The sequence below is a fragment of the Rhyacophila brunnea genome, unplaced genomic scaffold, assembly GCF_057557595.1.
Source record: "Rhyacophila brunnea isolate RB1 unplaced genomic scaffold, BYU_Rbru_1.0 scaffold_76, whole genome shotgun sequence".
NCBI lineage: Eukaryota > Metazoa > Arthropoda > Insecta > Trichoptera > Rhyacophilidae > Rhyacophila > Rhyacophila brunnea.
The window spans coordinates 1,587,642-1,731,820 of record NW_028233346.1 but is presented as its reverse complement, the minus strand read 5'-3'; positions in this window follow the sequence as shown (position 1 = coordinate 1,731,820).

Below are 144,179 nucleotides of genomic sequence, written 5' to 3'. Positions count from 1 at the left end.
TCAAATATTCGCAAGAACTCATTTTAAAATATCTTGTAAAAAAAAGAAAAATTTAAAAGCGCGTAAATTTTATTATTACCTTTGAGACCTTTTCAAACCAGTAAAACTCAAAATTTAATCTCAAGAACGTGGGTTATACTTATTTTCACCTGTTCTATTTCTCTCGAATTCTCTATTAAACCAAAAATATGTGCATTATAAATTCAATTGATTTAAAACATGTGCTTTTTTTTGAACTAAACGACCACTAAAAATAAAATCCTGTAAAGTATTTCCATAAAAGTTTTAAAGGGAAACGAATTAAGAAATAAGGTTTAAACTTTATTTCCATATAAAATGCACTCTTTTTAAAAGTAAAATTTCCTTTTTAATATTATTTTTATATCTAAATAAATAGAATTAATTTTCTAAAAGTAATTTTCACATATTTAAAGACTTCTTTAACATATAAACGATCACAGGTATTTTTGAAAATGAAAAAAGACATTATTTTAATCTTTTTTTGTCTTTTAAACTTCTTTATTTTGACATTAAATCTTACCGATTCATGTTTATCAAAAGAAAGGTCTGAGTTGTGTCAATGTTTAGAGAATGAGAACGATGATTATTTAAAATTGATATATCGTAATCAAGACATCGACATTCGCGGCAATATAAACTTTTTGCGTCAGACACATTGTGGGTTCGAAAATATAAACAAAAATTCACGTGATTTCTCAATGAAAAGCCATTTTTAATTAGTCAATTTGGGCTTTCAAAAATAAACTCAATAGGAAATTTGAGGAATCGAAGGAAAGCTGCTGAATCATGTTTGTTTGATATTTTTATGGATTCAGAAGAAAATAATAATATTTCTATTTACTGTTGTACAGATAAGGAAACGTTTTTTAGTTCCCATCTTGATATACATGAAGATTTTAATGCAACAAAAATTTACAATGATTGCCTTAAAAAAATTAAATTTGCACAAGAAGACGAAATCTGTAAATATTGATCATCAAAGTTGTTTCGATGCAGTCCCTTATAATTTTCTATCCGTTTACTCTTTAACTACTTTAAATAAAAATTACAAGCCAAAAACATTTATATCATAACATTATATCTTCTATCCATACATATATAACAATTTCTTTCTAAAATATTCTTTATGATGTAAATTTTTTTCTTGTTTAAAACAGTTATCTGAGCGATTATAACATGTATTTTGCAATTTTATTTTGTTAAATGAAAAAAATTGTAAAGGTTCTATCTTAATTTAAAATAATTCAAACATGGTGTTTATTTTATGATTAAATTGAAATAAATCTAACATGATTGTTATTTGTATGCTATATATTTATTTTTAAAAAATTAATTTATATAGGGGAAACTTGCACTTAGATATTCTAGAAATAATAATTCTTTCTATTTTAATTTTATTTTAAAAATGAATAGGTTTATCCGAGTTTTTTATTTTTTTAGTTTACTGTTTTTTATTCTCTTCTTCTTTTTAAATTAAGTTGGATATATTTTGCAGCAAAAAATATATCTTGAACCATAGTTAATAAAATATGAAATTTAACGAACAGAAAAAACACAAAGTAAGTATTCATGATGTTCTTGTGGTTTACTTCATTAATTTTATTTCCGAAATGTCAAATAAATTTTGGCTATCGTTTTCTCTAAACAATCATAGAATTTTCATTGATTTTCATTATTTTCTTTTAAGTTCTCTATCTATAAGTTTTAAACCGATATTTTCGAACCTGCCTATACATCGAACAAAGAATATTACGTTGGTAATTAGATAAATATGTGCTATTACGTGAAAATCATTGTGAAACATCAAATTTTGTAAAAACTTTTGATTTCTGATAAAAATAAGACAATCCATTTTCCATATCGGATTTATAATGGATGAAACGCGTATGTATGAATTTAAGAAATCCATTTCGTAAAAAATCTTTCATATTTTATATCTATTTTCTATGAAAAATAAAATTTTACCGAAAAAACCAATAAAAAATGTATAAAAAAATTGTCTTTTTTTATAAATGCTCTATAAAACAGCCTAGATATTAATTTATTGTAATTCTAGCGTTTTACACAATTTAAATAATAAACATTTTTTTTTATCGGGTCGTCATAGATTTAAATTTTATTTGATCATTACGCAATATTATTTTTTATAATACCCGTATTTATAAAATATAATTACTGATTTCTGGGTGGTCTGTGTTAAGTTATTATACTAATCAAACTTAATGCTTCAGTTTTAATCAAAGGTTTGAATCATATATAATAAATTACACTGTTTAATTATCAAAAAGATGATTAATGGTGCCTATCAGCAAGAGATATAGTAACTGATGATATGCTGATCTTGATAAAAGTCCACACCCTGTTGAAAAAATGCATTTTTTAGCTCTTAAAAAACTTATAGCATTTTCACAACGATAGTGCAAGCAAACATCGCATAATTGGTATGGGTAATGTTTCCTCATACCAGTAGTCCAATTAAAGTGATCGATATTAACCGTAAATTTGACTTAATATGTATATTAAAAAAACTACTTATTTTTAGTGGTATGATAGTTATTAACGATAATAAAATTCATGTAAAATCTGTTTGTTTTCAAAACATAGAATAAGACGAAGTCAATGTCAACAATTTTAATTTCAAGTAACCAAAGTGTACCCATACGAGCATAAACAAAATATCTTTCATGATCTTAATTATCCTAAAATATCCATACAGAGCTAAAACCAGCTTTATTACTTAAATAACACATATAATAATATATCACATTCATCTATTTTTTATCACACCGACAAAAAGGCTGTCTTCAAAATCAAATTTTCCCATATAAATTTTTACTTTTTTAAAGCTTTAGAATTAGCCGGGAAAAATAGCTGCGATATTAAGCTTGTCTAAAAATTCAATTTTATACTAATATCCAGCTCCAGAAATCTAGGTATTCAATACATAAAAGCCTTAGAATTAGGAAAAACCTTTATATAAAAATAAAATAGCTTATTTTTTCCTTTTTTTTGTTCTCATATCATAAATAGTGAAATTAAAGGAAACTGAATATATTCTTTGGATTATTATGATTATTTAACGGATAAATCTTTTGCTGTATCTTTTATCTTTTTAATATATATTTTCATAAATTACCTTAAAATATTCTAAATCCACCTGAGATACTTATGAAAAGGTTTAAATAAGTAATTGCGTACATGATAAATGAAATGCATAAGTCACATGCTGTAGAGTATTTTAGACGTAGATTACGGGTATTTATATAATATTTACGAATATGGATGAATTTTCGACAAAAATTGGGTGCTAAATAATCAACATGAAAACATGCTTTTACCCAAAATGAAATATGAGTGCTAGTAAATAATTCGAAAATATTTTATTACCATCAAATTTAATTTTTTTAGCGGTGAAAGACCATGATTTATCCTTGTAGCATATTTTTTTTGTATAATTTAGGTTTAGTATTTATATGACATCGACTTTTTAATTTCTTTATTTACGTATATTCTCAATAAATGCGTCTAAATTTTGTGATAGACAAATGGACGTTGCAGTTACTTAAATATTTAAGCCTTTAAATATACAAATACCAATAAAACAGGTGTTTTGAATTATAAAAAAGTTATGTGTCGTATTTTGTCTAATCAATTTATAAGTTAAAGAAAATTAACATACCTTTTATACAATAAGCGTATTATATAATGCATAAAAAATAAAAGATGTCTAAAAATATTATTAGTGACAAATCTGATATAAAATTGGTTTGGTGAAATTTGCTTATAATGCTAAGAACTGGATCATCGATATTAAAAATATTTAAATTAAAAGAGCCTCGTTTTGTCACACAAAATGTATATTTTGCGTTTAACCATCTTTCTAAAATATGTTAATGACAAATAGGTCTAAATAAGACTCATTAGGATCTGATAGCTACAAGAAAATGCCTTAAAGATTTTTTATATTGTAATAAATAATGAAAAAAACACATTTTTTTACACATAAAATAAATTTTTTTTGGGGATTTTAAAGTTTTTAATTGTCGTATGCATGCGATTACAGGAATTTTTTATTCTTAAAATTACAATAAATCTTTACCCACTTTATGCATATTTGGAACTGTGTTACAAAAATATCGCGACTGGTAAGTTCTTATTATAGTTCGAATATTAACCCATATTTTCGCTTAAAAGCCTTTAAATACATAATTATTGTTACAAATACCTATTAATATGCATGCAAAATAATCGCTTACATAAGATTATAAAAATAGAAGCATATATGATTTTAAATTATGGTTTTTTTTACTCATATTCAGAACCCATTTTATACTATATTGTGTTGTAAATTCATTGGGTTTTTTACATGCGGTAAAAAAAGTATTAATATAATGGAATGTTCTTGAATTATCTGCTGCAAGAATAGCCTTAGAAATGAGTAAAATAGCCCGTAAAAGATTTTTTAATGGAAAGAGTCGCTTAGAATTATACGTAATAACATATACTTATATCTATATTTTTTAATAGCAAAAAATACCCATATTAATATCATATATTTTTTTGTAATTGACATCCTGGGAAGATGATAGCATAATTGATCTGGGTTTAATAAATTGAATGTAAATATAATCCATAAAAAAATATATATATTTAGTGCATAAAATTTAGAAAGATAGTATAAATTCTTGTAAAAATGCATCATAAAATTTCTTTGCTAAAGCCGTCAAAATAATCAATTTAATTTACACCATCAGCAAATCTAAAGAGCTAATAAATATAAAATATGACAATAGCGTAGCATCATAATTTAAATATTAAAATATAAAAAATCACATCAAATCTGTATTTATATAGCTTCTATTCTATTCTCATCTAATTTCATCGTAAAGAAGTTAGCAAAGAATTGTTGAATAAACACTGCACAATGCCCTTATAAATAAATAGCGTCAAAAAAAGTAAAAAAAGACTTATAATATATTTTATAGGTTAGATATATTTGAAAAAGAATTAGCGCTAAATTTTAAGATTTTATTCATTATCATCATTCATAATTAGGCTGTTTATAATATAAATTCAAAAAGGAAAAATTATTTTTTTACAGATCACATTCTTTCTAAAAGAAATCTGTCGATTTCATACCGATTTTAAGTGCAACTCTCTAAATACTCATCAAATCATCATAAGTTTCTACCAATATTTTAAATTTGAATCTAATTAAAAAAGATTGAATTTTTATTTTTGTTTTTGGCTATTTAATGACGAAATTCTGTAATTTCTATTGATTTAACGTGAAAGCACGCGATTTTATAGCATAAATATTTCTTTTGGATTTTTAATCTTGTTAGTATTAAAACAATGTGAGCAATTCTATAGTTTTTGGATTAGATACTTAAATACAGTTTATGTATTTTATTTATAAAATTTATTATTTTTCTAAGTAATGCCAAATTTATAATATAATTTTTTTATATGTATATGTAATTTATTTCGCATAATGTAGAATATGAAAAACTTAAAAAATTATTTTAGCAATTTCAAAAATCGTGTTAAAAATATTAAAATAATTTATTTTAGGTAAAAAATTGGAGAACAGAATTCCTACAATATTTTTACGGTACTTTTCATATATCATATTCACTTTAATAGATTTATTGCAATGCTGTCACAAATTAAATGTGTCAAAAGACGTATAAAGGCTAATTTCTTATAAAATCATAGCATTTATACACAAAAAAAGGTTTTTTTAGAAATTTGGCTGTAAAATCCAAAGAAATATTTAATAAGTGATAAATTATTTTTTAAATTATTGCCTTTTATAACAAATAAAATTATACATGTATTTAATATTTGTATTATAAAAATGGTGAATCTAAAATTTATCTATAAAAATTGTTTTTTATGAATAGTATTTTTATAATTTTTGATCAACTTACTTATGAAATTTATCTATTTTATACTAAATTTCGTTTTTAATATAATATTCAGCCATGTTTATAACATCTTTGCTGTATTTCTGATATGTTAAGAATTATTTTATGATACTTTAACAAAGAATATTGCTTTGTAATCGATAAGTTATTACTTTATAGCATAGTTAGTTGAATTTTTTTTTAATGAAATAATCACACTATTATATTATAAAGAGTACATAGACAGTTTTATAGTATAAAATTACGCTTGCGAATCGCAAATTTTCCCATATTATACACTAACATAGTATAATTTTGTTTTTTCAATGATAATTATTTTCTGTACACAATACTTTCTGATATATAATATTTTTTAAAAATGATAGTACCATAGAAAATGAAAATCAAACACAATAAAATAGAAAACAACTATGTTGCATAGATGAAGACATTATGGAATTTTTTATACCAAAATTTAGATTGAACGCAACAAAAAATAAAATTCTGCATAAAAAAATATTAGAATATAATACTAGTCTAGATCATGTCTTTTTATACGAAATCTGTTGGACTCAAAAATGATTTATAGTTTTTTACGTCATAAATAGAATCTTATTTCAAGAGATGTTTCTAATATAAAACTATATCTTCATTTTAATGCAATTTTCAAAAAAATTTAAATTTATTCTTTCATCAATTGAATAATTGTGAGTCAATTACAAAAATAAATTATTGATTTTTTTCCATAAATGATCATACATTAGAATACTTTTTATAGAAATTTAAATTATTTAGTCAAAATCAAATCGGAAATACTCAGAATCCGATTAAGATTTTCCTTTTTCATCAAAAACCTATGATAATTAAAATTGCATGTTTTCCTTTAAGGATTTTTATTATAAAAAAAATAAATTTGTAGATTTTTAGATTAATATAATGAAAGCACATAAAACACATCTTTATCTATTGATATTTATTTTTTTCGCATGTTTGGGGGTTCTAACTGCTTCTGATTATTCAGGGGTTAATTTTAGTTTATGCTGTTGTATGATAAAAAGCAAATATGAAATCTTTAAAAAAGAAAGAATATTTATAAATGATTCAAAATTTGTATTATATGATTTTTTCTATAATTTATTTTGCGGGCGAGAAGAATTGAATTTACAACAAAGTCATTTTGCGCTTGAATCCATACTACAATATGGAATAGATTCACCACAATCTCTGGCAGTTTTTCAGAGAATGCGACGAAGAAAATACAAAGCAGAACAGTGCCTTGAAAATATAAAATTTGAATCAATTGAAAAACACCAAAAAGCTGTATTTTGTTGCGCTGGCGAAAATTCCCATTTTGCCGTTCCGATAAATGAATGGCAAGATGATGATTATAAGGAAAAATATAAAGAATGCATGAATACAACTTTGGATTATTGTCATGAAAAATGCGCCTGATTTTACGTACAACAATGTAATAATTTCTATTTATATAATTAGTTTTTGATTTACTATTCTTATGGAAAATAAAATTATATCTTTTAATTATAAAAAAAGTGTTACAAATATGCAATAGATTTTAAGAAAAAAATATATATCTTGCAATAAATAAGCTCACAAAATTCGGTCTATGTCTTATAAATATAATATTTAAATAATGCATCTCATTTCAAATATTGAAAAAATTATTTTAGCCTGTGATTTTTCTGTAATATACAATACGACTTAATTCTATTAAAACAAATTCAAATATTGTATGTTTAATTAGCATTCTCATATCAGAACAACTTATAAAAACTAAATACATTGATTTCTACAAAAATATACGCTAATGATGAATAATAAAAACAAAAGATAATGCTTTAATATCTTTATATGCTCTTGACTTTGAAAAAAAACATTAAATAATTCAAAAACAAGATTGTAAAATTTAATGACGAAAAATACATAGTTGCAATCTTAGTAGCTTTTTTTATTCTATGAGCTGAGTGATTATAATTTAAAGGACATTTGTATCTAAAATATTCAATCATGCAGCTTTTATTTTTAAAGAAGATTCTTGCAAAGTTGTTTTGGTTATCCAGTATTGTAAATTTTTTTAAATAATATGAGATTTAAATATAATTCAAACTATTTTTCCATAATATTCTGTTCTATATTACTTATATTTTCTTGGTAATATCCAGAATTCTATTTGGCATGAAAAATAACCCTGGGATGAATTCCATAGACGTGATTAATTTCTACAAATCAAATTGATTATGATAGGGGGCTATTTGTTTGCAATCTGAATAAATAATCTATCTGAATTTACTCGTTTTAATATTATAAAATAAATAGATTCCCTTTAACGCTATATGTGTAGATTCAGCGATTTTGGTAAAAATTTATTGATAGACTAGAAATTCCAATTTTTTTTATATTTGTTAATACCTGCTGTACTTTCATAGGTGAGTAGACATTAAGAGAGATAGATAAAAGCATTCAAATATAAAAATAGTCCGCTATATCAGAAAGGCTAGATTATTTTTGTATCTCTGTACATTATTAATTGTGAAATAAAAATATATTTTATAGTTTACTATCTTTAAATATTGGTTTTTTAATATCTTAAATTTATATAAATGCAATAAAAAATGGTTTTATTCTTGAAAGTAAATCATATCGTAAAACTAAAAAATCAAAATGAAAAATGGAATCAATTAATCTCTAATTAAAGTAAAATTTTTCAAAAAGAAAAGGCATATAGTTCACCATTTTAACTTATATCAAGCAAATCTATTTTTTTGTAATAAGAATATAATCGTTTTTTTTAAATACGCACATGAACAAATATCAGGTCGACGCTAGGTATAAAAAAATCACACATGCGTACTAAAAAAAATGAAATTCTTGTAAAATTGTTATAAAATATTATTAACAAACAAAAAATACCAAAATAAAAATTGTAATAACGGACTTATCTTATATTTATAAATAAGAAAGTCTTAATCATATTATCCATGGGTTTAAAATCCCAAGAAAAATTATTTATGATTCACGTTTCTTCAATTATGAAAAATCATAAAGTTGTTTTATAAAATACTCCAAATTTTTTCTAGATGGAATTTTGCATATTTGTATAATGGCGTAAAAATACAAAAATTTCATTAGAAAGATGTTTTTTTTTACAACCATTACATGAATTTAGATGTCCCTTCGAATGGAATTTCTTCAATTTAGTTTCTGAATATTTAAACAGCAGAAAATTTAGTTGAATTATGAATATTCAAAAAAATGGTACAATACAATTAAATTATCTTTTAGAAATATGTTTTCAAATGAAGCAGACAGAAAAACAAAACAAACAGTGCTTTCTAAATCTTCTTTTCCTTCAGTTATCATCTAGAATTGCCTTGCTAAAAATCATCGACGAAAGAGCTTTCGAATTTTAAGTTTCTATGTTTACCACCATTTGTTCAAAATACCGAGTTCTTTGAAATCTATTTTACAAAGTTATAGGCGAACCGTACGGCAAACAGTAAAATAGTGTATAAAAACTATATTTGTTTTTTGTAATTCTAGACCGAAAAATATACTTAAGCAGTGTCTAACATGGATTGAAAATGCGACGGTAAACTCAAAAATCAAAGAAAAAAAGAAGCAATCAAACTAAAGTTCGTATAAAAGAATGTGATAAGATGTTGGAACGTATATATATAGATTTTTCATAATGAAAATAAAGTTGAAAAGATTCTTAGATTATAAAAATGCCAATAAAACGGAAGGACAAAAGAACAAGTGTGAAATTTATAAATTATATAAACACCTAATATCATAATAATATAAGATATAAAAAAACTGCTTATTCACAGATTTTACAATTAAGTGATTTTGAATAATTAATTTTACTACGAAATAATTAAAATCGGTTATAAGTGATAATATTGAACTGTAAAATAAAATAATTCATTTTAGAAAACGAAATCACATTAAAACAGCATGCAACCCATAAAAAAAAACTAAATATTGTATTTTTTGATATTACAATAAGGCGTCTGTTCTTATAAATCGCCTAGAAAAATATTTACAGTAATAAGGAATCGTGTATAATTTAAAGATAAAAGAATATCAGAAGAAAAATTAAGGAATAATAATGTGGAAATCATTTTAATTATTATTATATCTCGTAATTTAACTAAAGGGTCCAGGAGAGAATATATTTATACAACATCCCTCCCACTAGACGGAATCTCTTTACTTGTAAAAAAATATCCCTTCAAATCATAACGAGCCTTCTTCACTAATTTCCATCGCTTTTTTTCACCAAATATCTATCATTTCCCGCAATGCTCACAATTACTCCTATATCAATAATCTTCCGTTTTATATTTTACTTCTTTCCTATAAATTTTCTCGCTTAGCAACTCACACCGGTTGACCCGTCACAAATTTCTCGTTCTATATACTCTTAAATCTTTTCGCATATGATCCATTACCTAAATTCACAATTCTTGATTTTCCTATGTAATCCTCCCACTCTTCCATAGGAGAACATATAATCCCCGTATGAAATGTCTTATTATAAGCTTCTTGTATCTCTTTTATGTGTGTTTCATTATTTTCTTCTAAACTTTTTACCCAATATTCCCTTATCGTTCCAATCATACGAATTACTCTCTCGTTAGACAAATGATTTTCAACCGCAACTTTGTGATGTTCTATAGCTATCTTTTTACAGTATTCCGCAAATTCTTCCCCACGGAATTCCCGAGCGTTATCCGATATAATTACTTTCGGTGTACCCATTATTTCAAATATTTCCTTTAATTTACCTATAATATGTCTCGCAGTTCTATTATCTAATTTCTTTATACCCACATACCTTGTAAAATAATCAATTATCACTAACATATACATGTCCTATTTATTACATTTCATAACATCAATCGCAAATTTTCCCCCTCTTTTACTTGAAGTAACAAACTTCACCGCCTTTTGCTTCTTTCTATTGTTTATATTACATTCTTGACAATATTTCAATACTTCCTCTATATCTTTTATCATATTCATCCAATAGTGCACCTTCTTAAGCTCATAATAAATAGCTTCAACCCCACGATGCAATAATTTTCGATGGATTTCCAATAAAAGTTGCTTACAAATTTCAATATCTGGTATTATTCTTACTATTCCTGAGTTGAATCGCAAATTTTTTTTTCTTCTACTTCAATTACATGTTTCGATTCTAACATCCTGTACAATTTTCTTTCTTTTATATTTTCCGTCTTTTTAATTTCTAACTTCTTCTTTTCACCTTCCTCATATTGTCTACTAAGAGCATCCGCCGTTACTAGCTCTTCATCTTTTCTATATTCTATTTTATTTTCATAATACTTTGTCTTTTCAACATATCTATTTACTCTAGCGTTTGCAAATTCTGCTTTTGTTCTTATATTCTCAAGGGCCTTATGATCTGTAATTAAATGAAATTTTCGCCCTCTCAGTTCATACGCAAATTTCTCAATTACCCATGCAACAGCAAACATTTTTTTTTGGTTATAGCATGCTTCATTTTTGTTGGATTAAACTTCTTACTTCCTCATTAAATTGGCTTCAATATTACATCATCATTTTTGCATCAAAACAGCTCCTAATCCCGTGTTACTAGCGTCAGTTTTTAGAACAAATTCCTTTTCAAATTCCGGCAATTTTAAATTTATGCCATTCTTATCGCTTTTTTTAGATCAAAAAACGCTTTCTGTTCTTTTTCCTTCCAACTAAATTCTTTTCTTTTTAAACATTCAAACAAATCATACGATATATGTGCAAGATCTTTTATAAATTCCCTATGCCATCCACAAATTCCAAGAAATCGTCTTAACATCCCAAAGGTTTTTGGTACTGGATACTCCATAGCCTCCATACGTTTTATATCCAAGGGAATTTTCTCTTTCCATTTAGTCTTACACCAAGAATCCAGACTTTTTCTAATTCAAATTGAATTTTTTTTACATTAATTCTATTATTTTGACCTCTAAATCGACATGAAACATTTCTCATGATTACATCATGTTCTTCTTTTGTTTTTATAGAAATTATAACGCTTCTTTTAAGTCAATTACGGTTAAAAATTTTGCACCACTCTTGGCTGCTGCTATTCATCACATATCTTGTATTTTTGTATTATCTTTCTCTGTAATATCATTTAATGCCATGTAATTCTGCACAAGTCTTATGGATTTATCTTCTTCTTCCAACACCCGAATAGGATTCCTCCAATTTGACTCAGATTGTCAAATAATTCCTCTTCATATTAATTCTTTTAAATATTTCAAAAACATTCATCTCAAACTTTGCGGTATAATAGCACCTTTCTTAACAATAATTTTTACGTCTTCCGTTGGAATTTTACACTTTACAAATGAACAAAATTTAACATGATCTATACTTTTTCCATCTACAAAAACAGTTGGATAATCAATTATCACGTTTTCCAATGTCAATTTGAATCTTTTTTTTTCATTACACTTTATAATCTCAAAATCCCTTGGTTTCCCTTAGACTAAATAACGTTGAACATTTTTATTTACATTATCCAACATATCTTTTCGCGACAGTACTTCGCAATATGACCACTTTTATTACACCCATAACAAATCATTTCTCTCACTTGATTACTCCGTTCAACATTTCTTCTCACTGGTGTATAAAACCTTCTTTCCCTCTCCTCGATCACCTTAATCTTTTCACTAGCTCTTTCTTTCTATAATTCTTCCTGCACACTTTTTCTTATTTCATCCCGCATTACTTTCTCTTCCATTCTCTTTTTCCATTTTCCCTCTTCTTCTTTATTTCTCTTATCCAACATTCTTTTCATCTCTTCCCACGTTTCTGGTTTCTTACTTAACCCAACGTAATATACAAATCCACTCTTACCTATCTGTTTCAACGCATACCAGATTTTCTTCTCGTCTTCCTCAATGCCTTCGCATATCATCATAAGCTTCACAACTTCAACCTCCAGAACGTCTTGTACGTCTCCAACCACATCTAATGTGTTTTCATTTGTAATTCCACCATGTTGTAATTTAATATAAGGGTCCAGGGAGAAACATATTTATACAACATTATATATATGTAATGGTAGAAGCCAAATTTTTGTTTGGGCTTCATTTTTTAAAAAACTTTATTAGCATATGTTTAATATTGTTTATAAATACTTATACAATTAATAAATTTATCTTATCTAGTATATTCTTTTTGTATATAATAAATAAAGTTAATTTGCAGTTTCAGCATTGTTGCTTATTTATAGTTTTCTGCTCTTTGATATCTATAAACACCCTTTAAAATTCTTTTTACAGTCTAAAAAATTGATTAGGTTAGGGATTCTTTGAATGCTTGGTACAAAGTTGTCTATTTTATCTTATAATTATAGTAAAAACACATAGTGTACCGATGCGTAAGTAAGTGAAGAGTAATATCGGTTTTCTACCTCTAGTGTATAATTAAATACTTTTATTTAGCGTTTTTTATATATATAATAACAATTGTTGTTTTATTACCTTCTCGTTTTAAAAAATAGTTTTCTTATCTTTCAAGTAAATTAGTGATTGTTTCTTGTTTGAATAATATTTGATCTAAAATTATTTGGACAATAAAATTTATAAATGTTTAATGTTTGTTATATTATCGCTAAATTTTCTAGATTTTATATTTATTTTAGGGCTAAATTATTCGCTATAATTTTTATTTTCTTTCAAAAGCTTAATTTTCTTGATCTCTCGTGCGCGCAAGTTATTAATTCTTTCGGCTTCTTTCATCACTTCTGAGTCTATTTCTATACTTATCCTCTGTTCAAGACTTATTAATTCAAGGATTTCTCAACCCCAAAGTGTAATTTTTATGCGACAATCTGGTTACTTACTTCGAACTCTTTCCAATACCTTTTATGATATTGTGTTGCCACACAATTCCAAGTTATAAAATATGTCATAATGCACTAAATGTTAATTATTATAAATAATAAAAATATAAATCAGATATTTGACAAAATGAAAAAACCAGTAAAAGAATAATTATAGTTAAAACATTGATTATACTCCTAAGAAATCTACACGTATAAAATGCAAAAAAAATATCGTATATGAATCTATGAAATCAAGCATTTCCATCATGGCAAAATTCCACACAAAATGCACCATACGTTAACAATACATCATTCATGATCGTTAGAAATGATTCTACAATATTTTCAATAAAATAGAGGCGCCATGTTAATCTAATAGCCTAACTTGATGAACCGAAATATTAAAAACAGGTAAAGCAGGTAGTCAATCTATTCTAGTAAACATAAGTGTTGGTAAAAAGCCTATTTTTGCATTATAATTCTAAATTCAACAAAGAATAGAAAGTGATGACATTATTATTAACAACAAAAATTAGTAATGAGAGTTCATTTTTTAGTAGTGCAAATTAATTTACCTTGTAATCCACGACGAAGCTAAAAATAAATACAAAAAGCTTGAAAAAAATGAAAGTAATCTCATATGATCGTGAGGGAATTAAAATTTAAAAACTATTTAATATAGACAAGAACTCATAGCAATCGGCTATACAAAAAGGATTTACTATCCCAAATTCAACAAATATCTACATATACATATGAATTAAGTGCCAGAAAAACCTGTTTAGGTTTATAAAAAGACTATATAGCTTAGAAAGACTACAAAAAACCAAAAAAAACAAAAGATTTACGCAGAATAAATTGCCTTGTAAATGCAAAGCAAGTTTTTAGAAAAAAAAAAGATGTAAATTCTATAAAAGTATTCAACAGCATTACAAAATATGAGATGCTAAAATAGTTGTATTCTATATTTTAGATAAAATATATGAAAAAATCAAAATTTAAAGAATAAAAAATGAAAAATGAAAGTTTATGCAAATAAATAAAATGTTGGCATAAGATTGAAGACATTCTTATTGCACGCTTATATATGAATAGACAAATATAGATTTAAGCTGATTTGAATAAGATTGCGGGATTTTTAGATAAAATAAAAATAAAAAACAGATCATTTGACTAGTATCTGTATGATTCTATTTTAAAACAGGAATAGAATAAGATTTTATCATAGAAGATTTTTTATAATTTTTCACAATATACCTAATCATAAATCTGAAGGGCCTGGCCTATTCTATTATCTTTTTTTAAGAAAAAAAAATACTATAGCACAAGTAGGTCAATTTTATCGCCAAGTTTTCTTTAAAGTTGCAATTTTTAAAATATTTTTTTAGCTACAGAAGATTACATTATTGTTGAATATGTCATATAATAAAGTGAATTATGACTTATATCACCATGAAAACTTTCTATAAATACCATTTTATCAGTGAAGAAAGCAGTGCACCAAGAATAAAGGCAAAACTTAGTATGAAAATATCATCTATTACCATGCGTCATGTTAAACAGCGAGGCAATAAAACAATTTAGAGACAAACTGATAAACACATAGATTGATTTAATTAAAGCTTATGGCGCATTAAATTTTTTAAAAATCACCGGATTGATGCAGATAATTTCCGCCGGGATATATAGGTAACTAGATGTGAAGAAATTATTTTTTTTTAAGAAAGGTATAACAGCAAAATAGCATAAAAACTTATGATGATTGTGATACTGCAACGTATGGGGATATAATCACTTCTATATGTTGAATGCGTATACATGTATAGTTGTTTAATTGACGAGGAACTTCCACAGTGAAAATATACTATTATACTAATATTATCGTATAAAAAATGTTTTTATTAAATTTTGCTACAAGGGTTGCAAATAAAGATGAATATAAAAATGATAGCAGAAGAGAAATAAATTACTTATATTGTAATAGAAGTGATATGAATTAATTGAATACAGCAACAAAATGATGTCGGGTGTAGCAAATATGCAAATTCTTAAGAGGATAGCTTGGTAAAATTGCAACACAAATTTGTAGATAGTAACGCAGACATAAAAGAAAAAATTGATTTAAATTATAAGAAGAATAAATAATCTTCATCCACCAACCTTAACAGCTTGAATTTTTTTTTCATATCAAATTTACAAAGTTTACAATATGATAATATATTAATTGCTTTTTAAGTAAAATCAATTTTATTTGTCAAATTGTAATTAGGAACAAGAATTAAAATGGTAGAAGAATCTATACACAGCAGTCTGTAATAAAAATTCATATTTTATAAGAGAAAAACATTTGAAGAAGACCAAAACATCTAAATATAAAAAAAATTGAGTTCTAAGCTAAATAAGGCTCTTTAGCATATTTAAAAATTAAACTAGTCAACAGCAATATACAAATAAGAATGTGTATTCTTAAAAACTTACATGCATAAACGAATATAAAATGAAGAGAAATAATATAGAAAAACTGTGCATAGAATTTAAATAGTAAAAAACGGAAAAAAATCATTTTTTATGTACATAAGTTAAGAATTATTTTCGAATCGTCAGCATCTAAAAGATTGCAAATTTTATGTTTATGCGCAAAAAAATATGTTTTTTGCGTAATTTTAAAATTCACACTCTTTAGATAGGTGTATACAACGATAATATACATATATGTGAGTATAAATAATACTTAGCTATGTAATTACACGCAAATGAAAAAAATTGAAGTGATGAAATACTTTGTTGCCACAAGAAAATTCAAAACCGGAAAATCATAAAAGATCATAAACCAAGAATAATTTTATACAAACATCCAATGAAAATAAGCAAATATCCGAATTAAAATAAACAAAAAAAGGGAGCATGATATATCTTTAATTTTTGTGCACGATAAGAATAAAAACTTATATAAGTTCATTTATATCAAAACAACGAGGATGAAGATTCGAGGTGAAAAAAATCAGAAGTGTAAAAAAGTACGTAAAGTTTTTATATAAAAAAGAACTGATTTACAAATGCAGAAATTAATTAGTAAAAATCTTCATGAATTGGGATCCGGCGGTGCTAAATTGTATAACTGTTTTTAAGTAGTTAGGAATCGCGACTGCCGCAAATAAGAAATTCGCTTAAAAATATTTATAACGTCGCGAAAGAATAAGATGTAGATTCTAGATTATAAAGATATTGAAAAAGAAATATATAAAAGCAGAATATGGATATATGTGTAGATAAAGATCCGCATGAGAAAATAAAAATATCTGTAAAAAAAAATCGGCGTATACTGAAATATATTTATGCATAAAAACAGTCATTATAATTTATAATAAAAGGCTCTTTCTATAATGTCAAAAAATCATTAAAATGTTATTTTGAATTTATTTGCAATATTTATTGTTTGTTGTGAATATCTTAATATTAACATAACATAAACATTATATATATAAGAGAAATTTCTCTTATACTTATAGAAAAGTTTTATGGTTTCAATTTGATTTCGTCAACCCATCCCTGCTGAAATTAACATTTCTAAAATACAGATTTTGCCTTTTTTACTTGTGTTCGGTAACTATGAAATGCTGTTTAAGCGTTAAAATAGAAATAATTGCAACGGAAATCTACATTTCAATGTTTGTCGACCTCATAATGTTTGCTAGATCCCTAGCAGCAGTCGGCGTTAATTACAGTTTAAATAATTTTTTATGCATAACTTCTAACATATAGAATAATTACAAACTAAATTGCATATTGGCACAAGTATCATGTTTGATAAGTGGGTTTTAAATATAATTGATAGAAAGATAAAATACATTTATAGATATAATTTAAAGTACATGAAAAGAGTATAAATTATTATATAAGCAGTCAATCTAGCATAAATTATAATCTTTGTCAATTGATTTAATCACAATCAATATACAAGTTTAATCTAAAATAGTATAGCAAATAGGTATCGGGCTTAAAAGAAAATAATTTACAGTATATACTAGATGTTTAATTTTTATATATGTGATTGGATATGCAGTCATGTATTTCTCTGTGCCAATTTGTTTTAAATTCGTAGCCTTAAGTTTTACTTATTTGCGCAATTGAAATATATGCAGCTATAAAATTCATTAATTACATAAAATTTTATATGCAATAAATGCACTATAAAAATATGCTTATCTAAAAAATTTTTAAAAGAGCTTCAATTCATCTAGTAATCAATAATAAGATTATTTTTTGCCTGCTTACTATTTAAACAATTTGTTTTTATAATTCGTTTTACTAATATAAACATACAAGCTCTTTATTTGTATATAAAAAAAAATTATGTTTATAAGGGCAAATTTTGTTTTGTTATTTTAATTTATGATACATCTTTCGTCTTTTTTAATTGAAATATTTATTTTACTTTTATGTTAATCTTGCCTGTCTCTATGCTTTAGAATTTTTTTGCATTCTTTATGCCTTATTAATGTTGATAAAATCCAACTTGGATAATATTCTATACCTTTTTCATTTAAAATAGACTGGTTTGCGCTTTATAATTGATGCGATCTTATTCCTATATTTTTATGCTTTAATTTAATATATTTGGGCTTAAACTTTAACCGACTCTCTACTGGGTATTTTTTAGCACGAAAAATTTTTATATGTCACCAAGACAGTCTTGTAGGATTTTCTTATTTAAATTTGAACTATCATATTTCTGACAAATTAATGTTATTTAATGTTATATTAGACTTTCAAGATAAACCATATGAAATATTTTCCAATGATGACAACTTTATCTTAGATAAGTGATAAAATCCTGCATACAATTTTCGCATTTTATATGGAATTCTATGCATTATAAAAAAATATTCTAAGAGTGTAAAAACGGAGCTAGATAATATTAAAGTTGTTCTATTCGGAGATATTTAGAAGCTATAAAAATTTTAATAACTTAAAAAGACATTTTATTTTATTATAAACTAAATCGAATAAGATATTTATGCAAGGCACCAAACTTGATGATAAGATAAGAGATATTAAAACAAACTTCTATTCATCTTCAGCCCTGTAATAAACAAAGACAATATATAAAGAGAAAAATAAGGGAAATGTGCTATGTAATAGTGAATTTAAAGCCATTAAGAAGATCTACTTACTAAAATTTGCTTAAAAACAGTCACCGAGGAGGGCTGCAATATTAAAAGTAGAAAAAGATAGCAAACCCCATCTCTTACTAATTATAAAATATCTTAAAAATATACATCATGCCAATATCGCCGATTCGAGATACTGGAGAAAAGGCAGCAAGAAAGTCTATTGTAATAATTATAATAAAAAAACACTACACCAAAAACCTTTTGATTCCTAGAATAATAATATGGTTAATATTGTTGCATCATCAAGATGGATAAAAGATGGTAACATAAAACCAATTAAAGAATGAAAATTCTGTTTTATTCAGAGCAGACATGTGTTTTTCGGTATGGGGATATAATGTCACATTGTAACGAAGCCATGAAAAAAAATGATAACCTTACAACGAGCTGCAAGAAAATTACAGGCATAATTACTCGCGAAAGCACAAAAAACTGTAAGATGTCTTCATTTCCTTCTATTAAGACAATAAAACTTTAAGAAAACCAATAGATCAGAACTATCACAGTACAAGAGATCTTCAAAACGAAAATTCAGAAATAAAGGTTGATACCAGAATTCAAACAGATATGAAATCAAATAAAATAGACCTGGTATTTTAATATAAGATAAAAAAAATATGATTACGTTAATTTAAATAGGTAACAATAGCTCGACAACTTAACTGAACTTGAATATGAAAAATATAGAAAGTAATACATCTTGGCGATTGGACTTGGTTTAATTTACATATTTAAAACAAGAATAATTCAAACGTGTAATTACTTTGGATGGTGTGGTAACAAAATTCCATAAAAAATATGATAAGGAGTTTAAAATTCCAAGCGAAGTTGAAGAATACATACAATTCCTGCACATAAGGCAAGAAACTTGAGCTCATATCATTTGAGAGAAGAAGAGCAGTTGATAATGATAGATCAGGGGATGGTGTCAAAAGATGCACTATGGAATTGTGCAATATGACCAATGGGTTGACCCCGTTTAAATAAATAAACTTTATATAAGAAAATATACCCATAAATAAATAAAGTGATATTTACTTTTTAAATACCAATGTCATACAATTATTAGAGATACGGCAAAAATACATAGTCATTGAAATTAACTACAATGCAAAAACATAGAAACAATTTAAAATAGATTATTCATAAATTAAAATGCTCAACGAAGAATATATAGATGGTAAAAAAGGTTCTTATAATAATAAAATTGTAAATAAAAATAATCAATAACACTAAAAAAAAACTTTGTAACGTAATAATAATTTATTTTAGGTATTTTGAAAAAAAACAATTTTTTTTTGCTATATTAGATATTACCAATTGTAATATAATATTATTCTTGCGTGTAACTTATAGCCGAACGACCTTTAACGGTACAGATGTAGACCTTTAGGCATTTATATATTCATTATTCTTAAAGGTTTATGTGTGTATAGAAAAACTTATAAATTAATATTTTGCCTTTAAATATAAATATTTGTAAAGATTTTAATACAAGAGATCTATATTATTCATCTTCTTAACGGTTTACTTTGTATTTATTAGTTAAGATCCAGAAATTATGAAAATATGATAGGTTGCTTTTTTTCAAAATTCAACCAGAGATTGTGAATTTCTCCAATAAACTGTTTTTTTACACGTTGGATGAATTTGATGCTGCTTAGAGAAAATTTTTTTAGATAAAATAAAAAGCCAAATCAATATTAAAAGGCAAAAAATAATAATAATAGATATTTTTATTATATTCGTACATTAATATCATATAATTAATACTATATTTTTTTCGGAATATATATTGATTGCTAAATAGTCGGTGTGGTTTATTAAAAGGTGGAAACTGTATACTAGAGTGAAAGAGCATGTTTATTAAATATTATTTGAAATAAGCTGTTCAACACATACCATATATACACTTATTTACCTAATTCTTAATTTAAATTCATATTTTCCGTACGTAATAACAAATGATTTCTTTTCAAGCATCATTACAATCACAAATTCTGCTAAAATTATCTTTCTTTAGCTATTCTGTTATGTTTTATCATTCATAAACCACCTATATCTATTTTATCTAGTAAAGTATAGTTTTAAACATATATAAAAATTTGCAAATTACAGCAACTTGTATTTTTGTGTCTATTAAAATTGCATTTTACGTCCAATAACGGATATATTTCATCATAAGCACTTTTTAAACAAATATAATTTGTACTTTTTTTGTTTAATTAAAAATAATTTGATTTTACTTTCTACAGTTACCTAAGTTTAAAACTGTTAATGAAACTAAATAAACCATTTGCCAAGTTTTTACAAGATCAACATGTAACTAAATCTTTTTTAATGGTTTACAGGCTGGTACGTTTTCCCGTTTTTATTAACTACGCACAACTTAAAAACTTTAATCATTAATATCCACAAAAATCCCAATGACTAATATTATTTCAAAAGTTACACAATTTTTTTCTTAAAAAAATGCAAAAAAATCTTAAGATTATAAGAATGAAAATCACAACTATCATATATATAAATCAATAAATAACCCAAAATATATACAAACACAAGATAAAATTACCGTATCTTATTAATTTAGATTTAGGAAGCTTGCTTTATAATAAATAGACATTAATCGACCCCTGAAATTACTTATAGTTTTCATAACCTTTATGTCGCCCGTACTCACCATGATTGTATTTTCGCAAATATAGAACTCAATATATGAGGGAAATATGATTTATGTTTGGTTTGTATCTTAGAAGTAAATGATACAACCAGACACTTTTCTAAAGCTATCTATATTATTACCAGAAAATATGGGTTATTCTCACTAAGAGCGAAAGTTTGACTTTTCACGAAGTACATCCATTTTTTATGAAGTATATAAAAAATGATCCTGGATTTTTTTCTACTTTATGATCTCATCCGTGTGGATATTTATATTTTGAGTGAAATTTTTAATGGGGTGGGGTGGAGTCTACAACCAGAAATACTGCACCGCTCTAAAAATCACAATTCATATTAACTTTTTATAATTTTTATTTTTTTTTGGGTTCAAGACACTTGAACTCTTTCCATTTGAGAGAAGAAGAGCTGTTGATATAAATATATCAGAGAAGATGTCAAAAGTTGAATAAAGTAGTTGTGCAATATTCTCAATGGGCTGCAAACGTCTATATCGATACTTTTATAAAAAGAAATTAAATTTGAAAATAAAAAAAAATTGCTGAGTTATATGGTTTTAGCTATTTAGATTTCCACAATCAATACATATTTTACCTTTTAGAACAGGCTTGGTTTATAATTCTTTTAGCTTAATCATTTTTGAAATCTTACTGAAAAACCAATTAAGCTTTTAATACTCATTTATACAACATCTAAAGATTATCCATCTAATTTTGAATTTTGGCAGTATTTTTGTTCATTTCTATGATAATATATATTTAATAATATTTTTAGTCCTATAATATTCAAATTACAACTAAAATGGCTAATTTATACTGCCAACTTTGGTATTATATGGCAATTTATATATGTGGGTTTAAAGTCTACAATTAAATTTCCACATAACTAGAAATTCTGCATTTTTGCACAGAAATAAATTGAATTTTTTATAAACTACCACATATGTAATAATTTTTCTAGACTTTAAGGCAACACTAAAAGCAAATTAAGTATCGTTATTATGCCACTGTTTTTTTAATCTTCTAAAGGCATATATAAAAAAATATACGACCTTGGGATTGCGAGAAACCTTTGAATTAATATGTCTCGAAAGAAGGAGGGGCATTGAAGAAGACTTTGGAGAGAAGAAGATAGCCGCAAGTATAAATAGCTTTGCGTACAGAGAATCAAGCAAGCTGTGCCGAGAATTAAAACTAAAATTACGACTATAAATTTAGCCTATAAATAAAAAATATTTTAAAAATATACGTAAATAGACTTTATCTTCTAATGTTGAGAACTCATAAATTCGCAATTCCTATTTAAATGTAGTCTTTGTAAAAATAAATATATCTCTTTATTGACAATTATAATATGAGCTGTATGGAAAATATTGCTATAAGCATAATACATAAAACCATATTTGAAAAAATAGACGAATTATCCTTGCTGAATATGCTAGAGTTTATATATTATATATGATTTCACCCGCCATTATAATTTTATTATGTCAAAAATTGATTTCCAAAATAATAATGATCTTAAAAGAATATGATATAAATAGAACTTCAGGGAGCGTCTATCGATTCGGAAATATACAAATTCGTTCTAAAGCATATAAAGAATTTTATATGTCACCAAATGCGTCAAATATTTTCATTTTTGTATATTTTTTATTTATTCTTATTATTTTTCTTGTGCTATAAAATTAGTAGCGGTTTTTTTATCAACGAAGAGAATTATAAACTATGCTGTTGCTTGACAAAAGAAAAAGAACGGGTTTTTAAATCTATGAAATTGAATAAAACGAGTGCAAACTTTATTTACTATGATTATCTGTATAATATCGAGTGCGGTAATGATGAAATCATGAGCAATCCCGTAGTATATCCACTTCCAAAACTTGAATTTTACGGAATATATTCATTTGTTACAATGGATGAGATGATAAAAATCCGTGATGATCGTCGATATCAGGCATACCAATGCCTGGAAAACATTAAAGACATACCCCAAAAAAATCATATGAAAGCTGTATTTTGTTGTGCCGGAAAAAAATCCCATTATCAAACAAATTTATATGAAAAATCGGATGTAAGCTATAAAAAAGTTTACGCAAAATGTATGATCGAAAAACAGAGTTTTTGTATGAAAAAATGTGACTAGATATTCAAATAATTATATCTATTTTTTTAAAAATAAACGTCAATAGACTTTGTGAATATGATGAAATAAATATTTTTTGGAAAAAAAATTTGCATTTAAAAAGAATTTCCCATAAATTTAATTAATAATTTTTACTTTAATCTTTTTATAATTTAATTAAGTATATAAAATCCATTAAAAATAAAAACGATTTCATATTAACAAAAAAATTGCACAATTATATGTTTTTTAATTCTTTTATAAGATTTAGACGCTACTATCGATATTATGAAAAAATTTAGAAATAGAAAGGCATTAAATTGCTAAAAAGTTAATGAAGGCAAATAATCTGTTTTGATAGCTTTAAATTTTGCGGCGAATTTGATAAATCATACATTTGTAAACATATGCTAGAATATTTGTATAAATCGGTTGAAGAGAAAAGACAGAAAAAAAAGACACAAGAATACATTTAACTTGTAAAAAAAGGATAAAAAGGGATTTTTGTAACGCTATAAAACATATGACCACATACATAAAACGCTAGATATGGAAGTTTATGCATTCAAGATATATATATTAATAATAACTATAAATTCGTTTTTTACGATAATACAATATATGCCAATATAGGATATAATTATGATCAGAATCGAGTAATTTTTCGAATATTAAAATGTATTTCTTACTTTCGATGTATAAATTTGATTTTATAGATAAATTCTGAATCGGGATATCATCAAGACAAAAATATCGAATAAATCTTGGAAATGCTACACCTAAGAATTCGTTTAAATGAATAAAGATTTATTAATTAAAGTTATATTGCAGCCAAGAGTAAAATAAAATTCTTCGATTATCAGATACAGAATTGTCCTTTTACAAAATGTTGTTTAAAATAATTGTTTCCGAAATATTAATGCCTTGTAGTCAATACAAAATACAAGAAATAACAAATATAGCTAATATTAGCATTATATAGCTAGAGCAAATATATATAATTGAAAAAGCGTTAAATTTTTTGGTTTTCTTGTCTCTGTCTAGAACACAATCGAACCCAATTAAATGAATTGCTTCAAAGTGCATGTCCTTGATTTCATCCTAGATTTCAGCAAGTGCATTTTTTTTGTAGAGTAAAAAATCCAATGAATGTGATTTGATAAATAGGTTTTAATATTTTTGATCATGCAGATAGTATGCTTATCGGGATTAAATTATAATTGTTTTTCAATAAATTGAGCCGTACTGAAATTTATTTTTTTTTCATGTTATTTAACTATTTCCGAAATTTTTACTCCACTTTAAAGATTAAATTAATTTACAAAAGAAAGAAAATAAATTGCTACGACAAATTTTTTTGTTACAAATCATTTAATATATAACTGATGATACTTTATGACTTTTCAATGCATATAAAACATTATGAACTATATACGGTGGACATCATATATTTTTTCAGGCTTCCTGTTTTCACTTTCATAGACTATCATATATATAGAATTAATTATACCCTCAATCAACCTTGAAAAAGCTTTTTTATGTGATATTCAGATGATAAAAAAACACGCTAATTCTAAAAATTTACGTACCATTTTAGCTTAGCTTTAAAGTTTACGAATGTTAGTTATCTCTTTGATATATAATTCATATGGTCTCTAAAGTCTCATGTTGAAACTTTTATGGGATTATTATGATTCAAATTTCTATTCTATTGATCTACACTAAATATAACGAGTATCAACTGGTTTTAAGTATTTGGGTAAAATATAAATGATAGTTCATTTTCTTATCAAAATACAAAAATAATGCACTATTTAATCTAAGAAATAAGTAAAATTTACCATAGCTCAATAAAAAAATATGTGTAAAACTAAAATTAAAATATGGAAATCAATTTTTTCTAAAACGGTATTTTTGTTAATTTATGCTTTGTCTTAAATTTTGTTAAAAAATAAAAGCAACAAAAAACCTATTTTTAATCTACAATATCACTGTTTAATGTGTTTTATGATAAATTGGCTAAATAATACGTATGGAAAGAGCATTACCTATTTGATTTAAACTTTAACCCGCAGAAATTAAAACACCCGAAATAATAATGTAAATAAAACTATATTAAATGCATATGCATGTTACTTATCCATAAAAAGCTGCAAGGGAATTTTTGACTTTTTAAAGTGTTTTTTCTGATATAATTTGTTTTTTGCATAAAACATCGATTAAATCGTAAGTTTTTTTTTTAAAAATATTTTTTGGATGCCTAAAAACAAAAGTATCTCACGCACTGATTTTTATTTTATTACCGGCAAGATATAAACTTATACATAACTTTCTATTTTAATCTTGTCACTGATGTGTGATCAAAACGTGTGTTGGTATTTTATATTATATGATGCTATTCTGGAGAATAAAGACCGACTCCAGGTAGAATTTATGCTCAAAATTCAATCGATAAAAAATAATTACAAGAATTTGTTATTTTAGTGGGTTTTTTTGTTATTGTTGTGAATGCACATCACAATATAAGTATGCATAAAAAATAAATTATTAAACGTTTTCAATATTAAAAAACACTTAGGCATAATTTGAAGCCTATGTTCTAATAAAGAAGTAGTGTAAGAAAAACTGCAATTCAAATAGAATATTATTTTATTAAATTTGACTTTAATTTTTTTGTATCATTTGTTATTTCACTTCTATTTTTAAACTAGATGGCATCTTATTGGAGTCGAAAATTAGTAGGAAACTTTATTCAGGTAAAAAACATTGTTTAATTCCATTTTAAATAGTTTAAACAATAAGTACAATAGCATTAATAACTGCGTTAACATTTATAAAATAATACGCTTTACAAAAAAATAAAAATATTTTATATGTTTTCATTGATAAGTTACACATAAATTTTATGATTTTTGCATGGTTTTTTATAGAAAATACGCATATGATCAGTATAAATTTTCAATATTAAATTTTTTTTTTTGACATATATGCAAAGGTAATAAAATATAATATAAAAACCCCTTCAACATTTTAATGTAAAAAAAACTGTATTTTGAAGTGTGTTTTTCAAGCGCTTCACACAAAGTAAAATCATAATTCTACAAATTTTTTAGATTTCAAGTAGTGTCTAATAAAAAATAATATTTTATACATTTTATGTTGCAATAAATAATATACTTGATTCATTTGAGATTCAAAAAACCCCAGTATTCAAGCAAAAAAAAATTTAAATTTTAGACTTCTTGTGATTGCATAATTTCAGGCAGCATAATATTATGTATTTTTTATCTTTAAATTTGCATTAATTAAATTTTTATAAATTAGAAATGCAAGCAAAAATTTCATGACTAAATTATATAATATAATTACTATGTGGTGTCTATTCCTTGTGAAGATAAAATAATATCTAATCAGCACAATGTAACCGAATTATGTAGTTATCTCTTTTAAAATATTTTCAGAGAAGAAAAATTGATGTATCGGGTAAAATAATATTACAGTGTAAAGTGAAGCAGAGTTTGAACGAATAAAATATTTTTTTCTGTATCACCAGAAACAAACTCACATGTTTTATATTATATTAACAAAAGTATTCATTTAAGAGCATCTGATAATGATGCATAAAGGATAAATTATATTTTAAAAAGCGTATAAAATAGAAATGCTTACAAACTTTTATGCTACAAAGTTTCTAGATATATATCGGAAACAGCAGAATTTATTAAAATCCAACTTAAATTTAAGCTACAAAAGACAAGCCGATAGCAATCGTTTAACTTCATATGATCAGGAGTGAAGATTGTATTTTAAACTAGTCTAAAATAAATAATTTTTATATTAATCCTATAATTACGAATAAAATTGCTTTTTTTAAATAAATTTCGATGCCGGCAGTAATTAGTATAATAAAAAAACCGACGTATATTAAACTATATATTACAATATTTTTGAGTGAATTTCTTAGGTTTCTAGTATAAATAAATTTGTGAGAATTTAGATAATAAAGAACTTGCTAGTTACCATTTTACATCCATTAATTAAGTACATGATGGAAATTATGGTTTCTCACATTGAATACTTCTAGATTTTATTACAAATCTAATGTAAAAAATTGCTATTTAAATGATAAAAAAATAATAATAATGTTTATTCATTTATGTTGATATATTGTTAAAAAAGTGATAAAATGTTTCTAGAAAGTTAATATATAATTTTTATTATAAATATTACCCATATTCGCTACGAATCATACATTTAAAAACTTCATATATACATAAAATATTTACACTATCATTTTTTCTCTTTTATAGAGTCTTTGCAATCTTCTGAAATATTATGGGTAATGATTTAAAATATATATTACAACACAATATGGAAACATATTTATATTGAAAAAACAAAAAAACCGCTGTTATCATAATTTAAATAAAATAATTATCATATTCTTATTGTTAGAACATAAACACATAAAATTCATGCATATTTGCATTAAAATCATATACTCTCTAATAATAAATCTTTTTACAATATAAAGTGCAACGAAACTGATCTAAATTATAGATAACTATATAAAAGCAAGTTCACTAATACAGAAGCAGAAAAACTTATTTTTTTACCTATGATTTCGGTCTTAGATTTAATTTATATAATACGATTATGGAAGACACGTATAATTCGTCTTAAAAAAAAAAATTCACTTTACCATGCTTTTTTAGGTAACATTATAATTAATATTTTTCCGGTTTTTTATATCAATAATAGTTTTTGCATTATTCTCAAAAATAATATGTAATAAACGTCTGATCTTAATGTGATGTATTTAAAATATAAAAATATATTTTAATGGGTGAATAGAAATAAATCAGCAATAAGACATTTAAGGTACCGAAATCGCGTTTAATGGATATTAAAATGTAATTTATATGTACAATATATACTAATCGTGAATTATACAAATATATTTATTATGTTTAATCACATATTTATAAAGCCCCATATTGTTATCGCCATTCAAATATAAGATTATGATATTAGGAAACCCCATGTGTATATCTTAATAAATTTAAAATAAAAAATAAATCATTGCTGATAATCTGACATAAAAATGTTATTTAAAATTTGAAAGAGTCCATTAATACTCTAAAATTGTAGACAGGCGTGGGTTCACAAATCTAGAAATGGGGAAAATAAACAAATAATTGATGCATACCAAAAGAAGCATATCAAAATTTTAAAGATATAGTTCTATAAAATCTTAATTAGATGAAATCGGGCTTAATATAAAAAAAAATAGAAAGTCATATAACCATATCAAATTTTTCTATTAATTCATGCTCCAAATAAAAAAAAATATAAAATGGTGTCTAAATGCCGGTTTTTAAAATCTCAAACATACTTGTATGCAAATTTAAACCATCAAATTTTTTCAAAACAGAAAAAGAATGTTCAGAGCTCTGCTAGGTCAATAAAACCTATAAATCGCCTTTTGTGAAATGAAAGAGGTTAGCTACAATTATAATATACATTAAATTCAAATATACACAAGATTCTTAGTGTAAAATGTATCTTAAGTGAGCAAAAGAAAGATAAATTATTTTCAAAATATTATTATCAATGTAAATATATAAATTGGCTAATATTTAATTCCAGATGTGATGAAACTATATAAAAAAAGGTAAAAACTTAAACAGAAGGAATTTATTACATATTAATACACACATACACAATTTCATCTGAATGTTTTTAATAATGTTATATCTAAAACCGAAAATTTGTAATAACAATGATAAACATGATTAATTTCTATAATAACATATAATACCAATAAAAATTGAATGTTATTTTTGAGGTATTGATTCTTATTATGTAGGGTATTTATTACATACAGGTAGTGTTTCATATAATCATTGTTAAAATACATATTTTAGTTATAGAGTTGGGAATACCGACTGAATATGAATATCACACACAAGCAATAGAATTATATTGAACTTCTAAAAATAATATTTTCGAACGGATGCGATGTTAGAAGAACGTATCAAAATAAAAATTTCGCTAGAAGTATATATTGAATCTTGTCTGTGATCAATATGGTGTTTTTCGAATTCTTTATAATATGGTAAAAAACTAAATCTGCAAAAAAAGTATAAATATCATCTTTTTTTGTAAGTATTTAATTAAATACTATATCAAATATAATATCCTGACCTATTTAGGCCGAAGATTTTTCTATACGATACTAAAAAGCTATTTCTGCATCATATATAGCAAATTTTATATTTAAGTCATTGTAAATAGCAGTTTCTGTGTTCATAAACTAACATAAACGAAAATAAATGCTAATTATCTTATTTAATCATATTTGATCGTATTCAATTGTAATTAACATGATTTATAATTAGCATTAAGATCAAATATTTATAAAACATTTTTAAAATATTATATTTTGGTATTACTGTATACATATATTTATTAAGTAATATTGAGTAGTGGGCAACATTCCCTACTGATAATTTTTAAATTATAAAAAGACTTTTGAACAATGCATAGTGATACCTCTTAAACGTGGATCATGATAATAATTTTCAGAATTTACCTAAATTATCGGCCTTTCTATTATAATTTTTATTGATATTACATATATTAAGATCTAATTAACAACAATCTTATTTTTTTCATATTTTTTGGTATAGAGGTCTTCGAACAAAATAAGATTAAGGTATATTGGGTCTTGTTTTAAAGCTTATTAAAGTTTTGTTTTTTTTGATAGAATATTTCATTTTTTTATAGATAAAAACAGCCAATTCAATTTAAAAAATAATATTGGTTTACTTGAAAGACTTTTTAGGCATATTAGCTGGAATAAATCAATGATCTAATACAAAATTTATGACATGAATAAAAAATGTTTTTATAAATGAATTTAATCTTATCTAATATGTATGATCTAGATTTATGAATATATCGTGTAATTTTGTTTAATTTATTTCTAGATAAGAGGCAATAAACAATTTTTCATCAATTAAATTATACAATCTTTAAACGTCTTTAATTTTTTTATATTATGCGTCTATTTTTATATAATAATCGAAATTAGCGTAGAAAAGATATAATGATTTCAAGGAATTTAATCGAACATAAATTCATAACCAATAGTCGCTATTTTCCCATACATTATGCAAAATTTTTCTTTTATTGTATGAATACAAGCGTGTGTAATATTATAAAAAATTTTTGTTTTGTTCTGCAATAGAAAACTAAAAAGCTAACTTTTATTTCCTTTTGATTTACTCACATAAATTACATAGCTCCATTTTTGAAACAAAAATGCATTTCCTTGTATAAAATAATAATAAAATGCTAGATTCAACAACATTTTTATGTTATAACTCATAACGTTATGTAACATAGAAAACTATAACTTTTATGTATAAAAATAATTACAGTATTATGCAGCAAAAAACTTCTTCTGATCAGCACGGTCTTAAAATCATTTCAAAACTATGGTGCCTGCCTGACATCAAAATATATGAGAAACTAAATACACAAAATTTTGATAATTATATAATCAATTGTGTGAGAACTTTTTTGGTTTTTTACTATTCGGTACTTTATTGAATAGACATATCGTTTTAATCAAATTTGTTATAAAAACATTCGTCATAATCCTTATATGTATAGCCGGATAATTAACTTTGTTGACATATTTATCTTATAAATTAGATTAAAATAAAATTTATTTTGAAGGAAACACATACTTTTTAAATAAATTATTCAATTTAAACTCATCTAAAGCATCGTGCAATATTTCGTTTTTTAATTGGGTTTTAAAATATTTCCACACTAAAATTCAATAAAATTTATTTCGATTTATATTTAATTTACAAATTCAATAATAGTAAAGCTTTTTATTTGTACTATATGCATTGATTATTTTATTATGTGGCTTTTTTTCGAAGAATGAATAAAATAAAAATCAATTATTTTTAAGAAGTTTATGCTAGAGCATCATTTGTTATTTCGTTAGTCCACAAAACAAATTAGGCTCTTTTAACATTAATTTATGCTGTATCACAAGTTGAAAAAATATGTTTTGCAAAAATTTCTTGATAAACAGATACAAAGCATACTATTAATGTAGTGACTTTTCTATAAAAGATAGTTTTGCAAAGAAGCTAACGATTTCTATGGATTTTATTGCATAAAAATTGGAAAATTCGGGTCATAAAGATGTCATATATTTTACCAACGAAATACAGCATAAAGTTAAAAGAATTGTGATAAATTGAAATCTTGTATGTATTACCCTCTTGTGTAGTTTTTCTTTTCTAGTCGAATTCCCACATTCTCTCGATTTCAAAAAATCGAAACTCAACAGTTTTAGAATTTCCTATTTGACATATATTATAAAGATAAAAATTTTTCGTCGAAATGGATCTTTATAGCATTTGATGTTTTTTCCTTTAATTAATAAAACCTAGTCATTTTTATTTTGTTTTAAAGTTATTCTTGAGCTTAAAAGGTAAAACAACTATCTTATATTATTGAATAAAAAATATCTTTTGCACAATAAAAGGTAAGTGGGTATTCTATAAAATATTTAAATTTTTTATTAATAATAGATTTTTAAATTACGCTTAGTTGTTTTATTTTGCTATAGAGTTCTGATTTTTAAAAAATAAATAGGGATAATCCTAGTAATCTACATTTGAAGGCATATTTTTTTAAATGCAGAAAAGGATATTTTTTGTTAGTGTTTTAAAAACAAAGATGTCGATATATAAGTCTCCTTAAATTCATTTATATTTTTTCAAAATTTGGGGCTATTCATATATGAAATATGCTTAAGGCATCAAAGAAGTCTAAAATTTTTAATTTTTGATATTTTAAGCGAGCATCAAACGATAATTAATATAAAATAATGAAATTTTTATCATTAAACACCATTAGATAATACAGATTTATATCTCCGAAAGTATAATCACGAGGTTTTCTATTATAAGCTTTACTGACTTATTAATCGCATGAATTTTAATTGCAAAAATTCCTTTAAAAGGTATTTCTAATACTAACTTGCTTGATAAATACGCTTTTCTATATATCATGAGACACAAAAATCGATAAGAGTACTTACAAATGAGCAGTTTGATATAATTTTGCATTCTAAAATGCATCAATATTATATCATAAAGAAGATACATTTTTTTATATGTTTTATATCATATCTATTAAATTATACAAAAATTAAATTGATCGATATTTTCGCCCTAAAAATTACAAACCAAGAACGCACATATGCAATAGAAATCATAGAACTTTGTCTCATTTTTTGAAGCGTATAATTTTGGTATTAAATCATGTGAATACACACATTTTTATAGATTTAAGCTTTACGCAGATAAATCAACCCAAGTTATAATATTCTAATCGACTATTCAAGACTAATATCATCATATTCTTAATATAAATTGTAAAAATTTGTTTTTTATAGTAAATACAATAAATATTACTATAATGTAGATTTATATCTGCAATAATAAAGCAAAAAAGGAGTGGATATATTCTAAAATTTCAGTAAAACACATATATTGTTCTTTATAGTAGTAAAACAGCATAAAATAAATATAATCTGCTTTTTTTTCAAGTGGTGCAATTTTTTTTTGGCAGTTAGCATATTGCGTTTTGCATTATCAAATAATTTTTTATATAATATTAGGTTTAAAATATCATATAATCTTGTATATATAAATAACTATACGTTAAAACATGTCTTGTAATTTTTTGAATTTTATACCTAAGAATTTTCATGATAAAAATTATACCCTGTAAAAATTTCTTTTTCTATAATATTTTAATTCAATTTATGTCTTATTTAAATTTAAATTGCAAATTTTTGTTATAAAAGGTTATTTACTTTCATTTTACGACGAAATATACATGAAATCTAAAGATGCAGTAGAGACTACATAGTAAAAATATTCGCTAATAAAAAATTTGTTTCTACTCATTACCTTTTGAATTTATTTTAATCGTGAAGATTATAATTCTAAAATACTGCTCTTTCATATAAATCGACTAAAAAACCAAAATTTATTTGGTTGTTTACTTAAAGGTCTCAAGCTGATCAATAAGATGTTTCTAATATCAAAATGGAGAAAGTAAATTTTTAACGCTATATAACGAATAAAAACCTAAAAAATCATTTGTAATTTGAATATAGGCACTGAAATTATGTAATTTCATCAAACATATAGATAATCTTATCAGTTGTTACAGAGGATATAGCATGTTCTACAAATATATATGCTTTTTGATCTTACGTAAGTGTTTCAAAACATTCATTATACATTATCGCTAATTTATATATATTTACTATTAACATAGTTTTGGGCTATATCGTTTATAGAACTATCAGGCTCTAATTTTATTGTGCTTTATAAGTTTTTTATTATATTATTTTAGAGTTTTTTCGAAAAATAAAGCCATCGTTTTTATTTTTTTGCCTGTTACAATAACTGAAAACATTAAGTGTTGTCTACGCTAAATAATAATTTTATTTTTGTGATTTTTCTTCTATATTTAGAAAGTTCCCATTTAATTTCTTTGGATTAGACGTTCGTAATTAAAACATAAGTTATTTTTAATGTGTTTCATATAAAAACAATAACCTGAAAACGCACAATTATCATAAAATAAAATATACTGTGTGTTTTTAATTGTCATATATGTTTAAAAAAAATTCTAATATAAATTATAAAAAATGCTTGAAGTAAAATTTACGATAGAGTATCCTTTGGTTTTTTATTTTAGCATGATAAATTTATTTTAAGTAATCTGCGCTATCAAAACTAGATGATATGCACGAAACTAGTTTTGCGCTATTTATTAATTTGGTTTTTTGATATATTTATGCAGATTTGGATCTAGTTTATATTTCTGGAGATGAATATAGCCACACTATAAAAATAATACATATGTTACCAAGTCAATTTTTACTAGTTTGATTGATAAATTCGAATATATGGGACTTCTAAATGATAATAATATAATGATTTATTTTAAAATATGATCATTAAAACTGTTGAGTAAATTTGCTCTATAAAGAAATTCGAAAATTCTTGTCGTAGGATAAGTAAAGATAAGGTTTAATCATATAAATTGATAAATTGGTTGTATAATATGAAGAGCATACAATTTTTATTGAGATCTAGTTTATTTTTGTGTTTTTAATATCTTGATAGAAAATTTTAGGTAGTTGTATCAATGAGGACATGTATATAATTCTTCAGATCTCAATAAGTAAAAAAAATCGTCTATACATCCTATCTTTTTAGTTTTATTTTTCGATTTTCTTCATAAATCCTATTGTACCCCGTATAAATTACTTTTAACAACCTTTAAATATGCAACTAAGAAATTTGCGGCACAAATAATATATTTATTGACTAAAAATTTCATTCTTGCCGGAAAAATTGTAAATGGTTTAGACGATACACCTATAAAAATCAAATTTTTTATATATTAGTTTCATCTTGTTGCTCTTTATTATTCAATCAATGTTAATCTTTAGTAAAAGCATTTGTATAGTGTTTTAAATCCTAGTATCTTTAAAAATTTCCTTTCTAAGCGTAATTGATCAAGCGACTTTCCAAATCCATTTTTAAATTACTATCTCCTCACCTTCTATAATCAAATTAATTATTTAATATCAAGAAAATAATCATCATATGTTATATATGAAATGCCGTGCGTAAAAATAATGTAATTTTTAAACAAATAGTATTGAGGCATTGATAGCATGCAAAAAAAGAGCGGCAATGTATTAAACGTAGTGAATGTGAAAATTGAAAAGGTTGATTTTCAAGAATATCATAGAAGAAGTTTAAAACAATTCTTTCACATTAAGGAATCAAATTTTTTCAAGCAAATATAAAATAGTAAAAATGATCAATTTGTCATGATGAAGGATATTTAAAGATATTAAAGAAAGTGTATAAAATTTTTTTCGGTCTATATTCTGAATGCCGCAAAATTAAAAGATATTTAAATATGATAACGCAATTATATATAATTTGAAAATCACATTTTGTGGTATTCGACATAAAAAAGAAACTTAATATGTGAAAAATTAAAAGTGTTTATATATAATACATATTTATAGATAACATTGATTTGTGTATTTTTTTGATAAATAATAGATGATTCAATGCAATTAAAGAAAATGGTCAATGAATATCTTTACTTAGTTACGAAACTGCTATTCTATTACTTATTAATTATTTATTTTGTTCGGTATGATAATAAATAAATGACAACTATACAATTGTTTAATTAAAAATACAATTTTTTCTATGCACTCTCTTCAGTTTATATAATTAAAAAGATTTCAACATGGCTGTTAACTTACTAACAAACCAAATAAAATTTTTTATTATATATTAGGGCAAAATGTATTCTTTCAGCACGAAAAAAATTTAGGTTTTATGCAAATATCAAAGATGCCATGAGGTTTATAAGCCAATTTGGGTTTTTTTTTGCGAGATATAATGAATTTTTTAAATAATTTTCTTAAAATTATGTTGTGTCTTAAATGTAGCTAAAAAGACTATTAAAAATATTAAAAATGACTAGGCGATGGTTAAAGCTTTGCTAAGCTACAATCGTGAGCTCAAAAAATAAATAAGCCTCTGCATAAAAGTTATAGCGATTTTTTTTATTTCTTTTAGATTCGCTTTAAATGGAAATCATGTTGTTTCGATATTTTTGCAACTAGATTTTAGCTCCAAGATCATTATGTACTAAAAATTGTAAATATTTTAAGTGTAATTTATGTTTTATATACTATTTATATTTTCTATCTTTAAATATTACATCAAATGAACATTTATATATATTTTTATATTTTAGATATCGTTTAAAAACTTTTCGGTCAAAATTGCACCATTAATAAATATGTAGAATTTTTGCCTTTTTCTAGATTATTACTTTAAAAAATTCAATGAAAGATCTATAATGTTTTTAATTTTTTAATTTTTTTATGCTATATTATGATTTTATTTATACTTTGATTGTTTAAACATATTTTATTCAGTTTTCGTGTGAACACACGTCTCTTAGATTGTAATCTTTTTAAAAAAATTTAAAATCAGATTCATGGTGTAATTGTGATAAATCCAGCTTTTTTTTTAGCAATTAAAACTATGTTTCTAGGATTGATAAATCTCATATTTTTTTATCTTTATTATGTTTGTGGCTATTTTAGAATAAAAATCAATGTGTTCCTGAGTCTTCAACATATTCTAGTGGTATGGTTCCATCTTAATAAAAAAATTTATTATAATTAAGTATTTTGATTTATAGTTATGCTTGAAATTTGAGAGGTAAATTTTTCTTTTTTTAATCGATGTTTCAGATGATTTTGTACCTATTAAATAAAATATTTTTGCTTATGATGATATTTTCATTTTTATTCAGGCTAAAAGTGATCTAATTTTCATATAAAAATTACTTTGAAATCACGAATAATACAAATTGAGCTTTAAGATACATGAATTAATCACACAAAGTTAAATTTAAATTTTAAATTTGACGATAATTTGCTTCTTTATAAATGTAATAAATAATATTTACATTTCACTCTAAAAATATTACTATGTTTAATTTTTCTATGGGTAAACATCTTTGAAAATGTTAAATTAAAGATTTATTCTTTTGACGTTAAAATAAATACATAAGTTTTATTTATCAGGATGCTTGAAGTAAGAAATTTTACTGTAGAAGTGCCCATTCGAATCCAAAATTAAATGATATACTTATATAACACTACACAATCGATAATTCTTATGTTTTTTAATTTTTGTTCACCAGCACAACTTTTTTAGATTCCCTTAAACACTGCGTATATTTACTTACGGCTAATATCTTCTCTATAAAGTCTTCTTCAATACTTCTACTCATTTCGAGACCTATAAATTTATGGGTATTTCCTAATCGCAAGGTTTTATATACGCCTCAATTGGTAAGTCGTAAATATATCCATAATATAAATAAATGTAAGTAAAAAGGTTAACTTTCTATAATCTAAATAATAAAAAATTTAAGTCTGCAAATTAAAGCTATTTATAGGGTTTTTAAATCTAGAAGCACAATTTTGTATAAAAGTAGACAAAAAGAAATAAACTTTAAAAAAAAAATAAGTCTAAAGTAAAAACCATCTAAATTAGAAAATAACAAATTAGAACTCTCTAATTTTGTAAATACTTTTTTTAGATAATCTCTCAAAATAGACTACAATTTTATTTAAAAAAAAATATATTGTAAAATATATGTATGTGAGAATTTCAATTATAATTTTATCTTTTCTTTTTATTTTTTTCTTATTTTTTACATTGAGTTTTGGTAAAAACGAAGAACCTATTAATCAAAAATTATGCTGTTGTTTAACAAAGGAGAAAGATTTGCTGTTTGAATCAGTAAAGAAAGAAATAAATGTGAAAGATATAGCATATTATAATTATTTTTACGCCGTTAATTGTGGTGAGAAAGAAATAATGTCTGTATCCATGATAAACACCCTTCCTAAATTAGCCTTTTTTGGAATATCTTCTATGATAACATACGATGAAATGATTAAAAAAAGAAACAGAAGAAGATATCAGGCTTTTCAGTGCTTAGAGAGTATCAAAGAAATTCCTTTGGAAAATCATATAAAGGCTGTATTTTGCTGTACTGGTAGAGATTCACATTATCAATGTGGTTTGGATGATCAAACAGATGCAAGCTATAAAAAACAATTTTATAGATGTATGAAATCGAAGCAAGTTTTTTGTTTAAATAAATGCAATTAGAAGTATAGATGACGAATAAAGTAAACTATAAGTTCACTGACAAATAAAATTATCTAAAACAATACTAGATTGAATTTATCTTGATTTCTAACATCATAATAATCTATTAGATAAATGTTTTTTTTTGGAAGCAACTTTGTTTTAATATTGGTTATTTGTCAAAATAAGATTTTTACATAAAGGTTTTTACTTTTATACCATGGTATCATTATTATAAAATTATTAGGGTGATTCCCACAATTAATATGTTGGGATATAATAATATCGTAAAAAATTCTTCTTTAAAACCATTTAAATTTTTTTTTATGACAATCCATAAATTGTCTTTTTTCGGTCGCGTTGAATAGCGCTACTATGCAAGCCATTTTTTCATAAAATATACAACGAGAAGAGACCAAATTAATAACAAAGGGTAAAAATGCTTACAAAAATAACATAGTATAGTTATCTATGTATTAATTTGGTTTTGGTCGCTTATATTTATTCGAGTCATTATTTAGTTTATAAATCAAATTTAGCCTTGATTTTTCAAAAACACGTCTTTACACATTTTATAGATTATCTTGCACTTTCAAGACCTATTACTTCAAGTCTTTTCTTAAATCCTATAGTGACTACGTATGGTTTTAATTCTGTTGAACTAATTAAACCTTAATATACAGCTTATGCTATTTTATGAGCCTATTATCCCATGTTATTTGAATTGTAATGTTTGCTTCGGGATGTATGGATTAGAATCTAAACCTAAATTAAGAAAGATGGCAAAGACAATAAAATAAGTGTTTTTAAATATAATAAGTAGAATAATAAAACTATACGATATAAAATAATGTATAATTTAATAAGTAGTAGTGTATTCTAAATAAAGCAGCTTAAATATATGAAAAATAATACATATTATTTAATAAAAATAAAAATTAATAATAGCTAAAAACATTGCTGGTAAATCTTACAATATTGATTGAGAAAATTAATATCCGATGTTAATTATAGATATAATACAATCCAAATATAATATATTTAAAATTCTGAATTATTATGTAATCGCTAAATATTAAATAAGAAATATTATAATAATAAAAAATAATAATGGTAAAACTATCATTTATTGCCCTAATAATAATACTAATATTACAAAATATATAATAACCAAAAATTACAAAATTTTTGAACTGACCAAATATAAATTTATACTGATTATAAGTTGATTGTGCAAATAATTATGGTTTAAAATTAAATGAAAAAGCTACATATATATTTTAGTTAAATTAAGAAACACTATAATTCAAAAAACCTTATTATTTATAGTTTTTTCTGCATTTAATTTTCTCATGTGGAGGGCTTAGCTGTCGTGTTGTCTCTCTCATTATAATCAATTGAATAGAATAGAGATTTATGGTACCTTCTTATTTAAAAGCATTAACTATTTAAGATTATCCACCTAATTTAAAAATTCATTAATCATTCTAGATTAATTAAATATTTTTTCTGATTAATTAGCTTATCTTAATTAATCATTTCTAGTCTTTTAGACCGCTTTACTTCTTATGTATGTGTGTAAGACACCCAACACAATGGTTTCAAAATCATTGATGTATTTTTAGTATATATTTAAATTTGAATTTTTAAAATTTATCCAGCGTCATTAATTATGATATAAAGTATCAACAAAATTTTTATTGAATGTAATAAACAATGTATTCTTTGAACTTGCCATATTAGCAATTTATACACACGAATTATTATTTTTCCGGCTCAATTATTGAGAAAGTTTATTTTATGCGGGCTAATTTTTTAAAAATAAAAAACTTTGATTTTCTTGGTTCTCTTTTCATTTTGTTTGCTTCTGTTTAAAATAACTTTACAAACGATTAAAAATTAATTTTTCGGTAAAATATACCCATGAACGAGCATTAATCTTTTCAGGATAAATATATGCAACTTAATATTATTATTGGTCAGAATTTTCAAAAAATTTACCTGGATTTATCAGAGATAGCATTTTATATGATGAAAAATTGCTAATTTTTTTCTTTTATCAATATCTTAGGGCCACTACTGCATTAAAAGCAAATCGCAAAAGGCGAAATAATATTTTTTGGGCATAAATGTTTGGCTAAAATAGAAAAATACACATGTTATTTCCGATATGTTTATATTATATTTTTCTTTGAAAATTTGCGAGTAAGTTCCAGTTAAATTTCTTTATTCGTTCATTCACCTTTGAATGAGTAACTACGGATCGAGCGTAAAAATTGTAAGTTTCCTGCTAATTCAAGGATTTTTTTAGTTAAAAACTTCCTATATTTGTCACTTTGAATGTTTATAGGTTAATATGTTTGTTTCAAGTAAATTTGCTTAATCGGTTGTAACTTAATGCCATGTTTTAGCATAAGGGGAACGAACTATGCAAACTTGTTAAAAATCTTCTATGATTAGTATTTTTCCATATCTATTTATATACAATAATATTAATTGAATAGGGAATAAATCATACATATTTTTTTTAGCCATTATATATACTTCTATTGTTTTTGTATTTAAAAGCTGTAATTTCTTCTATGGTTTTTCTATCTGCAGAGACTTTTAGAATTTAATCCTGTAAATTTTTTTAAATATGTTATGTGAAAAATCTCTGGTCGCTAAAAAGCAAGGATAGTTACTGTAAGACTTTTATATTTTTATCTTGAACGAAACTTTTTTTATTTCGAAAGACTTTCTTGTTAATCTCTTCACAGTATATATAGTATATTAAACTCTTTGAGATTATAAGTTTATCTTATAAGGCATGCGTTTTATTTTACTTTTTTTATAAATTTCAAAGTTTTCTAGATCTTAAAAAAAAGATCAATTTTTTTGTATTATGAATTATTCGAGAAAATCGCACCATGTTTTAGAATCATCTACGTATTTACAAACTGTTCTTTTAATTCCTTTATATTCACAGCTAAATTTTTATCGTGGGCATATGTGCTTAGTTTTATATGTTTTAATTGGGTTTTAATATGTGTTTGTAACCAGTTAAACATCATATGAAGTACGGTTTAATTAATTATAAACACAGTATGAAGAAATTTCCACATTTTGTATAGTAGAGAGCGACATTTTTAGCTCTGCATAAAAAAGTAATCAGGTTTAGTTAAAAAATATAAATTTGAAAACTTTAATGCATCAGAATAATATTTTGTGCTATTTTAGTTTTATGAAAAACTGTGATCAAATATAAATTATAATTATTATCTTACAATTAATTGAATTGTAATAAAATAAGTTTTTTTTAAAAAATGGACGTCGATGTATTAAATAAATTTTTCTTATCATATGCAAGAAAAATTACATTTTTTATTTATAATATTTATAAATGAGAATAACAGACAAGTAAGAAATGTATAAATAAACTGATCTTCAAGAACATCCAAATCTTTTTTACTTGTATTAGATTAAATTTACTTCATACAGATTACATTCTTTATATATTTTCTCGCCGAATTAAACTAAACATTCTAATAACATGTAGTTAGCTATATAAAATTAATCGTTTTCAAGAATTCAATCTCGAAATTGATAGAACAAACGAGTAAAATACAGAATAGAAGATGTAAGATACAAAATATAATTGAACGCCTGTTTTTAATCGAATCATTGACCTAAAATCCATCGGTATGAGAGATTATTTATTCCATTGTTGCCTGATATTTTTGCCTAGCTCTTAACATTTTACTACTATAAAATTTACGCATCTTTAGAAAAAAGAGCACAATTTTTAGTCATAGTAGCACGTAGAAAGCATTAAAAACGCACAAGATACTACCCTGACACATCTGATATTCCAAAAAACAATAATATTGTGTTTATGTCATATAATATGCTATCTTTGAATTAGAATAATACATTCTTTTTGTATATCGTATTTCTTTTATATTATAATATAAAAAAAAGATTTTCATACAGACTTCTTTTACTGTTTGCAATATATTTAATTTAGTTGATGGTAGTTATAATGCATCAAAACATACACAAAGAAAATATTACGAATTATACAGGTTTAGAGTAGCTGTTTACAAACAAAGGGGCTATTTGTTTCTCCAGCTTGAAAAAAATGTATATAGGATTAATTTAATAGTCACGTTGTAGTTATTGTAAATTTCATGTTTGATCTAGTATTTAGATATTCACAGATTTATTACCATATCGAAATACTTTTTAGATCTAAAATAACTGCATAATTGCAATGTATATTGATCAGATTTTCACATAAGTTTTTTTTCATTTTTTTCTATCTTTTCATATAAAAACCTTTGAATATATTTATTAGATATTGATGTGAAATTTCATGTTCATCGGACTTTGGTAATTAAAATTAAGTGAACTTTGGTAGTGGTCAGAATCTGTCTTTAAAATATAATAATTTTAGTTATTTTAATATATAAATCATCTTGCCGCAAATTTTAGGCAATAGTAGAGCATAATTACACGCTATGGCAGTGTGAAATCGTAAGATGTCTTCATTAGATCTTATCAAGACGCTACAGATTTGGATAAATCAAGAATATCAGATTTCATGCAAAACAAGGTTCTCCTATAATTGAAAATTTGGACAAAAAATTAGATACAGAATTAAGTTGATATTTTAAGTTAACAAAAAGATAATAAATTTATTTATGGATAAATTTTACTTTTGTAATTTTAAATTTTCTCTTCAAGTAAAACGCAAAAGATTTCTCATATACACATAGTATATATACCATTGTCTTTACCTCTTCTCTTACATTTTTTTTGATACCTCTTCTATTTTCAAGAACTATTAGTTTAAGAATTTACCACAATCCTTAGGCTTGAATATATTTCTAGATTTGGTTTTTTACTTCGAGTTCTTGCGGGTATGTTTTATGATATTGTGTTACTAATCTAACCCTTGTTACAATATATAGGACAATTTTGTTCTACACTTGTAGTTTAATGATAATTTTGATGCTAGTAAATCATATTTTCTTGGTTTTTCGTTTTCTGCCATGTTTTTTTTGTCATCAAACAAAAATGCCCGAATTTTCTTTATATTTATCTGATTCTTAGCTTTTTATAGTTGTTCAAGCAAAACTTGTGATTGCTCTATAGAACATATTTGGCTGATACTTCTTTCTACCCCATCGTCATTACAATATTCATCGATACATCTTCTTCCCTCGTGACTTATTAGTTCAAGGGCTTTCCTCAATATCTTTATTTGTGATGCTTCCACATAGTTAGCATTCCTAACATCAAACAAAATACAACAGGCATTTTCTTATATGATAAAAACAAAATATATTTATATGATTGAAGTAGTTGCAAAAAGACTAAAAACTTAAATAAAGTTAACGAATAAAAATTTGAGATTTTATAAATCATTGTCAGTAAACTTGGTGTAATATAATATGTAAAAAAAAAAATAATACAGCTGCCATGAGTTGGGCTGGAGTGATACAAAATCAAACAACAAATATTAAAAGATGAATATATTTGATGAAGCAGAGACAAATATGTAAGGCCCTAGACTTCGCAAAACAATTGAACACATATCATTTGTGAGAAGAAGAGCAATTGATGATGATAAATAGGGGTGTGATGTTCAAATGTGGGCTTCTACAATATTAGAAATAGGATAAAGGTGTTTTATCATATGAATTTATTTATGGGTTAATTTTCTTTTTATCAATTATATCTATTTAGAGTGGTCAGCCCATGGGGAATATTGCACAATTACTTGATGCATTTTTTAGCACCTATACTTGAGCTATCTTTATCTAATGCTCTTCTTCTCTCAAATGAGTTAAGTTCAAGCGTCTTGTGAAGTGTGGGAGCTTGCATATGTGCTTCTACTTCATCCAGGATTTTATACTTTATCATATGAAAATGATGAATTAAAGAAACTTGTCATATCAAAATTAATAATTTAATATAGAAAGTAATAACTAATAAAATTATCATATTTCCCATGAAAAATAATAAACCATATAATCAGTTGTATGACAATAATATTTATACAATTAGAGTAAATTATAATAAATACAAGCAAGTAATAAACAATAAAATTTAACATTAAATGATAATATAATTATAATGGAATCATAAAAGGTATCTGAAGGAACTAGATGTCACGATAAAAATCTAGAAATATGTATACAAACCTTGGGATTGTGAAAGACCCTAGAATTAATAAGTCTCGAAGGTGGAGAGGTATTGAAGAAGGCTTTGGAGAGGAGAAAATAACCATAGGTATAAATGCGCTGCGCGCGCAGGGAATCAATCAAGTTGTGCTCGAGAGCAAAAACTAAAATTATAATTAGAAATTTAGCACATAAATAAGAATACCTAATTATAATGGATCAACAAGAATAATTTAGATGAATAAAATTTAATAGTAAATATTAATAAACTATAATGACGATTGTAAACGATAATAATATAAATATGGTTAATTAAAATAAAATACAGAAATAATAATCAATAAAATTTGTTAGTAATTAATAAAAGATATATAATTGATCTATATATTAAAAATGAATCTAGATATATAGTATTAAACGGATGATATGGTTGTAAAATGAAATAAATTTTAATAATAATATTATGTTGATCAAATAATTTTAAAGACAATAAATACATAGAAATAATAATTTAATAACATTTAATTAAATAATAATAGAATTATAACAGATCGACATAAATAATAATAAATAATGTTTAATGATAAAATAGTTAAAAAATAAGAATAATATTTTTGTGCAAATCATAAAAAAATCAAGAAGTAGTAATCAATAAAGTTTGACAGTATTTTAAAATAATTATAAATAATCTGAAATTAAAATAAATCTACAAAAATATTGTTAAATGCAATAGTTCTTTAAGGAATAAATTCAATATATAATAAATTTTAGAACAATATTGAATATAATAAATTAAACACTGCATGATTAACATTTAATAATATTAGTAAAGCCCAGCATTTAATTTATTTAATCTTCTTTCTTTTTTTTCTTTTCAACAACTTCAATACTTTTAGAAAAGAGCATATTTTTTTCAAATGGCCTTAAAACTTCTTTATTACGTAAATACGCAATAAAAAGAGGATTCAAAAACATGTTCTTTACTGGGGCAATAATTTGAATAATCAAAGGCTGGCAAGTCCCCCATTTCAAATGTGCCAAGGATATAACAGCAATCTGTATCATGGTTGTATTAATGGATTTCTGTATTTCCTTTTGATCATATTCTTCATACGTTATTTCTACTTCAGTTTCTTCCTCTTCGTCTTCTCCTTCATCTTTTTCGCCTCCAAATAAATTGAATTTCACTTCTTTCTTTGTTTTCATTTTCCGTGCATCCTTTCTTGACGCAATTCTTTTCTTGATGAGATATATGAATGAAAAGTTTAGAGTGATGGCAATTGCATAAACTATTCGGAGGTATATTAAAAATAGTGGATCTTTTTGATCTACTTTCTTGAGTATTTGCATCGTAGCGAGTGATGCTAAGATGCTGATAAACTGGTCTGTTGACTGAAGTGAAAGTTCCATATAGGGGGTCTTAATATCTTCAATTAAATCATATGTAAAATATATTCTTGGGCTCATATGAAAAAAAGAATACTTAGATTTGTTATATGTATATTTAAAAAATACAAGTACATTCTAGCAAGACATTGAACTTATCTCATTTGAGAGAAGAAGAGCAATTTTTGAAGATATATCAGGGGAAGGTGTCAAAAGATGAATCAAGGAGTTGTGCAATATTCCTAATGGGCTGACTACGTCTCAATACATGAAATTTATAAAAAAAAGCTAAACCAATAAATAAATAATAATTATTATATTTTATAAATGTTTGATGGGTATTAGATGTTCCATAAAAGATTGTATGCTTACTAGGCTAGTATATTTTCGATGTATAATCCATGTTTATTCTATATTTTTTTAAAAAGAAGTAATTTATAGTATAAGTGTAAGTATTATTATTATTTTATAAATAAATGTAATTTTTAGACGAATTAGTGAATTTATAAAGCGTATTGAATTTAACTTCAAAGATGTAGTATTTATTTTGAAGATTTAGTGGTTTTTTAGTATATATAAAAGATATCTTAATAGAAGATATTTTAGCGTATTTAACTTTAATTTAATATTTAAGTAAGAATTTTCTAGATTTAAGTTTAATTTCTAATAAGTTTAGCATAAATTTTAATTTTTCTTTGGTGATATATTGATATTTTAAAGATATGTGCTTTATTTATTTATGAACTATTCATCTTTTCATCAATTTTATCTATTTAGACGTGGTCATTCCATTATGAATATTGTTTAAATATATATATAATATTTTTAGCATATTTTTCATGGATTTCAGATGTATCGTGTTTTATAGTGCAAACATATTAAATGTATTTTTTTTTAAAAGATATAGTATTTACTTTAAAGATGTGTATAAATTTTTTAGTATATTAAGTGTTATATTTAAAAGATGTATTACGTATTTTGTAAGAGCATACATTTTTTATCACAAAAAAATTATATTTACAAGTACAATAAAATCCTTTAAATACACTTATAGCGATAATAATATTTTTTAGAGCCCATTAAAATAATAGACAAAATCAAATTGCAGAAATAACTTTGAATAGTTTATCAAAATTTTATGAAAATATACCGAAAAGCAGAAATTTAAAAATTTATGACCAAATAAGCAACACTTTATTATTAAAAAAAAACACAATAGAATTGTTTAATTGCATTATATATACGAAGGCTGCAAATCTAAACAGGGAAAATTTAAAAATGCAAAATTAAGTCGCCCGATAACGAATTTTAACTCTCTTATTTGCACTAATTATTTAAATTATAACATAATTATAGTATATTTGGGAAGAAATTTTAGCTAATTTTTTTAGAATTAACAAAATAAAATATATTGGCATAAATATTTGAACAATTTCAAAATCAACTGTTTGTTTCAATAAGGCTTTAGGAAAAAAGTGTTGCATCATATTTTGTTTCACTAAATAATAGTTGTTACACATAAACTAAGAGCTTTAGATTGTCAAAATATTATGGAAAATGCATACATATATTTCTAACTGACTTCTGATTATTTGGGGTAAGTTATAATCTTAAAATAAAGATATTTCTACACACACAATTATCTACTAAACACTTCAAATATTCATAATTTATATTTTTATTATATTTTCATTTTTCTCTTTTAAAAAATATCAGAATAGTTCATCCGGTGAAAATCACTCTTTTTTATCTAGCCTAGATTAAAGATTCTTATGATTACATATTTCTCTCAATTTTCTTTAGTTCATAATAAACCTTGATTTTATTTGACTTCGAGGTCATACATATGCTTTCATGATATAGGGTAATTCCACAACCATGTTACGAAATTTGGTACAATCCTCTTCTGTATTGTATATTAATTAGATTATTACACGCAAATCAATTTTTCCAAATTCTTATTCTCAAAATATCGACAGTATCTATGCTTATTACTCATTTTATATTAAGGTGGTGCTATTTCACATCCAATCACAAAATAATATGCAAGCATATACTTTTAATTCAGATTTCTATATTTATATTCGTATATTATTTATTTTCTTTTAATTTATTTAATAAAATTTTTTGAACAATATATTTGGGATTCTCTTAGCCTTTTTTGCATTTTATCTCCTTGCTAACATAACAACAGTCATCTTATAAAAATATTAAATTCTTGCAATAAAATGAATTATGATTTTTGATAGAAAAAGAAGTGCGTGGTTACCATTTAGAATATTAATTTAGTCTAGAAATTATATTCACCTCCAATTATATATTTCGCTTTCAAAGCAAGCAAAGTTACAACTGTGTCGATTTTATATTTTAATATATTATAAATTTTAAAGATCTAGTGTAATAAAAAACAAGACATTTATGGATTTTATTATATTGTTTTTGTTTTACAAAATAAACCCCAATTATTTTTCTTATCGATAGTGAATTTTCAATTTTGTAAATTTGCATATATTATTTTCACAAAAACGATTGAAAATTATATTTTCTAGATACTATATGCTGTTTTCTATAGTTTTTGCAACTTTAAGAATAAAGATAGTTCAAATTGCAAAAATGTATAAGGACTTTGTCGAAATTCTCGCGAATTCACATTCGAGTTTTTTTTAAAGGTCTTTTTTCTTTAGCAGTATGCGGATTTATACTATACTATGATAAAAAAATCAAAAACCACTTAAAAATATAGATTAAAACATCAAAATTACAAGCAGGGCTATACATCGACTAATAATGCAAATCTGAAGATGTGATCTAACAAAAATTCATAGAAGCTAGATAAAGGACATATGAGTCTTCATATAAATGCCAATGTTTTTCACCGTGATATAAATAATCGCATCGACACATTCGTTTCATGAAATTATTTGTTCCTAATGTCTATACAATAAAAGAATAAAATCCTTCATATTTGTGCATCCTTTCGATTGTGATAAAACCAAAAAGTTATACAATAAGAAATAATAATACAATTATTACAAAACCAACTTAAAAAAAGTGAAAGAATATGATGAGCCAAAATAGGTGGCGTGGATGTCAAACTATATATAGAAAAACTTCATAAGAGCCGTATCTAGCACCAATTGAAATTTAAAATTAAGAATTTGATTTGTTTGACGGTGCAGAAAGATATTATATTTGATAAATTACAGTTCAAAAAAATCTAAAATAAATGAATTCAAAAGAATATGTGTAAACTATCATTGCACTGATGATTTTGAATGTGAAAAATCATAAAAAGATTTTATCTGGTATTATACAGAATATAGAAATGCAATATAATGTCATATATTGCAGTATTGCGATAGAAAGTGCGTTAGAAATACAAGGCTCACAAAAAAACACCCAAAAATCTAAACTATCTATAAAAAAATAGGATGTAATAAAAATAAAGGCTCAGAAATAAATTATAATTATGTAAATATGATAAGCGATATGAAGAAAAAATTTAACACGATATAGGAGATATAAAGCTGTTTTAAATAATCGACTTTGCATAAAAAAAAAATATCTGAGCTTATTAGAAGAAAAATCACATTGATATATACTGAATCTAAGATGCATGCATATAAACTAAAAACAACTTAAAGATGTTTTTTTGACTTCATGCGAGATAAAGCCAAACAAAGTACCTGAAATTATTCTTCATATTATATGTGAAAAATTCAGCTATTCTGAAAAGAATAAGATTCATATAAAAAGATCACAAAGTTATCAAATATTTAGATCATAGCGGATGTGACGAGGTAGCTGGATCAAACAAGATATTTGATATATTTAATTTAATATGTAACCCACTTATGAATTCATAATTTTTTTATGTCTGATGAAAATAGTATAAATTGCCTTTCTTAATAGGATTTATTCTATTCGGAAATATCTATCTCATAACAAAAATTCAATAAAAATCGTGAGCGAATATAAGCCATCTAATTCTATGTCAATTTGGATATATAAATCAAATAAGAAGTCTTCTAATATTTATAATACGTGGCTTAAATAAGATAACCAATCAATTTACTACAATTATATTGATTAATGACTACAGAGGATAAAAAATTGATTACGCGATATCTCAATAATATGAGAAAATAAACTCAACACAACTTTTTTAATAAAAAAAAAATTATGTCATAAGTCGTGATTAAATTCAGCAACTATATAACATTACTGGTATATCTTAATATTTTGTTACTTTTATAAAAAAGATAACGGATAGAAGATGTATTTCACATAGCTTTAGCGAAAATACCAAATAAATAAACATTTATTTCTGCTTATCTAAGTGATTCGATATGAAAAAAAAATGAAATAAAGTTTTCAGATTATACTTTATTGCAGAAGAAAAAACGGATGCAAATAAAAAAATTTTATATATATATAAACTAAAAATAATTTTACCAACTTAAAAGCACTAGTAACATAACGGGATAAATATTTTACTTTGATGCAGTAAGCACAAGAATATACAAAAATAAATCGACTGCTAACCATATAATTACTGCAGAGTATGCAAAAATTATAAATTCAGACCTTAACAAAAAATTTTGAATTAGGCATAAGAATCTTGTTTCTGACTGAGACGTAGTATTTCTTAACTATATAGCTATTATAGAAAACAATTCTACATTAAATAAAAATGAACCAAAAGTATTTAAATCATAGATAAAACATGTATTAAGCTTCCTTAAATTTTCTAAAAGTGAGAGCACGAAAATAAATGCAACTTGAATACAAATCGACGTTATTTTGTATGAATATGATTCTCTATTAGCCGTAGTAATATTTAAAACAAAAATTTATGTGGATGCAACTCAAAAAAGGCCAAAAATATATTGAAATATGCAACGAGAAGATACCAAAATATAAAAAGACATTTAAAAACCCATAAAGGGTCTGTTTAACACAAACAAATATAAATGTATCAACTTACGGGAAAATTCGTATTATTTAAACGTGAAAGTCTAACCAGTAAAAAATATATACGCATATACCAATAACCTTATGCTACAAGGAATTTGCTTTGATTACTATTCTAAAAATTATGTGGAGAAAAAAATAACACAAGTGTATAAAGCGGTCTTACAAGGCCCAGAAAAAGATAAATTTTAATGCAAAAATCCTTAATTTTTTTATATAATTTTAGAAGAAAAAAATATAATTTATCTTTAATATTCAACAAAAATCAATATACAGTGCGTAAAATCATAAATAAATCGATTTGTATCATATAACTATCGAAGTATTCATAAAAATAAATGATACGTTTTATATCTTACAGAAAAAAAAAGATTTATTATATTAAAAGGAATTCATACGTGAATATTGTTTATATATCATGGTAAAAAAGAGTTTTTGTTAATTGCTTTTGCATGAAAAAAACTGTCAGAATCAATTTTTGGTTTTATATTGCGTCATTTCAACAAAAAGAATCGAAAAGGTCTTAATATATACATCGAAAACAGCTGTCACACGGTTTAGGCGTTTTATTTTATTTTAAAGCTGTAAATCTGCTTAGAAAAATATGTTAGAAGATTTGAAAAAACGAAAAAATTGATTGGAACTTTGATATTTAATTGTAACTAAAACGAGAAAACATGTGAAGAGATTGATTGTTCTATGAATAATTGAACTTACCAAGAAAGGTTTAGCTGTAAATCTTTTAATATGTGGTATTTTAATGCAATTAAAACCATGATAAAATATGTTATACTTGATAGTATATGTATAAAGACATATAAAAAATATATCTTAAGATTTGTGAGTAATTTATACAATCAAGGCTGATATATAGCCCAATTCTGCATACTTAAACTTGTGCTAGATACATATACCATACTTTGAGTATTGATTAATAGTTAAAGCTTGCCAAACCTCCAATGAAATAAAATGAAAAATTATAGAAGAAAGCGCTGCAATCCATTTATTGTGTATATCCTGTATAATGACAATTTCTAATGTGCTTTTCAGAGGTTTTTATAAAATTTCTCGTAGCTAAATTATTTATATCAAAAATATACTTTTTATAAACTTAAATAAATTTAGTAACCGTGGCATATAAAATCAATAAAATAGAATCCATTATAACAAATAAGGCGTTGTTTTAGTTTTATATGAGGATTGTTAACCAAATATCTGTATAATTTGCAAAAAAAAAACATATTACATTTTTATTTCTCTTTAGATGGTATTTTAATTGGGGCGATATAATGATGCAACTCGATTGCTGTTGAACCAGAAATTACAAAACTTTCGATAGTATTTACATAGAGCACCAGAATAAAATAAATCAATTCAATTCATACTCCTATCTAAACTTTGAAGTTTTAAAAAGCAGGAAAAAGTTAAAAGATGCAAAAAAATGATAAAAATATGTCATTTTCTAAAATAATAAAAAATAAAATGAATCGTAAAAGAAAAAATATTTTTGTCAACTAAAATAATTTGATACAAATAAAATAAGAAGGTGTGAGATCTTTGAAAATGCCATGAATTTATAAACAGATAAAACAAAATTTTACTGTATGGAATAATTTGTGATGAAGAGAAAAATACTTTTGCAATTACATTAAAAAGTTTAAATTTTCGCGGCATAGAAAAATTAAAGTTTTCATACTTAGAAAGCTAATTAAACTCTTTATTTGATAAAATTAAAGCATCCGATGTAAATAAATAGTATTATCATGTCAAAAATTGCGCTGGTGAGTTTTAATATTCTCAAAGTTATATATACGGACAGATATCAAATTAAGTGATTTATACTTATATCATATTAATAATATCAAAATAAAGGCTTAGAAATCTTTATTATAATAAGACTTAGTTAGATTTTTATAGTAAAATATGAAAAAAATTGTGATATACAATGAAAGGCTAGTGTACTTTGTAGAAAAATGATTTATTTATTGTGAATTAACTTTAAAATAATCTTAGAATATTATTTTATTTATACAAAATATTGCACTGGTTAATATCATCCGAGCAAATTCTTCACAATCAAGTATTACATGTAAAAGAAACAGATTTATTGCATGTTTATTGTAAAAAAATTTTATTATTACAAGGTTTGTTAAAAGCGAAAAGTAAAATAAATTTCGGCTTGATAAAGGTTGAATATAAGATTTTATTTTACATAAAAGTATGCTGTTAAAAGTTAGTAAAACCTGCTTTTTAGTATAACCAAGAGCTTTCATTTCTATTGTTTTCACACAAGTAATATCTGAATTTTTTTTCCTTGTATAATTTTTATTTTATGATGTAAGCAGAAATCCATGAATCTTTAATGTATTTTATATGTTTATATTAATAGATACACTTGAAAATTTTTATGAATGTACTAAATCACTAGATTGTAATGTACAAAAAGTATATATTTTTATTAATTTAAACTTTACGATCCCATTACATATTTAAAAATAGATAAACGCGAATAATTTAATTGATAAAATAAATATTATCCTATGATAACCAAAATATGCTATGGTGTAATTTTATTACAAAAAAATGTAAAATTAAAATAGGCTAGAATCACTAATATTAACGAACTTATACAAGAAATAACGCTGTAACATATATATAAAAAAATGGTAATTAGCAGTAAGAAAAAATTTTTTTACCCTTAAAAACATAAAGTTCATAGTTCCAATTACATAAAAGGCAAATACCTCTATAAAAATAGTTTAAACAAGTATATTTGTCTCTTATTGGTGAGATGTCGGATATATAACTATAATTGCCCTTAAATTCGTTAGAAACATGTGTTTCAATATTAGAATTTGTTGATAAATGTTAATAAGAGAGCTCTATTTCTTTAATGCTGTTAAAAATTGATTTTATGCAGTGGCTCTATCTTTAAAGAAATGCTTAAATCATTTCAGATTATCAAGACTACTAAATGCAATATATATTATAGAAATTTTAATAACCTTTTCTGTTTTGACAAAGAATAGCACTAAAATACGTTATTTATATTTTTATAAATATTTACATTAAAAATTTATATATAATTTAATCATCAATAAGAGTACTATTATGTGTGTATTATCTTTTTGATATAATTATTACAATCAATTTCTTTACTTTGATAATTTCACACCAGGAGTGCTAAGTACGACGATTGAAGTCAAGATGATATAAACTATAAACTATTTTCAATAACATGAAAAAAGTAACGATGTGCGTTTTTTTGTTAATTTAAGTTTTTTGTAACGGCATTAGTAAAGATGAGTGATCCTAAACATATAATGATTCTTATGGGGAATAATATGCTCCATTTGTTGACGTAAATATCTTAATATTGTTATTATAAAATATTCAATGTCCTAATGTTATAAAAAAAAGAATTTTCACGTGTAAATATATATTTCTCATAATCAAAGTAAAATCATTTACATGTAATAATATATTACTTTTTTTTATTAGTTAAATAAAAGAATTACATACTAAATCAAAAAATACTCTATAATTTCACTTTTTATATTATAGCTTATAATGATAACATCTGGCATAATATATATACTTTGTCTTCCTTACAATATATTTACAGGGTACTATGTGCGTCAATACTCATAGAATTTTGCCAAAATGTTTTTTATAGCGTAATAACAGGCTCGATTGTGCCATCATAAACAACATCAACACTCATATTTGACTTTTAATGTAATTCTTTGTAAAAAACATATAAAAAATTGGTTTTATAGTACCCAGATAAACCAAAAAAACATTTCATATCTAAGGCAGCAACCAATTTATTTTTTCGTCTTCCAACTATATATGAATATTTTACCCCCACTTTTCATGCAAAAGACAAACTTTTAAAATCTTACCATAAAAAAAATTTTTTAAATTTCAGGTTGAAATATTTTTTTCCAAAATAGATAGATTTTTTAAAATTAAGTTTAATAACGATATTGTTAAAATTTACAAACAAAACTTCATGAAAAAAAACCATTAATAATGCCATGAACTTTATAATAATTTTTAATCTCTTTAATAACAATTGTAAACTCAATAAAAAAAATATATTGCACTTTAAATAAAAAACACATATTTCTTTCATCTTTTTATGCACAGTTTTACCTGAACTATATGTTTCAACCTTACTTTTTATCTAATTAAACTTTTTTTATTTAGCACATGAGATCCTTAACTCCCTGTATTTACATTTATATTTAGTTTCTTAAGACACTACCTACACAAAAAAACCACTACTTAGTAAATCATTGCGATTTTATATATCTTCTTTGTCTTTTCGTCGTATTTAATTTTTTTTATTGCGTATATGGCATGACTATTTTACTCTCTAAAATCTTTAAAACCTTTTAACTGTGTTATGATTGCAAAATAAATAAGGAAAATGTATATGTGGCTATAAATATGGCTTTTCTGAAGAAATTGAATCAACTATATTGATAATATCTCGGAATAATAACATACTTTTATGTTATCCAATATACGACTCCTAATTGCAATACCAAGATATATATTATATTTATAACCATAAAAAATTCTTTGTAACTCTAGATCTAATATATAAGGGCTCTTAATTGTAACTTGTTATATTACATTGATTTTTGTCTCTTTAAAAATCCCCAAAATAACGATAAAACAGCATATATATTATAATTTAAGCAAGATTCAAATTGTAACACAAAAATTGATTTTTATTAATCATATAAAGGATTTTTAATTCCAAAAAATTTAATGACATAATAACACTACAATACGATAAAAAATTAGTACAATATTTTATAATATATAAGATGGATAATAATGACCGTAAATACTTATAAAATGTATAAAAGGTAATAATTGCTTCATAAAATAATCACAAGTTTAATATATCTGAAATATCCGATTACAGACATAATTACTCCGTAATATTTGTATAAGTAGATTTACAGATCGACAGGAACATCAAAGCAGTAAAATACGGATATATGAGCACAGAATACATGATAAAGCGATCATGAAATTATTAAAAATAATGCCACGCAAAAAAAATTGGGCCTTTGCGAGTAAAACGAAGAAAAAATAGACAAATTGCATAATTTTAATATAAATAATATTTCCGATCACCGAACTTTATATTAATATAATTTTGTCAAAATATTATAGAAAATAGACATTTAAAAGGCATCGGTTGTTTTTTCTATTTCTTAAAACTCCAATTAAAATTTATAAGAGCGTAGAGATTACAATCAAAACACTGTTTAACGTGATACAAAATACAATTGATGCATTTTATTCTTTACATACTATATGCTTACCTTTATATACATTTTGATCGAACTTTAATATGAATCGAAGCATAAAAAATATAATATAAGATTGTTTACACACGATTTTCCTAATTCTTTATATTTTAAACCATACAAATCACAAACATTCTAAGTTGTATTATTCAACGCTAAGAAAAGTAAAAAATGCTATTATATATGGACTCTTAATATCGATTCATGTATACAATATTTCTTTCTAATCATTTACTATTCCAAAAAAATATTACTATTTTTTCTAATTTTTACTTATTTTTTTTAAATGAATTTAGTATCGTTTTTTTTTCGATTATATATTTTTAATTTTTCTTAATATCTTGAAAATTATAAATTTGTGTGAATCAATGCAATAATAACACAGTTTAAAATAAATACATAAGAAATTCTAAAAACGATAATTCGAAGCAAGTCAATAAAATTCAGCAACCAATGCATTTGAATATATTAAAAACTCTTATTTACAGAGGTAAATACATAGACACATCTATCGGGCTATATAAATAAAAAGACAGAATATAGTGCACAAAATAATGCGATAAGGCTTTTGAGTTAGCGATATAGCTATAGTTAGAAAAAAAAATTATTTCGATGGATTTTTTATACTCGAAACAAATTTTGCTATTATGTAAACTTGTAGGATGTTTCTTTTGATTTTTAATATGGATACATGTATAATAATTACTATTTAGATTTTAACTTGCGCTTTTTCTCGATTTTAGTGCCATATTAAGATAAAAACCTAAAATCGTATCTGTATATTATTTAATTTTTAACATAAAAAAGAATTCAACCGAAAAATTGTTAAAAACGATTTTATATGAATTCGTGTCGCAAAAAATGTCAAGATAAATGATTTACCGACAACTTTTTTATGGTTTTCAGCTTATGAGAAAAAAAAACAAGAAAACCATCAACAAAAATATAGAATGATCAGGTAAGTCATCATATAAAAATATACAGGCTATCTAATTTATATAATAAATATGAAAAATAAATACGAATCAAGGTTATAACTACGGAAAAAGCACACATATTAAGCAAATATTAAAATTTTGTTTTACATAAATTACATTTGAAACAATATAGTTTTTTTATATTCAAAACTATAGTTTATCGGAAATCTCTTGCAATTATGAAAACATAGGTGACATAATTTGCATGTATTGGGAATACAAACAAATATCATGGTGCTGTTCTAAAATAAGTACATAAAATTGCTGGTCAGAAGACTCTGATCGTTACCATAACTTTACTTCGTAACACGATTGTAAACATTAATATGTATTGCTCTTATCATGTGATCTTTTATATAATTTATTTTTTGCAGACATATATATAACGCCAAATATCTTTGTTTCTCTGGATTTTTTTATATTTGGGAAAAATTGAATTTTTTATGTGAAACTTTTATTGACCTTTAGTAAAATTGATATAGATATTCAACATTTGTTTATCTTGATGCCTTGATAAAACATACCTATTTAAGATTTTATTTTCAAGTAAACTCTTCTGTCTCTAATTTTTATGAATGCATTTTCTTCCATAGAAATTTCAAACACGTATATACAAGAATCTTTGTATTTTCGACACTCTTTTTTTAACATTTTTTCTTAAAATCATATTCTAAATTTATAGATAAGTGTGTAAAGTTTGTTTTTATTATATATAAAGTAATTATTTGATAGATTTAGTCTAGTATTCTATGTTTATTTATTTTATTGTAAATATAAAGAAAATATCTGTATAGTTTGGCTTCTTTTACTAACACTCTTTTTGATTTTTTTTACTTATTAAACTTTTTTTTTCAATTTTATTATATTTTATAAAATTATGTTTTCTTTATTGTGCATATTGTATGAATCTACAGCTTTTGCTTATCAGCTTTGTTTACATTGAATTAAAAAACATTAAATTTTTTTAATGCCGCATTTTAATGTTGTCATTTTATCAATATATAAACATATATTTAGTATGCATAAACACAATAAATAATCTCTTTGGTTATAATATCAGTTTTTTTATGCCCTGTTATCTCGATATGCATCCAAATGTGATTCTGTATATCTCAAAAGATTTTTTGGGGCATTTATTTTTTATTATATAAATAAACACTTTTTTTTTTGTTCTATAAATATATTTCGATTCATGGTTGGTTATAGCTAAATATTTAATGCTAGCCCATTAATTATATTGATATTCGCAATTCATTTGTCTTTAATCATAATAATTCTAGCCATTCTATGATGTTTTTTCTATTGTTCACGATTTATTATTCAGAGAAATTATTTGGCGTGTAAAAACTAGTTTTTGATTTTATATGCCTTATTATACATTTTTAGAGATAAATTCCCTTTGTTTGCTAAATCCAAATATAGATATTCTCTTGCCAGAAATTTACCTAAATGCTCTTAGTTGTATTATAACTATTGGTTCTATCTAAAATGCATATATGGTGCAAACTGCCTATAAAAATGCACTTTTAAATTTTTTTTTCTCATTTATGTTTTTTTAAAGATCATAAATATTGTCTTAAGTACGTCTTTAAAAGGCAAAAACTTATCCTATTTGCTTAAAAAACAATGAAATATGTGCTTTAATATTGTAATAAAACCAATTTTTAATTGTGTTTCTATATGTCAGTTATATGCTGATAAATCACCACATTCGAGACTTTTCTTATTCTAATGCTTGAGTGGCACACCAATATCATTACATGTTTTGATTTCACTTAGTTGGTTTTATCTAAAATCTATTATCTCTGAAAGTTGCGTTATTCATAAACATTCCATCTTTCATTAATGTTTATATACACTTCATATGACATCCCTTGTTGCGAATTTGTGCATACTTATTTCCAGTCTATAAAATTGCAAAAACTCGTTTTCTCTCTATTATAATACAATGATTTCTATCAGTATAGATATCTAATGTGTAATAAGAGTTTTTCCTAAAATGTTTTATATATGGATAGAAAAATTCACAGAACAACTTTCTTACTAATTTAAAAAAAAATTATAGATATGGTGATAAAATTCACTAAATATATTCATTATATAGTGTTATGTCATATCTAATTTTATTTTATTAACCAAAATCTATACAGTTGTTCTCGCTTCATGGAGGCGCCACTCAGGAAAATTTTGTTTTGTGGTAATAACGTATTAAAAATATTACATTTTTAGTGTTAAATCTAAATTTTATAATGTATCGTTCTAAATTTTCGATTTTGCGTATTTTTAGAGCTTTATCACTGTTAAAACTATTACATTTGTATTCGGCAAATTTGGTGCCTCGATTTCCTTGTATGAGGTTGTGCCTTCTATCTATTATATTTAAGACGAATAAATTACTGTAGTAACCTATTGACGATATTTTAGACTCATTTGTAGAATTTGATTTGCTTTCGTTAAATTCTATGCATATTTTTTTTTGGTTGCTTAAAATCCAAATTTATAATTTTCTATCGCAAATCGTTTCTTGTGTTTAATTTTCTGTTTTTTAGTAGTTAATTACAATATATAATATACTATAAATCCTACTCCAGGCTACCATCCTTCTATAAGGTAGATAATTATCAATTTTTGTATTCCCGCAATATAAAAAACCAAATTACATTTTTTTCTTTATAAAAGACTTGTAAAGAAGTTTATAGATTTCTTTATTTAGCAAATCTCGAATATTTTTTCCAAATTTTTATAATCGGATTTAAATCTACTTCCATAACAGATTTCTCTCATTTGAGATCGAGCAAAAAAACTGTCTTTTTTTCTACAATTGTTTATCTAATCATAGAAATTTTATTTCAAAACATATTGATAATCAGCTTTTCTCTTCTAAAATCTAGTTGTTATAATTTATTAATTTAAAAGTACATTCGTTTTTCCATTTAAGATTTTATTTTGTTATGCTATATTTTTTCAGTTTGCCAATTATTATATAAACTGTTCTTTAGCCTTCATAATGATCATAATACGTTTTTATTTACCAAGGTTTTTTGGCGATATTGTTATTTAAATATAATAATATTACGGTTTTTATGCAGATTTTTTATAATTATACTATATATTTACATAAATATATGCAATTTTTTTGTTGATTTAGATGCAAAGATTGTTATCAAAATAAAGGTTTGCATATAAAAATTTTACAGGTCTAGTTTAATTTTTTTGTAAACATCTTCAATTCATAGATACCTGGACTTTTAAAAGCCTTTCGCACATGATATATAGCCTATATGGGCTTTTTCTGATCAAAAGATTTATATCTTTTACGCATCTTATTCAAATCACTTAAATTTGTATCTTTTTTTTTATTTTGTATACTTTTTTATTCTGTTATGTGGTTTAACTTTTATAGAAATTGATCGTAAAGGTACTCACAATGGATTATAAATCAATAATTTCCTATGAACTTTTGAATTATACTTTTATTTATAATTTGAAAATGTTGTTAGCATTTTTATATATTTATAGATAGTTCAAAATTTGATATCTTTCTAATAATGCTTTTGCCGACTAATCGCTTAGTTCTGTCTTCAAGGAATATTATAAATTTTAACCCATATATAAGCTATATAATTCTGTTTTTTTATCATGTAATTTTATTATATTATCAAATTCATAAAGATAAAAATTTTAACATGTTATATCTAAAATCATCAATGGTTTTATCATTTTAAAAAGCCTTATATTAAAAATAAAAAAACAAAACAGTGAATAGAAAAGGCAGGAGTATACGAATAAATTATTGGTTTTTCATGAATATTACGTACACTATAATATTTTAAATTTTAGTATATACTTTTGCTGTTTAGAAAAGTTTATAGCTCCAAAGTATACAAAAAAGCAGTTAAAAACTCTTTAAAGTGTTTTATTGTAGATTTAGATCTTCTAAAAAAAAATTTTGTAACGAACTTAGGTCTTCTTTATAAGTATTAATATGTTTTTTTATCTATTATACCAATTGCTTTATAGCATCATGAAAACCAAAAGTAGTCTGTAATAGTGAGTTTATACTAAACATGTGCATATTTAAATGCAAAAAATTGCATATATACACATTTAAACATATATAAAAACTGCTGATTCAGCCACATCATGGTATGTATAATATAAATATCAGAAAACAAAAACCATTTGGCAAACAAATTCTTTTAAACGTTAATAATCAATAAATTATTTATCTCATATTTCTGATTATTAAATTAAATGTCTTCTATACAAAATCACATATTAGTGCAATTTATTGTGTTTTATATATTATGGCTAAAAGATGTTTAAAAAAAAAAAAAAATTCTCAAGCCTAGGTTAAGATAAATGTGTTCTAAGATAAGAAATAATGATATTCTTATATAAGAATAACAATTCGGTTTATCTTTTTGCAAAATAAAACAGATTTAAAAGAGTATAAAAAATGCCTAAAACTAAAAATATTTATTAATGTGAATTTGTATTTCCTAAGTATCTTAAGCTATTGTAATTGTTTTTTATCTCGCTTGAATATATTTTAATGATCACATTTTATTCCGTTTATCTTTTTTTTTATTTTTATCAAAAATAATTTTACAGTTTATCAAAGTCAAATACACACACACTATCTTGTTTATCATGTAACATAATAATAAAAAGTTGCAGCATTTCTAACTGAGGTAAACAACATACTTCAATCACATATGATTTTATATATTAAACTTTTTATGATTTTACTTTCTACTTTAGTTTCGTTGTTTGATTTTCGTTCCTATAAGCATATTTATATTATGCTATTTCAGCCTATAATTTGTGTAAAGCTTTTCAAATGCAGAAATGCAGTGAAAAAACCATATTTCTGGGAATTTTTCTATAAGTAAATGCATCTTTAAGAATTTATGTTAGTTTCTAAAACACAAAATGTTTGCATGAAACAAAAAAACCCGGATTGATACATAAGTACTTTTATTTCTATCATTTGATTTGTAGTTGGAATTATAAATCACTAATTTAATAGTGCAAAAAACCTTTTTGGGGCAAAGATTTTCTATGATTTTTGTGATAATAAAATCGATCATTTTTTGCTAAGTCTTTTATACAGCAAATTTATTATATAGAAATCAATAAAAAGGGTATCTTTAGGATATGAAAATACATACATGAGAACATATGTTATTTAATTTGATTATAATAATTATTTTGTAAATTAGTAAGGTGATTATGATCAAATGTGTATTAAATTGTCTTTTTTTATCTCACACATTTTAAGCATCAAACGTGTTTTTAAGTATACAATCTTTTTTTATTAATATTTATATATGAGATTATAAATGAAGCAACTTTTTTTGTTATTTATTAGATATTGATGACTGTAAAAAACTCAAATTTTTTAATATAAACCCCCGAAAGTTAGTGCTACATAAACATGTTGACATATAATTTAAAGGTTTTTGAAGTCCTGTTTTTAAATTTCGAATGTTTCCATATTTTTCAATATTTTTATCATAAGATTTTCCTGCCATAAATCTTTAAGCGTTCAGAAATGTTTTTTATTTTATTTATATGTTATCTTTGCTTTTATATTTATTTTATACGGCAGAGCGTGTGATACAATCCTTGGAGCAAACTTTATCAATACTTTTGTCTTTCTCTTCCTCTTCCTCTGCTAAATCCTATTCTATGCCCCTTCTTCGCTCAATACTGTTTAGTTCAAGGGTCTTTCTCAATAGCAATGTTTGCTTATTGCCTCGATTTTATTGGATATTCCAAGTTATTTAAAATATTTCTTATGAAATTTTGTAACCACTTCATTTTGCGTTTTTATATATGGCATTGTTTTTACTATAAATATATAGATCAAATACACTTCATTTGCGAGATGATTATATTCTCTTAATTTCTCGTATTCTACAAAGTTTATGTTATCGATGCTGGTGACACCTACTTCTATCGATTTTATACCAATATTTTTCATGTTAAATAAATATATCACGGCGGTAATTTTGTATCATGATATCTGTTTTTAGTCTTGTATCTACTCTTATTTTAGAAAATATATTTCTGATAATTTCTTAGACTGAATGCCCACGGATTTCCTATGGTTTTTTATATGTATGAACTTGATAGCAAGCAAAAAAGACATCATACTATTTTATTGTCTTCTTGTGTAATATTTACTATACATTCTCAATCTACTTGCCAGGTGATCAACTGTATTATAAGATTTATTACAGTGTGGGAACATTGTTATATTCTCGAATAATATTTTTCTATTCTTTATACAGCAAAATCTAGCCTCTTCTGCCATTTTAATATATACGAATCGCAACCATTTTTAAGACCAATGGATCTCAACCATCATTTTTTTGCATTTAGTTATAAGTTTTGATGTAATTGTTTTTTTTGTCACAATATACACTTACTTTTTTTTGCTGTAAGTATTGGCAAATTTATCTCTGTAATAGGCTATGTAAACTTTTAAAAAATTCTTTCAATATTTAATCGGTCTCATTGTCTTTTTAAGTATTATGATAACTGCTTCTCTGTTGGATAAATGTCATAAAAATTTAGGTAATCTATTTAATTTAAAAAACATTTTTTTCAGATTTGTGTTCTATATTAATAACCCTCTATCTAATTCATTTCCTTTTAAGTAAATCCTTTCTTTATTTGTGGTTGAAGATGCATTTTGTTAACCACTAAATTTTTTCTTATATAATCATCAAGGTCAAGCTTTATTACTACTATGTAAATTTTAATATGTGACAAAGCGTATTCGTCTATTTTTTTAGAGCTAAATTGTTTTTTTATTAATTTAAACTGTTTAGATGTGATCAGCCCATTCCGAAAATTTTACAACTCTTTGATATATCATTTTGCATCACTTCCTGATCTATCTTTATCAACTGCTCTTGTTCTCTAAGATGAGATGAGTATAGCTGCCTTGCTAAGTGTGAGATCTAGCAGGTAAGCTTCTACTTCGTTCGTGATTTTTAACTTCTTAACATATTCGTCCATTTATTTTTTAATGTTCTTTGCATTCAATCTGTTCTACATAAATTCTTCACCTAATGAGAATTTAATTTTTTATCTTATTAATGGTTTCTATTTTTATTGTTGATTTATCGCCTTTAACTATTCCAAGCATTTATATACGTCTTTCCATCAATAACTGTAGCTAGATCTTTTAATTTATGTTATGGTTGCTGACTTTTCTTTGTAGATTTCCATACCTATATTCGTAAAAAAATTAAATGCGTCTTGCGACAATCTTCTATAGTTTTCATGATCATTTGAAATTATTTAATAGTTATCAATAACGATTAGATGATTTGTACTATACTAGATTACGTTTACAGAAACAATAACGGATGGTTATTTAGCGTTGCTTTTTTGGTTTTTTGGATCCATACATAAATAGAAAATTTTAAGGATATTATATCTTCCTAAATTACCCATTTAAATTTTCTTTCTGATGATTTCATATCCGTTTAATCCTAAAAGCGTCATGTTTCCATATGATGTAAAGCAAAAAATTTATCTTTAAGCTCTGCAAATTATTTTTTTTAATACAAATTTATATAGTTGTGTTTTACTGTATCATGTGCTTTTTTAAATCGAACCAAGTTGCAAAATGCTCATGGTCATAGATATTTTAGATTGCTACATTTACGAATGTTTGCTCATTGTTATAATATACATTTCTTACGTATCCATTTGATTATCAGTAAAGAGATTTCCTGATTCGATCTTATTTTGTAATACATTATTGATTATATTAGTGATGAATTTATACAAATTTGACATGCAAGTTAATGGGGCAAAATCTTGATTATTTCTTATTTCTTATTTCTTATAATGATATAATATATGTATCTCGGTGTATAATCTTATCTCTATCGGTGTTCTCTGCAAAAATATTGTTGTCGATTTTTTAAAAACTCGGGTAGTGAATAGTCAGCTTATAAATATATTAATCATATATTTCATCAAATAAAGCACATTTCTAATTAGGGTAAAATTTGGCAGCATAATAAGAATCTTTTTTTGATACAAAGCTTACACTTATTGCGTTCTCTGACATTTAATTAAACAAGTGATCTTAGAAGTGATATTCGTTTGTATATATATAATCTTTTTCGATTACTAATTAAAAATTTGTTATTCCATGTTTTTAATTCATGTGTGTAGTTTCAGTCACTAGTCTATAGAATTGCCTTCTTGATAGTTCAAAATGATTTTTTTTCGTAAATTCACATCGCTTTGCATATTATTCTTTTTTTATAAAGGATTAAAATTCTTCATTTATATATTTTCACTTCTTATATCCATAAGTTTACGAAGATTTTATGAAGCTGTCATTATCTTTCTAAGAAATCCGACTTATGTTTTCTTATATACGTTTAGTTTATCATATACGACTTAAATTAGTTTTTTACACATATAAATATATCTATTAAGATGCTTTTTTTTGTGTGATTTTGCTTTTTTTAGTGGGTTTTTTATATATTCTTCATACATCACTTGAGTTGTTTGTATAATTAATGCTACTTCACTTATGTTTGTAGTTAGTTGACTAGTATATAGCCTTTCATTTTTTAATTTGCATCGTCAAGAGTATGTAAGACTAAACCTGAAGATCTAATACATCTTTTTCTTGAAAAATCCACAATTTTCTGTTTATTAGGTTTACTAAATAAAAGAGAAAAATTCCCCGCGTCTCTAAATATTGAACGTTATTATTATTTTCGTCATTCAGGTGTCTTAAATGCTTTCATATTCTTTTTACATGATTTTTAATTTAATTCCTAATCGAATTTTCTTTATATCCTTGTCCTCCTAAATTTTGTAGCAACGTATGCAAATTAAATGTAATTTACAAAGATTAATATCTTCTATTGATTGTGTTTTTTCTAATAAGTTTATGAAAACAGCTTAAAATTGTTTTGAATCCCTCGAACACATATGGAAAATAGAATCTCTGACAAAAACGGACATGCAAAGATAGGATAGCGAATAAGACTTCATGCTTTAAAAAGTAAAATCTGAGCAAAAAAAAACATCATATAAATCTTAATGTGAGGATTATGTCGCAATAATTTATAAACCTCTGCTATTTATACATGATATTGCATTTTTTTTAATGAAAACCATTAGTGGTGTGTTGTTCATAATAAACTTGATGAGTGCATGATTTAATCTTATTAAAACTTCTATAAAAATTAAATGCCTAGAATTAAAACATAAATCAAAAAAGAAGAAGTGGATTTATACATCATTAAAATAAAATTGATAATTTACTTGTGATGTGTGTTTATACATACTATAAAATAATCATAATTAAATTTGGCATAGAAACGATGATAAAATTTAATTTTCGATCTCTTTTCATGCTAATCGACGAGTGTAAAATATCCCTATGCTAAAAAATCTGCTACGGTTTGATAAATTTTGAGTCTGCTTTTTTTCTGTGCTATATATTTAAAATAATGAAAAATAGGTACAAATTCGTTTGAAATGAGTTTATTTTGGTTGAGTAAAAAATTGTGATAATGAATAAGAAAATCAAAATAAAAGTCTTAAACACTTAAATTGTGACAAATAATACATCAAGGGAATAAAAATATACTAGAAAGCTAAATAATAACCTTTCACTTATCATTTCATTCTTAATAAAATTTTTAGAAACTCATATATGACCAAATCAAACAAAGTGCATTTATATTACGACTATAAATTTATCTTTTTCCTTTAGAAATTCTAATCGAATTTACTTTATTAATATACGTTTTAATATTCCTATTTTTGGGAAGTTCGCTTTATATTATTAGTACTCATTTCTTAATCCCTGCGTCTCTCTGTAAGCATCCTCCATAAATTCTTGTCGCACGTAATCTTCCTAAATTAGCTTTTTTCTCATAGGTGATTGTCATTATGTGTAAGGGAAAAAAATTCTGTCTGCTGTTCATCGCTAAGTTATACAAGCATCAACCAAACTTTACGCTTGCTATTATTCTTGCTGAACGATGAGGTATCATGTTCATACAGGAGTCACAGTTCAACGGCTTACACAGAAATATTATTTCTCATGGCTTGTTAATATTTTATGGTTTATCTTTTTAAGATCTATTACCGCCTCCTTGGGTATTTTTCTTTATGGTAAATTCGTTTTGAAATTAGTGGGAAGTATGAAGTAGAACCTTCGACCTCTCACAGGGGCCAGACTTGTAAAACACTTAACAATACCACCGTAAAAAAATTTTTTTATGGGTTAATTTTCTTTTTATTGATTTTATTTGTGTAGACGTAGTCGGCGTGTTGGGAATCTTGCACAACTCTTTATTGCATCATTTGACACCTTGCCCTGATCTTTCTTAACCAACTGCTCTTCTTCTCTCAAATGAGATGGGTTGCAGTTTCTTGCATAGTGTGAGAGTTTGCATGTATGCTTATACTTCGTCCGGAATTATTAACTCCTTAACATATTTTTTCTATTATTTTGTGACGACCTCATCCAAAGTCATCACAAGTATCTTTGAAAATATATGATTATGCATAATATGCCACATCAACCCATTGCTAATTAAAATATTCATTAAAGTAAATGTTTGCTCATGTTCAAATTTTTATGCAGGAAAAAGTAGAAATTCAACAAATCATATAAAAATCGCCCTAATTTAAGTAGTCTTCCTTTTGTAAGCCTGAACACTTTTTTTAGACAATACTTTGTTCCTTTTAACATTTTTATGCGAAAAATATTCGATTCTTTTATATATAAAGTCAGTTACAAATTTTCGGTCTATTTATTTTTCTAAATGTTTATCTAAGCTAAAAAATAAAAAAAACAATCGTTTTTAATAAATTGTATGGTTTATTTTGGAAAAGTCGATGAGAAAGATACTATGCTACATAGAATTTTATGGATAGAATCACAGCAATAATGAAAAATACAAAATTTAATGCAGAAGAGAAAAAAAAAGAGTATTCAACGCTCCCAAAAATATATATTATGGATTATTGTTCGAAAAATTAATTTTGCGAAATAAAAAAGATTATAGTCAGTTCGGAACTATAAAGCATGCTGAACAATAAATGCATAAATAAAAATACTTGAAAAATATGTGAAATGCATTTAATTGGCTTTTTGGGATAAGCAATGATTGGATAACCTTATCTTATCAATTGCGCTCAAAAAGAGCATTAAAACAATCTTGGTAATTATAACCAATCAAATCGCTTACATATGCACTACGATGATTGGTTATTATTACGAGATGCTGCTTCTGATAATCTTAACAAAAACACCATTGGATCATAATATAAGCATACAAAAACTCCAAATAAAATTTCATTTCTGTGTCTAAAAAAACCGTTTCTAAAACACATTGAAAAAGATTTTTGTATGATGAATTAGTATTTTCGTTTGTTATTCTTTGTATTTATTAATACAAGAACACACCGGGAAAATGATTTTTATTGGTTATCTAAAGAATAAAAACGGACATTTATTCTATATATGCATTGCAATTCGATTTTTTCCGATTATTGATAGCGTTATGTATGCATGAGATCATTTTTTTTCGATTTTAGTGCTCATAATTCTTTACCAAACTCTCAAGCATGAAATCCGTTCAGTTATTTTTAGATTAAAACACGATTTAATATAAACATATATACAGCATAAAATTATGTGTTTGTGTTAAGCCGTGTGTTATTTAACCAAATTTTATGTTCCTAATAAGCAACACGAAAAAAAACATGAATTTAGCTGAAATAAAATGGGAAATTGTATTCGATTAAAGAAAGAAATATTTACGTTTATGTCGGTTTTTTATATAAATTTTTAACTAATCAAGAGATTATTACAAGAAATTGTGTTTTCCATGTTTAAAAATGTGGTAAATTAATATTAAATCACTGATAAGGTATTTTTTTAGATCAATTCATGAGACGGAAATGCACTTAATACATTCATCAGCCTAAATACAGTTTTATTGGTGAAAAAATATTATTTACATAAATTAATGCTTATAAAATTTATAAATTCTTTTAAAAAGTATTTTCCTACGGTGTTTGTTTTAAAGTATAAATATACAGAATTAAATGCAAAATTTCTATATATATCATTATTTTTAGAAAAAATAGTCTAAAAATCATAAAAATAAAGTAATCATCTTATTTCATTCACCATGAATTCTAGGCACAGACAGATATATTTTAAGCTATTTTAAATATTAGATTTATCAACATGTAAAAGTAAGTTTTTAACAAGCTGAACGAATGTTCTAATTTTATGGATAAAATAATTTTTAGCACAAACAGAGAGTTCTTTTTGCGAAAAAGCTAAAAAATACATAATATAAAGATAAAACAATTATTATTTTATGATAATATGTTTAAAAATGCCAATGTCGTTTTAAGTTTTTATTTTAGCAGTGAATGTATGTCGTTTTAGCAAGTAAAACTTATTAAAATTAGAATTATTATGTATGAACACATTGTTTTGTTTCAGTTTTCTTTTTTCATAAAATATTAATATATTGACTTCCGAACCAAGTAACATTAGAATTCCATGTTTAAATTTTTTAGAAAATTATTTTGTTCAATTTACATAAATTTTTAATTTTTATGTTGTGCTAAAACGAAAAATTGAGAAAATATGTTATAACATGGAACGGTTTGGGGAATATTGATCGAAAAAGGTATCTTAAGGAACTAGATTTCACGAACCAGATTAGGACATACTTAAAAACCTTGGGATTGAGAAAAATCCTTGATTTAATAGGTCACGAAAGAAGGAAGGGTATTGAAGAAGACTTTGGAGAGGAGAAGATAGCCAAAAGTATAAATGCGCAGTGCGTACATAAAATTAAGCAAGCTGTGCCTTTGAACAAAAACTAAAATTACGGCTATAAATTTAGCCCATAAATAAAAAATATTTTATAATGTTCTGTTATTAACTTATTTTATATGCATACAGCTAAGATTACTATTTTTATCAATCAAAATTCTATATTAGAAACTTTTTTTGATCCAACCTATTTGCTCATTTCCTTTGAATATATTTATAAATAAATTTTTTGCATAATACACGATAACGTACTTTTTTAAATAAATGTGACACCCCTTTACTTAAATAAAGAACAAGATTGTGGGATATTTTAGAATAAAAATTTTCTCGCCTTTAAATGTGATCAATATTTTATATGAAAGTACAGTTTAATAGTTCTTTTGAATTATCATTTTTTGTAAGAAAAAAAAATCATATCCTAAAAAATAACTTTAATTCATAAAGATAAATACAATATTAGCAACAAAAAATGATATAGAAGGATGAATTATATTGTTTGCAGCTAATTAACTTAATAAAAATTATAATCAAAGTTTATTCGTGCTTATTATAATTATCACAGAAGCTAATATCAATATACATCGAAAAACCCCAATTGAATATTTTAGTTTATTATATTTAAAATTCAAAATTTCCGTGTTTCAAAATTTATCATATATGGATACTTTTTCATTTACTAAAAAACTAATTCATAGGTCAAGGAAACACTAAAAACGCACCTTTTTACCAAATAAATTTTTTAATAAGATATAAAATTTGATACCACAATCAAGACACACGAACTCATCTCATTTTAGAGAGAAAAGCAGTTGATGAAGGTAGATCAGGAGAAGTGTCAAAAGATCAAGAAAGAATTGTGCAATATTCCCAATGGGTTGACTACGTCTCAATAGATATAATTGATATATAAACTTAACCCAATAATGAAAAATGTCCTCTTCTGATACCATCATATTTAGTACAATTAAAAATTACTTTAATATATAAAAATACAGTAAAAAGTGATATCTTATATTTTAAATGAATTAAAAACAAGTGAAATCTCCACAAATATATTTTTATGATATTATTAAATTTTCACTGAAATTCTAGAGAATTTTTAACTAGCTGGTGGTCTTTAATGTGTATACATTCTTTTTTTAGAAACACAATTTGCAGTTTTAGAGTGCTAATAGTAAAATATCTGTCTAATAACTATATTCATTCACAAAGAATATAAATAGTATGCCTGACTACAGTATCTCTTCTAGCGAGAGGTTTTTATCTAGAATCTTTGCTTAATTATAAAATAAGTACACAGTTGCGCAAATAATAAATGCTTCTATAAAATTTTTTTAGTAATAGATTATTTTTGCTTTAAATATAATATCACATATCTTTTTGAACAGATTCACACCCATTTGTGACTATTTGCGCAGTTCATTGTTGTTCGTTAAACCAAAAAAAGTCAAGCTAATATAACATTCATATTGTTGATTTATTGACCAATTATTTATCTTATATGCTACGATATTAAATTTTAACACTAGATTTAGCCCAAATATCGAGAAAAGGTCACTTAATGTATTTCCAAAAACAAAGATAAATATATCATGAAATTTCCGCTAGACCTATTTCCAAATGTTGAACCATACATAATTATGAATTCAAGAGTATTTATACAAGATAAATGTACAATTGATGCTCACGTACGTATGTTTATCTCCATACACCTGAAATTTAAAGTATCTATTCACAAATAACCAATAGTAAACGAATATACAATAAATTATATCGACCATTAAATATTTAAAAAAATACAATTATGCCATAGAACTTATATAATATAAGTCTAACATTACTTAATTTTTATATGTGATAGAAAAATATATATTAAGCAATTGCATACTCGGCCTGATATTTTTGAACATGACGAAAAGAAAAATTTGATCCCACTAGTGGAAATATGAATTACGAGCATCGATATCTGGCTAATCAGATAAATGCAATACAGTGAAAATGGGATGCATTAGTCAACCGAATCACCCTAATTTACAAATGCAGTCTTTAAATAAATAATACAAATCGTCATGACATGTAGGAATCGTCAAAAAATACAATTAGTCGCATATTAATAAGTCATGAATACGAATTTAAAAATCATATAACGAAAATTAGGATTGATGCAACAACCAGAATTAATAAGTCATTGAAAGAAAGCATGTATTCAGAAGGTTCTTAAAGATGAAGAAACAAACAGAAGTATTGACAAAGGTACTTTCTTTATAGCGATTACTTTTTTTAAATGAAATCAAATAGGCAAAACAAACTTATATATAAATAAATTTGAAATATCATCATGCATAAGCAGAATAGCAAAATTACGGTATTCACATTTAAGGTGGGATTACTTTCAAAAAAAGGAGACCCAATTAAAATTACACAAAGATATGGGGATTACTATTATAAAATTAGTGCCGATTGAATGTGAAAAATTCTTAAGTGTTTTAATGAACAAAGGTTAATCAAAAGATGTTATTTAAATATGTTCATTCCAAAATGTACCCCAAAACCAATCTAATTTTACTTTTATCTCAATAAAAAAACAATTATACCATGCACATTGACCCGTGATGGGTGTTTAAAGAATTTCATAATTATAATATTAAGTTGTTAAGTGTACCAGACGAAGTAGAGGCGTATATGAAAACTCATTAACTTTGAAAGACACATGAAATCATATATTATGAAAAAAGGATTGGATTTATTTATATAGAACAGAGAAGGATTATAAGGGAGGAAATACATTTCACAGACCTGCGATAATATTTCCATTATAAAAATATATCTATTTAAAAGAAATGAATTTTTTAACATAAATTTTCTTAAAAATATAAATAATTTTGACCAAAAATATTCTTTCTATATATTTTAGGTTTTGTTGTTTTTTAATTTTCACGTTTGCCCGAGCAAAACTTTAGATTCCTCTAGTTTACAGATTTTCGGTATAATATTTTCAAGCACATCACCTTTAAAGTTCACCCTAGTACATCAAATACGCTCGAAACTTATACGTCTAAGCGTTTTTGAAAATTTTTTGTGTTACTGCACCAGCTTCCATTCATATCATAATTACACACACTTGTAAAAAATCATGGTAAATTATTAAGTATTCTAGAAAATCTATAGTTTTTTGAACAGAATTTATCGGATTTATTTTATTGTTGTTATTTCCGTCTACTATACGATTTATTAGGACGTTTCCATAAAGATAACTACCCTTTGATGAAAAAGAAGGTTTACTTCTAGGCATATCAGGATATATTTAGCTTATAAATTTCCACCTCTTTTGTATGAATACCTTTTTCTTCAGTTTTTTTTTCAATCGCGCAGAAAAAGCTGTAAAATAAAGTAACCTGAGTTCTTTTCTGTAATTTAGTTATCAAGAACTATATTTTAATCATAGATTATATTCTTGATTTTCATATTTTTTTGTTGATTAATAATTTTTGGTGTATTAAAAAACCACTGTTTAGGTTGTTCTAGACAATATATGAAAAATAATATTTTAAAGAAGCAAGCAATTGTAAATATATTATTTTACACGTAAAAAATTTATATAGGTAAAAGAAGCGAACAAATAAAAAAACAGGTTGAATAGAATATAAAATGCACTTTTAATATGATAAAACTACATAAAATATAATAAAGAACATCATATTATTATACGTATTAACATATAATTCGATCTTATATTTAGTAAAGAGCTTTTTTTTAATTTTAGATTAGGGTGGTCATGGATATTTTAATGGGCTTTATACATATATAATTAAAAATTGTGGTTACTTATCTAATTTATACAGACTTTACATGCTTTTTATCAGAAAACGGTTTTTATTTCTAAAATTTTAGTTTTAGGAATGAGATCAATAATTATAGGTAATTTACAAGCCTAAAAAGATTTGTTTTTGTAGTTTGTGTTATTTATTGTTTCTATCTATCAAGTATACCTTTTAAAAATTTTATCATAGGTTATAATTTTTAACTAAACATTTGATAATAATAATACACGTTTGAAAATTAATACAAAAATCTAAATATATAGAAGCGGAAATTATCCTAAAACTTGTCTAGAAAGTGAATAAGACAAATATAATTCAAAATTATATATGTATTGATATTAAAACTGACGTGATTATCTTTTTTTACAAAATCTTGAATAAAATGTATTTAATTTAGAAGAAATTTTATTTTCTGATGGATTTTTTATTATTTATTATTGAAAATTATATGAAAAATCAGCTATTTTGTACAAAGATGGTAAAAAAAGATATTCTAGTGAATATGTGGTTTTTTAGATGCCATTACACACCATTTTCATTCAGAATATATATCACTATTTGAACATTCAAAATATCATGAATTTTATATTTTTAATATTAAAGGCTTTTGCTATTGCTTCCCGAATAAATTTAATTGTGAATTTCGAATAAGATCTAATAGGTGATGCCTTATGATTTAGAAATTTTCAGATATTCAAACTTATAAATGTATAATAATTATGAGCAAAAAAGTGGAAAAGTCCCAACAGACGAATAAAGTTGTATAAAAATCAAACAATATTTAGGTTTTTTAATAAAAAAATCACTTTTTTATGGGTAAACTGCGTCTTTTTAATTAATAAATACAATTTAAAGATCAATTATGGTATAAACTGTGGTTTTTTTTATGTTTTATATGATAATTAGTTACTAGTTCCAATAAAATTATTTGTTATTGGTATATAAATTTGAAAACAAAACCAATTTAATTTTTTTATGATCAGAAAATAGGGGTAAACATATTTAAGTTCGTATTATAAAAAGATTATGCTAAATTAAAATCTAAAATGAAGTTTGACATAAAATTTTTAGCTAATCGAAGCATTAAAAATTTCATTAGACCACAATTAAAAAAATAATTGTAAGATGTTTAAAAATATAACTAAATTGAACTCGAGAATGTAATTATTGAAATTTTATACGCATATAATCAAGATTTCATATATAGAATCAATATAACGTAATTCTTATCATTATTACTAATGTTTAATGATCGTGAAGAAACTTGCATTTACATAAACATTTAACCAAAATACGTTGAAAATTATTTATATAAAAATACATAAAAAATTATTTTTGATGACAAAGAGGAGAATTTCTATTATTGAAGCTTAGGCATTTGACAAAATTTATAGACATGTTATGATCGAAAAAAATTTGGTGTATTATATTTTTGAGAAATAAAATTAATGCATGCTCTGTGAAAAATAAAAAATTACATAAAATTTTTTTGATATTTTAATGTGATATGCACATTAATAAAGACAAAATAATGAGAAAAAAAATTAATGCTGTTTTTTATGCAGTTTAAAGGAATAAAACACACTAGTTTAGAACCAATTGCTATAATTTTAAATTAACAAGTTATATATAATCGTATTCGATATAAATAAATGTATGTTATAATACATTGGCTATTTTGTTGTTTAACTAATTAATAATAGTTTAAAGCAAAAAAAAGTGTAATCCGAAATATTTTTTAAGATTAAATCATATTTTTTTATTTGAAAATCAACGATGGAATTTAGTTAGCTTTAATCGTCCTATACATATAAATCGCATTTTCTGCGCCGCATATGTTGTAAAATATGGCACAATTATCATTTATTGCTTCTGCATAAATATTTCAAATCATAAAATCAGTCGATTGTGAGTACACAAAAAGGTATTAAAGTTTGAGAAAGACTGTAAATTTTTATTGAAATCCCTTGATTCACTCTCTATAAACTGTTACTTAAAGAGGACATTTTAAATTTAGTTTTATTCGTTTCTTGATTTTACTTCGAGTTTTTTATGACGACAGATCATTATTTTTTTAAAACACAAACAAAGCGTATGATTATCAAATTAAGTGGAACTTTTATCTACATAAACTCAAATTAAAGCTAATATTACTGTGAAAACTTATCAGATTTTAAATACCATTTTTGTTATCATATTTTCTTTTGCGTATATGAATGCATGAGTAGAGCCCCTCAGTGAATAAAATAAAATATATTGGATAAACTAATTCTATCAGATATTCGCTTATAAGAATAATATAGCAGACAAATATATACAGTTATTACAATGTAAAATGTTAACATCAGGCGAATAATGGCAAAATATCCAATAATAAAAAAGTTTCTGACTAAATTTAATGAAAAATACGGCCAGGAAAAATAAATGTGAAATATAAACCTATACTTTTTAAATGAAAAAATAAAATATGAAATATAAACCAATTATTCATAAATTTAAATGTTTTTTACGTTTGCTAGTCTTCTCCGTATTTCCTCGGTAAAAGATTACCGTTTATTAAATTTATCAGTTGTGTACATAAAATCCTATTGCAAGAAATTGCAGCTGTGATTTAGCATCAATATCAGCCTTAAAAAACTATGAATTGCCTGAAGATCTATACAATTTCGTTTTTTTTTTGCTCAAAATTTAAAAATGAAAAAACCTTTTATTGCTTTTTATTATTTTTTTTGGAAATAATTATTGCTTTATCTGAAATATAATTTTGTAAGTAGAATAAAAGCTTTATGTTTCCCTATAAAGAAGATAACTCTGATAATTTGGTGCTAATGATTTAGGGGTATCCCATAAATATATCAATCTTACTGTGAACGTATAAAAATAATTGAAAGAATACTAATTTGTAAACATACAAGCCATAAGAATACAATGTTGTGCAATATTAATGAAATTTTTAAAAATGGCAAATGTCACTCAATTGTCAACGTGTCTGAATTTTTAAATAAGTTATCGAACATGCGATTTATCGCACCTTTTATTTATATGTCTATAATTATCATAAAATACATCAAATTTGTTTAATTTATATTATCTACATGTCTAATATAATTTTATTATTTTGCAGCAAACCAAAATAATCCAAATATTATAGACGAGTTTTACAATTAATATTGATATTTCAAAATCCGCTTAGCACGATTTACAAACTATATACAGTTAAATCTTTTAAATGAACCTATTCTTTGTACTTAAAAAGGCATTTTTGTAGCCAACATACATAAATATTTATTTCCCCACACATACTATACCAACATCAAAGACAAAAATTAAAACATAAGATCAAAATATGGGCTATGTAATCTTAAATTAGATGTATTTGATCACAGAAAAAGTTATAGCCAATTTTTATCTTTACCTAATTATTGTGTATTAAGATATATAAAACATCAAATATTTTGAAAATAAATGATATTACATGGGTATGTATATTTTTTACAAATTTACGGACTTTCAAAGTTGTATAAAAAACAAACTATAAAATCAGATTTATAATAATAAAAACAGCCTCAAAAGAAATCAACATTTATCATTTAGAATTATTCATTAAAAATTTATCACCTATGATTTACTCTTTAAATGGCTACTCGAATCTTCAAGGACTAAATTTTACACCAGTCATTTAGCAGTTTATTCTATTTTTTATCAGTTGGCTTTTTTCATTAATTGTGTATAAATGTAGTAGTGAATGGTATTAAATAACTACTAGTTATCAATAGATCGATTATTCTGCAACACAAAGTGTGTAATATTCCTAAAATGTGTTTTAATTCCGTTTAATATAAATTTTTTCAAAAAGTAAGAAAAAGATATAGTTGATTTTTTTATCGAGTTTTTTTTATAGAATCAGAGAACTGTCAAAAAATAGTTGAAACAATATTCTGAAGATATACAACTTCTATCAAATAAAATTTATATATTTTGGGCTAAAGGGTTGCTTTTAAGACAATATTTCAGCTAATAAGTATGAATATAACGTTTTGAAAGTAATTTTGAATTTCCCTATTGTATAATTTTGGGAAATAGAGAATGTATGTTTTTATTTGGTTTTTTATATCAAAGTATAAATATTTTTTGCATTGTAATAATTCAACTTTTGATACCGAAAACACGAACAGAAAGATGTAATAATAGACTTGTAATGGGGTTGCACTTTTTTTATGTATCATTACTGAGCTTGGTATGAAAAAAAATGATTTGAAGTGATAAAAATAAAATATATTTTTTTTTCATTCCTAGCTGTCTCCTTAAATAATTAAGATTCAGATTTTTACACTAGAGGAATCATAATAGTATAGTCTTTACATTATTTATTTTTTCGGTAATTTTTTTTTACTTAAAATAATAGAAGAAATGGGCTGTTACAGCTTTTTTAAGATTTCTTTTCAGTTTTTGTATTTGAAGATCATTCTGTATACAAATTCAAAGGGTAGTTATACGTTAAATGCCGCACGTTTATATTAAATACTCATGAATCACAACCACAATAGTTTATGCGCTATAAATGTATTGAATTGGCGTGTCTAAAGTTTTATGATTGCTGCACAGAGAAACAAATTTTACGAATCAAAATAAATCAAGTGTATAATAGAAAACAGTCGATTTAGACAAACAATTTTTCTTGTAATATGGGTTTAAAAAAAAAGAACGGCCTATTTAAGGCTTAATAAAAGTCCGAAAATAAAATCTCATATACATTTTCACATAAAAATTCAATTTCAAATTTATTTCTCGTTCGAAACAACATTAAAATATGAACAATAGCAGTTTGGATAGAAAATTTAGAATGATGAAGTTAGTTTAAAGAAATATTTGTAAATCACAGAACTTTATAAAATATTCGCAAAAAAAAAGAATCCTCAATGATATTTTGCTTCGAATTAAATGCCAGGCTAAAAAAAATTAGACCTTTCTTTTTAATGAATTAAGTTAGAAAATGAATGTCAAAATCATCATTATTAGATATTATTTCATATTATAACTGTCAAAAAAATCGAACTTTTATCATGATGTCCGATTTAACATTAAAATCATACATAAATAAAGTACTAGAAACCTAAATTTTAAAAATATGCATGCTATGGTAGGGTCAAGGCAATTAAGGCCAGAGTCTATATCAGAAAATATCTAGTTATAAACCAGTTTGAAAATATTATTCTTCTAAAATGAATAAACATTAAATAAATACGATATACTAAGACATGATTAAAATTATAAATAGTTTCGAAAACTTTAGTTTTGATGTTCATGTGAGTATATGAATATAATCAAAGGAAATCATGCTACATACATATGTAAAAATATTATTATAGATGTAAATATAAGTTTCAGGGCAGGGTTTGGAAGAGTACATGCTATTTAAGCACGTACCATAAAATAAAAAATTTGCGTGTTGTGAATCCGTATAAAACAAAAAGGGTTTGTATTATTTTAGATTTGCAATAATTTCACAAATAAATGCGGAATATATTTAGCTATGAATTTCCTTAAATCTTGCTTCATACGAAACCACAAATGTGTACAGTAATCTATTTTAAATCTATTCAAATCATTTTATGTCTTTTTATTAAGTAAATTTATAGCTTTTAAACTTTTTTGATGGATAAACCAGATGATTCATTCGTAAATAGGTTAATAAGATCCATAAACGTAACCAATTTTATTTTAAGTTCGTCAAACCGCTTAATTTTTAGATTTTTTTAACTCCTTAGTAAAAAACCCACAGATTTTCTATTGCATAAATATTTATTATTTGGTTAATTTTCTTTTTATCGATTTAATCTATTTAGACATGGTCAGCGTGTTGAGAATATTGCACAACTCCTTGATGCATCTTTTGACACCTTACCCTGATCTATATATATACAATGCTCTTCATCACTCAATGCGATGAGTTCAAGTGTCTTGCGATGTGTGAAATCTTGCATGTATGCTTTTACTAAGTCCGGAATTTTTAACTCCTTAACACAGATTTTTTATAATTTCATTTTTGTATATGAATCAAATAAATCATGGTATTTAAAAGCATGAAATATACATAAATCGGTTATATTGGGCATTAAACCTAAATTTTATGAGACTTTGGTCATAGATGTAAAAAATAAAAAAAACTTATTGTCAAGGTTGATTTTTAAATATTTAAAAAGGAAAATAATGAACATTGTTTTTATCGATCACAATCATTTTTTTATTTTTCATAATGACATCATCTATTATGATCAAGAGAGTACGTACTATATTGTATAAAAATTATATGCCAATGACAGCACGATAAAAAATTTATATGCCAATAAGATCGTAAGTTTTGCAATAATTTCGTAATCAATCGCAAGAAAAAAGTTTACAAGGTCAACAAAGAATACTAATTCACAAATATGCAAGAAAAACAGGCATAAGTTATATACCGAAAGGAATTTATTGGTGTATGTAACCTTAAGAATCTCACCAGAAACACTAAAGAAATGTATTAACCACAAAAACCAGACTGAAACAGAAAAAATTAACACAAACTTGGCAAAGTTTTCTCTTTTTCCTTGCAAAAAGTGTAATAGACGACTAAATCTTTCATGGATTACGTTACACCAACAATTATATAGCCTGAAGCAAAAATTGGTTTTTTCGTGGTTTTCGTTCCTAGGTAAAGTTGTTTCATGTGGCGAATATTCTATGGTGATTCTTTCATTTTCTGTCATTATTTTTTAGAAGGGGCTAAAAATCAGGAATATTATAATTTACATCTTGAAACTATTTTTACTAAAAAAGCATATAATAATGAAACGCTGAATTTTATTTTTAATATTAATCTATGAATGGTAAAGATAATTGTAGAAGACAAGTTACAAAAATTACAATTATAAAAATCACAGAACGTATGACACTATTATGCAAGATTTTTGCTCAATAAAGAAAATAAATAATCATAATTTATAAAGATAAACCAAGATTTGAGCTTTTTTTGATAGGTTGACACGTGTTGATGATGAGCCACAAGCTTTATTTTTAATAACAGGCCTACAAAAGATGTTACGTGACACCAAAATCATGTCATAAGCATAAAGTAAAACCTTTAAACAGTGAGTTACGATCATATTAACTGTGAGGTACTGGAAAATCAGTAGAATTAAACATTAAAAAATGTACATTATTTATTATGAAATTTGATGAATTTTTATACATAGATTAAATTAACATATTAAAATAAATGTAACCTTTAAACAGCATTGAATATGTAATATTTACTTGTCTCTTACCAAAATGTTTTATTTTCTATAAATATTCTTCACATGTGATTTATTGTATCATTTTTCTATAATCATAAAATTTTAAATGCTTATACAAACTATGCTTATCGTTGACTTATCGGAGTTAGAAATATATATTTCTTATATTAGAGAGCTCTAGAATCTAGAAAAACATAAAAAAGTACAGATAACACAGATAACATTAATAAAAAATAACATAGAAAATAAGCATCGGCATTTTGCTTTTTTAATAAATTATTTGTATTTTTAAAAGTCTTAACATTTTTTAACGTTTAAGACTACAATATATATTTAATTTAGTAAAAGAGACTATTTATATAGTATCAAACATAAAGAAACTTTACATATTTTTAAATAAAAAAATTACACTTTCCTTTTATGTACACCTTCTTATATCTGCAATCCATTTCAAAGTATATCATTGATAAAATTTTATTCGAATTTACTTTATTTATATATGTTTGTTCTTCTATTACTTTTAGGAAGCTCGCTTTATATTAATAGGAACCATTGCTTAACTACTGCGTCTCTCTGTGGGACTCCCCCAGCACTTCCTGTCACCCGTAATCACCGTGGATTGAGCCCTTTTTTTATAGGCGGCAGTCATTATAGGGAGGAATGAGATTTTGTCTACTGTTCATCGCTAAGGTTTATAAGCTGCAACCACACTCTACACTACCTATATCCTTGCTGAACGACGTGGGATCTTTTTCCAACGGGCACAGTTCAACGGCCATCACAGCAACCACCTATTTCTCTTGGCTTGTCAATGCTTTATAGTTTATCTTTATTTATCACTGGCCGCCCCCTTAGGTATTTTTCTTTAAATTAAATTCGTTTGGAAATTAGTGGAGTGGATGGAAGTGGAATTCGCGACCACTCACAGTGGTCCGAATTGTAAACTGCTCAACTATACCACCCCCTATATCATTGATAATATCTTTATTTTGTTGAAATATTTACATTCTTGCACTTTTACAATTAAATATTGTAGGATAGTACATATTATCGAAACATTCATATTCTAGAAAAAAATGATTATGACTTTTAAAAGAAAATTTTTTTGATAAGAATAATTTTGAACATTTTGTCTTCGTTTAAAATACTTTAGATATAAAAAAGCGTATTCTAAAAAGAACCAAATGATAAGCGAATTTATTTAAGGTCAAATTATTTTAAAATTTTAATAATTTTGCTCAGTCATTATTTCTTTTTTGATTCTTTTATGGAAAATATGTATTTTTATGATAAGTTTAAATACATTTTTAAAATATTTAGAGATAATTATTTTAATATCACGAAGTGTATAATATAAAATATTTGGATTAAAAATATTATGAAATTAAGAATTTAAATAGTTCGAAAAAATGTTCTAAATGATGAATTTTTAATTTTATTGATATTTATATCATTCAATTCCATAATATAACACAATATAAGACTTTTTTAAATTTTAATTTATGGCATTAATTAAGGGTGGTGTGGTTGAGTGGTTTACAAGTCTGACACCTAGGTCAGGGGTCGCGGGTTCCATTTCCACCCACCCCACTAATTTCCGAAACGAATTTACTCTAAAGAAAAATACCCAAGGGGGCGGCCAGTGGACCATAAAAGATAAACCATAAAGCACTGACAAGCCATGAGAAAAAGGAGGTTGCTGTGTAAGCCGTTGAACTGTGCCTTCAGTATTGAAAAAGATCCCACACCGTTCAGCAAGGATATAGGTAAGCGTAGAGTGTGGTTGTAGCTTGTAACTTGTAGCGATGAACAGTAGACAGAATCTCATTCCCTCCACATAATGACTGCCGCCTATGAGAAAGGGCCCAATCCACGGTGATTACGGGTGACAAGAAGTGCTGGAGGAGTCTCACAGAGAGACGCAGCAGTTAAGCAATAGTTCCTATGTATATAAAGCGAACTTCCTAAAAAGTAATAGAAGTAAAAACATAAATAAATAAAGTAAATTCGATTAGAATTTATGGCATTAATTAATTTAACTAAGTGAAAAGCCTCTTCACAAGTAGACGTTGTATTGAATTAATAAAACATATACTCTTCCACTCTTTTAAAATAACAGAAAAGTAAAAGTACGAAGGACCCGTGAAGTTATAAACCTAAATAAATATTTAATAAATACGATTCGCACCAAATATAATAAGACTTTACCGTTTAAAAAAGAATAAACTTATGGCTATAATTTAAACGAAGATATATAATCAAATACGATTAAAAGATCCATAAAACAGGGAAATCAATAAAATTATATTTTATATATCTGTATAGGCTTGTTTCATATTGAATGAAGCATACATATTTTTTCGCAATTTGTAGACTTCACAAGATAAAATACCCAACATACACTATGTTGATATCGTTAAGAAAATGAAAAACCAAAAAAATCATTATTTTTAGCCCACATCGATAAAATAATATATCAGAAAAGGCAATTTTTGGACAAGTTATTTATAAAAGAATTAAAAATTCCAATTTCAAATTTTATTTGAGAAGTATTTATGCGTTAAATTTCAATATTCATCTAATTGTTTTTACTACAACTTATCAAAGAAGTGGAGATATTGATATCATCCCCTTAAATCCTTTAATATCATCCAGAATTAATTCTCATCAGCTATTATACTTCGTATTTATAAAATTAAAGTTTAATTAGAACGTTTTTATTCCATTTGTATATCGAAAAAATATTCGATACATATTTTGGCTTCATCCAGATTATTTTACAGAAACTTTCTTTGCAATATTCAATGATTTCAAGTGTCTGTCATTTTTTAAATATTTTTAATTATGTTTTTTGGGAACTTATAAAGAAAAAAACCTTTTAGAACATAAAAATAGATACTAGCTACAAAAACTCTTTAGCTAAAGATATTCCTCACATTTACAACATCAACATTTGCTTTTGAAAATTTCTCGTATTTATCTGCAAAAAATATATTAGTTATATTTTACAAATACAAACATTTTAATAGCAGCTTATCGATATAGATTCGCTATTCAGGCGTAATATTTTTACATTTTAATCGAATTAGCTCCTTTTCTAATAATAGGATACAATTAAAGGTGGAAAACAGTATTATATTGTTGAATACCATAAAAAAATTTTATATGTTAAAAGTATTGTATTTCCAAAACTATTTCAAAAAAAAAGGAAAAAAAATATCACATCAAAAAATTGCACTTTGACCTCACAAATAGGCAGGTAGTTTTGAAAAAGGCACCCTTTATTAGTTTGCACATAATGATTCATTCATAATTTATTTTCGCAATGTAATAAATAAAATATCGATTTTATGTCATGAACAAGTCTTTTTCATACAAAAAACCATAAAAAATTAATTCGTTTTTAGTAAGTTTGACACTAAATTCATGATTTGAATATTAGAAAAAAATTTAAAATAAGAATTGTAAACTTTATGAGATATAAAGGCCGATGCAACAACGCAATTAATTCGAACTCGCCTAGGTTGATAAATCGAAAAATAAAAAAATGCATATAATATTATAAAACTGTAATATCTAAAATAAACAGACATGCGTAGACTTCGAGTAAAAATGAACGCCAATATAATCTTGCAATATACTTCTTTTGCCTATTTTGCAGACAATTTATCAAAATATAATGTTATTGATAAAAATAGGCTTGCTAATATATTTAAAATAACTACATGTAAAACCAAAAATACTGGTGTTTTTATTTGCTACCGGGAAGTATAATGATATGTTGAGCTTTTTTATACATAAAGTCAATGTTCAACATATGTGAAATTCCTCATACATGCTCTTTATCACATAAAAAATGAAAATGATATAATATATCCCAAATTAATGCATGTATTAAAGCTGTAAAAAAATAAGCATAACTTAATAATTTTATATTTCCCATTATGAATATTTATAGTTTTTTTATTCTTGAGCCTACGTATATATTAAAATACTAAAAGATATTATTGGTATTATCATGGGCAAAATAAAAAGATTATATTTTTGACCTTAATGGGTTCATAAATCTGAAAAAAAGGTATAATAATAAGTTAAGCCACGTTAGACTTAAAATATTTAAATATTTCGTTTTGTAAAAATGATTTACTCGAAATGATTGTGGATAAAACATTGAAATCTTAAATCTTTTTAGATAAAAATTTTTTATCTTTTAATTAAAATGATTTGAAAATGATCAAATAGTATAAATTCGATAAATAGCATGACAGAAAGCTTCGATTAAATATAAATAAAGCCACTCGATTGAAAAGGGAAAGGTTTTAGAATATAAGAAATATAAGTTTAATGTTAATATGATTGATAAAAAGCGTAAATAAAACATGGAAATATTTTAGGCAATAAGAAGATAAGCTAAGTTGTGAATTTTTATGTAGCAGTATTGCAAAATTCAGAAAAAAAAAACATTTTATATACACTAATATTTATTTTTCTGATATTAGCGAGGAAGGAAAATGATAATATCTGAATAAAACACATAATATATTATACCTTAAATTGATTCAATAATGAAAAACATGCCAATCTATTCATTCTAGTATCTTCTTTAAATTAACATTATATTTCATTAGCCTTGGCACATATTTGAACATAAACAATAATCAGATGATTATTAGTACGCTAAATATATTTATCAGTTATATTATAGTATAATACAACTATAAATGACCATAAAATACGTTTTCACATCTATACCAGTAAAGAGTATATAAAAATGATCTTTTTACACGTTAATAATATTTCATCGTTTTTTTATTGCCAAAATACGCGTAATATAATATTGATGTGGATAAATAAAAATAAGGCGTGTCTAACATAAAAATCTTATTATACATTTAATGTTCAACTGTCAAGAAAGAAAGGATCTACTACTTAAATTAGATTTTCCAGATTCGAATTGCATATTTATGCTGGAAGCAAAACAGATAATTTTCGAAACAAAGAAGAAGCGTATTTAACAGCAGCATGGTAAATTTTTTTCTTTCCCAAATTTAAAATTTACAATTACAACAAATTAATTGAGTTTCTTAAACTTGAAAAATATAATTTTTTTGTAGAAATTAAAAAAAATATGCGAAATTAACATTATAGATTAGAAAAAATGCCGATTACATTTAAATTTACCTCTTAGAATAAAAAATTTAAAATTTTTGCATAATTAAATAAATAGCATCAATAATAATATTTTTCATAAATACAATGTTTGGAACTACAAAATAAAATATTAGATCCCGATCACATGGATTTTCGCATTTAAAATTGTCAAAACTTCGTATAACAACAAGGCATAAAAATAATACTTTAACCAAAAAATATAAATTCTATATAGTATAAACCAAAATGAACATAGAAATTTAAATTTTTTAGCGCAAATAAAAAATAAAAATAATATAAAAAGAGTTTTTTTTAGTATGGCTGTATAGAAGGATTCCTTGAATATAAAAATTTATATTTAGGTCATGTATGCAATAAAATATTTAAAATGCCATTTTTTATTGCCCATTATCTTTATTCTTAATTAGAAAATAGTATTTGGTTTCTGCGAACGAGTCTTGAAATAATATTATGCGAGTAAAATTATTTATTAGAGGTATAAATAGAACTTGTAAAGTTGATGATATAATTCTCTGCTTTTTGTACCGTTTGCTTAAATTTGTATTCTATTTGTGAAAAAAATCAATTTTTTCTTGTATGTGTGATTATTTTTTAGTCCACATCAATATAAGCTATAATTAAAATCTACAACTCTTTTTGAATATACTAATTTATGTATCGATGAAAACATATGTTTTAAAACTATAAAAAAATATCGAATACAAAATAATATGACGAATTGAATGAGAAATATGTAATTAGATTAGGGATTAAAACGAATACTTCAAATATCATAAAAAAGTATATATTTATAATTGCCCTTTAAAAAAATATATACGTGACAAAGATTAAAAAAAAAATAGTTTTCTTAATTCTATTTATAAAAATCTGAAATAAAGAATCTTAATATTAACACAGTTAAGCTGTAGCCTAAGATTTATATTAATTTAGACTCTTAGTTCATTGTAAAAAATTATAATTTTCACATTAATATTTTTAAACTTTATTTTTAGATCTATAATATTTTAACTTTTTTTTTCTTTGCAAAAATAAAATCACTAGATATAAACATTTTCGAATTTGGATATGATCAAAAACAGATAAAAAACTACCAGATATTTTTTTACACAAATTTTCTGTATCTTTTGAAATATATTTATTTATTTATTATGCAATTAGACTTATTTAAATGCAAGATTATTGCACATATTTTTAGTAAGGAGTCGAAATAAAATATTTATATTGATTTTAATTCTTAGAATATTAAATTGGTGTCTAAAATATTAGTTACATTTTGAATTAACTTCGAAAATAAATGCAATGCTAGAAACATCGTAATAGATGCATTTATTTTTGTCCTTGATATTTTTTTTGTGATTCTTGTGTTGTTAATTTAAAAATTAATCTGTCATTGATGGTCTAATGTGTCTTCTTCATTATTAATACATTACTTTGTCCATTTTATCGTAAGAATATATTATAATCACGAGTTCGAATGAATTAAGGGTATAATAAGGTCGAAAAAAAGTTGATAAAGATACTTTATTGTCGTTCTTCGTATTTTACAACATAAATATTATGATTTCGTATTAAAGGTATTACATATAAAGATATCAGAAGCGCCTTCGATTAGTCGCATTTACGATAAATCATTAAAGACTATGGCAGTTTTTAAAAGTGACAAACATAAAGGAACCAACGCTTATTTTATATACGCTTTAAAAACAAAATTAAAATAAAATTGTTTATTAAAAATTAAAAAATTCATAATATATTTATTTTTAAATTTGTCAGTCGAAAAATTCAAGTTTAGATTGATCATTTATAAAAACTTCATCACTAATAATTTGGTTTTTCAAGCCTTTTGCCACCCCCTTTCGTATAAACTTGAATTTGTCAGTAGCGATATCATATTCAAAGAAAGTAGATCTGGCGTTAGAGTATCTAGAAAAAACGAACTTATTTATATCTGTCCGACATAGAAGTAACCCATCTGATTTTTCATCTCCACACGTTATACTATCTGTTGTATAAATTGAATCGGCTTCAATTTTACCTAAATATATATTATTAAGGGCATTAATTATTATTTTGTTTTTGATAAACTGAAAAATCAAGAATATTGCACAATTCAAATAATTCATCGTTGTATATTAATTGAAGCCTAGAACCTAAAGTGACTAATCTACTATCTTGTAAATATATTATTCTTTTGTTATGGTATTTCAAAGCCGTACAATTGGTTTTAATGGATTCCACAGCCCCACTCTTTTGAATAAAAAATATATTTTTTTGCTTTGGAAGGAAAAAAACACATCTTTCTTTAGTAATAACGATATCTTTTACATCAGCATATGGAAAATATATTGTAAAATAATCCATCAGGATTATATTCTCCCCAAATATTTCATATGCTTTAAAAATGCAATGTTTGTGCTCCTGATGCCTTCCTAAACTTTTCTCTATAACACCAAAAAAATTATTAAATACAAATGCTCTTAATATTTTTTTGTTATATTTAAGTGACCGTGCTAATTCAAACGTATCAACAGTAAAAAAATAAACAATGTTGTGGTGCCAAAATACTTGGTATTTTGATGAAGCTTTCGTTTTATCATTTTCTTTCTTTACTTCATAACTAGAAAGCGTTAATTTTTTTTGATATCTCATGTTATTTTTAATAATTAAATCGGTTTCTTTTGAAATAATTTCTTTGAGGCTTTCATCTATTATTCCGATATATTTTATTCTCCTATTAAAAGTAAATATTCTTTTATCAACCATATTGCTTGCTCTATCATAAAAAAATAAAATATCAGAAGTTAAAATATAAATTTTCTCGAAACTCTCAACCAAATCCAAAAACTTAGATTCAAAATGTAAAATTGTAGTTATTTTTCCTGTTGAAATATTATATTGAATAACATCATTTTCATTGCCAACACTGTATAGATTCATGAAGGCTAAATATAAATTTAAATAAATTATTTCATTTGAATGATAATGAAAATTATTAACTTATTCGGGTTCTAAAATATAGGTATATATATGATTTTTATCGGAAACTGCTAGAATATTTTTTGATGAAGTCATTGATCCACAGTTCTTAATAGTAAATAGATTTAGCATTTTATTCGTTATTAGATTGAAGCTTTTAACAGAATCATCTCCCTGGAAATAAATTGATTCTTCGCAAAACGAATAGATCAGCAATTTATTTTGGATGAAAGTCTTTAAAATTATATTTTCCGTATAATTTAATAGTTTAATATCATGCTTATCAGAAATAATTAGAAATATTTTGTTATTTATTAAATGAACATCGAGAACTTGCTTTCCTGGTAATGAAATCACCATATCATGATTTTTTTTCTCGAGTTTAGGATACATCTTTGCATTTATACCATCTAAAAATATAAATCCACCTTGCACCGTCTTAACGCGCAGATTCCGGTCTATTTTATCCGAAATTATCTTCATTTTAGTGTTATTACATAATTTAATTATTCTATCATCTAATTGTAGGCATATTTCTCCATCGATATCGGCAATCAATTTTTTATTTTCTCCTATGAGCATCATTAAATCACAGTTGAAAATAATATTAATTAAATTAAAAACATTGTAAAATTAAATCATGAAGAAAATATGATAAACAAAACTTTAAGAAGTGTTTGACCATAAAAACAAGATAGAGGAAAATAAAAGTTTATCAAGAATCACCTTATACTTTAAATATTATCGCAACAACAAAGCAAAAAAATTCTAGAGATAATTTAATGATGAAGAGACAATAGAAACAAAATATTAAATTCAGATAAGTTCCAAAAAATGCTTAAGAATAAAATTCGTAAACCAGTAGGCATATAGTATAATTTAATTGATATATATTAAATATAAATATTTTAGCAATGATTTAGAAGGATCTCTATTTTAATAGCATGATTTCATGCAAAGATTTAAAAATTTTAAATGTTTATAACAGAAAATATTGGCCTATATAGAAAAAAATGATTGTTTATTTTCAAACAGTCACAATTTATTTAAAGATACAAACCTATTGATCTATATTAATTTAATAAATTCTAAACTCCTAATTTAAGATACATCATAAACGAATTATTCCTTTAAAAATTAGCGCGAAACCAGTTTATAAGAAATTAAAAAAAAATTTAATTATCACATTTCTAAGGATTATTTTGTCACGGAATAATCGATTTAAAATTATTTTAAACAAGAATCTATTAATGTTTTATTATAATATTTCTTAAATATAAATTGGTTGTATGATTGAGTGGTTTACAAGTCGGACACTATGAGAGTCCAGGGTTCCTATTTTACCCACCCCAATAATTTCCAAACGAATTTACTTTTAAGAAAAATACCCATCGGGGCGGTTAGTGATAAATAAAAGATAAAGCATTGACAAGTCAAGAGAAATAGGTGGTTGCTGTGATAGCCGTTGAACTGTGCCCGTAGTATGGAAAAAGATCCCACACCGTTCGGCAAGGATATAGGTAGTGTAGAGTGTGGTTGTAGCTTGTATACCTTAGCGATGAACAGTAGACAGAATCACATTCCCTCCATAAATAACTGCCGCCTATGAGAAAGGGCCCAATCGACGGTGATTACGGGTAACAAAAAGAAAGAGTGTTGGGGAGTCCCACAGAGAGACGCACCAGCTAAGCAATGATTACTATTAATTATAAGCGAACTTCTCTATAGTATTAGAGGTAAAACACAAATAAATTCAATTCATTTGGAATTTTACGGGTTAAGTTGATGGAGTGGCTATAAAAAAACAATAAGTAGTATATTAAGGAGTTGAGAAAGCTAACTGAAGCGGAAGAATACACACTAACAATGCTATCAAGAAGACACTTGAACTAATATGTATTAAGAGAAGAATATTGTAAAGATGATGAGGTGTAAAGAAGTATGCCAAATATTTTCTATAGAGCCATATAAAGTTTCGCTTGCACAACAGTAAAAACTTAAAATCAAGATTAATCATGAATCTTTATTTTATTTATGAGTTAAGTAGATTATTTTTTCGAATTTGATTTTCTTAGACATATTTAGGTCATTAATAAGTTTCATAACTTCACAATACAAACTTTGAAATATTCCCCTATTCTATCTTCATCAACAACATCCCTTATTATCTCAAATAATATGAGTTCACTGTCGCTATAAATAAACCATAATAAAACTATTGATGTGTTAAATTGATTTTCAGCTATTTAAATAAGTTAAAGCAAAAATATAAATTGCTTTATAGAACAGCTTTTATAATATTTATTTCAATAAAATCATATTTAGAAAGTCCCGCAATATATATCATCCTTTAAACCCACATTAATTTATGTATTTTCCTTAATATTTTGTTCCGGTGCATGCCTTCTATTTATGAAGCCCACTTGACTCCTAAATATAAGACTTATGGATCAAAGGATTTAAAATTTATTGTATAAATACGAAAAATAAATTTGGTGGCAAAAGTCTGATTTTAGGTACAATTATCCTATATGGCATGTGCTGAAATATAGTGACAGCTAAAGAACCATTAAAAAGTGATATAAAAAACCAAATTATGCAAGCACCTTTTCCACAAGTGGTTTTATGTACACATAATAACAAGTTTTTTTTTTAAAAAAAAGCTAATAAATCTTATCAATATTTACCACAAAAATTACTCAAAGTATATTTTATGTTGTATCAGATTTGTCTTCATACATAATTTAATTATGTTTTAAAATTACGAGAATAACTTTAATCTTGAAAAACATGCAAAGAAAAGGCTTTAAAAGCATGCAAAATCGTTCTAGAGAATCTTCAATATTTAGAAAACAAAAAAATCATCATAAAAGAGTCTTTTATGGTAAACAGAAGAACCAGATGTTGCTAAGAACATCAAAAACTTGGAATAAACCATTATTACATGAATAGATTTAAGGGGTACTATAAACAATTATTTTTATAAATCCCCCAGCAATAAAACTAAAAAAAGTCGCTGCATATTGTAACGTTTGTTACAATTCAAGTATTTAAAGTTAAAAAAAAAATAGACATATATTTTAGATGGAAAATCTATGCTATGATTCAAATTATTATGAAAGCATATAAAAGCAACAATAAAATAAATGCTTTTATACTTAAAATGTTAGATGTTTATAGAAAGTTTGCGAGGGTTTTTCCACTATTCACTTAAACAGGCTCAAAAGTGCAAACAAAATGGGGCAATACCTTATAACTTTAATATGTCCATCTTTTTTTGTCAAAGTTACATTGGAAAGGAATTCATAAAAAAATAAAGGAATAATTTATTTACAAAATTAAGGATTGTTTTAGACAATCAAGCCTTCTTCACTCGCAGTAAAATAGAAGATTTAATGATTTAAACAAACTCATACTCGTTTAATTCAGAAACAATATTCGAAAAAAATCAACATAAATAGAAAAAAAAAATATAAAGCATTTGACAAAAGTAGTCTGAGATTGACATATAGCTGGCATATTCAGCACCGAAAAAATCATATTTTTGACTATTGTTCCAAATTACAGGTTTATTTGCAGCCCGTATAACTCAAATGTTTATATCGAAAACAAAACAAAATTACTAATTAAATGAAATAATAATCACTCGGTAAACGATGTTTTTTTTTCACAGCCAAAAAATAAAAACCGAAAATCAATTATGCAGACTTACTTTGAGGCTATGAAGAGACACTAATTATTACATTTTTCATAATTCAAATAAATAGTTCATGATAAAGCCATTCTAGCTAAAGAATCAGAAAAAAATATAAAATGAAGAAAATTCAAGCTATTATCATTATTCTCAAAACAATACGATAGACGCCGTAACTTTCAATCTTTGAGCCGAAATCAAAAATAATTTGGGGATGAAATTGATCACGTGTATAAAGATTAAATGAATTATAAATTAATATATGATTTGATAATAAATTTTTAATTCTAGTCTAAACATAATATATTCTTCCTTCAAAAAATTTCATTTACATTATATAATTTAATCAATAATTTTTTAAATCGATGTTTTCAATAAAATTTTATAATTTAAGCTTAAAATATTATAATTAAGTTCATACTAATAAGAAAACAAGAGTTTAAACTTACATAGTATTCATAATAAAGCAATATATATTGTAAAATAAAAATTCAACATGACTATTTTTTATTTTTAAGAATATATTTCTTTTTGTATTATAGTTTGCCAAAATGCAAAAAATCGTAGTTATAACACATTATTCTTATTATTTCACATCTAGTTATTTATTTCTGCTTATTTAATGACCTTATATAGATTATTATTGATTACATGCACTATATGTTGTAATTAAGAAGCCAATTTTTTAAAGTCTTATAGATTTACCAAGAGTTCATCCTTATTTTCAGTTTTTTATCAATGGATTAAATGAATATAGAGAGGTTTATTTTAACATTTAATCATATTAATATCCTTATACGTATATCTATTGGAAGTTTTTATACTTTTTGATTTTGTAAAGGTCAATATTTCTGTAAAGATAGCGTATTTTTTATGTCTAATTAAATATGATAATAATTTAAACAACAATTTCATAGCATCTTCGAAGAAATCATTTTTAATTCAATTTATATTTTTTAATTGCAATCAATTTGGAAAAGATCGAGATGCCCACACTGTAACGACTCTTGTAAAAGCCGGTCATATGCAAGCAAATGGAAAAAATGCCAGATCGTGACTATACAAGAAAAAAAAGAAATAGTAATATACCTTCACTTTATGTTGGCGAGGAAACACAATATCAAAAAAATCAAGAAAATCCGCAGACACTCTGTACAAGAAATAATAGAAAACGAATTTGCGGACAATAAAAACAGACATTAAGTTTTCGAAATGCAGACCTGATATTTTTGTATATTATAAAAAAAAACTGCTTCGTTCTGGTCAAAATTGGCGTGAAAAATAATACAATATAAACATAATTGAAAAAATTTGAGAAAACATAACCTGCTAGAATCAGAGCTGTCATTAATATAGAGACGCAGGACATGAAAATCCCGTATATTATAAAATGGAATGTTGTGGTGACACGATATCATAAAAGGAACTAGATGTTTATAATCAGGTCGAGGCATATATACAAACCTTGAGATTTAATAAAGCCCTTGAATATATAGGGCTCGAAAAAGGTAGAGATATTGAGAAGATTTTGGAGAGGAGAAGATAACCAAAATTATAAATACGCTGTGCGCGCAAGGAATCAAGAAAGTTGTGGCGAGAACAACAACTAAAATTATAACTATAAATTTATAACATAAATAAAAATACTTATAATTAGACCAATCCATAAAATTATGACCACGATGGTGTATTAATAAAAAGTTCACTAAAAGATATACGCACAAAAATTATACATACAATTTATAGTTTGAATAGTATATTACTTGTTTTTTTAGACAAACATTATGCAATATTACATAAATAAAAATACCCATTTAATGAGGTGATAATACTTTATTGGTTAATTTTCTTTTTATCGATTTTATCTATTTAGACGTAGTCAGCGTGTTTATATATTGCACAACTCCTTGATGCATTTCTCGACACTTTCCCCCGATCTATCTTCATCAACTGCTCTTCTTCTCTTTAATGAGATGAGTTCAAGTGTCTTGCGGAGTGTGAGAGCTTGCACGTATGCTTCTACTTCTTCCGGGATTTTTAACTCAATAACATATTTCTTAAGATATTTTGTGATCACCCCATCCCAAGTCATCACTGATGAGACTATTCTTGTTCTACATTTGTAAATAAACAAGTTCATTCGCCAAGATGTCATTCTTCGCATATTTTTCATTCTCAACTTCAGTTTTGTTATCATGACTAGTCATACCTATTTAAATCCATGTAATAATATTTTCTTTTTTATCGTAAGTAAAATATTAGGTCTATTTATTTTGATTAAAATATTTGATTTAATTCGGGTATCAACTTTTATTTCTGGATTTTGGTTATCGCTGATCTCTTGTACTGAGTTAGTTCAGATCTTTCTGGTTTTTTTTAAGTTGTATCGCTTAATAGGGGGGATAATTACATTTTATATTTTCACTGTTTCAACGCGTGTAATAATACCCTAACATTTTCTTGCATCTTGTGGAAAGGTTATCAATTGTTTTCATGGCTATGTTACAATGTGGGCATTTTATCCTCACACCGAAAAACACATTTATGTCTTGAATAAAACATAATATTCCTTCAGCACTTGATTAAATGTATTTTCTAAATTCAATCTTGTTAAACTATCATTATTCTGGCTACAAAAAGTTTTTGTTTAATTTTACTAATATTTACACAATAGACTTGCTTGCTTCTTTTATTCCTGTGTATCAGTATCGGGTTTATAGGCAAGATGTTTTTTTTAGGATAATTTATAATTGATAAGAGATGTGTCTTGTTATCTTTTTCTACTTTTAATATTGCAGCTCTCCTCGGTGAACTGTTTTTACTGTTTTCAAGCAAATTTTTAGCAGATAGATCATTCTTTTGGCTTTAAATTTGAAATTATATAGCCTTGACCTTTTCATTTCTCTTTATATCTATCGTTGAATATTAATTTGCTATAGGCGAATAGAAAATTCTTTATAAATATCTCTTATCTTATCATCAAGTTTAGTGTGAATTTCAGGCTCTAATCTAAATATGTCTATATGCTATTTTATGAGTGATGTTGCATGTAATAAATTGCTTTCAATAAATACCCAGCATTTGGTATAGTTTACATAAACATATATTCGATTTAGTATTTGTTCTACAATTATATCAGAAGTTTCTAGCTTGGGCTCCGATTAGCTTTTCCAATGAATTCAATATTATTTCAAACTGCGTATTCTTCATTTAATGTTTTTACGTTTGCGCAAATTTCATGGTTAATGGCCGACTTATTTTCGTTTATTTTAAGGCCTACTGCATTAAAGAAAATTAATTTTTATCTGTCATAAGTTTACTGAATCTGGTGTTTTTGATGTTTTTGTGAATATATATGAACAATAATCTTATTGTTGTAAGAAATTTTCATCATTCATTTCACTTTCTAGGAAAACTTTCAGTTAATGACTTGCTCAAGGTATCAATACAAGAGCGAATAAATAAGGAAACAGACATTCTCCTTGTATTATTACTTTATGCATTATTTTTGAATTTAACCTAAAAGAAATACACATTTTGCTTGTATCTTATATATAAAAAACGCTTCATATGTAGATAAGTATAAGTACAAATGCATGCAAACAATGTTTTATGTTCTAATAAGTCATATGCATTTTAATAAATAAATATCGTTGTATATGAATTGTTTTTATCCTCTTTAACGATATAAATATAAATAAGAGCTTGTTATATTTCATTTTAATGCGTCTTTTTGTTCAGTATTGTTAATCACAATGAATTCTCTAGTATCCATCTTATATTAAATAATTTTTTAAACCACTATGTCGTTTACTTATTTAAATTGGACGTATATCTGATCAGTCTAAATGTAGTTCCTATCTCGGCATATTCTTTTATTATAAGAAATGCCATGCCAGCGTAAAACATTCTTTTAAACTTGATTCTACAAAAATTCAGTCGATATATTCTGAAATTTGAATTTTTGAAGGTTTGTCATCTTTTTAATCAAGAAATTAAAATTCCATCTGATCCAGCAGCTTTCTAGTTTATCAGTACTTTATTTATGTCTTAAATTTCAACTTCTGTTATATAGCTTGTTTTTTCCTGTTTTTGGTCCCTAGAAATGGGCATAGGTACTCGAAGTAGTTATTTTTGTTTTGTGATTTTACGTACCTTTTTCATTCTTAACCTTCCAGGTTTTTATATTTGTTTATTTGACGCTTTGATTGTATAATTCTTGTTTTCAGTCAATTTTCTGTTTAATAAAAAAGTCTCCTATGCAGCTCAAAGCAGTTATTTTCTCTGGTAAAATCACAACTTTTTTGTACTGCTCTATCTTTTTCTATAATTTTCAGATTTTTTAGTTATAATCATTTAACATTGTTTTCAGGTATAAAAATATGTCTAGGATCATCTTTCTTAATCTCTTTATTAAAAATTTCATACTTTCTATCATAAAACCACTGCTTTTGTTTTTAAATAATTCTAGTCCATCTCTTATTCTTTCCAAAAGCTAAATTTTTTTAATTTTTCCATATATATTCGAGCTCTTTTTCGGTTTTTGTGAGGCTTTTGTAGGTCTGTTGTGCGGTTTGTAGCAATACTTAACTTAGTCATATTCTTGTGATTCTGGGTAGATGTAATTGTCCCTATTATCTTATTAATGGTTTTGAGACAATCAAAGTCAACTTTGTAATATGGAATTATTCTTGTCATTTCAAATATAACAATTTTTGCCTTTTTTAAGCTTTCTTGTATTTCATTTCTTTCCCTTCTACAGAAGTCGACCCTAAATACTCTTCGATTCCAAGATAGGGAATTCACTTTATTTTGTTCTTTTCTAGTTATTTAACTTTTACGACGTTCAACCGTTTGAAGACCGACTTCTTCCCATTTAGAAGAATGTATTTTAATGTCTCTTTTCTTTTTAGTTTCTGTTGCGACAAATTACATAGTAAATTTTCCGTATAGTATTTTTGACGTTTCCCTATCCGAAGCGTGGCATTCGATGGAATCGTTTATATATTGTCGCAATAACATTTTGACAATATTCAAATTAAAGAAGATTCTGTTTACGTGAAAATCGATTCTAACGTCCGATTCTTTTTTTGTTTTTTAAAGGAGATTTGCGCATGTTTCAATGAAACCACATTTTTTTGCTCAGTTGATGCCGTTTTCTCGCATGATTTGTATTTTTAGTGCTCTGCTTCAGATTTTTCTATAGAATTTTTTAAATGGATAAATATTTGTCTTTAAATTTGTTTTATAAAATACATTCAATTAAAACAATTCATTCTAGAAGAAAATATTTAACACATAAACACACTCTAAAAGGGTTATTCAATTGCTTATTTAGACAACCTCGTTACTCGATCAATATAAATACAAACTTCAAACAAATCAATCGTCTTTTTTAAAAATTTCCAAAAACAAATGTATTTAAAAATCAATATAAGCTCAGGATCAAGATCAAAGTTGATATAACCATGCTCAAATAAAGATGCTAAATCACCGAGAACGATCACTTACAAAAAGGTGCGATTTTTATGTATTTTGGAAAAAAACTTAAGTATGTTGCTAGGTGTTATGCGTTTACCATTTCTTTTCAAAAAGCTTTTACTATAGCTTCAATCATATTCTTTCGCTATATTATGAAATATGGTCTTTGTATATGAGCTTTTGGTGTATTTAAACTTAAATAGCTTCAATTATAGTTACAATATCATATGCAACAGATACATGTTTTTAATAATCAAACAGAAATTTTTAAACGAGCTATGGAAAACATTTAACACCATATCTAACTACAAAATCAGCAAAAAGACTAAATATAATAACTCAATAGAGAAAGCTGTTACCTTAAATATATTGTTTTTATATAAATATTCATTTATTAGAAGATTTTAGCTTTATTTAAATTAAGTATATCCACAAAATATCTGATTGTTTCCACATATATAAGAATAATATTATTCATTGAATGATTATAATATTAATTAAATGTAGATTCGATGAAAAAGGATTATTGATCATATAGTTTGCCTTTTTATCGTTTATAAATATCACGCAGGCAAATGTTTATTATTTTTTAAGATTTCAGACAATATTTTTTATTTCAAAATCAATTATATATCATCATAAAGTTTATTCTTTTGAAAATCACAACCTCATGCAATAAATTTAATATTTGTAATGTTTGAAGTTCAAATGAATAGAAAGTCTTTTATACATAAATTCTATAATCCCTGCCAGTATTCACTATATAATATTAATAAAGTTTATATTTTTTATTTATTATGCTACAATATTTTCACAAAAGATTTTTCTAAAAACTCTGGATGGCATACAAATAAGTTGATGAGAACAATATGTTGGAAATTATATATAATGAAATGAAAAGTTTCTGTTATTGAAATTCAGCTTTTTTTTCGGCTAAATTGTTACAGGTTTAAATATTCTTAAGGCATGGAAACAATCGTCTATTATAATCTTAAACATTTTTAAATTTAATAAATAAAACAAATTTTAGTACATGCATCACAATTCAATTTCCCCAGAGATCATATATTGTATAGTGTGAATCTAAAAAATGTAATTTTTGATATATAAAATTTCAAACGTTAAAATATTTCATTTTGTAAGTTATATTTTGTTTGATTGTTTCTACACATCTAAATTTTCTCTTACTTTACTTTTTAACTATGTTTTTATATTTCTTTATGAATTAAATATACATATCTCAGAAAATAATTCTCTCATACAGTATAATTCTTTTTAGTAATAAAGGTTTATTGTTGATTTGTTTGCTAAAATTAGGAAATTTTCGATTCCTAAAAGTATTTCATTCATTGCGAATTTCTATTTGAACCATATACATATAAAATCTAATGATCTAAATTAATTTGAACTTTAAATATGTTAGTGAATAAAACGTAGAATTATTTCGTTAAAAGTTCGGTTTTTCCACGATCTATAATATTTTTAGTTTAGTTTCTGTTTTGTTAGATTAGAATATAAATTGGTAATTTTTAACGCATAATAATATATTTTTTGTCATTTTTTTTTGGCATTTTAAATTGTTTTAATATAATTTCTGGTTTTATGTTTCGTGTTTTTAAATTTTACAAATGCATTTACTTTAATTCAGCTATTTTTAAAGAGTATTAAATCAGATTGATATAGCATATATATTTCACATGGGCAAATTTTTTTAAATATTCTACAATTGAGTTATACTGTTTAAACATCAAGTTAGAATTTGAAGTAATTCTGGTTCAAACCTATTTAAATAACTCAGAGCTAAATTGAAATTTGTTGAATTTATATAAATAAATAAAAATAGTTTAGTTGAAATAAATTTTAAAATTAAAAGTGAAAAAATTAAAATAAAAAAATAGTTTACTGAATATTAAATACTGCGAACATAATTGTGGTTGCAAGAAAGTAAAAACATGGGAAATCACTGCTATAATGGAATTGGAATTTATTATAATATTTTTTACTTTTAGTGATAAAATTTGATGCTCAGATATGGTATGGCCCGATATATTTTTGCATAAATATTTACGAATAAAAAATATTAAACATCATGTAAAAAACTAATTTACCTTCAAATATCAATAATAAGTTTATATTGAAGATATATACACATCATTTTACGAGAATAACCACCGATATAGTTTATATTATGCCGCTGTATATTTTTATATGTCGACGTATTTTAATTGCAGGAGAAACGCAAATATATAATCATCATCAACCCCACAATTAGCAAGGATGTAAGCTACTGAAATTATAAAAATTTTGAAGCGTAAAATGTAAGAAGCGATGACTCTATAAGGTTTTTATATATATAAAATAACACAATGAGAATATTAAACGAATAAAAGTGTCTATTTCTATCTTTTGTTAGAGTTAATATTTATATAAAAAACTCTTGTGATGGATATTTTGCACTTCTTATTTTGATATATTTAGCTTTAATATGAATCGCTGGTTTTTTGTGGGAATAAGAGTGGTCTATTGACATATATTTTCCCGAATATAAATTTTCACGGCTGATTAAACGTTGTCTTTCATTTTGAGAAATATAATTTTTTTACCCTTTTTTTGATATAATACAAAAGACACATACGTAAGAAATAAATTCATAATTGGAAGCTCGCAAAAGTTACTAAAATGGAAAATACTGAATGATGAATAAAAAATGTGGGAGATTTACAGAATAGGTGTAGTCTATTTTAGAGAGCATGCTAAAATAACTATAATATTTAAAAAGAATCATAATCAAAATGCTGTGTTATGTAAATAGATCGTGTATGTAATAATTATAATATTTATTCAAAAACCCGAAAAAATGTCATATCTTATGAACTTAAACTTGATAAGAAAAAAATATGAAAAAAATTCTTAAATCACAAAATATAGTACTTCCAGAGTATTAGAAATATTGGGTCAAATAAACTACGAGGGAAATAATATTGAAATATACGTGTCTCTATTTGTTTAATGTAAATACTATAAAGAAGCATTCGGTTGAGTGTACTTGTGCCTTTGGAATCTTCAAGACATCTGTCTAAGTCGTAGGCAAGTTGATTGTAAATATAATCAGAAAAAATAAAAGCTTAAAGAAGAAACGTTTATGGCATACAAAGAACCCAATAATTTATACTACCTAGTGAAAAGGAATAAGAGTAAATAATTTATATTTTTTTACAAAACTGCGAAACATTTTGTAAAATTTATAGAATAAAAAGCCGAGTTACATATAAATTTTATTGATGGATGCTAGGTTAGTATGTAAAGGAAATTGTATGTCCGAAGAAAAACAAAAAAAAGCCAAATTCTTTTTGGTAAACTATTTAATCTTAAATCACATATATTTGAGTTGATGCTATCGCACTTGTAATGTAATTTTTACTTCCTATCGATTTCGGCTGTGGAAAAAATAGAATTTACGCTGATGCTCAAAAATGTGTCGTAAACACCAGACGATATGTGTGTTTGATTATTATCATTAATTTATCAAAAAAATAATATATTTTTGTATTATTTCTTCTTAAAATAAAACCGTTCTTTTCCTTTTATTTTATTCATTATTTGAATAATTTTATTTTTAATATGACTTTTGCTTAGAGGCTTGTTTTTATACGATATATAAAAATTCTAATAGAATTTACTTTATTTATTTATGTTTTACTTCTATTACTTTTTAGGAAGTTCGCTTTATATACATAGGAACTATTGCTTAACTGCTGCGTCTCTCTGTGGGACTCCTCCAGCACTTCTTGTCACCCGTAATCACCGTGGATTGGGCCTTTTCTCATAGGCGGCAGTCATTATGTGGAGGGAATGAGATTCTGTCTACTGTTCATCGCTACAAGTTACAAGCTACAACCACACTCTACACTTACCTATATCCTTGCTGAACGGTGTATGATCTTTTTCAATACTGAAGGCACAGTTCAACAGCTTACACAGCAACCTCCTTTTTCTCGTGGCTGTCAGTGCTTTATGGTTTATCTTTCATGGTTCACTGGCCACCCCCTTGGGTATTTTTCTTTACTGTAAATTCGTTTCGGAAATTAGTGGGGTGGGTGGAAATGGAACCCGCGACCCCTGACCTAGGGGGTCAGACTTGTAAACCACTTATCCATACCACCCCTTTGTACGATTATATTACATATTTTTTCTTGCTCCAAATTTCAGTAAATGATTATTCCAAAGTTTAAATTATTATAAAGGATTTTTATTTCGCAATCAATTTCGCAAATATGTTATCCTACAAGAATGGTTTAGTATCTTCCCATTTTAATTGTCTTTATTATGAGTATAAATTCAAATCACAAAAATATAATGATTAAGTTTTAATAAACAAAATGAAAGGAGAAAATCGATAGATCATAAACCATCTGATTTAAACCGCTTTATTTTATTTACTTGTTCGAAATATACTGCGCTACTAGAATAAATGTGCGATTAATTTATAGATTCAAAGCATCTGCTATATATTGAATTTGGTGGTTTTTTTGTGATTATCAATAATTAATGCCCTAGTGATGTTTCTCCAGTTTGTATATTATTTATCAAAATGAATTACATATAAGAAATGAAAAGAAAAGTTATCGAAATTTTTAAGAATCATTTATTTAATATTCAACTATAATATGGGGATAATTGTCGCAACCTAAAATTAAACGATATAAATAGAGCAAAGATGCATCTTTAAAATTTAAAATTTTACTAGAACCTATACATCTAATTTAGAAGGGGAGATTAGAGCCATTTTAACGATTAATATATTATATGCATCGAAGAAGCAACTTTTTACAAATATTTAAATCGTTTATGATGTAAAACTGATGCAAAAAGGTATTATTTAAAGTTCTTAGATACTAAATATCATTTAAAATATAATTTCTAACTAGCTAAAAAATATATATATAATTGGTTCACTTAAAATAGATAATTAATTCGTTGTTTTTTTTTATTGCACATTATGTTTTATCAATAGTACGAAAAAATACGTGGGTTTTAAGTAAACTATTGGCTCGTTTAATAAGAACGCAATATTTCTTTTTTAGGTCATAATGTTACTTTTATTGCAAAAACAAAGAATTTAAAATAAAAATCAATTCTGAAATAATTTATTTGTATATATTGCATTGATTTGAATATTCACACACACGATAAAAAAGATCGGTAAATAGTTCAACACAAGTATGAGATCTTCTTAAACCATTTTTGTATATTTTAATGCAAAAATACTTGTAAGAGTGTTCAATTTATTGTTTTTTTTATACATTACGAAAAATTTCCCATCATCACTTGCATAGATACAAAATAACAGCTAAAACTACACGATTAAATAAATGCATCATTATACCAAGTTATGTTTTATTGGCTGATGTATTACTTCTAAAAACCCAAAAATTTTATTATATATGAACATTACAACTGTTGCTATAAAATTAAACAATTCTACAAGTTAGTTTCCAAGAATTACCCTTTTTAAATCAAGTAAAATATTTCGATGCAATTATAATAGCTATGGTTATGCTTCCTATATTTTGATGCTCATCAAATCGTAAATTTGGATCTTTAATAAGCTTATAGCTTATTATCTATCTCGAGCATATTGTTTTGTGTATATATTCATGCTCTTTTAGAGCAATCCAGTCAATAATATACGAGTTTCGGTATTTAATGACACTAAAACTTATTTCTTGGCGCTTTTATATATATTATTGGTACTTGAATTTTACGAGAGTTCATTCGCGAAAATTAAATAATCACAGTTTCTGTATGTCACATCTTCTATAAATTTATGCTGCTAATTTAATTTCAACCGATTCAGGCAAATTTTTCCTTTTGATTGACGCCTTGTTCATATTATAATACGATATTTTGATATCCGTGTTGATTGTTGTTTTACACATATCTCAGCATGCTGAATTTCAATGATTCTTTAGATCTGATTTTTTTGGTTTCTATTGGAGTAAGGTTTATTTATATATGTGAAAACTTTGGTTTGAAAGAATTTAATATGCATCATCGCTGCAATCTCGACATCACATGTAATATTATTTGAAATTATGATATGTGGTTCTTCTGTGTGTTCAAAAAATCCATAACTTATCGTAAGAGAACATATTTAAATTTAAATAACTGTAATTAAAACTTTTTATAGCATATCTAGCCTTTCTAAATTCAAATAACTTTTAAAACCCGTTTTCTATCTTTTTTCTTAAAACTTAATAGTGTATATATCAAATAAGAAAGGATTTTTTAAACTTTCGTTTCTTTAAAGATCTATTAATTTTCAATTAATGTCATGAATATAATTTTATATATTTATATTATAAACTGAGGTCCCCTCAAACTTAATTACATTTTTTGATTTATAGAAAGTAAATATCGTTTTATTTGAAAGATCTCTCTTTTTTTTATATTACAAGTATTTAGAAAGTCTGTAATTATATTTTATGCCTTGAAAGATGGTTTTTTTATGACTATAAGCGCAATAATTTAGTTATAATGTAACCTTTTCAAGAGCTATAAAATAAAATTCTATCTGTGTTAACTCAAATTTCAATATTTTTTAACAATAGTTCTATTAGACATGGACGATTTCTTCAAATCCAGATTAAACGGATTATAAGACTTCGATGAAAATTACAATTTTGAAGTAGACAAATATTTTATTTGTTGAAAACTTTGATTGAAACTTTAAAAAAGCTTTTTATTTAGAGATTTTAAATTTATTATTTCTATAAACATTTTATGAGCTATATTTTTACTTTTTTCGTGTATTTGAATAATAAAAGTTTTGGTATAAAAATCGCTATCTTAAATTAATATTTACTGTGTTTCATATCTTATGCACCCGATCTTTTTTTCATGTTTAAGTCAGAATTTTTTTAAATATTTTTCGTATACATTTTTGATAAGAGATTTTGTTTGTATTTTTTCTCAATTACAGATTAAAATGTATCTTTTTATCTTCTTATCTAGAAACTTCTAAGTATTTACCAATTAAAACAAGAAATATGGTCGTAGTGATTATTTCCTCGTCAAAAAAGTAATGAACCATAATTTTTTTTATTATAAAGCATCATTCTAGAAAGGCGTGCATACTTAGCATTACAGAAGTGGTCTTAGACTTATTAAAGGCGTTTACATGGTTTTTGGCCTCTTTAACTTGGTAAAATATATTTAGTTATTTATTATTTACACCAATCCATAGAATTTTGACCACGATAGTGTATTAATAAAAAAATTCACTAAAAGATATACACACGTAAATGCTACATATAATTTAATGTTTGCATAATAAAGTATTTATTTTTATACAAACACGATTAAACTTTTCTTAAAAAATAAAATATCTTTAATTATAATATTTTATATAAATCATGACATCAATATTGAATGATATTCTTAAAAAGGAGAATTTAATTTAATTTATATTATAGCAGCAATAATTTTATCGACCCATGAATTTTTCGTATATCTTTTTATTTCTTTGTAAATGCATGTCATCGGGATTGATTGAAAAAGACGAAGAAGGTAGTAAAGTAGATAACAATTTTCGTTCTTATCTTACAAAAACTACTCATAGTTGTTCCAAGGAAGTAAAACCAATAGATGAACTTATGGATTTATATTCGGCACCCACTAGAAAACTGCCGAATCATAATTTAAACAGCCGAAGAAAGGATGCAAGTTCGATACCAAGGCAAGCTGCGACGACACACGGCTCAGAAACTAAACATACTCATACTGGAATAAAGAAAGAAGGAGCTTTGTCGACCGAACTCACTTCAGGATTGATGATGAATAGTTCTGGCTCGTATTCGAACAATAACAAAAAGTATTTTGTATCGCGAACACAAACAGATTCAAAAGAAAACAAAAAACAAAGGTTTTCAATGATGTCCAACACAACAAGAGAAAATATATTTGGGTGTGGTTTTCAAAGTCGTACTTTTGGCTCATTAGATAAAATTTCACGTTCAAATCCAAGTGATCTCTCAGAAATCTCTAAAGTAAATTCCGAAACAGGCTTCATAAGAGAAATCCAACCATCGACTAAAATAAGTAATACTACGACATCTTCTGGCAATCTTTCACCATCACACGTAGAAAAAGCAACCGAATGTGATGTTCGCCAAAAAAAATCACCCGATATACATAGTAAGAAAATTCAATCTAACCCATCAGCGATTATACAATCGAAAAATCGTATATTTGAATTTACTGGTTGCGGAAATACCAAAATTTCAACACCAAATGCTAAAGCTATGATTAATTCACATTCTGAGGATAATTGCAATTCTATTGCCAAACTTATTGCAACGGCTGTAGATAAGTGTCTCGAAAAATACAAAATCCAGAAAAATCACGATAAACCCAAACCATCGTCTAAAATAAGTAATACTACGACATCCTCAGAAAATCTCACAGAAACAAAAGCAGGAATTTTGAAAGCGGAAACTACATATAATTTCGCTTATCCTTCTTTCTACATGAATTATAAAAATAGATGTCGAAGAGAAAAGAAAAGTACATGTATAAAACCCGATTTCGGACGAGGAGCTCACATCAATAGAAAAAACATTAGTTCAGGTAGATTACAGGCTGAAAATTCACCTGAAAAAGCCAAAAAATTAGTAAGGGAAGAAGGGTTAAGAAGTAATACAAAAAGGATAGAATATATCGAAAATCTTCTGAAAATCAGGTTAGATCGATCCAAGAATGTTGTTTCTGTTTCTAATGATTACAATCAAGATAATTCAATGAAAGAGGGACTAAATTACCTGGCGGAAATACTTCTAAAATCAAAGAAAACCCAAAAAGTAAAAAAATTCAATTTTGACATAGAATTTAACGATGAAATGAATAATATTTCCCAGAAAATCTATTCGAAGATACAAGAAATAGCTTTAAGGGCAGAATCAGAATTAGTAAGTAAGAAATTTTCTGATCAGAATAAAGAACCGGGTTTGATTGAAAATGCAGATCTTTGTTCCTACGAAAATGATGAGAAGGAATCACAATCATTTAAATGTATTGCCAGTGATAATGAGCAGTTGCAATACAATAAAGGAGAAGATATAACAGAGGAAGTGGATTTTAAAGACCTTCTAAAGAAAGTAGTTGATTCGATGCCAGATGAACTAAAAAAACACACAGAAGATCAGTTTCCGCATACAGTTGAAGGAATATCTATTTTTGCACACTTAACGAATAAGGGAACTATTGAAGAATTACAAGACAAAACTAAAAATCCAATCTTGAAAAAAATTCTAAAGGAAATTAAAGAATTAAATGAGGACTTGAGTTCAGTGAAAATTCTTTTAGAAAAAATAAAAGACGGATACAGTTCGCAATACCTTTCAAATCCAGTGATTTTGGATTTTAGTCAAGTTTCGATCAGTGGTTCTGATATAACAAATTTGTTTAGTTTTAATAAAAATAGTGACGAACTAGAAATAAAAATTCTTTCCATGTGGTCCTTTAGGATAAATTGGGAATTTATGGACGAGTTTGAAAATTTTTTAGATAAGTGGGAAATTAGGGCGCCGGAATTTTTACTGGACAAAATTACAAATTATATAATAGATGAAGTAGCCACTTTTGATTATAGATACGATAATTTTGTTGATATTTCTACACTTATGAATTTATTTTATGGTTCTTTTAAAAATCCACATACGGGACTCCTTATTGATTTTAGTACGTGCTATTTTTCACATATGGACAATGAAGCCCATGAATTCGTTCAAAATTACAATGAAGCCTCTGGTTACGGACAAAAAAATACTGAATATTGTATTCTTACTTCAGCACATGTGATTGATAAAGCCGTAGCAAAGATGACTTTATTTAAAGAATTAAAGACAAGAGTATTAAGCAACTTTTGTAAAGAAATTCAATTATATTTTAAAGTAATGTCCAGACCGAAGCATACATTAGAAATATCGGATTATATAAAATATTGCAAGGTAATGAAGATTTCAGAAGATTCCATACAAAAAGAAGAACTAATGAATTTGAATGATGGCATACTTGAGAAAGACAAGAAAATATTTTTAGAAAAGTATAAAGAAAAATTAAAAGTATCAATAATGACGAAGAAGCAAAAAAAAATATGCTTAAATAATTAAAAATATATTGACTTAATCATAGATCAATAATAAAGATAAAATGATTTCACATAAACTACTTGTTTAGTAAGCTATTAACAAAAGGGTAAATGTATAAGACGAAAACTTAGCATTAACTTCTTTTTATGATCAATAATTCATTTAATAAAATGTATGCACGAATATTCTACTGCCATTACATAGACCGGACACTAAATCTGAATTTATTTTGGTGTTTATTTTAACGGAAGTACAAATATACCGTCCGTATACTTGGTAATAAAATGTATAAATTATAAATTTTGTAATTGAATCTTAAAATTAGCCTTTTTTTTCCTCAATGACAATTTATTTCGTTTATTATTCATTCGGTATTTTATTTTTATTAAAACCATTTAATATAGAAAACTAATAGAATAAAAAATACGTGAACTAACAATGTAAAAATATTGGAAATGTTTACAAAATTCGATTAATAACGCTTGAATTATCAGAAATAGAATATATTCTTATGCCTTGAAAATATAATATTAAATCAAGTCATGAAAGTTTTTTGTGATCATAGTTATCTTAAGCTGCCATCTAAATACATAAAAATATATTCAAAGGTCTTTTAGTTAATAAGCATTTCTAAAAAATCATTAAAGTATTTTTTGCATTAGATAAAAAAATTATTTAAATGATATTATTTTTCAGAAGCTCAACTCTTATATATTATACATAATAGAACGGGATTAACTATATAGAATCAATATATACACAATATTACTATTTTGTATAGATTTATGTATAAAATAAATTTATCTTTAATAGGTGAAACAGAAAAATTAGAAGCAGACATCTATGAAGACAAATCATGCGAAACTGCGGCTGTAACCGAGCAAAAAGATGTGGTCGTATAAAAAATGCGCAAACCTCTTTGAAAACATCAACAAAACATTTTAAGTTAGAATCGATCTTCACGTAAACTGAAATCTTCTTTTGATGAGTGGGTTACAGATGCCTTTGCGGCAATACTAATACGCTTCCATCATATGCCACTCTTCAAATGGGATAAATACTAAAAATAAAACAACGGAAAATTTCAATGTAATTTGTCGCAGCAGGAATTCAAAAGAAGAACGATGAGAATATTAATAGACCAAAATTTAAGGAAGTCGGTTGTCAAATAATTTGATGCCGAAAACGTCAAAAACTTCAAAAACTTCAAAAAATCAAAAAAATCATAAATATTATGTGATGACTTCGGATGGAGTAGTTACAAAATTTCATAGTAAATATGATAAGGTATTATAAAAATCCAGGACGAAGTTGAATCATACATGCAAGCTCTCACACTCCGCAAGAAACTTGAACTCATCTCATTTGAGAGAACAAGAGCAGTCGATGAAGATAGATCAGGGCAAAGTGTCAAAATATGCATCAAAGAGTTGTGCAATATTTCCGATATGCTGACCACGTCTAAATATATGACATTGATGTAAAGAAAATTAACCCATAAATAAATAAAAATAAAATCTAAAATATAAATTAAATATGTATAAAATGTAATATAAAAACAATAGATCAACTTAGAGAAAAAAAAAGAGGTAATTTATGGCAGATAAAACATTATAAACTGATATAGTAGGGATTCGTGCTAAGAAAATACTTGATTGAAACATGTGAAGCACAGAAAAGAATACTAAGGCTCTCTATACACTCAGGCCATCTTCAAGAATTTCAATCGAATACAGATAAATTATTCCAGGAAGTTTGTGCTTTGATCTTGAAACTTTTTAAGAAAACACCTAAGTTTGGTTGGTAAGTTTTTTTCAAAAGGCAAAAAAAATATATTATGATGTGATGTAATCATGCCATATTCAAAGGCCACATCATCAAATGTCCTGATGATCAACAAGGCAAACGAAGATAGTTGGAAATATAAATATAAAATTAAAAGAAGGCAATACACCCAACGAATAAAAACATATTCATGCTGTACTACCATCATAAATGTAGATAAATATTCTAAATACTTTCCTGAAAACAATAATGGTGGCATGAAAAATATAATATATAAGTCACAATAACAGGAAAAGTAACCTTTATTGAATATAAATAATAAATTATAGATAGTCTTAACACCACTATGGTGTGAATACTTCAGCAATTCACATTTAAGGAAATAATTTATATAAAAATACTACAAGAAGTACATAAGAGAAAAAAAGAAAGATAGAAAACTCACAACATTTATGTAGAACGCCTTCTAAATATTTAGAAAAAATTGAAATAAGTCGAAAAAAAGAACGAAGAACTACAAAATTACGCAGAAAAGATTGCAAAGTAGACATCAAATTAATAAAGAAAGTCATGAGACAACAAGATAATTTTCATATTAGGACTGATGTAGTATGTAAACAATTAATAAAAATAACGACTAAATACGCATATTCCAGATCTAAATAGAGTATATGCCAAGAAAGGTATTTAAAAAATAATTTTTAGTTTTAAGTCAACTAGAATCAATTCTACAAAACTCATGTCCGAAAAAGGAGAACAAGTAATGCAAGCCAATAATAATTGGATAAATAACATCAGTCAAAATGATGCCAAAAAAATAACGCGAAAAGATGCAATTACTATTTATATCAGAGTCACAAAGTGTTATATAATCTAGCTGAAGATAGATTTGTCGATAAAACAAATTATATAATCTGCATATATTTTTGCCAAACTGAAAAGCTTCTGAATATGACGGAATTATTTAATAATTCAATAATATAATCACAACCTACACTCAAAATAAAACGAGATAGTTTATTCGATACGCATTACAACAAAAATAATAAGTAATGTTACTATACACGAATTAAATATAGAAATCCAAAAAAATATTGTGAATGAACCGGAATACAAACCAAGAATATTTATGTTATAACTTTATAAACTAAAAAGATGAACATTAACTTGAATAATTATAAATTGACGTATATTTTTTGTTGTCTGACTATCAACTCGAAACAATCCGAGGCTTACAAAGGACAGTAACAGGATTGTTTAAACTTTTTGTTAACGCCGTGTTACAAACGAATTACACGTGACATAGTTTTTTTTAAAGAATGCATTTGACTAGATTGACCACATATACTTATTAAGCTGTTGAAGAATCATGTACATGCAAAAGTGGATTACGAAATTCATAACTACCACATAAAAATCTGGAGTTTATCTCTAAGACTAGGCAATTAAGAGATATAAGATAAAAGGATTATAAAATATATTCTACAGGGTGATGGTTTATCACCGCCACTTTTTTTTCTTAGAATTGATCAGATAAGTCGAAGATTAGACTCGAAATTCTCAGCAGTATGCATCAAAGCAAAAGACATCACTTTCACAACTACAAACTTGCTTTTTTTCGATAACTAAAAGATATTAGCAAAACACGACTAGAACTTAATATATATGACGCTGTAAGCTGCCTAGTTCCTCGATAATAATGGAATGAAGATAAACCAGAAAAATCAGAAACTGATTGTATTATTTCCATAGAAACAGCAAAATTACTAGAGGATGATACCAAATACAAATACCTTAGAATACCAGTGGACTGTAACTCGAGAATTAGTCTGAAAAATTTGAAAAGGTAAAGAAACGAAATGCTAGAAAGTGTACAAAAATTATGAGAGACTAGATTTAAAGGTAAGATAATAATAAAATCTAGAATGCATACATAGTGTCGCATATTAACAACTGTGTGATTACTCGATCTAGTATGGACGATTTTAAGAAATTAGATGATGATACAAGAAGTCTATTGATGAAAAAAACATAAATATCTATTCATCATATAAAAGATTTTTATTGTGTAAGAAATAAACAAACACTAGGATTAGAAAACATAGTGTAAAAATCCGAAAGAAAGATGCTGCAGTTGGTATAATCTGTATTACTAAAAAAAGAAATATCGCCTAGAAAGTGTGTAAAACATAAAATAGAGCATCTAAACGCGTCACACTTGAAATCGATACACGAATACAAAAAGGCATAATAAAACCTTGAAAAAGATGACACTTACCTACTGGCTTAAAAAGGAAGTTTTATCATGTGATATAAAATCAAAACACTTGTCAAAAACTTATAACCCTTATATGAATTCAGACTGGATATTAAATGACTTCAAAGTGGCAGCGTATGAAAAAAAAATTATAAGAAATGATCTTAATCAATATAATAAAAGGTATTTACATGCTTTTTTTGCGAAATTATTTATACACTCACATAATGAGTTTTAGAACGTTTGAATTTATAGAACTAGATGCAAAAATATTATAGGCCATCATATAACAAGATGACACACAGGTAAAGTAAGATTGGAGCATAATGTGCTAGAAATATAATATGGTTCTTCATTTTCTATTTATCACTGAAAAAAAAACCAGCACAAAATGTTTCGAAAGATGAATATGCTGAGATAAATGTAGATGCAAAATTAATATATCCATTTTTACTTTTAGTAACAGACGTGATGCATTCGTATATGACAAAGATAATATCATTTGTCTTAACAGATAATAAATGGCAGTAAAACCAAATAGAAGCCACAGGAAAGAGTTTTAAGTCACATATCAAAGCTAGGCATATGTTCAAACTATATAATTGAGGAAAACCATTGGACTAATAGGGGTTGAAAAAAGGAGATGTATCCAAGAAATAATTAAGAGAGGAGCATATTGCCAAGAAAAAAATTTTTATGTGCTAAGATATAATATAAACGTTGTTATTTGAAAAGGAAATCCTAAATCAACCCTTAATATAAAAATATTATTTAATCTTCTATAAAGAGACAAAGAATAAAAATAGGGAAAACGTGTCAAATTAGTATCTATAAGGAACCATTATTATACGACTTTAAAACAAGAAATTTGGTCGATCAAGAGAAATGGGGTAGGTTTTTTACAATTAAATATGTTTAGAGGTATAAAATATAAGATAAATATTTATCAAATTACTCGTGCAAAAATTTGATAAATGCAATATAAATAAACCTTCACCATGATTTTAAATTACATATTAACAAAAAACACCTTTATGTAATAGAAATTTTTTAAAAGGTGTTTTTATGTATATTAGATCAGGTCAATATTTGTGATATTAGAAATGTGAAAATATATAGAAGTGCGTTCGCTTTCTTATGAACCAGACTTTTGTACAACATCAATTAGAGAATTTGACTAGAATGATTACAAAATAAGATTCAAAAAAATGCGCATTTCTTATATACAATATTATTTTTGTTAGAAAAAAATACGTGAAAATGTAACTAGCATTGTATTCCCAGTAAGAGGAAGGGTAGTTTTAAAAATAGGTATTTTATGCAAATTATTAATTAGCTATATATATATGGTATAAATGTAAATTTTGTATAATTTTGTCTTATTTTCAAGTACAAATTAGAGATCTCTGTAAGAGTTGCTTTTTTAGAAATTCGTATGTTCTCTATCAATTCAAATATTTTTATAATGCGAAAACTATCTAGTTCTTTGTAATTTACCGAAAGAATGCAGAAACATTTTATGACGATTTTAATATAAAGACAAATTTTTAGACTCAAAACTACCTAGGTTATAGATATGTACTTCTTAATTTGTTTTCGCAAAATTTGCATATATATTATTTTAAAACAATTTTTATAGTTGTGAAATTACTATAATTCAGCACAAATAAATATTTTTCTATAAGTTTAAAAGTGCTACTTTGCTGTTTTTGCGTATATTATAGAAGTTCGTATAGTAATATGCCTGAACTAATGGCTATAAAACTTTAAATGAAGATAACAGAAAAATTAAAAAATATTGAATATCATATGTTTGGAACCCTTTAAGTACCAGAAAAAGTAAAATTTAATGATAAAGTAATACAAAGAAGTCAATTTAAGGCTATATTTGTTATGGCTGTACTAAATAAAAACGGCGAAGTAGTTTTAAAAGGGTATTGTGATGTTTGAGAGAATTGTTATAAATTCCGAATATGTTTTATAAACAAGATATAAAGAGGATATATTGATGTGATCTTAAATTATCGAGCTAAGAGAGGATCAAACTTAAATAATATTCCAAGTAGAATTTACTTGATATTAAAAATATGTTGCTTATGTAATAAATTGTGTCATATTGCAATCTAACAAATAAGACGGTTCAAAGGCCATAAATTCTTAGAAAATATGATTAAAAATAGCCAAACGATAGAACATTGAAAAAGAATTTTTTTTAATTGCAATAAAAACTAAATGGTGTATATGTAGATACAAAGGGACGAAATTACACAATTCACTATATAGAAACGAATTAATGCCTATATCTTAAAACCTTTTAAAATATAATGATATAAAGGGGTATCGGCAAAAATAAAAATTCAATTAGGGAGATTGAAACAAATGTGCGAGTTGATCATCAAAGTTATTGAACTTAAAAATAGATTTTGTTAATGAAGATTTAAATGAATGAATAAAAGTAAAGAAGTTTTTGATCATCGCTCCGATATAAAAAAATTATTACTATTTTAGATCATAAATATGCATTTAATTGTACAGAAAGGGAAGATAGAACGCACAGTTAACAGCATTAAAATTTTAAATCATGTTTATTTAAGCAAGTCTATACTAATGAATAATAAAATTCATCATATAACTATAAAAAAGTACAAATTCAACAATTCATGACTCAGTAAATGGGATATATGCTTTTATTTATTTAGATGGCATTAATTTTTTTAAAAAAGAGACAATAGAACTGCATCAAAGCATAATGCATATTGTTTTGATTTTGCTAAAAACGACGTAGAAGTCAACAAAATCGAAATTCAACTAATGAAATCCGAAATTAAGCCGATAAAGTTTTAAAAAATATAAATTAAAATTGAAGAATTTATTTCCAAATATGCAACAATTTTTGCATTAAAAGATAAGCAATTTGGTTTACTCGCAAATTGGATGGATTATTTTTGCGAATATGTACAAATTATATATGTATCTGATGGAAAGCGTGAAGAAAGTAAAATAACATGGAAATAGACTTAAAATTAAAGGAAGGATTTACAAACATAATGCAGCAAATAGTATTTTTTTAAAAGAGTCTCATCTATTCATTTGCAAAAGAAACTTTATTCTAGGCGGAATGCATCAATACTAGCATTGTCAATGTAATCATAATGTTATCGGCCAATAAATATGTATAATCAGGTGGAGTGAAAAAAACTTAAACCCACGAGACATACTATAGAATAACAGGAAATATTATGTTTGCGGTTTTTTAAAAAATCAGCAAGCTTTAGTATGAATAAATAACCCGAATAATATAGAAAAAATGTATTTTGTGGCGTCGGAGCTTATATTTCCTCGCCAAAATTTAAGAATTATAAAATAAATCGATGAAGCAAAATGAATTTTTTTTTCTTTAAAGAAAATAAAAATAAATATAAATCCCATGTGACACGTGAGTTATGTAGAATAGATTAAGTCAAATAGATGAATATGGAATACTTATCTCTGCAGCGTGCATTTTAACATAAAACCTCAAAATAAAAAAGAGAAGGAAATGGATATGGTTATAAGTTGATATAATCAGGAAATACAAAATATTCTTGAAAATAATTGAAAAAGAGAAGTTCGAGTTGACAAACATAAACAGAGAACTTACCACGGGCGTTTATATGTACTTACTACTAGATACTCAAATTACAAAAATACTTGGAATACGAGAATTGCAGACAATTAAAACTGTGATCTGGGGTGGGTCAAAAAGTTTAAAGAAAAAAAAAGACGAAACTTTGAACATTACTTGTAAATATTTTTCAAAGATGGAAGTTCGATGCATATATATTTTTAAAGTATCTTAAATATAACCATTATGATTGCTGTAATATACTTTAAGAGTATAGCATTTGCAAAGTATGTCTAAATTTTAAATCAAAAGATAAATACAGAAACAGTCTAATGTTTTTTTTCGTTATCTTACGCTAGCAATAGTTTTTGTTGGATTGTTTTGTGGGACGTCCACACAAATTTTTGCATAAAAAAGTGAATTACAATCATTAAACAGTAGTAAAATACTAACAGAGCATGTGAAATACTTCAGACGACATTATGTGAATAATTGCTATTAAAATACGGCTTTTTATGATAAGGGTCTAAATATGTGATAAAAAGGTACAATTTTACTTATAATACGTCACTAGGTGTACAACTTGGATAGTATGGATCAATGTAAATAAAGGCGTTTCAAACGAAATTAATCAATATGAAAATAAAAATAATAAAAATGAAAACATTTGAAATAGGTTAAATGTTAGGAAAGCAATATAAAAATCGAAAAAAAACTAAGATAAAGGAATATTAAGAGGTATATGGTTTAGGAATGCAATAAAGCTGGAAGTGAGAAATATCATCTTGATTGTATGTAATTATGTTATATTCCTGGCATTTACGACAAATTCGGTAATGCAAATTAAAGATATAGTTTGATTCTATGATAATTTAATATATAGTATTATATGAACGTTTATAATCATCTAAATATACCTATCTTTTTATCGTCTCACATAATATAAATTCATTAGAGATAGCAAAAATCATTTAAAAAGTACAATATTAAATTTTAAATATTTTTTTCTACATGTACTGTTTCAAGAAAGTAAATTAGACAAATGAAAAGTCCCAAGTATATATTAATAAATCGATAGATTGCGGATAATCAGAGATGTACCAAAAATGGATTAAAAATGCCATGATAGGATGAAGAATCACCTTTAAACAATTTTTTTATAGCTGCAAACAAATTGACAAGATACTCTTTACGCAAAAAAATGTGTAAATGCTATGTTATAAGCAAGAATAAATGTTCGCTTGAGTGCTCAGACAAGCCGTGTATCTAAGGCTAAAACGAAGAGATATCTTATTTCTCTTGCTGAAATAATAGCTAAAACTGTTTTGGGAAAAAATAAAACTTCGGTGAAAATATTTTCTTGAAATCCAAAAAATATTAGGCCAAAATTTTTGAATTTAATATTTTATTTCTATTTTTAAATAATAGATTCTAGTTTGTGGTATAAATAAAGCCCACAATATACTCCAGATAATAAAAAGCGTACATGTCTGTCTTTTAATAAAAATTAATCAATGGTGATTTTTTTGGTTCACTAGACTATATTTTACTAAAAACCTATCATGGGAAAAATATTAGCATAATGTATATTGATTGACACCTAATGTAAATTTTATCGTCCTAAATACAAAAAATCACCTATATATTTATAGCTTTCACAACAAAATAAATGCACTTATTAAATATAATTCTTATAGAATATTGGTCATTTTAGTCTACTGTGCTTTCTTTTCTGATATATACACTAGATTTCTTATATATGATTGTTTTTTATTATACACGTTGTGAAAAGATTTTTTAAAGAATATTTATAGTTTAGTGGTAAATAATTAATTATAGTTTTTTGAATTTGATGAGAATTCACAATAAACCTATTTATGATATAAAGGTGATAAAAATACTAGAAATTATATTTTACGAATACAATATCTGTATTTTATTTGGTTTTTCATTAGTTATTTTGATTTGAAAGGCTATAGCTATTTTTAAATAGAAAGATATTATTTGTTCATCTCATCAGTATCAAATTTAAAATTTTATAAAAATGTATCAAGAAATTTTATATATTGGAAAAAAACATGAATAGTCAGAATCCACAGCAAACTTCGAATTTAAATAAAAGGCGTTAGAAACTATCAATTTATTTGTTTATTGAATAATGTAAAATTTTTTTTAAAATTATATATATATATCTTGTACAAAGAAAACGATTCTGAAAATTTATATTCTTGCATAGATGGCAAAGCAGAAAATATGCTAAAGACTCAGCAAAAAAATAATTATATATAGTTTGTTCTTTTTGTAATTTGATATACATGCAAAGGTAAGAGGCTAATCTTGAATTCCATCAAACCATAAAAAAATCTAAAATGATCTTGAGAACTCATACTGCGAAGAATATAATCCAGGAAACTGGAAAAGATTAAATACCATTTAATTTATTTTTTTACAAATATATAGCAAATAGAATAGGATTTGCTATATAATAATCAATATTTCAGTCGATTCTGAATTAAATAATTAATTGAATTATCATTTTTGATCATTTGAAAAAATACACGACAACTTGTATCATTTTTTTATGGTTTTTTTGTGTGGTGGTATTCTGTAATTTATTATTGAGGAACAAATTTTTTTTAATATTTAATGGGATGTTTGCTTAGTTATTTAGTTCTTGTTACTATGTATGTGCCGAAAAATATAATATTTTTTAATATTGCTTTTAACATGATTCTTTTGAAAAATTATAAACGGAACAAGCATTAACTTCTGCATGTTTTAAATATTACATTTTAGGTTTATAAACACCTTCAAATTTCTCTTGGCACTAAAATACCGTGAATATGTATTTTAGTGTATTTTTTTTCGATTAACCATATAAATATTTCTGTGCATAAATCCGTTAGATAAAACCTGCGCGAAAAAAAATTAAGACCCAAAGTTTATTTAATTTGGAGAAACAATATAATGTGTTTTGGAATCTATATAGCAAAATCAAGCATAAATTTAGTTTTTGTAGATTAAAATTATGTAAAATAGTTTTAAATATCTGTTATATCAGATAAATAAATTAGGAATAGTGTCAAAAGTATAAAAAATACTAATTAAGTTCTGAAATTATATATTACAAAGATTTTTTGTACTAGAAAATAGAAAGATGACCTAAACTATAGTCTTTTTTTGTAGACTTATTAAACCATAAATTGAAATATAAAACCATAATAGAAGATAAATATTTTTCGGTACGAAAACTCTGAGCTTTATAGTAAGTGCAAATCAGATTTAATATGGGTTACATAATATTGGACTTTTTGTGTTTCAGTTTATATATAATCAAATTTCGTAAGACTATAGAATTGCTGCACAGTTCTTAAAAAACCAATTTAATAATACATATCTATAACCTAGGTAGTTTTGAGGCTAAAAATTTGTCTTTATATTAAAATCGTCATAAAATGTTTCTGCATTCTTTCGGTAAATTACAAAGAACTAGATAGTTTTCGCATTATAAAAATATTTGAATTGATAGAGAACATACGAATTTCTAAAAAAGCAACTCTTACAGAGATCTCTAATTTGTACTTGAAAATAAGACAAAATTATACAAAATTTACATTTATACCATATATATAGCTAATTAATAATTTGCATAAAATACCTATTTTTAAAACTACCCTTCCTCTTACTGGGAATACAATGCTAGTTACATTTTCACGTATTTTTTTCTAACAAAAATAATATTGTATATAAGAAATGCGCATTTTTTTGAATCTTATTTTGTAATCATTCTAGTCAAATTCTCTAATTGATGTTGTACAAAAGTCTGGTTCATAAGAAAGCGAACGCACTTCTATATATTTTCACATTTCTAATATCACAAATATTGACCTGATCTAATATACATAAAAACACCTTTTAAAAAATTTCTATTACATAAAGGTGTTTTTTGTTAATATGTAATTTAAAATCATGGTGAAGGTTTATTTATATTGCATTTATCAAATTTTTGCACGAGTAATTTGATAAATATTTATCTTATATTTTATACCTCTAAACATATTTAATTGTAAAAAACCTACCCCATTTCTCTTGATCGACCAAATTTCTTGTTTTAAAGTCGTATAATAATGGTTCCTTATAGATACTAATTTGACACGTTTTCCCTATTTTTATTCTTTGTCTCTTTATAGAAGATTAAATAATATTTTTATATTAAGGGTTGATTTAGGATTTCCTTTTCAAATAACAACGTTTATATTATATCTTAGCACATAAAAATTTTTTCTTGGCAATATGCTCCTCTCTTAATTATTTCTTGGCTACATCTCCTTTTTTCAACCCCCATTAGTCCAATGGTTTTCCTCAATTATATAGTTTGAACATATGCCTAGCTTTGATATGTGACTTAAAACTCTTTCATGTGGCTTCTATTTGGTTTTACTGCCATTTATTATCTGTTAAGACAAATGATATTATCTTTGTCATATACGAATACATCACGTCTGTTACTAAAAGTAAAATCGATATATTAATTTTGCATCTACATTTATCTCAGCATATTCATCTTATGATACATTTTGTGCTGGTTTTTTTTCAGTGCTAAACAGAAAATTTTGAACCATATTATATTTCTAGCACATTATGCTCCAATCTTACTATCCCTGTGTATTATCTTGTTATATGATGGCCTATAATATTTTTGCATCTAGTTCTATAAATTCAAACGTTTATAAATACTCATTATATGAGTATATAAATAATTTCGCAAAAAAAGCATGTAAATACCTTTTATTATATTGATTAAGATCATTTCTCATAATTTTTTTATCATACTCTGGCCACTTTGAAGTCATTTAATATCCAGTCTATATTCGTATAAGGGTTATAAGTTTTTTGCACGTGTTTTGATTATCTATCACATGATAAACACCCTTTTTTTGTGCCAGTAGGTAAGTGTCATCTTTTTCGAGGTTTTATTATGCCTTCGTATATTCGTGTATCTATTTCAAGTGGGACGCATTTAGATGCTCTATTTTATGTTTTACACACTTTCTAGTCGATATTTCTTTTTTTAGTAATACAGATTATACCAACTGCAGCATCTTTCTTTCGGATTTTTACACTATTTTTTCTAATCCTAGTCCTGTTTATTTCTTACACAATAAAAATCTTTTATATGATGAATGGATATTTATGTTGTTTTCACTAATAGACTTCTTGTATCATCATCTAATTTTTTAAAATCGTCCGGTACTAGATCGAGTAACCACACAGTTGTTAATATGCGACACTATGTATGCATTCTAGATTTTATTATTATCTTACCTTTAAATCTAGTCTCTCGTAAATTTTGTACACTTTGCAGCATTTCGTTTCTTTTACTTTTTCAAATCTTTCAGACTCATTCTCGAGTTACTGTCCACTGGTATTCTAAGGTATTTGTATTTGGTATCATCCTCTAGTAATGTTGCTGTTTCTATGCAATTAATACAATCAATTTCCAATTATTCTGTGTATATCTTCATTCCATTATTATCGAGGAACTGGGCTGCTTACAGCATCATATATATTAAGTTCTAGTCGTGTTTTGCTGATTTTTTTTGTTATCGAAAAAAAGCAAGTTTGTAGTTGTGAAAGTGATGTCTTTTGCTTTGATGCATACTGCTGAGAATTTCGAGTCTAATCTTCGACTTATCTGATCAATTCTAAGAAAAAAAAGTGGCGGTGATAAACCATCACCCTGTAGAATATATTTTATAATCCTTTTATCTTATATCTCTTAATTGCCTAGTCTTAGAGATAAACTCCAGATTTTTATGTGGTAGTTATGAATTTCGTAATCCACTTTTGCATGTACATGATTCTTCAACAGCTTAATAAGTATATGTGGTCAATCTAGTCAAATGCATTCTTTAAAAAAAACTATGTCACGTGTAATTCGTTTGTAACACGGCGTTAACAAAAAGTTTAAACAATCCTGTTACTGTCCTTTGTAAGCCTCGGATTGTTTCGAGTTGATAGTCAGACAACAAAAAATATACGTCAATTTATAATTATTCAAGTTAATGTTCATCTTTTTAGTTTATAAAGTTATAACATAAATATTCTTGGTTTGTATTCCGGTTCATTCACAATATTTTTTTGGATTTCTATATTTAATTCGTGTATAGTAACATTACTTATTATTTTTGTTGTAATGCGTATCGAATAAACTATCTCGTTTTATTTTGAGTGTAGGTTGTGATTATATTATTGAATTATTAAATAATTCCGTCATATTCAGAAGCTTTTCAGTTTGGCAAAAATATATGCAGATTATATAATTTGTTTTATCGACAAATCTATCTTCAGCTAGATTATATAACACTTTGTGACTCTGATATAAATAGTAATTGCATCTTTTCGCGTTATTTTTTTGGCATCATTTTGACTGATGTTATTTATCCAATTATTATTGGCTTGCATTACTTGTTCTCCTTTTTCGGACATGAGTTTTGTAGAATTGATTCTAGTTGACTTAAAACTAAAAATTATTTTTTAAATACCTTTCTTGGCATATACTCTATTTAGATCTGGAATATGCGTATTTAGTCGTTATTTTTATTAATTGTTTACATACTACATCAGTCCTAATATGAAAATTATCTTGTTGTCTCATGACTTTCTTTATTAATTTGATGTCTACTTTGCAATCTTTTCTGCGTAATTTTGTAGTTCTTCGTTCTTTTTTTCGACTTATTTCAATTTTTTCTAAATATTTAGAAGGCGTTCTACATAAATGTTGTGAGTTTTCTATCTTTCTTTTTTTCTCTTATGTACTTCTTGTAGTATTTTTATATAAATTATTTCCTTAAATGTGAATTGCTGAAGTATTCACACCATAGTGGTGTTAAGACTATCTATAATTTATTATTTATATTCAATAAAGGTTACTTTTCCTGTTATTGTGACTTATATATTATATTTTTCATACCACCATTATTGTTTGATAGAAATCATTTTTAATATTTATCTACATTTATGATGGTAGTACAGCATGAATATGTTTTTATTCGTTGGGTGTATTGCCTTCTTTTAATTTTATATTTATATTTCCAACTATCTTCGTTTGCCTTGTTGATCATCAGGACATTTGATGATGTGGCCTTTGAATATGGCATGATTACATCACATCATAATATATTTTTTTTGCCTTTTGAAAAAAACTTACCAACCAAACTTAGGTGTTTTCTTAAAAAGTTTCAAGATCAAAGCACAAACTTCCTGGAATAATTTATCTGTATTCGATTGAAATTCTTGAAGATGGCCTGAGTGTATAGAGAGCCTTAGTATTCTTTTCTGTGCTTCACATGTTTCAATCAAGTATTTTCTTAGCACGAATCCCTACTATATCAGTTTATAATGTTTTATCTGCCATAAATTACCTCTTTTTTTTTCTCTAAGTTGATCTATTGTTTTTATATTACATTTTATACATATTTAATTTATATTTTAGATTTTATTTTTATTTATTTATGGGTTAATTTTCTTTACATCAATGTCATATATTTAGACGTGGTCAGCATATCGGAAATATTGCACAACTCTTTGATGCATATTTTGACACTTTGCCCTGATCTATCTTCATCGACTGCTCTTGTTCTCTCAAATGAGATGAGTTCAAGTTTCTTGCGGAGTGTGAGAGCTTGCATGTATGATTCAACTTCGTCCTGGATTTTTATAATACCTTATCATATTTACTATGAAATTTTGTAACTACTCCATCCGAAGTCATCACATAATATTTATGATTTTTTTGATTTTTTGAAGTTTTTGAAGTTTTTGACGTTTTCGGCATCAAATTATTTGACAACCGACTTCCTTAAATTTTGGTCTATTAATATTCTCATCGTTCTTCTTTTGAATTCCTGCTGCGACAAATTACATTGAAATTTTCCGTTGTTTTATTTTTAGTATTTATCCCATTTGAAGAGTGGCATATGATGGAAGCGTATTAGTATTGCCGCAAAGGCATCTGTAACCCACTCATCAAAAGAAGATTTCAGTTTACGTGAAGATCGATTCTAACTTAAAATGTTTTGTTGATGTTTTCAAAGAGGTTTGCGCATTTTTTATACGACCACATCTTTTTGCTCGGTTACAGCCGCAGTTTCGCATGATTTGTCTTCATAGATGTCTGCTTCTAATTTTTCTGTTTCACCTATTAAAGATAAATTTATTTTATACATAAATCTATACAAAATAGTAATATTGTGTATATATTGATTCTATATAGTTAATCCCGTTCTATTATGTATAATATATAAGAGTTGAGCTTCTGAAAAATAATATCATTTAAATAATTTTTTTATCTAATGCAAAAAATACTTTAATGTATTTTTTAGATATTAGTATTAACTAAAAGACCTTTGAATATATTTTTATGTATTTAGATGGCAGCTTAAGATAACTAAGATCACCTAAAACTTTCATGATTTGATTTAATATTGTATTTTCAAGGCATAAGAATATATTATATTTCTGATAATTCAAGCGTTATTAATCGAATTTTGTAAACATTTCCAATATTTTTACATTGTAGTTCACGTATTTTTTACTCTTTTAATTTTATATATTAAATGGTTTTAATAAAAATAAAATATCATATGAATAGAAAAACGAAATAAATTGTCATTAAGGAAAAATAAAAGGCCAATTTTAACATTCAATTACAAAATTTATAATTTATACATTTTATTACCAAGTACACGGACGGTATATTTGTACTTCCGTTAAAATAAACACCAAAATCTTATTCTGAGTTATTGTTTGGGTTATGTATAAGCAGTAGAAGATTCGAGCATATATTTTATTAAATGAATTATTTATCATAAAAAGAAGTTAATGCTACGTTTTCGTCTTATATCATTTACCCTTTTGTTAATAGCTTACTAAACAAGTAGTTTAAGTGAATTCATTTTATATTTATTATTGATCTATGATTAAGTCAATATATTTTTAATTATTTAAGCATATTTTTTTGCTTCTTCGTTATTATTGATCTTGCTAATTTTTCTTTATACTTTTCTAAAAATATTTTCTTGTCTTTCTCAAGTATACCATCATTCAAATTCATTAGTTCTTCTTTTTGCATGGAATCTTCTGAAATCTTCATTTCCTTGCAATATTTTATATAATCCGATATTTCTAATGTATGCTTCGGTCTGGACATTACTTTAAAATATAATTGAATTTCTTTACAAAAGTTGCTTAATACTCTTGTCTTTAATTCTTTAAATAAAGTTATCTTTGCTACGGCTTTATCAATCATTTGTGCTGAAGTAAGAATACAATATTCAGTATTTTTTTGTCCGTAACCAGAGGCTTCATTGTAATTTTGAACGAATTCATGGGCTTCATTGTCCATATGTGAAAAATAGCACGTACTAAAATCAATAAGGAGTCCCGTATGTGGATTTTTAAAAGAACCATAAAATAAATTCATAAGTGTAGAAATATCAACAAAATTATCGTATCTATAATCAAAAGTGGCTACTTCATCTATTATATAATTTGTAATTTTGTCCAGTAAAAATTCCGGCGCCCTAATTTCCCACTTATCTAAAAAATTTTCAAACTCGTCCATAAATTCCCAATTTATCCTAAAGGACCACATGGAAAGAATTTTTATTTCTAGTTCGTCACTATTTTTATTAAAACTAAACAAATTTGTTATATCAGAACCACTGATCGAAACTTGACTAAAATCCAAAATCACTGGATTTGAAAGGGATTGCGAACTGTATCCGTCTTTTATTTTTTCTAAAAGAATTTTCACTGAACTCAAGTCCTCATTTAATTCTTTAATTTCCTTTAGAATTTTTTTCAAGATTGGATTTTTAGTTTTGTCTTGTAATTCTTCAATAGTTCCCTTATTCGTTAAGTGTGCAAAAATAGATATTCCTTCAACTGTATGCGGAAACTGATCTTCTGTGTGTTTTTTTAGTTCATCTGGCATCGAATCAACTACTTTCTTTAGAAGGTCTTTAAAATCCACTTCCTCTGTTATATCTTCTCCTTTATTGTATTGCTCCTGCGTGTTATCACTGGTAATACATTTAAGTGATTGTGATTCCTTCTCATCATTTTCAAAAGAACAAAGATCTGCATTTTCAATCAAACCCGGTTCTTTATTCTGGTCAGAAAATTTCTTACTTACTAATTCTGATTCTGCCCTTAAAGCTATTTCTTGTATCTTCGAATAGATTTTCTGGGAAATATTATTCATTTCATCGTTAAATTCTATGTCAAAATTGAATTTTTGTACTTTTTGGGATAATTTTGATTTGAGAAGTATTTCCGCCAAGTAATTTAGTCCCTCTTTCATTGAATTATCTTGATTGTAATCATTAGAAACAGAAACAACACTCTTGGATCGATCTAACCTGATTTTTAGAAGATTTTCGATATATTCTATCCTTTTTGTATCACTTCTTAACCCTTCTTTCCTTTCTAATTTTTTAGCTTTTTGTTTAAAAGATTTATCAGCCCGGAAATTTTTAATTAAATAGCTGTCTCTATATTGACAGAAGCATTCTCCGAATATATTGTCTTTATATTTACTTTTCTTTTCTTTTCGAGATATATTTGTTAAATTCAATGCGACAGAAGAATCAATGCGATTATTTGTATTTCCCGCTGACATTTCTACTTTTGATAGTGTGAGATTGTCTGAGGATGTCACAATATTACCTATTGTAGGTGATGGTTTAAATTTATCAGCAATTTCCAGGCCTTTTTCTTTTTCGAGACACTTATCTATAGGCGTTAAAATATGTTCTGTAGTAGTTTTGCTTTTACTATCAGGATGCGAATTAGATATATATTCAGCATTTGGTGTTGAAATTTTGGTATTGCCGCAACCAGTAGATTCAACTACATGATTTTCCGATTCATTAATCGTTATTGGTTTGGATCGAATGTTCTGACTGAATATATCGTGTGGCTTAAAGAATTCAGCAAAACTTTCTTCAGCTTTTTCTACCTTTGACTGTGAGGGATTGGATGAGAGTGTCGTGGTATTACTTATTGTAGAAGATGGTTTGGATTTATTAATAATTTCCAATCTTTTAACTTTTTCGAGGCACTCATCTATAGGCGTTAAAATATGTTTTGTAATGGAAATGCTATTATCAACAGAATGTGAATTAGATATATATCCAGCATTTGGTGTTGAAATTTTGGTATTGCCGCAACCAGTAGATTCAACTATATGATTTTCCGATTCATTAATCGTTATTGGTTTGGATCGAATGCTCTGACTTATTATGTCGAGAGATTTGTGGCGGCAATTTTCACTTAAAAATTCTTTTTCTACATTTGATTGCGAGAGATTGTCTATGAATATCGACGGATCACTTATTATAGAATATGGTTGGATATCTCTTATGAAGCCTGTTTCGGAATACACTTTAGAGATTTCTGCGAGATTACTTGGATTTACACGTGAAATTTTATCTAATGAGCCAAAAGTACAATTATGAAACCCCCTCCCAAATATATTTTCTCTTGTTGTGTTGGACATCATTGAAAACCTTTGTTTTTTGTTTTCTTTTGAATCTGTTTGTGTTCGCGATACAAAATACTTTTTGTTATTATTAGGCGTGTGACTATTTGACTTATCGTCATTCTCCGTCGTGCCTATAATATAATTAGAATTATTGTTCGAATACGAGCCAGAATTATTCATCATCAATCCTGATGTGAGTTCGGTCGACGAAGCTCTTTCTTTCTTTATTTCAGTATGAGTATGTACATTTTCTGAGCCGTGTGTCGTCGCAGCTTGCCTTGGTATCGAACTTGCATCCTTTCTTCGGCTGTTTAAATTATGATTCGGCAGTTTTCTAGTGGGTGCCGAATATAAATCCATAAGTTCATTCATTGGTTCTACTTCCATAGAATAACTATGAATATTTTTTGTAGAGCAAGAAAGAAAATTGTTATCTACTTTACTACCTTCTGTGGGGTTCTTCTCTTTGTCTTTTTCAATCAATCCCGATGACATAGATTTACAAGAAAATAAAAAGATATACTTAAAATTCATGTGACGATAAAATTATTTCTACTTATTAATAAATAAAATATATAAATCCCTTTTAAGAATATCAATCAATTCTGATTATATCATTTATAAAATATTATAATTAAAAGGGAATATGAAATCGTAAGATGTCTTCATTTCATCCTATCAAGACGATACAACTTCAAAAAAACCAGAAATATCTGAACTAATCAGTACAAGAGATCTGCGAAAACAAAAATGCAGAAATAAAAGTTTCTACCCGAATTAAAACAGATATTTTAACCAAACAAAACAGCCCTGATATTTTTCTATACGATAAAAAAGAAAATATTATTACATGGATTTAAATAGATATAACTAGCCTTGAAAGTTTAAACGGAGTTGAGAATGAAAAAAAATAGTAAGTATGGCATCTTGGCGAATGAACTTAGTTTAATTACCATTGGTAAACCAAGAATAGTGCTATCAGTGATGACTTGGGATGGGGTGGTCACAAAATATCATAAAAAATATGTTAAGGAGTTAAAAATCTTGGACGAAGTATAAGCTTACATGCAAGCTCCCACACTTCGCAAGACACTTGAACTCATCTCATTAAAGAGAAGAAGAGCAGTTGATAAAGATAGATCAGGGGAAGGTGTCAAGAAATGCATCAAGGAGTTGTGCAATATTAAAACACGCTGACCACGTCTAAATAGATAAAATCGATAAAAAGAAAATTAACCAATAAAGTATTATCACCTCATTAAATGGTAATTTTTATTTATGTAATATTGCTTAATGTTTGTCTAAAAAAATAAATACCATACTATTCAAACTATAAATTATATGTATAATTTATGTGTGTATATCTTTTAGTGAACTTTTTATTAATACACCATCGTGGTCATAATTATATGGATTGGTCTAATTATAAGCATTTTTAATTATGTTATAAATGATAGTTATAATTTTAGTTGTTGTTCTCGCCACAACTTTCTTGATTCCTTGCGCGCATAGCGTATTTATAATTTTGGTTATCTTCTCCTCTCCAAAGTCTTCTTCAATATCTCTACCTTTTTCGAGCCCTATATATTCAAGGGCTTTATTAAATCTCAAGGTTTGTATATATGCCTCGACCTGATTATTTCCATCTAGTTCCTTTTATGACATCGTGTCGCCACAACATCCCATTTTATAATATACGGGATTTTTTTGTCTTGCACTTGTATATTAAAGACAGCTCTGATTCTAGCAGGTTATGTTTATATTAAATTTTTTCAACTATGTTTATATTGTAATATTTTTCACGCCAATTTTGACCAGAACGAAGCAGTTCTTTTTTTTTATAATATACAAAAATATCAGGTCTGCATTTCGAAAACTTAATGTCTGTTTTTATTGTCCGCAAATTCGTTTTCTAACATTTCTTGTACAGAGTGTCTGCGGATTTTATTGATTTTTTTGAAATTGTATTTTCTCGCCAACATAAAGTTAAGGTATATTACTATTTCGTTTTTTTCTTGTATAGTCACGATCTGGCATTTTTTCCATTTGCTTGCATATGACCGGCTTTTACAAGAGTCGTTACAGTGTAGGCATCTCGATCGTTTCTAAATTGATTGCAATTAAAAAATATAAATTGAATTAAAAATGATTTCTTCGAATATGCTATGAAATTGTTGTTTAAATTATTATCATATAAAATTAGACATAAAAAATACGCTGTCTTTTAAGAAATATTGGCCTTTTACAAAATCAAAAATTATAAAAACTTTCAGTAGATATACGTATAAGGATATTAGTATGATCAAATGTTAAAATAAAACTCCCCTTATATATTTAATCTATTGATAAAAAACTGAAATAAGGATAAACTCTTGTTAAAATTATAGGACTTTAGAAAATTGGCTTCTTAACTACAACATATAGTGCATGTAATCAATAATAATCTATATAAGTTCATAATATAAGCAGAAATAAATAAGCAGATGATAAATATCAATAATAACGTGTTATAAATACAAATTTATGCATTTTGACAAACTATAATACAAAAGGAAATATATTATCGAATATAAAAATCATCTTGTTATGTAATTTTTATTTATGGGCTATATTTATAGTCGTAATTTCAGTTTTTGTTCTCAGGCACAGCTTGCTTGATACTCTGTACACACAGTGTATTTATACTTTCGGCTATCTTCTCCTCTCCACAGTCTTCTTCAATACCCCTCCTTCTTTCGAGACCTATTAATTCAAGGGTTTTTCTCAATCCCAATGTTTGAATATATGCCTCAACCTGGTTCGTGACATCTAGTTCCTTCAGGTACCTTCTATGATATCGTGTCACCACGCCGTCCCATGTTATAACATATGAAATAATTTTTGTCTTGCATTTGTATATTAATGAAAGTTCAGATGCTAGCAGGTCATATTTTCTCAATTTTTCGTTTTCAACTATGTTTATGTTGTCAATACTTGTCACACCAATTTCGATCAGTGTGATGCAGTTCTTCTTTTTGTCATATACAAAAATATCAGGTCTGTCGTTCGATAACTTGATGTCTGTTTTAATTCTTGTATCTACTTTGATCTCTGCGAATTCGTTTTCCATTATTTCTTGTACAGAGTTTCTGCGTATTTTTTTTGTTTTTTTGAAGTTGTATTTTCTTGCCAGCATAAAGTGAAGACATCTTACAATCTCATTGTGTCTTCTTGTATAGTCATGACCAAGCATTTTTTTACATCTGCTTGCTAAGTGGTCGACAGTTTTTATTGAGTCGTTACAGTGCGGGAACCTTGGTCTATCTCCAAAGAATATGTTCCTATCCTGAATAAAGCAGAATCTAGCTTCTTCTAATGTCTGAAATTTCCATATTGTAGCCACTTTGAGGATCCTAATATTTCTAGCGTTGTATTTTTATGAACATCGAAGAGTTTTTGATGTAGATTTTTTGTTTTATTTTACAAAATAAACTCTCTTTTTGTTTAAATTCAAGCGTAGAAAGATCTATGTCAACAAGGCGATATTTTGTTCTGAGGAATTCATTTATTACGGATAAGTGGGTTGCATTTTTATTTTCAAATTTCAATATCGCGGCTTTTCTGGGTGATTGTCCTTTTTCTTGGTTTAGAGTTTTATATAGTTGGTAAAGTATTCTTTCGGATTTAAACTCAATATTTTCCAATCCACGTCCTAGTTCATTTCTTTTAAGATATAATCTTTCTTTATTCGCTGGTTGTAAGTGTATTCCATTTTCTATTAATATTCGCCTAATTTCATCATCTAGCTTTCTAAAATCTTCTGGTTCTAGCTTTAATAAGCCCACATAGTAGTTTATCAGTGATATTGCATATTCATTAATCGCCTTTATTATGTTTTTACCATTTAGTTTTGTTTTGCATATGCTTTTTACTCTATCAAGCATTTCATTTCTAATTTTATCCATCGTTTCGGGTTTAGTTCTCGATTTGGAATCTTCCAGTATCCCGAGGTATTTATATCCATCTTTTCCTTCTATTAATGTGGCAATATCTTTGGAATTGATATTGTTAGTAGCTGATTTGGTAACATTAATTTCCATTCCTATACATCCGAAGAATTTTGTTGCTTCATTGGACATTAGTTTTAAGTTACTTTCTTCTTGCGACAAAATCTTTAAATCGTCAATGAAAAGGAAGTGATTGGTTGTAAATGCTTTCTTATCAAGGTTAATGGCTATTGAGGGAAACTTTTCATTTAATCGGCGGCTTAGCGGATCCATACAAAGAACAAACAGTAGTGGAGATAAGCTATCCCCTTGTATAATCCCCTTTTCAATTTTTTTCTTCAAAATTTCTTCATTGTTTAATCTTAACGATAACTTCCAGTTTTTTGTTAACACGGATATAAAGGAAATCATCCATTCTTGTATGTTAAGATTTTTTAAGCAGGACAGGAGGTACTCGTGGTCGATTGAGTCAAATGCTTTTTTTATATCGAACCATGTTACGTGTAATTCATTATTATGTTGACTGTTTATTGCAACGTTTATCATGGCTTGTTCTTTAGCTCCCTGTACTCTTCTGACTGTACCAAGTTGGTTTTCTGATAGTAGGTTTCGGGATTCGACGTCTTTCTGTAGTATCATTGTGACAGCTTTAGTTGTCAATTTATATAAGTTTGACATATATGTTATAGGTCTGAATTCCGATCCATTCAAAACTTCTTGTTTGGGTATGAGGTATGTGATCCCAGAGTAGAACCAACTTTTATCCTCTTTGTTTATAAGGCATATTGATTTTACTGTTTCATATAATATTGGGTGTAATTTTGTTATTTTTTTGATGAAGAAGTTGTATATACCATCGCATCCAGCAGCTTTCGAGTTAGGCAGGTAGTTGATGATCTGGAAAAATTCTGTTTCATGGATAAAAACCATTTGTGGTGTGTTTTCCAGCGCGTTTTTGCGCAGGTAAGTATCGAAGTTTAATATTTCCGTGCTTGTTGTCCACATATTTGACCAGAAATTCACAATATTTTCCTTATCTGCCTTAATTTCCGATTTTACCGTATCTGTCAATGCTCTATAAAATTGTCTTCTGTTGACTTCGAACTGGGTGTTTGTTTTTGTAAATTCTTTTCTTTTTCCATATTGCTCTATCTGTTTATTTATTATCCTTATTTTATCGTTATTTTTAGTAATCACTTCAAGGACATCATTTTTTTTGTCAAGTATTTTATTATGTTGTCTCATGATTTTTCTTAGAAACTTTGTCTCACTTTCTGGGAGTTTACCTGAGCTACTTACGCATGATTTGAGGGTTGTGTTGATTTGATCATATCTTTTTATTTTTTCCTCCTTTATTAGTACGTAGTTTAATCCTTCCTGGACAGATTTTGATGTTAACTCTTCGTAACTTTTTTGAACAGCTTGCAAGATCTTTGCTATATCGCACATGTTTTGAGGGCGGTGGTTAGTGATATGCGCATTAACCGCTAAATTCAGACCTTCAATTATATCGCTTTTAACTTTAGTATATGGTATTTTTCTTGTTCTAGGGAGTTTCGTGATGTCCGTATTTTCTAAGTCCGTCAGTACTCTGAGAAATGTTTTTTTGCATCTGTCGAGGTTAATGCAATGGTTCAGTGTTTTATAGTCTTCCTCTTAATCTTTTTGTTTTCTTCTTTTCGTTTCTATTTCTTTGAACTTTCGGACTTGTCTTCTTTTCCCATCATTATATTTTAGAACGTTTGATGATTTAGCTTTAATTTCAGTCATGCTCATATCACTGTTGAAAATATCATTGTAACTCTTTAGGAACTCTTGCCAGCCAGATCTCGGCATTCTTCCGAATCGTTTTAGGATCGAGGTATAAGCCTCTTGAATCCATTGCTCTTTCTCGGCGGGTGTATTCTTGCAGATGGCTATGAGAGTAAGAAGAGTCGTGGTATGAATGCGTGTGGTCGTGTGAGTTTCAGGCAAGTTGTCTGTTGAGATTATCGTTACAGGATTGGTTTTTGAATGTTCATCTTTGTAGTTCTCTTCTCCTGTTTTTTCTTTATCCCCATTTATCATCTTGTTAAATTTTTATTTTAAAATATATTTATTGCTTTATTATGAATACTATATAAGTTTTAACTCGCATTTTTTTATTAGTATGAACTTAATTATAATATTTAGAGCTTAAATTATAAAATTTTATACAAAATTCATCGGTTTAAAAAATTATTGTTTAAAATTATAAAATTAAAACATAATTTTATGAAAGAAAGAATATATTATGTTTAGACTAGAATTAAAAATTTATTATTTAATCATATATTAATTTATAATTCATTTAATCTTTATGCACGTAATCAATTTCATCCCCAACTTATTTTTGATTTCGGCTAAAAAATTGAAAGATACTGCGTTTATCGTATTGTTTTGAGAATAATGATAATAGCTTCGGTTTTCCATGTTTTAAATTATTTTCCGATTCTTTAGCTAGAATGGCTTTATCATGAACTATTTATTTGAATTATGAAAAATGTAATAATTAGTGTCTCTTCATAGCCTCAAAGTAAGTCTGTATAATTGCTTTTCGCTTTTAATTTTTTGGCTGTGAAAAAAAAACATCTTTTACCGGTGATTTTTATATTTCATGTTATTTAGTAATTTTGTTTTTTTTCGATATCAACATTTGAGCTATACAGGCTGCATTAAAACCTGTAATTTGGAACAATAGTCAAAAATATGATTTTTTCGGTGCTGAATATGCCAGCTTTATGTCAATCATAGACTACTTTTGTCAAATGCTTCATATATTTTTTTTATATTTATCTTGATTTTTTTTCGATTATTGTTCCTGAATTAAACGAGTATGAGTTTGGTTAAATCATTAAATCTTCTATTATACTGCGAGTGACGAAGGCTTGATTACCGCAAACAATCCAAAAGTTTCAGAATAAATTATGCTTTTCCTTTTTTATGGATTCCTTTCGATTGTAACTTTGACAATAAATGGTGAACTTATTAAAGTTAAAAGGTATTGACCCATTTTGTTTGCCACTTTGAGCCTGTTTAAGTGAATATGGAAATACCCTCGCAAACTTTCTATAAACATCTAACATTTTAAGTATACAAGCATTTATTTTGTTGTTGCTTTTATATGCTTTCATAATAATTATGAATAATAACATAGATCTTCTATCTAAAATATATATCTATTTTTTTTAACTTAAAAGACTTGAATTGTGACAAACGTTACAATATGCAGCGACTTTTTTTAGTTTTATTACTGGGGGATTTATAAAAATAATTGTTTATAGTACCCCTTAAATCTATTCATGTAATAATGGTTTATTCTAAGTTTTTGATGTTCTTAGCAACATCTGGTACTTTTGTTTACTATAAAAGACTCTTTTATGATGTTTTTTTTTGTTTTCTAAATATTGAAGATTCTCTAAACGATTTTGCTTGCTTTTAAAGCCTTTTCTTTGCATGTTTTTATAGATTAACGTTATTCTCGTGATTTTAAAACATAATTAAATTTATGTATTTCGACAAATCTGATACAACATAAAATATACTTTGAGTAATTTTTTGTGGTAAATATTGATAAGATTTATTAGCTTTTTTTAAAAAAATAACTTGTTATTATGTGTACATAAAACCACTTGTGGAAAAGGTGTTTGCATAATTTGGTTTTTTAGATCACTTTTTAATGATTCTTTAGCTGTCACTATATTTAAGCACATGCCATATAGGATAATTGTACCTAAAATCAGACTTTTGCCACCAAATTTATTTTTCGTATTTATACAATAAATTTAAGATCCTTTGATCCATAAATCTTATATTTAGGAGTCAAGTGGGCTTCATAAATAGAAGTTATGCACCGGAACAAAAGATTGAGGAAAACACATAAATTAATGTGGGTTTAAAGGTGGATATGTATTGCGGAAATTTCTAAATATGATTTTATTGAAATAAATATTATAAAAGCTGTTCTATAAAGCAATTTATATTTTTGCTTTAACTTATTTAATAGCTGAAAATCAATTTAACACATCAATAGTTTTATTATGGATTATTTATAGCGACAGTGAACTCATATCATTTGAGATAGTAAGGGATGTTGTTGATGAAGATAGAATAGGGGAATATTTCAAAGTTTGTATTGTGAAGTTATGAAACATTACTAATGACCTAAATATGTCTAAGCAAATCAAATTCGCGAAAATAATTTACTTAACTCATAAATAAAATAAAGATTTATGGTTAATCTTGATTTTCAGTCTTTACTGTTATGCAAGCGAAACTTTATATGGCTCTATAGAAAATATTTGGCATACTTCTTTACACCTCATCATCTTTACATCTTCATCTTATAAGACATATTAGTTCAAGTGTCTTCCTGATCGCATTGTTAGTGTGTATTCTTCCGCTTCAGTTAGCATTCTCAACTCCTTAATATACTACTTATGGTATTTTATAGCCACTCCATCAGCTTAACAAGTAAAATTATAAATGAATTAAATTTATTTATTTATGTTTTACTTCTAATACTACTAGGAAGTTCGCTTATAATTAATAGTAATCATTGCTTAACTGCTGCGTCTCTCTGTGGGACTCCCCCAGCACTCCTTGTCACCCCTAATCACCGTCGATTGGGCCCTTTCTTATAGGCGGCAGTTATTTATGGAGGGAATGTGATTCTGTCTAGTGTTCATCGCTAAGGTATACAAGCTACAACCACACTCTACACTTACCTATGTCCTTGCTGAACGGTGTGGGATCGAGATGTTTAATACTGGTGTCACAGTTCAACGCTATGCACAGCAAACTCCTATTTCTCATGGCTTGTCAATACTTTATGGTCTTTCTTTAATTTATCACGAACCGCCCCAATGGGTATTTTTCTTTTGAGTAAATTCGTTTGGAAATTATTGGGGTGGGTGGAATAGGAACCCTGGACATCTCATAGTGGTCCGACTTGTAAACCACTCAATCATACCACCCATTTATATTTAAGAAATATTATAATAAAACATTAATAGATTCTTGTTTAAAATAATTTTAAATCGATTATTCCGTGACAAAATAATCCTTAGAAATGTGATAATTAAATTTTTTTTAATTTCTTATAAACTGGTTTCGCGCTAATTTTTAAAGAAATAATTCGTGTGTGATGTATCTTAAATTAGGAGCTTAGAATTTATTGTGTAAATATGGATCAATAGGTTTGTATCTTAAAATAAATTGTGACTGTTTGAAAATAAACAATTATTTTTTTCTATATAGGCCAATATTTTCTGTTATAAACATTTAAAAATTTTTAATCTTTGCATGAAATCATGTTATTAAAATAGAGATCCTTCTAAATCATTGCTAAAATATTTATATTTAATATATATCAATTAAATTATACTATATGCCTACTGGTTTACGAATTTTATTCTTAAGCATGTTTTGGAACTTATCTGAATTTAATATTTTGTTTCTTTTGTCTCTTCATCATTAAATTATCTCTAGAATATTTTTTTGCTCCGTTGGTGCAATAATATTTAAAGTATAAGTTGATTCTTGATAAACTTATATTTTCCTCTATCTTGTTTTTATAGTCAAACACTTCCCAAATTTTTTTTTATCTTATTTTCTTCGGGATTTAATTTTACAATGTTTTTAATTCAATTAATATTATTTTCAACCGTGTTTTAATGATGCTCATAGGAGAAAATAAAAAATTGATTGCCGATATCGATGGAGAAATATGCCTACAATTAGATGATAGAATAATTAAATTATGTAATAACACTGAAATGAAGATAATTTCGGATAAAATAGACCGGAATCTGCGCGTTAAGATGGTGCAAGGTGGATTTATATTTTTAGATGGTATAAATGCAAAGATGTATCCTAAACTCGAGAAAAAAAATCATGATATGGTGATTTCATTACCAGGAAAGCAAGTTCTCGATGTTCATTTTCTAAATAACAAGATATTTCTAATTATTTCTGATAAGCATGATATTATACTATTAAATTATACGGAAAATTTAATTTTAAAGACTTTCATCCAAAATGAATTGTTGATCTATTCGTTTTGCGAAGAATCAATTTATTTCTATGAAGAGCATTCTGTTAAAAGCTTCAATTTAATAACGAATAAAATGCTAAATCTATTTACTATTAAGAACTGTGGATCAATGACTTCATCAAAAAATATTCTAGCAGTTTCCGATAAAAATCATATATATACCTATATTTTAGAACCCGAACAAGTTAATAATTTTCATTATCATTCAAATGAAATAATTTATTTAAATTTATATTCAACTTCCATGAATCTATACAGTGTTGGAAAAGAAAATGATGTTATTCAATATAATATTTCAACAGGAAAAAAAACTACAATTTTACATTTTGAATCTAAATTTTTGGATTTGGTTGAGAGGTTTGAGAAAATTTATATTTTAACTTCTGATATTTTATTTATTTATGATAGAGCAAGCAATATGGTTGATAAAAGAATATTTACTTTTAATAGGTTAATAAAATATATCGGAATAATAGATGAAAGCCTCAAAGAAATTATTTCAAAAGAAACCGATTTAATTATTAAAAATAACGTAAAATATCAAAAAAATTTAACACTTTCTAGTTATGAAGTAAAGAAAGAAAATGATAAAACGAAAGCTTCATCAAAATATCAACTATTTTGGCACCACAACATTGTTTATTTTTTTACAGTTGATACGTTTGAATTATCACGGTCACTTAAATATAACAAAAAAATATTAAGAGCATTTGTATTTAATAATTTTTTTGGTGTTATAGAGAAAAATTTAGGAAGGCATCAGGAGCACAAACATTGCATTTTTAAAGCATATGAAATATTTGGGGAGAATATAAACTTGATGCATTATTTTACAATATATTTTCCATATGCTGATGTAAAAGATATCGTTATTACTAAAGAAAGATCATACTTTTTCCTTCCAAAGCAAAAAAATATTTTTTTTATTCAAAAGAGTGGGGCTGTGGAATCCATTAAAACCAATTGCACGGCTCTGAAATACCATAACAAAAGAATAATATATTTACAAGATAGTAGATTAGTCACGGAAGGTTCTAGGCTTCAATTAATATACAACGATGAAGAATTTGAATTGAGCAATGTTCTTGATTTTTCAGTTTCTGAAAACAAAATAATAATTAATGCCCTTAATAATATATATTTAGGTAAAATTGAAGCCGATTCAATTTATATAACAGATAGTATAACGTGTGGAGATGAAAAATCAGATGGGGTTACTTCTATGTGGACAGATGAAAATAAGTTCGTTTTTTCTAGATACTCTAACGCCAGATCTACTTTCTTTGAATATGATATCGCTACTGACAAATTCAAGTTTATACGAAAGGGTGAAGCAAAAGGCTTGAAAAAACAAATTATTAGTGATAAAGTTTTTATAAATGATCAATCTAAACTTGAATTTTTCGACTGGAAAATCTTAAAATAAATATATTATGCATTTTTAAATTTTCTATAAACAATTTTATTTTAATTTTGTTATTATAGCTTATAAAAATAGTACTGGTTCCTTTATGTTTCCCACTTTTAAAAAGCGCCATAGTTTATAATGATTTATCGTAAATGCGACTAATTTAGGGCGCTTCTGATATTTTTATATGTAATACCTTAATACGAAATCATAATATTTATGTTGTAAAATACGAAGAACGACAATAAAGTATCCTTATTAACTTTTTTCGACCTTATTGTACCCTTAAAATATTCGAACTCGTTTATAATATATTCTTACGATAAAATGGACAAAGTAATGTATATATTATGAAGAAGACACATTAGACCATCAATGACAGATTAATTTTCAAATTAACAACACAAGAATCACAAAAAAAATATCAAGGTCAAAAATAAATGCATCTATTACGATGTTTCTAGCATTGCATTTATTTTCGAAGTTAATTCAAAATGTAACTAATATTTTAGACGCCAATTTATAATTCTAAGAATTAAAATTTATAAATTTTTAATTTCGACTCATAGGGTGGTATGGTTAAGTGGTTTACAAGTCTGACCCCATTTCAGGGGTCGCGGGTTCCACTTTCACCCACCCCACTAATTTCCGAAACGAATTTACTCTAAAGGAAAATACCCAATTGGGCGGCCAGTGAACCATAAAAGATAAATCATAAAGCACTGACAAGCCATGAGAAGTATGAAGTTGCTGTGTAAGCCGTTGAACTGTGCCTTCAGTATTGAAAAAGATCCCACACCCTTCTGCAAGGATATAGGTAAGTGTAGAGTGTGGTTGTAGCGATGAACAGTAGACAGAATCTCATCCCCTCCACATAATTACTGCTGCCTATGAGAAAGGGCCCAATCCACGGTGATTACGGGTGACAAGAAGTGCTGGGGGAGTCCCACAGAGAGATGCAGCAGTTAAGCAATAGTTCCTATGTATATAAAGCGAACTTCCTAAAAAGTAATAGAAGTAAAACATAAATAAATAAAGTAAATTAGAATTTAATTTCGACTCATTACTAAAAATATGTGCAATAATCTTGCATTTAAATAAGTCTAATTGCATAATAAATAAAAAAATATATTTCAAAAGATACAGCAAATTTGTGTAAAAAAATATCTGGTGGTTTTTTAACTGTTATTGATCATATCCAAATTCGAAAATGTTTTTATATAGTGTTTTATTTTTGCAAAGAAAAAAAAAGTTAAAATATTATAGATCTAAAAATAAAGTTTAAAAATATTAATGTGAAAATCATAATTTTTTACAATGAGCTAAGAGTCTAAATTAATATAAATCTTAGGCTACAGCTTATCTGTGTTAATATTGAGATTCTTTATTTCGGATTTTTATAAATAGAAGTAAGAAAACTATTTCTTTTTTTAATCTTTGTCACGTATATATTTTTTTAAAGGGCAATTATAAATATATACTTTTTTATGATATTTGAAGTATTCGTTTTAATCCCTAATCTAATTACATATTTCTCATTCAATTCGTCATATTATTTTGTATTCGATATTTTTTTATAGTTTTAAAACATATGTTTATATCGATACATAAATTAGTATATTCAAAAAGAGTTGTAGATTTTAATTATAGCTTATGTTGATGTGGACTAAAAAATAATCACACATTCCAAGAAAAAATTGATTTTTTTCACAAATAGAATACTAATTTAAGCAAACGGAACAAAAAGCAGAGAATTATATCATTAACTGTACAAGTTCTATTTATACCTCTAATAAATAATTTTACTCGCATAAAATTATTTCAAGACTCGTTCGCAGAAACCAAATACTATTTTCTATTTAGAATAAAGATAATGGGCAATAAAAAATGGCATTTTAAATATTTTATTGCATACATGACCCAAATATAAATTTTTATATTCAAGGAATCCCTCTATACAGCCATACTAAAAAAAACTCTTTTTAGATTGTTTTTATTTTTTATTTGCGCTAAAAAATTTTCAGATTAATGTTTATTTTGGTTTATACTATATAGGACTTAAATTTTTTGGTTAAAGTATTATTTTTATGCCTTGTTGTTATACGAAGTTTTGACAATTTTAAATGCGAAAATCCATGTGATCGGGATCTAATATTTTATTTTGTAGTTCCGAACATAGTATTTATGAAAAATATAATAATTGATGCTATTTATTTAATTATGCAAAAATTTTAAATTTTTTATTCTAAGAGGTAAATTTAAATGTAAACGGCTTTTTTCTAATTTATAATGTTAAATTCGCATAATTTTTTTAATTTTTTCGAAAAAATTATATTTTTCAAGTTTAAATAATTCAATTAATTTGTTGTAATTGTAAATTTTAATTTAGGAAAGAAAAAAATTTACCATGTTGCTGATAAAATACGCTTCTTCTTTGTTTCAAAAATTACCTGTTTTGCTTCCAGCATATATCATACACTTCGAATCTGATAAATCTAATTTAATTAGTAGATCCTTTCTTTCTTGACAGTTGAACATTAAATGTATAATAAGATTTTTATGTTAGACACGCCTTATTTTTATTTATCCACATCAATATTATATTACGCGTATTTTGGCAATAAAAAAACGATGAAATATTATTAACGTGTAAAAAGATCATTTTTATATACTCTTTACTGGTATAGATGTGAAAACGTATTTTATGGTCATTTATAGTTGTATTATACTATAATATAACTGATAAATATATTTAGCGTACTAATAATCATCTGATTATTGTTTATGTTCAAATATGTGCCAAGGCTAATGAAATATAATGTTAATTTAAAGAAGATACTAGAATGAATAGATTGGCATGTTTTTCATTATTGAATCAATTTAGCTATAATATATTATGTGTTTTATTCAGATATTATCATTTTCCTTCCTCGCTAATATCAGAAAAATAAATATTAGTGTATATAAAATGTTTTTTTTTTCTGAATTTTGCAATACTGCTACATAAAAATTCACAACTTAGCTTATATTCTTATTGCCTAAAATATTTCCATTTTTATTTACGCTTTTATCAATCATATTAAAATTAATATTATATTTCTTATATTCTAAAACCTTTCTCTTTTCAATCGGGTGGCTTTATTTATATTTAATCGAAGCTTTTTGTCATGCTATTTATCGAATTTATACTATTTGATCATTTACAAATCATTTTAATTAAAATATAAAAAATTTTTATCTAAAAAGATTTAAGATTTCAATGTTTTATCCACAATTATTTCGCATAAATCATTTTTACAAAACGAAATATTTAAATATTTTAAGTCTAACGTGGCTTAACTTATTATTATACCTTTTTTTCAGATTTATGAACCCATTAAGGTCAAAAATATAATCTTTTTATTTTGCCCATGATAATACCAATAATATCTTTTAGTATTTTAATATATACGTAGGCTCAAGAATAAAAAAACTATAAATATTCATAATGGGAAATATAAAATTATTAAGTTATGCTTATTTTTTTACAGCTTTAATACATGCATTAATTTGGGATATATTATATCATTTTCATTTTTTATGTGATAAAGAGCATGTATGAGGAATTTCACATATGTTGAACATTGACTTTATGTATAAAAAAGCTCAACATATCATTATGTCTTCCCGGTAGCAAATAAAAACACCAGTATTTTTGGTTTTACATGTAGTTATTTTAAATATATTAGCAAGCCTATTTTTATCAATAACATTATATTTTGATAAATTGTCTGCAAAATAGGCAAAAGAAGTATATTGCAAGATTATATTGGCGTTCATTTTTACTCGAAGTCTACGCATGTCTGTTTATTTTAGATATTACAGTTTTATAATATTATATGCATTTTTTTATTTTTCGATTTATCAACCTAGGCGAGTTTGAATTAATTGCGTTGTTGCATCGGCCTTTATATCTAATAAGGTTTACAATTCTTATTCTAATTTTTTTTCTAATATTCAAATCATGAATTTAGTGTCAAACTTACGAAAAGACGAATTAATTTTTTATGGTTTTTTGTATGAAAAAGACTTGTTCATGACATAAAATCAATATTTTATTTATTACATTGCGTAAATAAATAAATTATGAATGAATCATTATGTGCAAACTAATTAAGGGTGCCTTTTTCAAAAGTACCTGCTTATTTGTGAGGTTAAAGTTTAATTTTTTAATGTGATATTTTTTTTCCTTTTTTTTTGAAATAGTTTTGGAAATACAATACTTTTAAATATAAATTTTTTTTTATGGTATTTTACAATATTATACTGTTTTTCCACCTTTAATTGTATCCTATTATTAGAAAAGGAGCTAATTCGATTAAAATGTAAAAATGTTACGCCTGAATAGCGAATCTATATCGATAAGCTGCTATTAAAATGTTTGTATTGGTAAAATATAACTAATATATTTTTTGCAGATAAATACGAGAAATTTTCAAAAGCAAATGTTGATGTTGTAAATGTGAGGAATATCTTTAGCTATAGAGTTTTTGTAGCTAGTATCTATTTTTATGTTCTAAAAGGTTTTTTTCTTTATAAGTTCCCAAAAAACATAATTAAAAATATTTAAACAATGACAGACACTTAAAAT